The 144,179-nt window shown below is 41.6% G+C and overlaps 2 protein-coding genes and 1 long non-coding RNA gene across 4 annotated transcripts in view; all 3 read right to left on the bottom strand.

Moving 5' to 3' along the window:
- The window catches only part of nipal4 (NIPA like domain containing 4), an 8,152-nt gene extending 3,679 nt beyond the window's left edge, over positions 1 to 4,473 (bottom strand). Inside the window, exons 1-5 of the mRNA XM_064351906.1 lie at positions 4,157 to 4,473; positions 2,739 to 2,990; positions 2,126 to 2,182; positions 1,358 to 1,448; positions 1 to 134 (exon numbers count right to left, since the gene is read on the bottom strand). The exon at positions 1 to 134 is cut by the window's left edge and continues 27 nt beyond it. Coding sequence (XP_064207976.1) covers positions 1 to 134; positions 1,358 to 1,448; positions 2,126 to 2,182; positions 2,739 to 2,990; positions 4,157 to 4,205 — 583 coding nt within the window. The 5' untranslated portion in view covers positions 4,206 to 4,473. The remainder of the gene's footprint in view (positions 135 to 1,357; positions 1,449 to 2,125; positions 2,183 to 2,738; positions 2,991 to 4,156) is intronic.
- A 7,313-nt stretch (positions 4,474 to 11,786) lies between these two features.
- On the bottom strand, positions 11,787 to 14,230 carry LOC135262406 (uncharacterized). Its single transcript, XR_010332217.1, has 2 exons — positions 14,091 to 14,230; positions 11,787 to 12,048 (listed from the first exon to the last, which is right to left on the bottom strand). It is a non-coding gene; the product is annotated as an uncharacterized LOC135262406 (long non-coding RNA).
- Positions 14,231 to 38,594: 24,364 nt separating this feature from the next.
- LOC135263638 (glutamate receptor 1-like) lies at positions 38,595 to 120,833 on the bottom strand. Of its 2 annotated transcripts, none has more exons than XM_064351912.1 (16): positions 120,110 to 120,833; positions 119,744 to 119,878; positions 105,141 to 105,380; positions 96,751 to 96,935; positions 93,751 to 93,804; positions 88,258 to 88,416; positions 86,172 to 86,339; positions 85,208 to 85,312; positions 84,341 to 84,451; positions 82,365 to 82,571; positions 79,171 to 79,688; positions 52,716 to 52,914; positions 51,811 to 52,058; positions 46,920 to 47,034; positions 43,302 to 43,436; positions 38,595 to 42,014 (listed from the first exon to the last, which is right to left on the bottom strand). In XM_064351912.1, the coding sequence occupies exons 1-16, from the start codon at positions 120,189 to 120,191 to the stop codon at positions 41,847 to 41,849; spliced, it is 2,829 nt and encodes a 942-aa protein (XP_064207982.1). In that variant the 5' UTR covers positions 120,192 to 120,833; the 3' UTR covers positions 38,595 to 41,846. The 2 variants fall into 2 exon arrangements, with proteins under 2 accessions (XP_064207982.1, XP_064207981.1); XM_064351911.1 differs by lacking the exon at positions 46,920 to 47,034 and adding an exon at positions 47,759 to 47,873 and having other exon boundaries at positions 120,110 to 120,831.
- Between the last annotated feature and the right edge of the window lie 23,346 nt (positions 120,834 to 144,179).

The following is a 144,179-nucleotide window of genomic DNA, read 5'->3' as shown; positions in this document are numbered from 1 at the left end:
GCTGAAGGGTGGTCACCTCCTCCTCTTCGGGAGCATGGATCACCATGATGGTGCTGCCCAGGAGACTGAGCACGCAACCCAGCTTGCCCAGCAAGTTGAGAGACTCCCCCAACAGGAAGGAAGACAGTACTGCACTGCAACCGCATCACACAATCACATTGTGAGATCACAAATAAATCAAGATTGTTCTCAACAGTACATTCTAATGATGATGTAACAATCACTACTGGTAACTGAAAGCAATGGAGTTCTAGAATGCTGACTTTCCAACTTTCCAAAAAGTGTTGAATAAACGTTGAAGAAACCTTCCAAAAAACCTACTCTAAGGGTTAAATACACAGCACTTCACACACAGAACAAATGCATGACCTCCTAACTAAATAAGCAGCACTAAACTGCAAACTGCCACCTCACCATCTGATTAAACACACAGTGCTGCACTAAGCAAATCGACCTCATTACCATCAATATATACCATCAATATATTCACAGTATTGCATCGTGCAAAGCAGCCGAATCGTTGCCTAACTGTATTGCCTGCACTGCACAAGAACAATCCACAAATCAGCACTGAACATACCACCCTCAAAACATCAGTCAATTAAATAATGAACACTGAACACACCGACTGACCATAGCCCACAGCATCAATATTTTACAAGTGGCCTACACTGATTATACCAATCAACCACAGCACACAACAGAGATCTATTAAGTAATCAACACTGAAAGCATCCATCAACCACAGATTGTAATATAAAATAAAAACAAAGTAAGCACAGCATCATTTGATTACATAAGCGGTAGTGTTTTGGGCTTTTGCTAAATTGTCACAAAATTGAATGACAGGTTCATTGCTATGCTCAACTGCTAAAGCCTTTCACTGTTAATGTTGAGCAATGAATTTAAACACGCATTACACGGCTGTTTTAAGGCTTACATAATAAATTGCTTCTCATTAAAGGCTGCCAAATGAATATGTGTGTCAAAGAGTAAAACAAGAACAGGGAAATTACTGAGTGATATTTGAGTGAAAGGTAGTGCACCCCAGTGGTTGGTTTAATAAATACAGAAGCATGGAAACCACACAGTAAATTTACCATTTTACCATTTACCATTCCTGCATCCTCCACAGTGGAGAGTGAAAAGCGGGCAGTTAACCATTTAGGTGTAAGCTCACAAATGTGTGAATGGAATGTTCTGTAACTGAACATTCTAATGCTGATGTAACAATCACTGACGGTAATTGAAAGCAATGCAGTTCTGGAACACTGACCTAGAATTCTGAAAAAACAAACCAAAAAACAAACAAACAAACCAAAAAAAAAATGCTGCTCTCTAAATGGGTTATACAGACCTGATCAAGACGCTGAGTGCTCCAAGGGGGGTGACCACGGTGGCCGGGGCAAACATGTAGGCCGCAAAGTTTGCCCCCTCGCCCGCCCCCACTGAGATAAAGATAAAACAAGCACGTGAACACAAGAAGAACATCAAGCCTGAGGTATAATCAACTCACATGGCACAAAGGAGGAAAAACATCAGGAAGAACACTGCAATCCCATGGGTTCCTGGGCTGATATGAGTAAATGTGTTAACAGTTGTTCTGTGTGGAATACGGCTGTGCAGCTGCTGAGCAGCTGGACTGAGCGCCACCCTAGATGGTTTCTCCTTTTAATCATGCATCTGTGTTCTTTAATATAGCAGACAGCTACACAAGATTTATTTATTCTATTAACAAACACTTACTGATGAGTTAAGGTTTGCTAGTGTGAGTTTTTTGTACCCGAAATGTTCAGCATGGACAGGGGAAAATAAGTTATTATTATTAATAATAACTAATATAAATATAAATAAATAATAATAATGATAATAATAATAATAAATTGAACAAATCATGCTCTATCTGTGCAGCAGTTAATGACTTATTCGTGATAACTAAGACATTGAATAATGTTAATAGACACTTATGGTAAAGTGTTACAATTAATAGACAGTTTACCGTTGTGTTAGGGATGAATGCTAATACATATGCGCTGTGCTTAAATGTGCTCTGTGGCATAAATGAGAGCTTTCTCTGAGATGTAAACTGTGTTCTGATGCGAGCCGAGTCCTCGGGGAAACTCACTGGTTAGAAGGCCACCCCACCACATCCAGTCTTTCAAGTATCCATGGCCTCCTTCACCTACAGTTGAACACAGATTTTCCTTATAAACCTCCTCCTTGTTACAACAGAGAGAAAAAGTCACCTGTGATATTTTGAAAGGGAGCAGCAGGTAAAAATTAGAACATGAAACTTGAATTGTAATTAATTGATTACTACAGACCCGGGTTTCTCCGTTAACCTTTCCTATAGTCAACTGACACTTTACTTTGTCCAAACATCAGCGTAAGTGCTGACTTAGAACATCTGACAGTCACCTACAGGGCCCACAGGTAGGTTCTGTTTCACATTGCCATAATTAAGCAGACACACTTGCATTCTAACTCTAAATAGCCTGGTATTTTAGGTATTATTTTGGGGATCCCTAGCTGTCTTGCATGAGAGGATTAATACACCGTGTTATCTCATTAGATTCCAAATGATAGGTTAACTCTTTTAAGGTGTAAGATCACAAACATCTGATTAGAATTTTCTTAACTGAACATTTTAATACGGATCACTACAATCACTACAGGTGATGAAAAGGAATGGGGGTTCTACAACACCGACTTTGAATGTCGACAAAAAGTTCACGCACCTGCTCTGGTCTCCCCTTTATCCGCCAGGCGGAGCAAAGCCTTCTTTTTCAGAATGACGCTCCCACCAATCAGGAAGGCCGAGAGCACAGCGAGCGAGAGGCCGATCCAAAAGTTGTAGTTGCTCCATTTGTCTATAGAGAGCGCTGTCACCGTGCCGTTGTGGCTTTCGTTGAGAGTGGAATTTTGTGATATCCCCTCTACGACCTTGCACACAACGGTTCGGGAGGAACAGAGAAAACGGACAAGTGAGCCTGCGAATAGAGTAAAAAGAAATTGAGGTTTTCATTTTCGCAGTGACAAAAACGCTTCGAGTGCGCGCCCAAGCTGACGCCCACTGTCAACGGCATGACAACAATTGGCGGTGTTCTTGTATACAGGTAAACAAAAGTGCTGTTGGGGGAAACGAACCTATTTCATAGTGAAATGGAAATGGAATTGCTATTCTAACACTCTATACTCAAAACTGTCACTTAAATGAGAGGAAAAAGTGAAAACATGTCCACCATCCCCACTAAAATATTCCAGTTGGTTTATTAAGCACTAGATCCATGAAAAATGTTACCATGCACTTGCTTTCACAACACAGCCGGCTTTGATATAAAACAGCACGTGTGGCCACTGGTAACTAAGTAAAAATTATATACGCGCTTTATGCTCACATTCGTCGAAATACATAAAACCTCAGGGCCACAGTAGAAATGCTTGAAATATACCGTTGACAATGATTTAATGCATTGGTTTCATCTCTGAACGACCAGATACTTTCTTGACTTAGCACATGTAGGCCTATATGACAGTGTGCATTATTAGTATATTTTACATTGTATAAACATATTTTCCTCGCGTATGCTTAAAAACCCCAGCTATGGACACAGCACCGGACGCTAAATAAAGCTTCTCCAGGTGAACGTATTGCACGCCTATGTTTACAGTGTAAACAGCGATGCTAGTAAAACAGCAGTGCTTATTCTCTTGAGAGAGGGCGGACAAAATGTTGAATGAAGGTCAATAAAATAACTTATGGCCTGATAGACTGTGAAATTTTCAACTAATTCACCTGAACGCAAACGCAACGATCGTGCAAAACACGAAAATTGTTACATATCTTTGAAATAGCAAGACAGACGGCTTGGTACCAACGAATATACCTTTTTTTCAAATGATGATATTAAACATGTCCTGAGTAAAATTCAAATATAACATAACATTTTACGCTAATGTTTCAGTTGCGTTATGCTTTTCATGTTCCAGTTATTTGCACCTCGTCGAAATATGTTCAGAAAAGATGCTGGGCGAGCCCAACTCTAAATGGGTGGACCCATTACACACAAATGCGTATGTTACTGTACCGTACGCCAGTAGGCAAAGTGCGCGGCCTAATACCGCTCTGGAAGGATACCTGATATTAATAACTCACCGTTTGTGCACGAATCGTCGCTTATATAGCCATATCGCATCATTCCCATTAGTGTAAACTGGTCTGCAGTAAAATAAAACGGCTATGCCGCTGGGGACAAAATACAAGAGAGACGAAATTTCAAGGGAGGGATAAAATAAATTTTTTTTTTTAAAAATCGATCGTCCAAAGTTTCCTCTTTCCAGTCTTGGTTTAGGGAGAATTTGTAATCCCGAATCACCAACAAAAATCGTTTTGTAATTTCCTAGTGGTGTTCAGCAGAACAATTGGCGTGAGCGAAAACAACCCAACCTGTTCAGGTGTGCCTGAAGACACACCTTGCTTTGCGCTCATTGGTTGGAATCCGTTACGCAATTGATAAAACCGACTTCATTTATTTTTTCATCTTTCGCCCTATGATGAGCGACTATATATTACGTAGAAAACTGCTGAGTGGTTGCACATGACATTTTAAGTTTGGCAGTTTTCCACATGGATCATTGTTTCCTTAGCATTCGGCACTTCATCAACCAGCGTGTTCGGTCATGACATGTTACGTCCCCCTCCTAGGGCGTTTCACAGTTTGCTGTCTAAACCAAGGGGCACAGCTACCTTGGGAAAGAATGCGACCCAACCTGTTATTCCTCTGAGAGCGTTGGGAACACTGATGCAAAACCCGCACGTTTCGGTCCATCTAGTGTTTTACTGTTCCGTTAGTCAGAACGTTATTGATGACGTAACTCGGATTATGATCGCGTTGTTTGAAAGGCTAATGAAATCTGAGAATAAAAAAGAGAGAAAAATTATACGACTTCGGGTTGCAGCTCTAAGGACCTTAATTGGAGTGTTGTGGTAGTTAATTTAAGTGTTGGCCCCTAGAATAGCTAAATCCCGCAGAGACTATTTGCGCAATGCACTCACGTGGAGCAAATAAAATTGAACTTTGGATTGTATCCTAAATCAGGTTAACATTAATTGTCATAACTGCACTCTCCCGGGAAGGCAATCCATTATTAATACTCACTAAAAATTTACAGCTGCACAAAAAGAGTAGTATTTTAGAAACTTAGAGGAAACTGTAGTGATTTTCTTCCCCCTCTCAGGTGCAAATGAAATTACAGTATCAACTGAAGGGCCAGAGAACAAAACGTGGAACAGAGACTTCCTCAAATGTGTAAGGTTCCCTGCTGTGTGAAACCCAGCTTCTCTTGTTCCCCCCGCTCCTCTCTTTTCAGCAATGTAAACCACTTAAACCAGTATTGTGAAATGCTGGAGATTCATACATAGAAGGTATTAGAACATGCTATTACAAGAACATACAAGAACATATTATTACTTGAACATACTATATGCGTGTGAGTGTGTGCACAAGCTTGTGCATGTGGGTGTGTGTGCATGCCATGGGTTAATACTTGATTCTAATTGAATAAAAAGCCGGCTTTATAGTTGTATATTTGTGCATGCCATATTTTGAGTGCATTTTGGCACATTGCTATGCTTAAACATTACATAATCCCATGTTACCCAAACATCAAAGGTAAAAACAGGAGAAAGAAAAAAGGAAGAAAAAAAAACTAGAGAGAAAATGTTTTAGCCCAGTGCTTTCATCAGGGCCCAGAGATTTCAGTGTTTGGATTGCAGAGAGGGCACACGCTCTGCTTCAGGCCTGCTCCGCACACCAGTGAGCACCAGCCTGAATCTAGACGGAACCTAGGCATCTAGAGGGGCGGAAATATAGGTTGAGAGATGCTTTGACATAAACTAGACTATGCTAGCTTAGGTTAGCTCCAGTTTATCGCAGGTTTTACCCAGATATAGCCTGCACTTTTCAACCAAATGTAGCTGGGTTTTCACAGAATGTCTAGATGGTATATACTAGGACATAGCCAGGCTATATCTGGGTAAAACATGAGCTAAATTGAAGTTATCCTGAGCTAACCTAGACCCGTTTATGTCATCTCTCAACCTAGATTTCCACACCCCTAGACCTCTAGATTCTGTATAGACTTGTGCTCGCTGGGATACCAGCCTCTGTGAGAGCGGGAAGAACACAGTAAAATGTCCAGTGTTCATTCAACTCTAACATAAGACATATGAGTCCAATAGAGACAATATGTACTCTGTGAGAATTGACTTAACACTGACCATTTTACTGTGTAGGGAAGTGAAAATTAATCTCTACACTTTAGCAGTGTTGCTAATCCAGAAATACTGGGGACTTTCAATGGCTTGTTTGTTTTATTATGCTAGTATTTTTTCTTCAGTACCTTTTGTATAATGAAGGTTTTTAATGAAGGCTTGTAATGAATAAAGATGTCTTGGATGCAAAAGAAAAAAACAAAAGCAAATGCAAATTAAGAGTGCTGGTATTCCTATTACCAGAGACACTACATGTTAGACTTGTATTGCAATCTGAATTATTCCTAACATAGCCTATGCAATGTGCCTCCTACCCTGTAATAATAATAATAATAATAATAATAATGTTTATTATTCATATTATTATTTTTTCATGTATTGTAATAATAATAATAGTAATAATAATATTAAAGGTGCAGTATGTAAGAATTTTTTAACACTGTTGTAAAATTTCCTTCATGTTTTGACAGATTTCAATAAATTATCAGCCCTAAGAAAAAACTCTCTCTTACTGCCCCTGGCACTGAAATGGGCCACTCTAAAGTTCACCGTGCCTGAATCTTAACTGCCAATCAGGACAGCTCTCTGGGGCCAATCAGGACAGCTCTCAGCCTGACAAACATGTTGCGAGTAGCAGGCTACACAGTTAAGAGCAGAGCAGAGATACCGCAGAGACAGCGCTATACCTATCTTGTTGCCTAGAAAACAAAACAAGAATGGCAGAGACAAATCTGCCAAAATAACCAGTTCTGCCTTTGACTGTGACAGTGTATACTGATAAAAAAGAAAAGAAAGACTGTCGAAGAAAAGATTATGACCAAAAAGACTGAACTGAGTGAGAGACAAGACTCGAGTGCACATTTATATAATAATACATAAATGACAAACTCTGTATTTAATCATAAATAAGGAACTTACCGCTGTGTAGTGCACTGGAATTATAGTTAACAAAACTCTAATTATAACGTATAAAAGAACACATTGTCTGCAAGTGTCTCCTGTTATTAGGTGTTTTTTATGTCATCTGTTCCTTTACCTCATGCTTAGCTTCTTTGCACGGGGTAATTTCCTTTGTTTGCAGAATTGCAGGTGCACTCCCTGCCACTGTTGGGGACTTCCATTGTCTGTGTGGAGCCACAGGTGTTAGGACAATGGGGTCTGATTTTCGGAAAGGACAGAGACAGACTGAGTGCGTTGGTTCCTGCCTACGTGTTGTGTAGATGACAACGCGTTTTCCACAAGTGATAGACACATCCCATTTGAAATTAGTAGTAATTACAAGATGTTAGAAATGGCACTCCTTTGACACGTCGCCTAGTTTCACTGCTCCTCCCTAGAAACATAACCATGTGTGCTGGGGGCCCGAAGGTCAGCCTACAAGTGTATATCCAAAATGATTAATCTGGGTACTTTTTGGTTTGATGTGTGAGAAGCAGAAAGGTACAAAGATTAAAACACGTCAGAACAAAGCGATCTTGTGCAAGACTCAGATAATTAGGGAGGGTTCAAGTCTGACGTTTAGGTGTACGCAGGAACCCCATTGTGTCATAATGATTGTGAAGAGGAATTTATGTTGGAGGGTTTGTGAAAATTATTAAGGTGCACACATACGTGTGCGTGTGCGTATGTGTATGAACGCACACAAAAACACATAATACTCATTCCAAGGATTTAGAAAGGGTGTGAGCACCTTTGATCCTGTAGATTAAGGTGCATTAAATTGTAAATCTGATGGTACAGCATTTACTTGTAGAGGCTTTTGCTACGGCCTTCATTGAAGATACATGCAGAGGAGCGTCAGTATTACCCAGGAATCTACAGTAGCTCTCCACAGTGCTCTCCGCTATGAGGAAAGTAATTATTCTTATGAGCAATTGCTGATTGCGCACCCAGAGACATACAGTAAGTGGACGAGGGTGGAATTATCAGATTATACCTGTCTGATCAGACTTTCCCTCCATAGATCACAGTGCCCGTTCTTCATTTTTCCCAAATACAGCTGCACTTTTAAATATGCTGATGTAACTTTAAGCCAGCACATTAAAATTTCTGATTTTATTTTATTTATTTATTTTTTGTTTTTTTTGTTTATATGAATGCAGGTCTGCAGTATTTGGATGCAGTATTTTAGACCCTATGATGATTTAGAGAACAAATAAAGAAAAGAAAAACATACTGCCATACTACTTTCTAGTGCTGTTAAGCCCTGCTGCATTTTTGTTCATAAATTCCAGGTCCAGAAAATTCCTGAGAATAAAATGTTGGCTGTGCCTTGTGATTGTGGCGTAATTTATTTAAATTGCACCACAACTTAATTTTTTTGAAACAGAAATGAGAAGCTGTCTAGAATGAATATTTTAACAACTTGTCCAGTAAATGGCAGCTTTTAACTGATCTTTGGAAAGGAGGTGACTAATAACAGCCACACAAGCCAGGAGATTCTCCCACTGGATCTCCTGTCAGCACTGATCATGGGAATGTCAATTCTATCATTGACATAACAAAGACCGCTTGTATGAAATGCAGTTCTGCTATCCTCACCCCCTCACCCCCCCCCCCCCCACACCCCGCCCCAACATACAGTAGCTCGGAGAGTGCCAGCAATCAGCGTCCTGTTTGGCGTTGTGCCCACAAAATGGAGATCAAACAGTCACCTGCTTCATTTCATGCCATTGCTGTTACAGTCACGTTTAGCCCTCTCTGAGGTAAACAAAACATGATTATGTGCGTGTGTGTGTGTGTGTGTGTGTGTGTGATATGTAGAAAGTATAATGTGATGTATGCACAGAGACCACAAGGGATTACAAAAATATTTTCAAAATGTATATATTATACATACATACACACACATGGACACACCCACGCAAACACATTAACTTCAGAAACTACATTATTAAATGAATGACTGAGTATAAAGACAGAAATTTGTGTCCTGGAGCAATGGTTGGATTGATCAGATATAATCATTTTATATTCTAACTGTACTCCATTAGATATGTGCAAGACCAAAAAAAAGGTCAAAGTCAAATATTGACTATCAAGGAGGTATTTCATGAGAACTGCTTGCAGAGTAAATATTTGTTGGTATGTGCAGTACTGCGATGTAGACAGCAGTTTCACTTACTGCAGAATGAGGCCATCAGCTGTTTGGACAAATATCCTGGAGGGCTGAAACTATGATCACATTCTGTACAGTTAAAAGTTAGCTTTTGGGGAGTATTAAAGCGATATGTTTAATCTGTTCAGCAGTGAAAAGGAACATTTTGAGTTTTTTTCCACCACTGTAGCCTTTAGCTTATCCACAGGGGAAGCCTCAAGTCTTTTCCCTCAATGAGTTTTTTGCCATCTGTCTTCACTGTAGTGCTTCATAGTGGCCCTTTTGAATTACTAATGTGTACAGACTAGTCTGAACTTAATGTACCAGCACATGGTGTCCCTGGCTTTGTAAAACTGACCTGTCATTCCATTTCCAGAAATTTAACGTTGTGTTCTAAAGCTTAAGCCAGTGGTTCTCAGTCTCGGTTCTGGGGGATCCCTATGTATGCTGCGTTTTGTTACAGTCAATCTCTTGATCAAGTAAGGTTGTTTAACACCTGTTCATATTCTTATAATATTTTTCCTCCTTAAATTTATTAACTCAATGCAGGTTTGGCTCCTGTTTCAATCCATTCAATCTAGTGGCCTGGTGTCCATTTTCACCAGGCCACTAGATTTTCACCAGTCAGGAACCTATTGATTCACTGCAGTCTGTAGTTTTATCAGTTCATTTTTTGCATTTTATGATGTAATTAAGTGCAAAATAGCACAATAAACAATAAGGAATTTTTATGGCATGAATCCATATGTATTTATGACATGAGGTGGCAACATGAAAAGCTTCTAATTAAGAAAAATGAACAGCTTGTTAAAATCCTGGGTTAGCAATTGGAACGAAACCCAGCATACACAGTCCCCAGGCCCAAGTTTGAGAATCGCTGGCTTAAGCCAAACTTTTATCATCAGCATTGTGTTATTTGATTTATACATCCCTGTGCTATTATTTGTTGCATACTGTCATGATCATTTTATTGCTATCATTCTTTCAATTAAGTGTGCATTACATATTGTTGTTAAGAAATTGTAATGACTAAATCAGATGGGTTATTATAGTTTGTTATTTATTTTGCATCCACTCATTCATTTAAATCTAGTCTGTTATTTTTATGAAGTTTTAATCATTCACTGTATATAATTTTCAGTAATATGTATTTTTGACGTGTTACAAGCAGTTTATTATCAAGTACCACCCTACTAAAGCATTCCTATGCAAGGTTTATTGTTATTTATTGTATTTAATATTATGAATTCTACTTTTGTTGAGTGAAACTGACAGAGCCCACGTCACTTGCATGCACACTAGCCACATGGGTTCAGTAAGAACTGAAAATGCAAATTCATAAAGAGAAGATTAACTAGTAATGGCAGGCTCCAATTCTGAAAGCCCTTGTGTGTCATCCAGCAAAACCAAAAGGAGAAGAGCACAGAGTTCTTCCCTATAGTTAGTTTGTTCAATGAACTGTTTGCTGAGATTCATTGCATCAGTTCTGTTTGCCGATGTTCCACTTCCAGTGAACTAAAACAGGTTTTTTGACTGGGGTGGGGCGGGGTGGGGTGGGATGGGGTGCGGAGTGGAGGGGGTGCAGGGTGAAATAACGGCTTAACTATGCCGTCAACAAACAAACAAAGTGTCAGGTGTCGGATAATTAGCACACTTCAGTGCCCAAGCTGAGTGACACAGCGAAGACACTTGTAACTAAGAGCCACCATAAAAGGTAACGTAAACATCATCCGATGCACCTAGGGGTCAGCTGAGATTGGGCCCGGCCCAGACAGACTTTTAGAGAAGACCTGTGGTTCAGAGAGGAACAAGGCTATTCTGATCCTGAAGAACATGGACCACTGTGTTGAACACAATACAATGGTATTAGATGACTGCCTTTGATTGTAGAGTCAATACATTACACTCATATGTGTTTCATATGTCTTTCCTGCTGTTAACACACAACTTCCCATCCTGGTAAATGGCCTAGTTTAGTGAACTGTCTATAATATTACTTGGAAATTTTTATTTTTTTCCTATGCCCATTGGTAGATTTTCTGACCACCTAACAATTTTTGTAGTCAGAAGTTTTTTTTGTTGTTGTGTTAAATGAGCATGCATATGCAAAACATTAAACATGTGAACAGTGTAACGTGAAAACTCACGCACAGAAATAAACAAAAGAAACTAAATATGCATTTATAGACAGATGCTTTGTAATAAAATATTATCAGAAACCATTAAAAAAGAAAGGAGTGGACAGACACTGGCCAACAGTCAAGAGCAAAACAAAACTCACTGAGGATTAGACACACACACACACACACACATATGCCACATTCATGTCTATATCAGTCATTAAAAGAAATGAACTTATAACCTACTGAACGCACAGGGTAAAGTGCACAGCTCCACGATTCTCAAATGACGTAATTGCAGCCCCCAATAATATTTTATTGGCTTATATCCAATGTCTTACAGTGATACAGAAGCAATAATAAAATGCACTCTCTGTGAAATGTGAAGAAGCAGATCACAATGGAAACACTGAGATCATGGTCCCGTGTTGTGGTGGCACAGTGACATCTCTGACCCAATTGCTTAGCCTGCATTCTCAGTCCAGGACCCTGGCACCAAACAGGCAGGAGTCCTCAGCACCACTCTCCTGTACGTTGTGTGTTTGCCCCAAACAAGCCTGTGGTGGTGTTGACACACAAAACACTGATCCACACAGCATTCCTACTAACAAAAAATTGAAACACAAGATTTACACAAGATTTCATATTTTAATGCACTCTCCGTTTACAACCCACAAGAGTTTTTAAAGTGATAATCACAGAAAAAAAGAATTCTTTATTTAAATGTTTTATTTATATATATTTTTTAATTCAGGCAAGTTTCTAAGCATAGCAGCAACAGGAATGAGGTATCAGCTATGGTCTGCAGAGTATTTACATCAACCACTAGTGCTGTCTGATGGTAAAAAAGAAAAAAAAAACCACTTATTTTTTACTTTCCTAATCTAGTGGGGAAGTGGTTGCTATTCTGTTGATTAAGTACATTTTCACATAAATCATATGCATTGTAGTTTTAGGTTCAGAATAATTTGCTAATATATTTAATATAAGAATATATTTCATATATTTATTTATTTATTATTATATTTAATGTCATAATTTGTCATGGTCTTGACGTTTATGGTTGCCCAAACTACATCAATCAAGAAATTTTGACCATGTCGTATTGTATGGTTGCACACAAAATCACAATGATGTATTTTTAAACAAATTATAAGCCTCACAAATGTTGGTGTAAAATTTGATATCATTCATTTATCAAGAGAACTTTTTTTGATATACTTTAGAATAAAATTAAAATCCAGTAACATAACTCCAGTTTCACTTGAAGTTCAAATAAAATCTGCTGATTTCACACATGCTAATTTTGCAAGTTGAGTGGACAGTGCCACCATGTGGCTGATATATTTTGTGAAGTTCACACATAGCCTGTCCCTGTGTGAGAAATTATTTTTCCAAAAAAAAATAGAGGAAAAAAAGAAGGCTCATACATAATATGTATATGTATTTTTTGTTCCTTTTAGGAAACATTATATTCAGATACAGAAATTTAAAAGTAAACATCAAATCATTCATCCATTAACAGAATGGATAGTACAGTAGGCTAATTTGTATGTATTGTGTATACCAGACGAAGCCGGTCCATAGGCAGAGGAAGATCAAAATATGAAGAAAGTAAACAGTTGAAATAAACTATTACAAAATCTCAGTGTCATACAAATCTATTTTCTCTCCAATATTGAAATTCTGATTAAAAGGCTTCAACAGCGACACCCGCAGACACAAGGGGAAAGGGCAATCAAGTGGTGGCGTGGTGGGGAGTGCAATGGTGCGTGGCGGAGTGGTAGGGCGGGTCTTCTTACTTATATCAATCTAATGTATTTATTTTTTTCCCACTGGTAATATGTGATTGGTCAAAATACGCAAACAATACTTCGAGGGAAGGCATCTCTCTTACCAATCAACAGACAGAATAAAATATTGACATCGAGTTGGTCCAATTACTGATTTCCGAGTTTCATCCGCGGGTTCAACGTTAGTGTAGCGATCTGACGGTGAAACGATTTTAGCAAATTACAAAACGCGCACATGTCGCATAATTAAAAAACATTTTTTTTTTAATGTTTAGGCATATTACAAAGGAGCCTATGTTTCCTTTTTCAGATTTACTTTGAGCTGTTATGGCATTTTCATAGTTTTTTTTCATCGAGCAGTAGCTAGTAGTTAGCCAACCGCTAACTCACGTTAGCTTGCTCCCTAGTTTTACATTTGTCTTTTTTCAACCAGCCGTAGCTAGTTATCTAGTGCTACAACAAGCTTTGGTTTTGGAAGGACTGCTCAGATAGCTAGTGGGATGGTGATAATATTGTGGATTATGTATTGTCACAAATACGCCGATTAGGCAGCTAAACCGAGAATCGAGACTGCTGGACGACCAACTCCACAGGTAACCATGATGAAAAATGCTGAATCAGGTCATCAGAAAGTTTTACGTAGCTCTAAGTGGTTTTCTGAGTTAACCCAATTGTTGACATTTCGGGGTAAACACGGGATTTCAGTTTCAGGTTTAAGTTTCAGTTAGCTGGATAGCTAACATGAACCTATAGTCTAAGCCACACCCACAAACAGCAGAAATGAACAGTCTCTGAAATGAACGCACCGTTTGTAAGAGGTTCTCGTGAGCCATCATTGCAAGAAAATCAGGGAACGATCCTTTAAGGCAGTCGGACAATTATCTTTATGAGCGCTACCGATTTAGTCGTGAGGGAATAAATTGCCTGTAGCAATTAGTTTAATGGGAGTGCATTGACACCGACAATTGGGCTTCCGCTTCCGCTTGTATAACGCCTTTCACATACAATTCAACGAAAGTTCTTCGCATTTGAGAAGAATAAAAACAGTATGCCCAGCAATCAGGGAAGTGTAGCTTACTTTTCCTTCAAAGGACATGTCGGTGTGCTCAGATTTCCTGGCCATGCAAGGATGAGCTCTATTAAGGAGAGTTTCTATGACTTACAAGATGGTTCTACAATGGCAGTATTTCCATAATTATTATTAAGTAATCTACAACCGCCAAAACGAAATAAAAGACAACATAGATTAAGAGTATGAGAGTAAGAAAAAATATTGCTTTTGTCAATTTCACTGTTATGCAATCATGCAAAGGTCTGTGTCAGCTCGCTTTCTAAGGAGTGCTATCCTGTTTTGACGTTTTTAATTCCAGATTTTCATGGTTTTTGTTTTTTCCTTTTTAAATCGGAGGTTGTTGAACACAGTTCTCTAAAGCTCACCCTTGATAAATACTCTTATCTTCCGAAAGCCTGTATGGTGAATTTGGAAACAATAACAGGATTGAATAAATACTTTGGACATAAGAAAGTAACGATGTGTAGCCAACTAGTGTAAAATAACATGTGTTGGATTGGTTGGTTTTGTTCCTGTCCTCCTTTTCCTGCCCTTTTTCAGTCACCAGCCTCCACTGGTATGTATATTTGCACTGCTGGCCTCAACCCATAAGATGACTTTATGATTTACGCTTTGTAAAAATCTATAGCTTACTGTTTTATCCAGGCAGCCATTTTTAGTGTCCTCAACTTTCAATGAGAATCTTCCGCTGAGGTTTCCTCAAGAGATTTGCTCCAATTTGATATCTGATGGCTATGGGGCAAATCCAGCTTGATTTTAGTTTTGTACTACTACTGCATGCTACTGAAAAAGTTCTGCTAACATTGCTGTTGACAATGCTTTTGTTGCAATTTTCCAGTGCATCTAGAGGAAGTTGATTTAGGAAAATGCCCATGTGGAAGTATCCCCTTTAGTCCCTACACGTCCCAGCATGTTAGTGTTTGTGAAGATCACGTTTTTCCTAGATGGTATTTGTATCACTTCTGCACAGATTCACTGATGATGCGACCATCTGTAATGTGTCCATTTTCTGAGCTGCAACATGAGATAAAGCTCTGTGGTGCTGAGCAGAAGGGCTGGAGATTCCACATAGTATGATGTGCTGAAATCATCTATATATTCTGCACATAGACTCTGTGGGATGTCCAAGTCCTGGCTGCATTACAATACTGATGCAGAGCGTATAATTAAAAGCAAAAAAAGAAGAAAAAACGCCCGGTTTCTAACCGGGGACCTTTCGCGTGTGAGGCGAACGTGATAACCACTACACTACGGAAACGTAGGACAGGTTTATGTAACCATGGAAACTTAATTTCGCAGTACATTTTATAGCGTCAGTGCTTCATCCAATGTAACACGAGAAAAAATTGCAGTTATGATTAGCTAACGTTAGCCTACTGAAAAGGTTTTGAACAACATAGAATGGGTAGGCTAGATGATCCGTGTAGCTACTTTTTGGCCAATCGTTTTCGTTTCAGGAACAAAAAATAATAATAATTTTAAAAAAAACCCCAATACATTAATGCATAGATATTTCACGTAAAAAACAGAAATTGTAAAACGAGAATCATCTGTTTATTCATGTTGCTGACTGATTTTAAACATGTAATTACAGAAACTTAAATGGTCATTCATTTGTAACGTAACTCTAATTGACCGTTTGCAAATTTATAATTTCCACCGTAGTCCACCAATCCCTGTTTAAAAACCGACGTCTAGCTCCGACACTGTCTGCAACATTGCAGCGGACAGTGGAAAACAACTTTAGCTACATGTTACAAAGCTTTCTTTGTATGTGGTTAAGGTCGTTGGGGGACTTGTAGAACATACACACGTTATTCTGAATGTCTAGATGGTGTTTGTTATTTTTATCCCATTCTCCAAACCGAAGACAAACTTGGAAACCTGTCTGCTGTGGATAAAACTTTGTGGACAAACACACTGGCAGCTTGACGCCAATACCACACATGATGGATAATTATAAGTTATGAGTTACACGTTACTAATTAATTACAATGTAACTGTACTTTCACTCATAATAAACGATTAATTTATTATTTCCAAACAACGTCAGTGTCTCTGCATCGTAACTATGGCGGTGGAGTGTAAACGTTTGTCTTAACATAACTGCTACGGTTGACTTCGACGGCCCCTAGCGTAGTCTAATTCGTGGGAGTCAGAGACGGTTGATAATGAACAAACCGTCTCTGGTAGCCTACAGTGTACAACTGCCCTCAGTTTTCCACATTAATATTTTTTCTACATTTGACCCATGGGATGCTCCGGCCGTAGCTGCTGTGGACCCTTCTCCCTTGAGAAAACGGAAATCAGAACATGACACCATAACAGGTTCAGAGCAGGTTCAGTTTATTTAATTTTATGTTTAATATCAGTCAGCAACACAAATAACCAATTAATTCTCGTTTTTAGATTTCCGTTTTAAAAATAAATATAGAATACCCATTAATTTCTTGTTTTTAAATTTATGTTCCTGAAACGTTAGATGGTTGGCCAAAAAGTAGGCTACGCGGATCTAAATCACTACTGCCTGTCAATTAGATTTTCTTTTCTATTTTGCACGTTACGAGGTATAATGGTTATTGCAGTCATGAAGGTATTAGGCTACTCTTTTTTTCCCTTTTAATCCACGGACATATGCTGACATAAAGCTGATAAGGCTTTTTGAATGTTATGAGTATTATTTTTTTAATATATATTTTTCTTCAACTCTGTCGGGGGCGCACGTGCGCAAGTTGTGATGGCCGAGTGGTTAAGGCGTTGGGCTTGAAATCCAATGGGGTCTCCCCGCGTCCGTTAGAACCCTGCTCGCAGCGTCATCGTTTTGTGTTAAAATCCGAACTAAACTGTAGCAATTATGCACATAACTACACTTCCCGGCCTTCGCTTTTCACCAAGTCAGTGGGTGACGTCACATTGACTTGGAGTATATTTTCCGTACAATCTATGGTTGAAAGCCGTCAAGTATAGTTCTCTGAACACAGCATAATCGAACTGACGTCTGACTGGCCTTCATGAAATGCAATTTGAAGTATGCCCACGAGATGGCAGCATGTACTCTTGCATACGAGCTGGCGCAGTTTTTTTTTTTTTTTTTTTTTTTTTTTTTTTTTAGTGTGTTGGTTCTGCAGTGAAAAGGTCAACAACACCCTCCTTTAAAAGCAACCAAGGCACCCTTTGTCCCTTTTCTAGGTCAGGATAACTGCTCCATCAGTATGCTTCCACACTCTGCAAAGATCAGTTCTCTGCGATTGCAATAGTCGCCTTGCATCACCAAAGAAAGCTGATATAACACTGCATTGATCAGCCTGCCATGTGTTGTGCTTAGACGAATTTGCCTGATGGCTTGTTGTTATCGGAATCACACTTACATTCCTTTGGCTCTCTTCTCCAGAGTGACTTGGACAGCATACATGCTTTTAAAGAAGTTATGCAGCATGATTTGTATCAAAACGATGGGCTTCCAAAAGCAAAGCATTGTTCTGGGGTGAGATGTCTCAAATAAAAAAATGATATTGATATATTAATGCAACATGAAAGAATTTAGGCCTGTTAAACCATGGGATCTTTTATTATTATTATTATTATTATTATTATTATTATTATTATTATTATACGGACATTTGATATAATGGTGAGTAGTCCAGTTTCGTAGTTTAACCCTGAATGCTGCCAAAATAGGACACTGCATAGATATGAGGGATTGTTTTATCGTGTAGTCCTTTATTTTCGTATTCTTCGATGGATAACTTACACACGTAGCCTACGCCTGTTAATTCTATAGAAAGACGGTGCTCCAACGTGTTTGATATGAACTGTATGTTTTATACTGCTTAACATCACCATTGTTGAGAACCCGTTAGATGCTGATGCTCAGTCTCTGTCTGAGCTGAGCTTGGCTTCCCACGCGCGATCGCGATGAATGCCAGGTCTCAGTGTTCCCTCATTAGAGAAACGCTGTGTGAACGTATCCTCAGAGGAGACAACGAGGCACATGATTCATTGTGTGAAATCCGCCTCGCAGCGGGAAATTCCGCGTGTTTTTTTTTCTTTTTTTTTTCTCCCAGTACTTCGAAAGTCGCGGAGGCAACTCTTTATCCCGGGAAAAGTTATACTTAGCTTGTACGCGTAGGTCTTTTCAAATTCAATTCCCAACAATGCTCATTATGGAGATGATAATAACCGAGATAACGACGACGGCCTCTGGAACTTCACGTGTTGTTCTGGAGTTAGCAGTGACACGGGACATGTAAACCCGGGGGTTAGGCTGATTTACTGATGATGCTGTTGGCAAGGCATTGTCTTGCGCTTCCACAGAACCTGGCAGTGACAAATCACGATGGGCTGTCGCGGCTTCTCCGTGATCCTCATTTACATGCGCAATCCTGTCATTTATATTCATTTCGCTACTATTCCTGGCAGGATGCAATACGTGATATGCGGCTATTACCCAGCAATCTGCCCTGGACTTAGAACGAAGAAAGCCTACTATTAGTGATAGCGGTGTCACAAGTTTAAATACATAGCGCGCTCATCAGGAGCCCGAGTTCGTTTTCTATTTTTAAGGGGCTAGTGTGTTGCGGTAATTACAATCCTCGTGATTGAGGGGCGATACAGGCTTCTGCCACCCCCAACAGGACTTCGGTCAGAACAATGAAGATCTAATCGTATTCCGGCAGTATCATTTACACCGGGGGAAAAGTAGCCCGCGACAGAAATGCTTGTAATGTTTTGTACTGAAAACTACTGAATGTGCTGAGATGCTTTAAGTTTATATTTATGGATATTAAAATTAGTATTATATATCTGTTTGCATGTTAGATCTAAGGAGAGAGTAGACAAGCTTGTACTTAGGAACTCAACAGTGTAGCTGTATCTGTAGGCCTATTTTCAAAAAGAAATGTTATTTGTTATTATTATTATTATTATTATTTGGGGGGGGGGGTTTATCATTGTCACTGTGGAACATCTAAATGCAAAGCAAAATTATGGACTGAAACTGGTGATAGTGTCTGTCTCTCTGTCCATCATTTTCACCAAGCAAATAAACAGCAAGATCATTGTGTGTGTGTGTGTGTGTGTGTGTTAGAGAGAGAGAGAGAGAGAGAGAGAGATTGTGTATGGTATGTGTATGTGTGTGTCTTGTCCGCATAAACTCTCAGAACAGTTGAGGGAAACAGGAATTCTTTAGGATTTAATTCTGGGCTTCCCGGTCAAGCGGACCCCAATGTTTACTTGTGGCAGTGATGTACTCATATACAGGTGATGATGTTTACTTGTGGTAGTGATGTACTCATATACAGGTGATGATGTTTACTTGTGGTAGTGATGTACTCATATACAGGTGATGATGTTTGCTTGTGGTAGTGATGTACTCATATACAGGTGATGATGTTTACTTGTGGTAGTGATGTACTCATATACAGGTGATGATGTTTACTTGTGGTAGTGATGTACTCATATACAGGTGATGATGTTTGCTTGTGGTAGTGATGTACTCATATACAGGTGATGATGTTTACTTGTGGTAGTGATGTACTCATATACAGGTTATGAGGTCAATCTTTGTGATGATGTGGAGGGTTTAAGCAGAATGATAACTAGCTCACTGTGTCTTTAAGAGGAAAGTATAATGTAGTGTATAGCATGCACTGTGCCCACAACCGATTGGACATATTGGAAAAATATTATAAAATTATTTCAATATTAAATATTATGCACATATACACACATGGACGTGCACCCCCGCCCCCTCCTCCCCACACACACACACACACAAACACACACACACACACGCACGCTGGTTCTTTCACCAACAGTATCAAGCAGAATGTTATGCCAGTGTGACTGCAAAAGAAAGTGCCCTTCTGCCATGGCTGTTTCCATGGAAACCATGTTGGGATAGATAATGGAAGGGAAGTCAATAATAGGATTATCAATCTGAAAATGATCAAAACAACAGTTGGGGGTGGGAAGGTGGCGGAGGGGGTGAGGTGGTTAGAAATAACATGGTGTTGCACAAACCTGGCAGAAGCCCACAATCTCTGATTGAGGATTAATGTGCTTATAAAACGCACTCATAAAAAAATAAGCACATGTATTAGCATTTGCTAACCGGCGCTAGCTCAGTGTGAGGAAGATCTATAAATATGATTTATAGAGTGCTGGGAGTGAGCATTTAGCTTTGTGCCCAGCTAGCGTGTGGCTAACAAACTGCTGTGATAGCCTGCTCAAAAATGTAATTCAGTGTCAATCTCCTGTGCAATGGCAGCTGTTTTTATTTATTCCGGTATCTTTGAAAATCTGTTCCACCAAGAATGTTGGCTAAGGAATGCCATCAAGCCTTTTATTTATTTTTACTTATTTATTCTCCCATAAAGATTTATTCATCCACTGAGACAGTTTTTTCAGTACTTTTTAAAACAATGAGAGCAACCTTGCGGCACATCGAGACTAACCCTTCAAGCATTTGCACCCAGTCTATGTTACTTAAATTAGCTTCTTTTATGTTTCTGTACAGGGGCATAGGTAGGAATTCTGGGCGCCATGAAAGAATATTTCTCTGGGCCCCCCTTTTTTAATTAAACAAATTTAATTTGTTTAGCTGTGGACCCACCAAATTGTCACCTTTCACCCCACTAGCAACGGTCCTGCTTCCCTACAACAGGGGTATACAACAAGGGGCAATCCATTTCAGGATTTTTGCCAATGTCTGCTTAAGTATTTTTGCCAACTTCTGCTTAATTATTTTAATTAGTTCAATCAAGTCTCAATCTTACATTTGAAGAAGCACCAGCTACAGCCGCAGACTGCAAGTAGCCTATATCCTAAAGGTTTTACTGAGCTCTAGTAGGTGAGTGAACCAGTTGTTACTTGGCCCTTAATTGATCAAATTAAAATTAAAATAGCACAGTTAGCTCACCTCACCTGCTTTCATGGGTCTGAATTGGTTTCTTATATTAAGGCAAAAACAAAAACCAGCAGACCCTACCACCCTCCAGGACCAGGAACCAAGATCACTGCCAAATTTGAGGGCCTTCTCACAGTCCCCCAGTAGTCTGATTAAAAAAAGAAAAATCCTTATTGAAATCTACTGGAGATTAAATTTCTCTTTTACATAAAGGGCTACACCACCACCTCTCTTATTATAAATGTATATTTCCCAATAAGTCTTTAACTCCCTACATAATATATGCCAGGGCTGCCCAATCTTGTTCCTGAAGATTTATCATCCTGTAGGTTTCCATTTCAACCCTAATTTGGCACACCTGATTCTACTAATTAGCAGCTCAAAAAGATCTCTAGCTTGCTGTTTCTCAAATCACAGCCACCGAGGTCCAGGAACTTCTGGTTTTCCACCCTCCTTTTTTCTGGGAGTCAGGTGTGAATACAGGCTGGCCAATCGATTGCACTAATTGTTTAATTACCTGGGGAAAAAAGAAAACCAGGGCCGGATTTGGATTCAAGGTCTGATCTATTCTCATTGCTATTTGTTTCCCCATGTCTATGGTATAAACCACATTATTATGACAAAAAAAAAGCATTAAAAAAAATTTCTATGACCTTAATAATTACTCACTAATAAATGACAGCATTGATTTTTTCACAAACACGGTTTATTATTGTTAGTGATTGTTGAACTCAGCAAACAGTGGCCTCAGCAACTTTTCCCACAGTATAATTGTTAGTGAACTGAATGTGCAGGTTGTAGAGTCAATGCCCTTCTGAGCCACTTGGCCTATCGTTCTTCAGTAAATATCCAGCTGTATACGCGGGTTCTATTTTATGTTTAAAAATGTAAGCTCTGTAAGTCACTGCAGATAAGAATATTTTGCCAAACAGCTAGTGTTTTAACGTCCTATCATTTATGCTTATTTACGATGAGGACAGATGTTGATTGATCCACGGTCTTGTGTTGACATAAAAGCAAAAGGGGTAAATATCAAACAAAGAAAGCATGTGAATGACAAAATTTTTTCCTTCAGCGTGAATGTGTTGGCATCAAATACAGTGTTGCAGTTATCAAGAGGGAACAGATAAAACAACCTGCAGTACAAGGTCAGTCTTGTTGAAGGTTGCTGGAGAACAGCCTTGGGTAGAGAGCGGTGTTAAAGAGGGGGATAAGACTGAGACTGGATCAGAAGAGATTCAAAGGTGTGTGTATGTGTGTCTGTGTGCCTGTGTGTGTGTGTTTGTGCATGCGTGTGTGTGCGTGCAATGCATGTGTGTGTATGTGCATGTGTGTGTGCGCACGCGTGTGTGTGTGTGTGTGTGTGTGTGTGTGTGTGTGTGTGTTGATGCATGCGAGTGTGTGTGTGTGTGTGTGTGTGTGTGTGCATGCGTGTGTGCATGTGTGGTGGTGGTAGCGGGGGGGGGGTTGAGACAGCCAAAGTGTGTGGGTGGAATGATGTTAGAGGAAGAGAAGACCAGGTGTGTGCAGTGAAGGGAAGAATCTGGCAGGCTGTGCACATGAGTACATGAGTTTTAAAGCCCATGTCTGCAATCCACAGCCAAGAGGAAGGGTGGAGAAACTACCGAACAATTTGTGTGGGTGAGTAACTTAGTGAGTCTGAATTTATACCTAGAGGGAGACACGTACATGTACATAGATATACACTCACCGGCCACTTCATTAGGTGACAGTGGCCGGTGGCACCCGGTGTGGTCTTCTGCTGCTGTAGCCCATCTGCTTCAAGGTTTGACGTGTTGTGCGTTCAAAGATGCTCTTCTGCATACCTCGGTTGTTACGAGTGGTTATTCAAGTTACTTTTGCCTTTCTGTCAGCTCGAACCAGTCTGGCCATTCTCCTCTGACCTCTGCCATCAACAAGGCATTTTCGCCCAGAGAACTGTCGCTCACTGGATATTTTCTCTTTTTCGGACCATTCTCTGTAAACCCTAGAGATGGCTGTGCGTGAAAATCCCAGTAGATCAGCAGTTTCTGAAATACTCAAACCAGCCCATCTGGCACCGACAACCATGCCACGTTCAAAGTCACTTAAATCACCTTTCTTCCCCATTCTGATGCTTGGTTTGAACTTCAGCAGATCGTCTTGACCATGTCTACATACCTAAATGCATTGAGTTTCTGCCACGTGATTGGCTGATTAGATATTTGCGTTAACGGGTGCAGTTTGCAGTTGAGAAGGTGTACCAAATGAAGTGGCCGGTGAGTGTATATTATGCATAGTTTATCATGGCATAGTGTCAAAATGTATATGCCCATTTTTTGTATTCATCCAAGCCTGCATGTATACACATACATGTTTGGATGAATATTGAATTCTGATTGGCTAATAATTGGGCATATATATAATACTTGTCACTATGCCATGATAAGAGTGCATATTTTTTTTTACTCCCAGCAGCCCAAGTGAACTTCACACAAATTAAATTACTTACGAATAATACCTCTCTATTCATTCGCTGCCATTTGGCCAAATTCAATGCCAAAAATTGAATACGCTGCCTGAAAATCCAGAAGAGATTGCGCCTCATCGGTCTCCACTCATGGATCGGTACCCTCCTTGTGAACCCCGTTTCTCAGCTTGAATTTGTATAATGGTAACTGTCAATCAAATTAGGTAAGATAGATAACAATAAACACTGAGGGTGAGTCAAGGGATGCCGCAGAGTTTTTGTTCATATTACTGAGTAGCATAAACTTATGAATATTATCAGTTTTGAGGTCTACTGTGTGTACTTTGTTGAAGGACTTTGGCACGGAGGTGGAAAATCCAGGATCAGAACAGTATTTTGTTCCAATCACCTGGATTTGCTAATTAGCACAACTCTCCAGCCCGGAGGTAGAACTAATTAGAGAAATCAGCTGGTGGAGTTCATGGGTGGCAGGGCTTTTATAAGTGGTTTTTACTTTCCGACCCCTTGGACATTCCACTGCTGTTATGGCAGTTAGATTAAAAGGTTCCCGCTACACAGAAAATGTTGGCTGAATTAACACTAGACATTTTCTGTGTAGTCCATATAAACTCAGTTTATATGGGTCCATAAACACAGAATGAGCCGATGAATATCACATGAAATCATCCACAGGAAAGTGTCCAGTGTTAAATCAACTCTTACAGAGTTTATATGAGTCCGTATAAACTCTAAGTGAAAAGCAAAGCTAGCTTTTCTAAGTCCTCAGCTCATTCACTAATGGACAACTCACTGCTCTCAATAGGCTATATCCACAACTTTGTATAAGGACATTGACCCCCCCCCCCCCCAACTGATGTTGCCCCACAGGTATTAAGCATTGTTGATATTTAGTTGCAGGTTCTTCACCTGATGTTTATCGTGGAAAAAATAATAATAACAACAAAAAAACAACTAAACAAAAACAACACCAAAAAAAATAAAAAAATACAAGTCATCTACTGCCAGGATGTAGCCAGAAGCTTTTGAGCTTTTGAAACCACGTTCGGAAAAGGTATCAATAATGCACGCTATAGAACATCTGAGGAAATGTGCCCGTTATCCTACAGCGGAAAAGAAATGAATTTTGCTCGCCTGTTCACCGGGAGATATCCCGGGCGGGGGCCCCCCGAGGAGCAGGCTCGGTGTTTTGATACATGTGCGAGGGGGGGATCAGAGCGCCCGCGAGCACGGGACCCTGGGAAATCTGCGGGAGAACGCCATTAATCAAACGCATAACCACCCTCATTTTACATGCGGTCCCAATAGCCGGCTGGAAAGGAGCCTCATCAAGGCAAACTCTTCCCGCGTGGGGGATTAAGGAAGAATTGCTGGGGGATGACTCGGGAACCCAGAGCAGTTGTTTTTCGCAGCTATGTGCGCATGTAGAGACCGTCTCTTACCACAACGTGGACAGATTGTATGAATAATTAAAGAACACTGGCATATTCATTGTATATGAATCTGAGATTTGGACAGTGGCTGCATTCTATGATGGTTATGAAATATCGCCTCATTCACAAAATCGGTTTGTAGGGATTTAACGTTTTTACAATATTTTTAATGTTCAATATTTTGATGCTTAGATGATGAAAGTTAAATAATAAGAGCAGCTCACTGTAATCAAACATAATTTTCCTTCATTGAGGAAATGTCCTTGGCCTTTTACAGAAATCAGACAACATATGTCATGCTTAAAAAGTAATGCATGCTATATAAATATCCTAGCTGCACGTACAAGGGGCGAGATGTACAACCTCTAACCAAGAAGTTGAAGTTTTCAAGGTTTGTATGGATTTCCAATGCATGCATACATGCTTTCATGCATACATGGAATAGCCAGAACCAGCGCATGTTTTCTTTTCGCTCCCTTTCACCAGTAAAGCATAACAGTTGATCTTAAGAGGTTATGAATCCGGCTTTTTAAGTTGCTGAATTAGATGCAGTATGTAGAGAACTGAATGAAAATGTTCAATATGTGCAAAAAAACATAACATAAACATGCAATAATTTGCACAACACGCACGATGCATACAATTAAGACAGTACGTACATGCATAAATAATTATGAGAACAAATCCATATCATCTGAAGCATGTTTGTGGTGCCTTTGATGATACATGTATTTGTGTGGTATATTGTGTCTATATACACTCACCGGCCACTTCATTAGGTACACCTTCTCAACTGCAAACTGCACCCATTAACGCAAATATCTAATCAGCCAATCATGTGGCAGCAACACAATGCATTTAGGCATGTAGACATGGTCAAGACGATCTGCCAAAGTTCAAACCAAGCATCAGAATGGGGAAGAAAGGTGATTTAAGTGACTTTGAACGTGGCATGGTTGTCGGTGCCAGACGGGCTGGTTTGAGTATTTCAGAAACTGCTGATCTACTGGGATTTTCACGCACAACCTCTCTAGGGTTTAGAGAGAATGGCCCAAAAAAGAGAAAATATCCAGTGAGCGGCAGTTCTCTGGTCAAAAATGCCTTGTTGATGGCAGAGGTCAGAGGAGAATGGCCAGACTGGTTCGAGCTGATAGAAAGGCAACAGTAACTCAAATAACTACTCGTTACAACCGAGGTATGCAGAAGAGCATCTCTGAATGCACACCACGTCAAACTGCAGATGCAGATGGGCTACAGCAGCAGAAGACCACACCGGGTGCCACTCCTGTCACCTAATGAAGTGGCCGGTGAGTGTATGCATTCATGTGTTTATATACATTATGTGTGCATATATATGTTGAAGTTTAAAATGGAAACTTTAGGGTTCATGGATGTAAAATGCATTTTAAAAGCTGTGTTGCTGAAAACTGGCATAACGGGGTCTTCCTTTTGCTTTCTCTTAATTGCTGCTCTTTTGGTTTGTGGTCTTCTTCCTGGTTTGGTGGTTAGGCTGAGGATGAATTAGCTGCATAATAAGTGCTATGTTACATGCAATTTAAGGAGAAAAATACTGCTTGCCCACAGTGGTAGGGTGTTGCAGCTTAAAAACCACTATAGTGGGTGGAGCTTCCATGTGTTGCCAAATACTAACTCATATAAACCAACTGAAAGAAGTTTGCTTTCTGAAAAACAAAACGCGTTAGAGTTTGTGATAACACATGCCCAAGGGAGACAGTGATTGTGTGTTCATACCCTTGGGAGATAGCTTTGTTTAAATATTAACATTTCAACCATTTAAACAATTTTCATCAATGTCTGAAAAGCAAATTGTATTTTTATTTATATATTTTTGACAGGTCTGTAGCTATAAAGCAGAGCAGATGCAATTTTTTTCTGTTTTTTTATTTTATTTTATTTTTTTAAATAGTGTTTTGCAGTGAGCTGAATCAACTTCTGTGCTTATATTTACTGCCTCTCTGGTGTGTGGTGAGAATCTAATGCTTCCTGAGGCTGTGATCTGGAGACTGTGAGAATATTTATGGGCTCTAGATGCTGTGAGAGACGTCCTGGGCCCCACTACAGTGTTAGCATTCACAGTGGAAAACATTCACTGAGGTCCACTGACTCATAAATGAAAAGGACAATCAATATGTTTCTTCTATGCTAATTTATTAATATTAATTTCCTTTCCTCCTGCTAGTATGCAGTATGATGGTGATGCATGTTTTATCCTTGTCTTCACTGAAACAGACAAGATCACAATTGAGTATATTTACAATATAGGAGAAACATAAGACCTGGCCAACTACACCCCCAGACCAGGGTGAAGATGCAACATCACTAAAGCAGTAGTTATTTTCAGTTAACTATAGGCAAACCAAGAATCAAAGTAAATATTCTACATAGACTACACCATAAAAATGCCATGACTTGAATTGGTATAAAAGGGGGAGAGTGATATGGGGTGAGGAAGGAGGGGAATTGAGATGCAATTTAAAGAGGTGGGTCTTTGGTCTGCTTCACACGATAGCCAATGATTGTACTATCCTGTCCACTGCTGAGAGTCCAGTTTGTTCCACCAATCAGGGGCCAGAATAGACAGGCATTGAGCATGGGAGAAGAGGCCACACAGGACAGAGAGAGCCCGTCACCTTGAGGTTGTGGAACAGAGAGATCTGTCTCAAGTGTACGGTTTGGAGATTGATAGGAGGTATGGCCAGAGATGGAAAATCCAGGGGTCAGGAAGTAAAAGTCCTGCCATGTGTTTCTTCCACCCATGAACTCGGCCAGCTGGTTTCACTAATTAGTTCTACCTCCTGGCTGAAGAATTGTCCTAATTGGCAAATCCAGGTGATTGGAATAAAATACTTGGTTGGGACTTTTACTTTATGAACCTATATTTTCCATTTTTTTGGCTCTGGTGGACTTGTTCTATTCGTTGCCCTCTAGGCCAGTGTTTTAAATTCTGTGTGAGCTTGATGTAGCAGGTATCCCGTGAAGTGAGATGAGGAGGGGTGTGACATGAACGTGCCAGGGAAGATTGTGGGCAAGTCGTGCGGCTGAATTTTGCATTAGCTGCTGGGCTTTAGCGGCACAGACGGGGAATTTAAATGGCCCAGGCGCGAGAGAGAAGCTGAGCCTGGACTAGGAGCTGTGTAGAGTAGGTGGCGAGGAAGGGACCGATTCTTCAGATGCTAAAATAAAAAGACTGTACACGCCTGATTCACTGTTGCAGTATGGAGACCGAAGGAGAGCAGGTTATATAGGGTTACTCACAGGCCTTTTTTTTCCAGTAGATGAGCTCTGAGCGAGCTTTCCGGTCGTATCTATATTACAGGTTCTATATCTATATTAGAGGTTCAGCAGCAGTGAGGACTGGGATGGAATGTACAGTGGCTCAGTCTTAATCAGATTGTGTTTAAGATGACAGTCTGCCATCTAACATGAGGGGGCCTTCATTAGATTACATCACGGCATTTAGAAGACTCTCTTATTTAGAGTGACTATCTTTATACACTATACATTTACACAGCTGGATATATACTGAAGCAGTTCATTACTATTCAGGTTAAGTACCTTGCTCAAAGGTAGAACAGCAGTGTCCTAGTTGGGACTCAATCCTGCAACCTTTCAGTTGTAAGCTCAATTCCCTAACCATTAGGCTATACCACACTGCCATCATGCCAGGCCGGCTGAGATGCAGAGGGAGACCTGAGTCTCACATGGAGGGAAAGAGGGAAAGGCTGAGTGTTAGCAATGGTATGAGAAACCAAGGGAGGAGATGAAAGACAAAAGGGATTTCATGTAAATGGGGAAGAGGAGGGGCTCAAGTGCAGAGGCTTGAGGGACGCCCCTAGAAAGGTCTTGGACATGACTCATGCCACTGTCCCAGAAAACCCTAAAGGACCATCCAGAGATGTAGCACTCAGTGTCAGGGTGGGGAGGAGGAGCATGTGGTCACAGGAAGATGCAGAAGGGGTAGAACAGAAGGGAGTGAAGATGCTCTAACTGACTGAAGTACTTTGGCAATGGAGAGGTGAGCAGTACCGGTGGAGTGACCAGACCTGAAGCTAGACAGGAAGTGCTTGAGAAGGTTATTTTGTGACAGGAAGTAAGAATGCTGACCAGGTGCTGCGCAATCCATAGAAGCGTCATTTCATCCTCTTCACATGTGAAAATTGTCTTTGCTTCACCCTCTGTATCCTCAAAAAATTATAAGAAGAAGAGAATTGTTTTCCACGGCACAGTAGCATGCTCAAACTTGTAATAGCACTGTCATTGTGTGCTGCTTCACAGTGCCTCACTTACTTATAATTTGTAACAGATGCCCTGTGTGTGTTTGGGGCAGAGCCAGTTAACGTCTAAAAGGCTGTCAAAGGAGCGTTGCGAAGCCAAATAGATGAAGGGAGCTCCAAATAATCTAATTGGGAACTGCCAAAACTAAAGAAGCAGAGTGAGCGTGTGTAAGAGGGAGTGAGGGGGAAAAAACTCTTTCATAATGGAACACTCTCATTCCTTCTCAAAAAAGGTGTTTTGACTGTATGGCATCTTTGGAAAACACAACACCAACAAAAAACATTACATTACAGTCACTTGGCAGGTACTCTTGTCCATAGCAACACACAGTTGTGGAAAATGTCATTATTACTATCGAGAAAACATGAAGGCACAGAGACCCATTTATAATCAACGAGCGTGATGCTAACCTACTATTTATTACCTAGTTTAGTAACAAAATAAGGTACCACTAGACATATAACATATCTTTGCACAGCTACACCTGTATAACATTATCCTAAAGGAAATCCAGACAAAGAAAGAAAAAAAAATTATGTCTGAAGATGGTCAGGGGAACTATGGTGGATAGATACTACAGACATTGTTTCTTCAGTCATTTCTACCCCATAAACCTCCAGCTGCTGCACTATTTGACTTTATTGGAGCTAATAAAACAGTTAAGCGCAATTGAAATAAGAAAGCAATCTCAGACATGTCACCTCACAGTGTCAGGCAGCACAAGACCTCACCATTCAACTGTCATTTCACCGTACCATTCAAGTTCCCATTCGGTTATTACAGCCTCTGATTGCATTTAGAAAATTACTGTGCTGTTGAGATAAGGATGAGTGCAGTGCATACTAAAAGGTCTTCGGTTGGATTAGAATAATCATCAAAATTGCCTCATCTTAAAAAAAAAATCATAATGGAAAATCATGGCACGCCTCATGTCCCACTAACAAGAAAATAATTTTGAGCTTCGTTATAACTGGGCAGTTCGGACTTCAAATTCCCCTTTTCCTTTTGAAACTTTCAATATGGAAAGAATGTACTGTGTGATATAAAATTCTAATCATTATATAAATGCCAGAGTTACAGATGGAAGTAATTAGATTTTACTACAGTTTCCCAGTCTAGAGTTAATCATCTTTTTTTGAGGTTTATTTATTTATTCACTCAGAGATGATATTCACTGACCTATGGAGAAAATGTGTACAATACATCACAGTGTTTTTAAAGGCCGGTTGCTTTTATTTATTTATTTAGTTTCATAATGCAATATGCCAATACTTTTCACTTTCAGTTGGCAAATTATCAGGGAAATGTTATCCCTCGTAATTCCCAAAGAAACCATGTGCACACAAGCAATGCAAGGGAGGAGAATATAAATAGTGGCATCTTAAAATGGAAGATTTCTCCTGAAAGCTCCATATGTGCATTTTGCGAGATGCATTTGCGAAATGTAGTTCAATCATTTTGTTTGTTAGTTTTTTTTGTTGTTTTTTTGGTGTGCTTTTCTTTTTTTATTTTTTTTAAAAACAGGCATAATGATTGAATCTCTCAACATATTAGCCTGAACAGTCCATTTTGTTGTGGAAGGACCCCTAGTTTCATTTAAAAAAATGAATCAAAAATGCATTCAGAAGGTTTTTTCCCCCCTGCAGAGCAGAGCACAGACTGTAATGAAGCCAAGCTCTCTATCTTCCTAAGATGCAGCAATTGTTTTTTGTCCCCTGTAGTCTCTGGTTTTAATCTCAAGAACCCTATATTCTTCTTTGAATAAACCTGCATTATAAAGGATCTGTGATAAAAAAATTATAGCAAATAATTTTCTTGAAAATATTTTCACTGCAACATATTTTTGTCATCCAGGCCATTTGTATTATGTTAATATTAGCCTACAGTTTTTTATGCCCGGTCTTCATAGGACAACCAGGGTACAATTATATTAATACCTGTCTAAAGATTATTTTTTCAGTTTGATTTGTGGTAGGCTATATATGTTTATACATACATATTAATTGGTGCCATACTGGTGGCCATAAACAGAAACTGTCCTTTCCCCTGTTTTTCGGGAGTGGTTGTGTTAATCGTAAAACACCAGGTGAAGGAGGTTTCACTGTCCATAAATGACATTGCATGTTGTTGGGAGGAACTAATGCAGCAGCAACCCAACTGTAAAGTATGATTGTTATGGTTGGGTTGCCAGGTTTTGTCTTACATCCTTCCAGGCATACAACAAAGGCGGTTTTGTCCTCCTGCTATGGACCACTGTCAACAGATGTGCAGTAACACAACCCAGGCCTGAATCTACAGTGTTAAAGCTATAATATTCAAACCCATTCCGGTGCCACTTGTGAGACCTAGTGCTTACTTCATCCCACATAAAACATGGCAAGTCAAACAACAAAGATCATCTAACAGCATTTTTCAGGAGTCGGCATCTCCCCTTCTCTTGGAATATTCAAGCATACTTTAGTTTCAGAAGTCACACCAAACTCAGATTTGCAGCTGGCAACCACACTTGCACTAGCACTGAGTTTACGGTAAACTTAGCGGTAGTGTTCTGACATTCTGCTGGATTGCCAGGCAGCGTGTTTTGTAGCATATTTTCTCATTTAAATTTTAGCTATTATGTTAATTATATATTGTTTATTATTGATTGTTTTTGTTGTTGTTGTATTCCCCATTCTGCTTTGGCCCTGTCTTGGCTAGGTCTCGCTTGTAAAAGAGATTTTAATCTCAGTGTGGCTTCCTAGTCAAATAAAAGTTTAATGATAGCCATTGCTATTAGCTGAGTATCTCTGCTTCCAGTCGTCTGAAGCCCAGCATTCGTACGTTATCCTTCAGCGGGTACTCGCAGTATTCTGTTTAGAGCTGTCCACTCAGGAATGGCATGCTGTACTGTGTACTGTGCTTTCATCCTCTTCTCCAGTCTGGCTCCCATCTGCTTAGCTGGCTTCACCTGACAGGGGAGCTGCAGCTACTCTTCCACAGGGAGTCTCAAGACCAGAGCAATATATAACATTGATAGCTTTTTGCTATATGCTGGTTTGGCTGCGACTGCAGAAATCCATGAAGCAGGACGGGTACCTCTGCTCTTGTTGGTGGCAAATGAGTAACTTAGATGGGCTGGCCTGTTGTAATCAAAACGTATGCTGTTTTATGTTTGTGAGTGGTAAAACCCTGCAGAATTAAATCAACATCTGTGTGTCATAGCTCTGTCGTAGGTAGTGAATATGCTATAGAACATTTTACTCCTCTCAAGAGCTTTCACCATCCAACTGACTTTTCTTTTACCGGAGGAGATACCGTGATCCTCAGGAAATTAAAAGCTCAGAAAAGCACGTTTTATATATTTCAGCAGGGAAAATCTTCATCCTCAGGCAGGAAGTTCTGGATTTGATGCAGGCCCATATCACTTCCCAGTGGAAGGAGATGAGAAGATGAGTGGCCAGAGATGAGATGGGGATCTTAATAATATCTTTAAATTATTCCATGATCTAATCTTGATATTAATATGCAATTAATGGGTGTAAAGTTACCTAAGTAATTTACTGATTAATTAGACTAATGTAAAAAAGAAAATGGTGAAAAGTGAACCACCATGAACAATGAACCTACTAGGACATGTTTTTGGACATACACACGCACACATGCACAAGGACAGATCGTGACTAAATTTAATTCTGTACCTGCCCTCTGTCTACTAAGGACAATTCTCCTTCCAGATCGATGTGTACCGTCAAGGTTATTACGTGGTTCTTTTCAGGTTTAAAAAAAAAAAACAACCCTAATTTGTACAGTGAAGATGGAGAATAAACGCATCACGCCAGAGAGCCAATTGGAGAGTGCACTCTGTGATTGGCGAAATGAGGGACAGAAACGACGGACGCGTGTGAGGCGGGAGTACGAGGAAGTCACCGTGACCCCGTCACCGCCGTCTCTCTCTCTTTCTTACGGACGCGTCCACATTGGGACCTTTAATCCACTTATCCATCTTCCCATCTCTCCTTCTCTCCCCGAGGCATTACCAGCCATATCTGGTCTCTGCACGGCCTGTTCAATTTTAGCGAGAAACACCAGAAAGTTTAATTCACAAGAAGAGGCCAAGCAGCCCATGTAGGCTCACCCTTCGGACATCGCCTGGCTACACAAAACCTATGACACATCTAAACACTACTGCCCGTTCAGTCTGGAATATTCCAGCTGAGGTCTCTCTTCCCTCTGTCAGCGCTGGTATTAGCTATCAGACGAGGCAGGAGCGTGCGTATTGAGCGTGTCCACTGCGATGTGCGGGGAGCCAGAATTCGGTTCGGCGCTGGTAGCGAGCCGTCGGCGAGCGTGCCTTTGTTCGCAGTCGCTGAAATGAAATTTCCGCCCTTTGTCTCGGAACAGCGGCGTCTGAGTCACTCGTGGTGGGCGGCGGCAGCGGCGGTGCGCTCTTGATTGTCAGACCAGCGGAGGAGTCCACGGGGGACGCAGGAGTCTGATGCCCTTCAATCAATGACGCTCACACGGGAAACTAAAGCTGTTTATACACAAGCAGAAATTCAGGGTGTGTTTGCTGCTTTTACTCTCGACACACAAACGCACACGCACACACACACTGACAAATACCCCCACACACATGCACACACACCCACACATACGCACAAACACATACACACCCACACACACGCACAAACACCCACACACTCACACACACACACATTCTGTTCTGTTCAAGAAAGTGATGAAGTAACAACTGTTAATGCAGTCCACAGCAATTATTGCTGTCTATTATTCATATATTCATTTAATACATATTATAATAAACTGAGCTTCTGCTTGGAAGCATAATGGCTGTGTACGAACTGTGCTAGGATAGTATTATGCAAAGCGAGCTTAACAATTTAGTCAGCTAACCTCTATTAACATTTTGAAATAGCTCAGGCTTTGTGGAATCAGATTTCATCCAATATTACATCAAAAAACATTTCCCAATAATCAGCTGGCTAATCCTGTTTCATGAAATAACCCCTAGGTGTTCATCGAGCTTGAAACAAATCTTTGTGTGGCAATTCTATACAAAACTAATCTCATAAACATATTGTCACAGCCTTGTTTCAGTTTCTTGTAAGAAACGGGAGCTCGGAAACAAACTGTGTGATTGACAATTTCAGCAAGGGCTGTTTGGAAACACAGTTGTGGAGCCACTCGTAGTGTCTAAACTCTAATTAATTATGACTCATAGGGAAGATTTACATGAAATGTATCAAAAACCAAAGATGGAGGGGACAACCTTTGATGATATAATTAGCAAAGAGGTGAAGTAATTAAGGACCTTTCCGTAAGTTTATCAGGTTTCAGAAAATGAAACTGACTGAGGATCACTTTCCATTATTTCACAAGAAACAAGCTACAAAAATACTACCGTTAAAAAAAAAAACACATTGAAATGTGACTGCATATTTTTTGGCAAATGCTAAAAAAAAAAAAGAGGCAACGATTGTTACATTTTCAAGAAGCCTGTCAAAATGCAGGGGAGACTTGTGTGCTTGGAGAAATCAGCGCAGAAATTATGTTACTTCCCCTAGGCACGTAAGCAGTGATTGATCCCTTTTGTGCACGGGGCCATTTCTCACACAAACAGTGACATTAAAGGAAAACAAGAGCGCGGGAAAGCGCGGGGGGGAAGGTGAGAGGAACTCCGACGAGCCCCCGACGTTCATCATCCTTGATGCACGCGCTTTTTTTCTCTCTCTCTCTCTCTCTCTCTCCATAAATACCTAGCCTTCGCGCTCGGGATTGTGCCGACTTCATAGAGGGTATCTGGCAGGAATGAAATGTGCCACCCCAGATTTAAATCAAATGTTTTACTGGTGGGAGGTTTTTCTGAATCACGCAAGATTAATGTCAGGCAGGTTCACGGGCCCGTTGGGTAGACGTATACACATTGTGGCGGATATTGAGGCATATATCATTCCCGTCATGATTCCGGGCATCGTGTGCAAGTGTGTTTGTGTGTGTGTGTGTGTGTGTGTGTGTTGTATATATGTGTGCATGCGTGCGTGTGTGTGTATGTGTTGGTATATGTGTGTGCGTGTGCGTGTGTTCCCTTAGAATGCGATTCTGATTGTCAGATAGATCTATGTCTTATTGGCTGCTTGCATGTGCAGTGACATTGTGCCTTGGCAATATCTGACCATGCTCATCGTAATTGAGAGAATGGGTGTGTGTTTGTGTGTGTGTGAGAGAGAGAAAGAGAGAGCAGGTGTTTGGGGGTTTATAATTCATAATATTATTCACCACATTATTCACCTATTTATTGAACATAAACATTGGCCACATTAGAACATTAAAATGTCATCAGTATAAATCATAAAAGAATGCATTTCCATGTATACTATTCACGGACATTTTTATCATCAGTTTTTACGCGCTGGTTTAGCACGCTTGGTCCCAGCTGCTGGGCTGTCCCGGCAATGTGAAATCCCCCATCAATCTGGGGCGACTACCAGCTGCTTCTTTTCACACCACGTCCCACCAGCTGCGGTCCTACTGCCCCCTCGGCCAGGAGACTGCGCCCGTGGCCCAGATGGAGCAGGCAGATTGGGGGGGGGGGGGACCAAGGTGAGTGCTGGCTGTGGAGGTTACCCCTCCGACTGAGACCGTCTTTCCCCCAGGAGTCCTCCTGGATGATTACGGCCTCATCCGGAGTACTGTTACTCCAATCACGAGCCTCGAAGGGCCAAGAACTGCCGGTTTTCCACCCTCCCTTTACCTGGGAGTCAGGTGTGAAGACCGTCTAGCCAATCAGCGGCTCTTAATTGGTCAGGTAATTACCCGGGAGGAAAGAAAGTCAGGGCCGGATTTTGAATTCGAGGGCCGGAATTTTGAATATCCGTGATCGAGAGGATTCCAAGCAGGTCGGCGCCGACTTGTCCCGGGTTCCAGGTGCCGTAGAAGTCTGCACGTGCGCTTTCCTTTCCTCTGCGAAAGATTTGCATCGCAGCGGCGTGATTCTAAGAAATTTCCCCACACTCAGATACATCATAATGGAGTTATAAAAGGGAGCGTCTCCACTCACAGAAGCCCAAACGAAAGCGTAATGATTTGTGATGGAGGGCCTAACCGGCTGCTCCTCTCCCATGTCTGCCGAGAGAGCGGGACGTGAAAATGATAAAGCGCCGGGCTGTTCTCAATTACACGCCTCTTTTCCTCGCCACTCGGAGATATGGATTTGTTCTTTTATCGCCGGCTGTTAATATCAAATAGATACATCCTCTCTCTTTCCCCCTCTCCCTTCTCGTAGCACCGCACTGCCACCCGCTTTATGTGCTTATATACAACTGTCAAAAAAAAAATAAAATAAATAATAGTAATGAAGAAGGCTGTCGCCCCAGCCGCCTCCCTTACTGGTACTGCCAACATTTTTTAACATCTGTGTGGGTTTAAGTCAGCGAGTTTGCTCCCGTTGCATTATTGTCTGCCATTCTTTTAATTTACTGAGCATGTGTGGTCTGTTCATAAAGTCTACAAAATGCATACATACTGTCCTTCCATCTCCACCTCCCCGCTCCCCTGTCCTCTTATCATTCCACTCCTCTTTTTCCTCCCCTCCTTCCTTCACTGCTTCATCCCCAGCTCTTCTCCTTTCCCTCTCCACCCTTCCTCTTCCCTCCCGACTCCTCTTCCCTCCTCCCCCCGCTCTCTCCTCTCCGTGCACAAAAAGGCTGATATTTTATTCTGCCGGTGTCCAGTCAGATCCAGTCACTCTCTGACACTCCACAGTGCCAGGCTGTCAGCTCTGTCTGCTCCCAGATAATTACCCCTCCTTTTTTCCCCTTAAATGATCCATCCCGGGAAACGAATATGAAATTAAGGGGGGGCAGAAGTAAATGGACAATCAAGCCAACATGATGAAACATGACTCGCGTAATTTAATTGAGGGCGTCTTCATTGCCCAAGCCCACAACTGTCTATTCAAATTTTTTTGTATCGCTGTTCAACGCTGCTGCTCTCAACAAGGTTTTTTTTGACTGTTCTGCACCTCTTGTCAATGTGCTACCCTGAGAAAGTATTGAATTTGAGAGCACATCACATTCAGTGAGTGTCTCTGGCCATTGTGAGATAGATGATAGGATGCATGATGCATTCAGGCTTCCACAGCCTGTTTGAATTAAATAATGCTTTTCAGTCAGGAGTGTGGATTCACAAAGGGGTTTTTGCCACAGTGCCGCCTGCTTCACTGGTTTTCAGATTTCAAAGCGGCCAAAGTTCACAAAATTGAATTTAATAATTGGGTGGGTGGGTCGACTGAAAGTTAGCAATGAAACGTCGACGGAAAGCAGGACGAGAAGCCTTTGTGAGTTTTCTGAGAAGTTTAAAAAGAAAAAAAAAACTCATTGTTATAAATAGTCCGAATATCACATTGCAAATTGTCCCTTTTGACTGCAGAGTGGCACTTTTTGAAGTTTTAATGAGGTAATTATGAATACAATGAGGAAAAAAGGGGAGTAATTGCAGGTCAGCTTCTGTATTTATCTTTTCTTTGCTGGTTCCCTGTGACAGTGATTACTGTACTGGCTCTTTGTTAATAAAGCGCACACACTGAGGTAGCAGAAAAGAAAATATGCAGAAAAATGGTGGCATTTAGTGTGCATTTCTGTCTCAGAGCTAAGAGGCAGTTCCTAGGTAACAGTTCCTATGTAACGGTTTGTAAATAACAGTTCCATTCTGTTTTTCCACCACTCAGTAGATTCATAGAACCAGTAACGTTTCAGATGAAAATGTGTTTTTTTTATAAAAAAAATATTATTATTTGTTGTTTATGAGTGCACATACAGTAGGCTATATGCCCATACTCAGGTCCTTTTCCCAGCGGTGGATAAGATCAGATTAGAGGCACTCGATAAGTCGGCCAATAAACGGCCTCCGCTCGGCCATTAACAGACTTGCCTGCCCAGAAGCAATCATAAAACAGTCCACTTCCAGAGTTCACGGATGCAATAACGTCAGGCGCTCACGGGAAGCACCCACTTTCTCTAAAACACGTTCATAATTGTCGGAACATTAGAAAAATACCCCTTCATTCCCACCTCTCTGCTCCTCCTCTACCTTCCTGCCATCCAACTAATACACAAAAAGGAATATACAAATCGAAACAAATTGTATTTGGTTAAAAAAGTTTAATTCATTTATGAACCATATTTATTAACATAATCTTTTCCATTGGTAATAATTCAAGTCACATCTTGCTGTCATGGTAAAAAAAGAACATTATTATGAAGCTGAAATGAACACAAGGTAGGTCATAAGTCATTTACCTTTTTCGTATGTAAACAAACAGGTGACTTAGTGTTAGACTGAAAGTTCTCAAAAATGATAATTCTTCTTGAAATTTCCCATAGAAATTCCACAAAATCAACAAGACTAAACTTATGTTAAACTAAACTGGAAAGTCAATAATCCTGTCTACTTACTCAACACCATTTAACCAAATTGTTCCATGTGTACAACACCAACATTCACATGTTCTCCATACAATACAAATTTTTAATGTCTTTTTACAAATATAACTATGTATAAAAATGTCTTTCAAACTCAAGCAGAATGTCTTTCTTTATGAAGTGCTATCTTTGTTGTGCTGTGCCATAGCAATCGCAAAATGCGGTGATAGAAACGATAAATAAATGAACTAAACAAACAAATAAATAACAATGAACATGAGCCTTCTCTGCTAGCCAATCAGTATCAGTGAGCAGAGTGTACATCTCCATTGGCAAAAGAATGCACACATCTTGAAGTCAGAAAATAGCAGTAATTAGCTGCACGCTGCAAAATGTATTTTCCAAAAGATGCAATAAATAAAAGTTGAATTTTATCAGTACCAAACCTTGGATTATAACTACTGGTTTGGAATCAAACATATCAGGAAACTGAATCAAACATATCAGAGCACACATCATTTCCTACACAAAATGCAGCTGTTTGTGTGTGTGTGTGTGTTCCAGAGACATGCTGCGTAATATGGCTGTCGACCATTTGCTTGCAAGTGATGCTGTTACTAGTTGCACTGCCCTTATGCAAAAATGTTTCTCTCTGAATCTAACGTAGCACCAAAATGTCCACCTGAACTCCACTTGAGGGGCTGGTATCTATCCAACCAGAAGCAACCAATGAGATGCTTGCAAATGTTATGTCCTTGGATATTTATGATTTTGTTCTACTTCCTTTTTCTCAAGGTAACAGCAACTGCATTACATATTTAAAATTTCACATTCAATTTTATTTAAAAATAGCTGACAACGAAGCATTAGTTGCTTAATAAACTGATTAATATGTTAAACTCACATAGTCAAAATCACAAGTAAATGATATTTAAAACCATTATTAATCTTTCCAGTTCTTTTTAAATACAGAGGGAATGAATAAACTCTCACAGATGAGTGTGATAGTAGTGCTATTTGAAAGGCTTTGCATGGTTACATGAGTGTGTATTCAGGGTACTCATGCAGTCAGCTGTCCTACCCAACCTTGTTAACCCACTGAAGTGTAGGTTTTTTTTTTGAATGCTTTTTTTTCTAAAATCTTTTTTTTCTAATTTTCTAAAAATTAGTGTTCTAGAACTCCATTGCTTTCAATTACCAGTAGTGACTGTTACATCAGCATTAGAATGTTCAGCTAAGAACATTACAATCACATATTTGTGATCTTACACCTTAAAGGGCTAATGCTGTGCCCACAAGTGCTGAACAAGACGGTGACATGCGACTCACTGATTGGCTGCTGTAAACATAAAAAAATGGACTTGACTGTCAAAATATAATACCCGGAGCAAAAAAAAAAAAAAAGTTAAATAAAACTGATGGTCAACATGCTAAAATCTCTGTACTTTGAGGCGATTGTTTAGTAAGAATGTGGATCTCAGCACAGTGCACTGTAGGACATTTTTTGTGTTTCCTCAGGCCACTCTAGCAACGCTCACTGGGTTGCGCAATATTTTTGTCTTTTGGTCCAATCTCTCCTCCTCTCCTATGCATAATTTAATGTGGCAGGTCTTTCTTTCACCATCAACAGGCTCCATCTTTGTAAAGGATGAAATGACAGCTAACTTTGTTATTTACAATTTTTATGTCTATACATACATACGTACATACGCACAAACACACAGCCAAGCCTTGTTGGTTTGCATGGAAACTAAACAAAGAAGTACGTTGTCACTGTTCTACAAATGCTGCACACTTCCAAGTAATCCCATAAATCAAGCCCAGGAATACTTCTGCAGCCACGGCAAATATTCCTGAAGTGCATTAGACTGCTTGTCCCTCTCGAGCTGGGTATAAGCTTATGTTGTCTTACAAAGGAAATAAAAGACATTTCCGGCCAGCTGTGTTTGAAAGATATGGAAAACAGCTACGCTGGTTAATTCTTTTCCCGTGACTGAGTTCAACCTGACTGCGGAATAAGGACTAACTGTAATCTTGTGGAAAATGAACACCCCTTTCTTGGTGATCTAGTATACCCAGCTCTCAAACAACATCCACAATACCTACAAAACCTAATGCTGCAGCACCAGCCAAAAGAGAAAATGATATATATATATAGTTTCTTTCTGCTCAGAAAATTATGCCCTGATTGCAATTTATATTTAACTTTATATTAACTCATAATTAAATGCAAGGAATGGTTATGTAGGCTGAATCAAATTTTGATTCATTTGGTCAATAGGGTGCACATACACTTGGACATATTCCATTTGAGGGGGGAGAAATCGCACAAAAACCTTATTGACTGAGTAGTTGAGTTTAGGAATAGATAATCCACTGCAGTGCACTGTGCTCATCCAACACCACCAGCACTTCTGTCACACAAAGACATACATTTTACTGCATAAACAGCACGTCTGTGATAGGAGGCATTAGGAGGAAAAAAACAGGCTTTTAATACACTTGTCATGTGATGCGGAATTAAGGAAAAAGGAATATTGGCAAACAACAGTTCAACACTGATAATTATCCAAATATCACATGTGGAGAAAAAGTAAACAGGACTAAAGAACAGGCACAGAGAAGAAAGTGTCGCATTTTTTTTGGGGGGGGAGGGGGCAGTCTTCCCATTTCTTGACACAAAATGTACACTTCTTAAAGTTCTGACGGGACGGGTTCCTTATTGCAGCGGACGATCATTTTTAAACAAACAATTTTTCTTTAAAAAAGTGGGTTTTTTTGTCTTTTTTATTTATTTATCAGTAGCAATAGTTCATAGTCTATCGTAGTTCCAAGAGTCCATTTTGGCAGTAGGTCTTGATGGACGTGCAGATAGCCGCAGTGCAACCCTTCTTCCGCTGTTGTCCTTTGCGTCGCCTGTCGCTGGCGTGGACGTATGGCGTGGTTGCCGCGGTCACGGCGTACGGACGCGTCACATCCCGGACGCGCCCAGGCCCATGTCGCCCGCGTGGCTCATGCACGGCAGAGTCTGCGCCGCTTTGGGGAAGTCGTGCGCCACCACGCGCCCGTTCTCCCCCCCGGCCCCGTTCCCGCTCGCCCGGTTCAGGGTGGAGCTCGTCATTGCCTCGTTGATGATTTGCTGAAATGGAGCGGGGAGGGGGGGGGGGGGGGGACGGACATTAAAATCAAATCCCGACATCGAAACTCACCACCTGTCTGCTGCTCCAGAGGTGGAAAATCCAGGTTCAGAAGGTAAAAGTCCTCCCCAGTATTTTGTTCCAATCACCTGGATTCACTATTTAGCTCTTTTTTTCAGCCAGGAGGTAGAACTAATGAGTGAAATCAGCTGGATGAGTTCATGGGTGGAAGGACTTTTTCTTTCTGACCCCTGGACGTTTCTACCTCTGTAAAGGTGTACCAGACTGTAAAATATATGCTTTAATTTTATCATGTTGACGGATGCTTTTACCTGTAAAATAATACCAAATAAATAAAATGAAGTTTCATGTGTTATTTAACATGTTGACATTGTTTCTTTCACTCTTTTTGTGGAGTTTAATTTGTATTAAACCCAGGGCCCAGTGCTTCATAATTCTCAAAAACTGTAGAGCCATTCAGTTAGGTCAGAGAGTAAAAGGTTAGACCTGACCCCCCTCCTAATTATCAAAGCATGGCTGCATTGTTGTTTCCGAAAATTGACTTGCATTAGATCATTATGATGAAAGCCTCTTGGCTTTAAACTGTGGCTAATGATCTGTATTCTGGGGATGTGAACGTTCAATGACTTAATTCCAGCACACTGCATCGAAAGCAGAGGATTATGCTCTTCAGAAACAGACTAATTTATTTAACTGACAATGATTTCCACTTTGATGCTATAAGTAGTGTTCAGGTAATGTGACTTCTCCGTCATATTGATCTCGGTAAATATTCACAAAATGCGATTATGATGATTTGTTGTACAGTAGTGGGCGCATTTCAAGAACGCTGCGGGAATATCATGGCGGCATTGTTAAAAAAAAAGCAATTGTGTAGAGAGGTTTGTGGTAATGGCAGAATATTTAGGTATTTTTGTCGGCGCAACATAGAAGCATAACACTTAAGAGTGTGGTAAGTTAATGCAGGGGTCTGGTCTTGGAGGGCCTCCCTGCTGGCTTTTGTGATTTTCTTTCAATCAGCAGCCAATTTAGACCTCTGAAATAATTTGCACGGATTCTTTAGCCAAACATGAGTGCAGTGAAACACTTAAGCACCGGAAACAAATCAAAAACTAGCAAATAGAGCAGCCCTCCAGGACTTGAGCTTGATCCCTGGTTTAGCGTGGTAGCAGGCCTCTGCTCTGTAACGGTAGAAGGACCCAGAACACCTCCTGTGGGCTGACTGGGTTGACCAGTGAAAAAAGGTCCAGAGCTATGCAAACAGAGACCTTCATTCTCATGGACTCGGTTCTGGACTTGTAGCAGAACTCGACCAGGGCCACGAGCATGGCCAGGCCCAGCCCTCCAATCAGGATGTAGAAGACTCCAGCCACATTGCTGAGGCTCAGAGCGCTGGTTTTGTCCTGCAACAGGGAAGAGAAGTCAAACACCCTCACACACAGGTTTCAGCACAGCCTCATCATTTCAACCTCGTCTAATTTTCACACCGATATATTATAATATTATCGTTTTCAAGTACATATTGTTGCATGTTTTCAAATTAGATTTCACTTTTTCTAATTTTGCTGAAGCAATGCAATATTACATTTTAAACAGATCTGAACTGCAGGCAGTTGTATTTTAACTGGTATATATATATATATATATATATATATATATATATATATATATATATACACACATAACATTTACCAATATTGATTAACTATCAATTGTTAACAAGTAATTCATTCATTAGACATGTAATATTCTTGTTGGCAATGATAAAGAATAAAGAAGTGTACTAAGACTAACATCAACATGCACATCAACATGCACAGGTCACACACTCAGGATAAATGCAGTCATCTACAGAGTATAGCTGGCTAGCAAGTATCGAACCTAATTTATACAAAAGAAACTTACAGTAAAAAACATAAACATCACTATTTTTATCTCTGACTCCACTATCAGCAGTAATTGATTATGGGCTGTGGGTGTGGGACGTCCTGACTTTTCAGTGGTGGACACCATGCAGGAATGAAACATCAGCTGTCTTTCAGGAGATTTCTTCGGGGTTCAGGCCAAAACAGAGGGTTTCTACAAACAACAGATAGGACTGGGTGCCTCTTCTGTACGGTGTCCATTTTAGGACTTTTATGATTCCTCCCGTTTCTTTCTAAACTCCCTTTTAGCAAACTAACCGAGAGGGTGGGAGTTCTCAAAGGATGGAACAGGAATTAAACAACGATAGTTACTTCTATTTATGGTACATACACACATGTCAGGTGGCAGGCTATTTATTTAAACCATTAACTGCTAACAACCACTTTTGCCTTACATATACGTAGATTGTTGTCAAACTGGAACAAACCAGCTCCATCTATCTGCATGGCTGATTCACTTCCTGTTTGGTAGCAATAAGTGGATACAGCTTCATCTGTTCTAAACAGATTCATATAAATTTTGACAAAAAATGAGTTTCTTTTAACTTGGAGGCACATATGACCTAAAATGGACACCGTGTTTCCGAGTGGTCTTTATTATGGGCAGGGCTTTTTTAGGTATGACATCACGAGAGGGGCAGTAGGTCTCAATCACATGCAGTTTGGTGACCGAGTCAAAGGGCTCACGTACGAACATTAGATTCTCATCCAGTAGCATGCATGTTCCAACATAGAGGGAAACAATGGGGGTGGGGCTATACAATCAAAAAAATACTGCGTTTCTCTCCAAACTGCCATTTACACTTTTATGTTTTGTTTGTTTAGTCAGGGTGATGCAGGGAGAATGATGTTGCTTGCATTATGGATAAGAATTTATGAATTAGTATAATGGGAGTTAATCACATTTTCTTTATTTAATCCTTGGGGGAAATTGTGGCTTCTGTTTCCTCAAGATGCAAAGCAGATAATTCAGACAAATGGGCAGCAAATAAATTACCGTACTTGCTAATTATTTTAAATTCCTCTAAACTCTCAATATTGTTGTTGGTCAGCAAGTGCAGCATGAGTAAGTAGTTTATTCTTGTCCCCACTAAAAGGACTTTCTGTTCGATGGAAAGCAAGGGACCTACAGTACATTTGTTTGTTTGCTTAAGAATGCAGACATGATGTTTTCTGTCTCCTTTCCAGTAACGATCTGTGATTAATGAAGGAAATGGGACACAGAGATAGTTTACACAGAAGGTTGTCATAACCCTGTTTCATTGTGTTTGTAAATTCAGTTTATCTTTAACTTTGGTTCATAATTAACTCATTTTTTTTCCTTCCACAAGCATATTTGGTGAGTTTAACAAAAGTAACAATATAAGTGTATAAAGTATACATTGTTTTTTTTACATTGCCATTGGCCACCACTCTGAACATGTATTCATAACATAACCACAATATGCTGTCTTTGGTTTTCTGCTAGTGTCTTAACTTCAATCACCTTTTATGGTGCCACACCCCTATTAATAGCTTTATACTGCCATTACTGTTGTATGCCGCAGTATAGTTCAAGTCCACTTTAGCAGCTGCCTTATGTTGTGTCCATATAAAGAAAATGGTTGTCTTTCGATAAACAGGAAATCACTTGTTTCCACTTGGGTCCATTGCATTCTGAAGCTTATATAACCATCTGCTGAAAATACATGAGCTGATTGAAATGCAGAACCAGCCCTATTTTCACGAAATGAAACATGAAATGAGCCAATGGGATGTGTGCGGGTGCACTAGAGATGCACCAATCAAATACTTTCTCACATTACGGTGCTTGTTGTTAGCTACCTGAAAATGGAAGACGATAAACTGATTTGAGCACTTGCAGAGATTATCTCTCTGATGCGTACTGCAAATGTCAAAAGAGAAAGAGAGGAGAGGAGGAGGGACAAGCCCCCCCCTCCCCTAGTAAAAAAGGGGGGTGTTCTCTTTACCGTATTCTCTTTACCTCATGTGTCCTTTCAGCACGGTCATGCATCACCAATTACATTTATTGGAAGGCAGCATTAGTCCAATCAACACAGCGACTGGACCACTCTTTTCTCATTAGCACAGATAACCTAGTTTTTCTCAGGACCGCCTCAAAGTAACACAGAGACTATCGGTCCACCGAGGGCAAACAGGTAGTGAGAGAAGGCGCCAGCCGACTCAGCATCATCAATCGCCTCGATTACTTTTTTTTTTTTTTTGGGAACCCCCCAGGGCTCTTTTCCTCTGTCTCAGCTGTGCTCAAAAGATTATTCTGAGATCTGTCAGAATCCGTTAATCCGACTCTTTTTCAGGCATTTTAAGCTTCATCTGTCATCTTTAAGAAGACACAGTTCACTGTCCCTGTTGTTCAGGTTGATCTTGCTGTTACAGGACAGAGGGAGGGATTTTTTTATTAGAATTTTTTCTTGATATATGCATATTATAAAATTTTAGTGTAACAATTAATTTTGTTCAGTGATTTCTTTCATAAATAGGGTTGTAAATTTAGAGTATACTGTAGTCTATATGGCATTTATGTCGTGTTTAATTTGTATTCTTATTTGCACCCCACAATAACTATAATTTTGTGCATTGTGTAAACAAACAAAAAAAATTTCAGAAACTGTTCACAGATATATATCATTCTGATTGTTTTATTGATTTGGATTGATTTTTATTTTCGTTTGATCGATGGGTTAATTCACTGTCTATCGATTGACTGGTTGTGGATATCATTTTTCAGAAATGTTGCAATTCACCTAAACCATAATGCAAAGGCTGGTTAATAGAGGGGTGGGGAAAGGATGGGGCGGGGCGGGGCGGGGCTGGGGGGGTGGGGGACCTGTTCAGGTAAATGGCAGGTTGGAGAGTCAGCGGGGAGGCCGGGGGGGGGCCTTCAAAGAGGCGGAGAGACTGATCTCGGTGTTGGGTCGGAAAACCGAGCGCTGGACTGACCTTTCTTGCGGAGTCCTTGCTTCCACACTCCCCCTTATCGTACCACCATTTGTTTTTCAGTTTGTCTAAGATGGCTTGCTCATTGAGCTTCAACACCGCTAGATTTACTGGGATTCTTCAGTCGTGGGGAAATAACATAAATAACATTGTTTCATGTTATTTTATGTTATTCGGCAGCAGAGTAGACATACACACCCATGAAAATATATTTAGATATTCTAGGTGAATATAAATAAGACAAGAAATTATCACAGTCATAGTCTGGCACATTGTGAAAGTGATATGCATTAATACTCCATCTAGCCATTTAGTCCTTTCTCCCTACTGCGAGATGTGTATTACTATATCACTTTGGGTAACCGGCAAACAGTAAACACTCGGTTATGTATGAAAATGTCCTTTTTAATTCCCTGCAAACCATCCAGGACAGAGGGGCAAATGGACTTGGACATCAGATCTCAACGAAAAAATCCAAGAACCTCAAAAATGGCATGGATGTGAAACCCGATTGCAGATATTCCCTTATAAATTTGCCGGATCACTTTGCGACTACAATCGATGGTGATTTAGACACCTGTCCTGCAATCATTTAAAAAAAAAATGTTATATTAGACTGAGGACTGCGGAGAAAAGTCTTCCAAGATGTTAGATGGTACTATAAATGAAAAATAAAAGAAATGTCAAATCTTTTCCTCCCACCCCAGGGTTGGGTCGAGCTTCGGAGGTTGGGCGGGTGGGAGGGGAATGGTGGGGCGGTGGCCGACGTGTTTGCTTAAACGCGGTTGCCGGTTACCCCCCGTGTGATTGGTTACCGCCGGATGGCTCATTCTGGCGCTGACCTTGGAGTCACCTCCCCCGCTGCCGCACTCTCCCTTGTCGTACCACCATTTGTTTTTCAATTTGTCCAACAGGCCCTGCTCGTTCAGTTTTAACACTGCCAGGTTTACTGGGTTTCTTGAAATGATAAAATAATAACCGGTCAACATTAATCGAGATGCTGTTAATGGGGGAGATACAGATTGAGATATGTGAATCAACAGTCCCTTTAATGCTCTTTTTTTTGTCATTGCAAAGTTTCGTCTAACATACTGGGTTATATACCGTGGCACTGTCTGCTTCCGCAGCTTAGAAGTCCAAATTAGAAAGCAGTTGTGATATGAATAATAATAAAGAAAAAAATCTGTCTCTGCTTTAATGGAAAATTATGCCCAGTGGCCATACTAAACCAGATTTTACCAAGCAAGACATATGAGAAGGATTTTCAGGAAGGAAGTCAAATATCAGCAATGTGCAGAGTGGCATTGCCTCTTTCAAAGTCTGACTAACCCTTCAGAAGTTTCCCAATGTGCATACAAGGTTCCCCTGGGTGAAGGAAGCACAGGTCTATGCGTTCAATCCTAGCTCCATATTGATGCATTGCCAATATGAGTGACTGGGCATTAATAACATGGATTTGAAATTGACAGAGGGACACCAATGCTGACACCAGAATCTGATTTTACTCTCGTTCCTGGGCTGCCAGCGTTTCAGGTCTATTTTTTTCGGGTGCAAGCAACGAGATGGAAAGTGCTTTTCAATTACAGATGTATCTTCCTCCCTTTCCTTAACTTCCTGTTCACCAGTTGCTGACCTGCTATGGACAGCGTTTCTTTGCATTGTCAGCCAGAATGCAAACAATACTGGCAGTAGCGCACAGTTCACTGTGTCCTGTAGCAGGCGTCTTTCTCAGTAAAACCCCCCGAATGCTTTCTTTTCTGCGACTCAGAAAGAAAGAAGTCAGTTTCTTTATGGGTGATGGACAGAAATCCACATCTGGTTTCTTGAAACTGGTTCTGATGAGAATTACTTTTTTTTTTTTTTTTTGGAGGCGGCAGTGTTCTGGTGAGATGATTTCAGCCTGGGTTCAATCAATGCCTTCCTTAACTCTGACTTACAAATGAACACGTTTCGTGTTTCTCCATTGCGCTAAGCACATAATCAAAATTAAATCGGCGCGTAAACATCCTTCGACAATTTCTTTGCATTTATTTGTCAGTCAAAAAATGAAGGAGAAACGTTGACTGAATCCAGGCCTTTCTCAACTAAAAATGATACTGATGATTATATTATGTGAGGAAATTCTGAAAATGTCTAAAGACAGAAAGGAAGGAACCCCATTCTTACTACGAGGTTCATGTGTAACATCACATTCACATTGTCAGATGCTATCAAACATGTGTGCTCGTTTTCAGTGAAATCCATGAGGATCATTTGAAAAGCACTGAGCGTAACAGGAAAGATGAAGGCTTGTCCAATTCCTACAGTCTCTTTGGGGTAATAAAATCTAATATCACATTCAGAGAACCGTCTGCATTGCTGGCCAGGCCACATACAGGAGGATCTCTGAGATATTCATGTATTGGGTATTTTGGGAGACCTTTCTGAACTGCGAAATGTTCTACCCCAAAAGGTGGTACAACAAATGCATAAATTTTAAGAATCCGAATGCCTTATTCATCCGATTCCTCAGCTAAATTACTGAAGGAGCTCATCAAATGGCCCTCATAATGCATATCTCCTTTTAAAAAATAATCATAATCAAATTGCAAAAACATGCTGATTACGGTGGCTACGCCCTCTTGTCGACCCCAGAATGATGTTGAACACATAGCTGAATTCATAATGGTGGATTCTGTGGAGTTTTGCCCTGTTTCTGAGGAATAAATTTCAGCAAGCATCACAGTTTTCAGGTCTTACGCATCATATGTGAGCTCAGCAGAGAGCTTATTGAGTCATCAGGCTAGGCTCAGCTTCAGTATCTACAGTGTGAAGTGGCTGATGGGTAAAAACACCCGCCAGGCAGGATGTTTGTCAATAACAGGGCCATTGAAATGGCAGGCACAGGCAATTGGGTACGATTTAAATGCTTTTTGTAGGAAGTCCCGATTTTAGGATTGGGACTGGCACTCTGACAACAAGACCTCCAAATACAGAATTGAAAGTACCCGCTCAGTACCAAGAATTATTAAGAGATCAGAAAAAATGTGGCATACGACCACTACCACTACTACAACCAATTCCACTACCATTACTACTACTACTACTACAACTACTACTACTGCTAATAATAATAATATTATAATGGGTAAGCAACGGGTCTTGTAACCTAATAGTCACAGATTCGGCCCCAGCGTAGGACACTGCTTTTGTACCCTTGAGTAAGCTCATTAACCTGTAATGCTTCAGTATAAACCCAGCTCTACAAACGGGTACCATTTAAACGCTATGTAAAAAGTTGTGTCTGCTAAATTCCTGTAATGTAATAATAATAATAATAATAATAATAATAATAATAATAATAAATGTAATACTTGCTTAAATTCATTAATTCAGCTCACCACAGGAGTTCCCCGAGCCACCCTTGTCCCCCAGCCATCCACCAAATATATGAATTTCAGCTATCAGTTTACCTTCCTTCCCCAAAACATTTTTATATGCAAGATGGGTCAACTAAAAAAACAATAATAAAAATAGTGAAACTTAACTGCTGGGTCATGTCAATGTGAGATGTGAATTTGTAGGATTCTTACCATACAATTAAGATTTTTTAAAATACCCCTCCACTTATTTTCAGTGTATACAGTGCCCGAAGAAACTATTCACACCCCTTTTTAAAAGTTGCAAATGTTCTTGCCTCAGAGCCTAGAGCCTACACACACAGACACACACTCACACACACACCTTTGCTATAGAACTCCTAAATTCGTTCAGGAACAGAAAAAGCATTATTAAAACCACACAATTAGTTGAATGGCCTTTGTGTGCAAAAATAATGGTTTTTGGAATGGAATTTCACACATCCATCTCTGTAAGCTAAATTTACTTGTCTTTCATGATGTGGATTCATATTGTGGAGTCCTATTTTAAGAGAGTAATTTTCATGAATTGCCTGATTCATGTTCCGGGGCAACAAAATATGAAAGCTCTTCAAGGGGTGAATAGTTTCTTCCTTCCTTGAACATCACTTACATTAATATTTAACAACCTCATATCAGTGCAGATATTTTAGACATTTGGTTAGGATCCCTTCTTGATTTCATATGCCCCGTGTTCTACAAGATGTGATGAAAATGCAAATTTTACTTTATACAAAATTCAAAGTTAAAATATAAAAATGCTCATACGTTTCTGCAAATATATTGTACTTAGTTTAGTCAAAGTTTTTGCAATGAGCATTTTTGTTGCCTTTTTATATACCACATTTTTAAACTATCGGAATAAAATGATTTCAACCTCTTATAAATTCTCCTTATGCGCTTAGTGTGTGTGTGGTACGCTGAATGAAAGAAAATGCACTCTGTTCGTGTAGTAATATAAGAGAAGGGCATATGAAAGTTAGAGGTATTTCCTGAAGTTAACATTGAGCACAGACATCTCAAAGTCAGTTTATGCACATGCAGATAGAACCTGCCTCATAGTCACAGCTTCGTAATCACAATGTCATCAACATTCTGGCGTTTGAATGGTGAAAGAGGATGCGCACGATTAGCAATAGCGAATTATGTCATTATTATCACTGTTTAGCCTTTACTGAACAGGCTGCGGTGTGTCTCACTTTCACGACCAAAATACTTTCTTTGTTTTTCAGCTGCACTGGAACATTTTTTCAGTGTACTGAATGTCTTAGGCAGACTCAGTCACCATGAAATCGCCCCCACACAGTTACTCAGTAAAATGTCCAATGTTACTTCAACTCTGACAGAGGACATATGAGGACCATATGTACTCTGTAAGAGTTAATTTAACACTGAACATTATACTGGGCATTTCATCAGTGCTCCATTTTTCAAAAAGCATGCACATCCTTAACCGCGTAACAACGACGGCTGACGGTCGCCGGGGTGACACATACCTTAGCGCCGAACCCTTGGGCGTGGCCACTCCGTAGCCCTTGGAGTCGAGGTTGCCCCCCACTTTCATGGTGTCGCACGGTTTCCGCTGCTCGATGTACTCGTTCATGGTGGACTCCAGCAGGTAGGCGTACTTCCCCTTTGACCTCCTCACTCTCGCCACGCCCTCGTCCGTCGTCTTCACGAAGACCGACGGGTCGGCAGACTTCATGTACGACCACATCTTCTCGAAAACAGCGATCTTTGACCTCTGTGGGAAAAAACGAAAGTCTTTGTGAATGAATGGAGAGGTGAATGGTAGAATAAGTACAGTCACAGAGCATCTACAGGATTCCACATCTCCTTCACTGACACCGTCATCATTCATCCTTGCTGGACTAACTCAAATGGCTAACAACTCTGAACAACAAATACACTTTCCCAGTTTAGTCTGGTTAAATGTATGGCAGAGGAAATTTTTTTGCTGGGGAGGATTTTTCTTTTTTTATTGCATATGACAAAACTAATAATCTGAATACTTATGAACGGGTTTCTTCCAGAGACTTTTTCAATTCATCCTCACCACCACCACCATCCTACAGCAGTCACCACAATGTTCTGTTGACTCTTGCACACCTTTAAACAGCACATATCCTGAATAGTGGTTGCCAATAATAAATAAATAAAAGATGGTGCAGGCGGTTTTGCCTGTGGGCTCAATGGACAAGACAATATAACTCAATCAGTGGAAACTAAATGAGAGATCTTGCTCAGAAATTGTAGTATGACACTGAAAGTGATTGGAGGTTTCCTAAACTCATAATTGGTGAGGCTCCTACTAGCTTAAAACCCCACACTCATCGATAAAAGAGGGAAGCTCCACCCATTGAGGGATCGATTTCCCGGTCATTTCTCGATGAGCCCTCACCCTGAAGAAGTCCTTGGTGGAGCCCCCGTCCAGGGTCCCGTAGGCGATCTCGGTCTGCTTGGCCAGGTCGTCGGCGCTCTCGATGGGTGACACCATCCTCTCCACCGTGAGGAAGGCTGCCAGGTTGGCCGTGTACGAGGAGATGATGATGAGGGTGAAGAACCACCAAACCCCTCCCACGATGCGCCCAGAAAGAGACCTGCAAAGGCACAGCAGCACAAACAGCTCTGGCTGACCATGGAAACATTCAGCACTTACAAAACGGAGAAAAAAAACCCTGTAATTTAAGGTAATTTATTTGCATCTAAATTATTCCACTGTGACTAAATACATAATTGTGCGTTTCCTGGTAATATTGCAAATAGATGTTGGATTTAATGAATTTTAATTCTCTTAAGAGTCCTGGGTGTGGGAAAATGGAACCATCTAAAATTTCCATATCTGACCAACATTTTTCATTTTAAGCTTGAAATAAAAATAAACATTGGGTTTAAGGCAAAAGGAAGTAACACTGTGAATCTTGTGCAAACTTGATTTCAGCCCAGTCTCAAACAGACCCCTCTGGGCTCGCAGACTATGGGCTCACAGAGTTTAATGGCGTATCTCCGGGGGCAGGAGAGTCCACAGGTGTATAAGGGCTTGACTTATGACATCACCCATCACATGACATGTTGCTGAGAGATGGAGGCACAGCCTTTCTCAAATGAACATGAGGAGAGGAAGACGCGAGTCATCCACCAGGCGCATAGGAAGCGTAAATACCCAGGGGGTGCCTTAACAAGGGTTTCTGAGATGTTAACTGAGCAGCTTTGAAATAAGTGAATTAATGAAATGGGGGAAATGACATGAGACGGGGGCGAAGTGAGAAGAAAGGAAATCTGTCGTTTTTTTTATCGTGGGTTCAGGCAGTGTGTCATGAAATTACAGCAGTTATGAATAAGGCTGGTTATGTATCATGGACAAAATCGCCTAAAGTCAAGGAGTAGTCACAGCATAATTGTTGAAAATCACCGAAAACCGAAAAGAGGCAGAAATCATGGACTGAGCGTTTAAAAAAAACATTAACTGTATTAACCAATAGATCTCATGCACAGCAGTGGGAAATTATTAAAATAACATGGGAAATTGTACGGAACGGAATCCTAACGAGTGCTTTAAGTTTTTTTTTTAAAGACATTGTAGTCTGTACTTAAAGTTACAATCTCAAAGATTTCCGTTTCGTTCTCTTTGGCGGTACCAATGGCGAAAAGCAGTAATTGCAGGTGTATTTTTGGACCTCACTTCCCAGAGATCTAACCGGATCCAACCAGTGTCGCCTGTGTGACGTCAGTCTGTTGGCACCTGGGCCACGCGAACTATAACACTTAGTATTTACTGAATAAAAAATGGTTGTTATAAAAGTAACGTTATGTGTATACTCATTCATTGTCTGACATTAGCCTAACTTAAGCTGTCTTTACACTGCTGAGCCGGGTTAAAATGCTGTAGCAGACCTGGGGTAGAATTAGTGATGATCAATTTTTTTTCGTGAATGATTGTTGCGTGATATTTTTGAAACAACTGCCTTGCAAAATGTTACCCTTGGTGTTTCTGGTTTTGCTAGCTAAACTGTTCAAGGATAAAGCTGAGCTGGGTGTTAAATTGGCAATCAGAACAAGAAGAATAAAACAAAAACAAAGGAGATTTCATCAAAAAAGGGCATCAGGACTGAAGGAACATATGAGGAAGCATAATAAAATAATAACAATGCTAATCCATACTGCCGTATTCTTTTATTTAGTTTTCTCCGGCTTGACATCTTTACACAGAAATTAGACCCGGCTCTGCTCCACCTATACCCCGGCTTTATTCCAATCCTTAAACTTGATGGCAATGTAAATAGCGGTAACGTTAAGGCCAGTTCGGATCAATGATTCGCAACGAGACAAAACGGTTTTAGAATGTTGCAGAGAAAATTTCAGCAACTGCAACATTGCAACAAGGTAGCATATTACATTCGAGAGACGGTTTGCGAGGTCGGTACCGGTTGGTAGCGTTGGCTAACGTTTTTTATAATTGTTAGCTGACATTAGATTGTGTTATTTACATTAGCTAGCTAGCTAACTCAACGTTACCTAATATGAGAGATGGATACTGTGCGCAACGTTGTCTAAACTAATGTTGCCTTTCTTGACATGGTCCGGTAGCTAGCGTTAGCCGTGCAAATTGCTATGTAATTTAGTAACGTTACATTGTCATCAAATGTAATATGAAATCTACATCAACAAATAATATGACCTCTCATGTTACACAAAAACTTTTTAGGGTTCCATAACCCCCCCTTCTCTGTTATTGTAACGCTGGCAGACACCGGGAAAAAACAGTACGCCGCTCACACACAAGTGAGTTGAACAGCGAGCCTGTTGTGTTAGCTCCGCCTACCCTCTCTGGCGGACTAACCACTGATGGGTGATGGAAAACACGTCACTAACTATGCGCCGTGTGATTTTTTCCCGGGAATGTCGCCACAGACACCCAGTTCTTTATTATTATTAATTATTATTATTATTAATATAATAATATGCTTAATCACCATTGTTTTACCTAATTTGGCAATATATAGTGACTTAATAGACATTTATTTGAATGAAAATCTTCGAGATTATTACTTTAACTTAAATTGCTTCAGTATACATCCAGCTACATAAATGGATACTATGGAAAAATACAGAAAAGTTGTGTCTGCTCAATGGCAGTAATGCAAACTACTGTTCTATGTTATCTTTTTAAAAGAAAATATAAACCCTACAATTTCTCAATAGATATATTGCTTTATGCATTCTACCATATTTGAACAAAATCCTCCCTGTATATAATTATTTTTTGTCGTTCCTCTGTGCTTAAACACAGATAATTCTAAAAATAATTTTCACTGAAATGTGCTTGAACATGATAAATAGCGTTAACAAAAGAGAACCCCAACCAGCAAATTAATCTCCGCCTTTTTTTCAAAGTGGCCAACATGTGTGATGAACATGTGCATATTAATAACCTGGGATTAATGGAGGAATGAGCAGTTAGCAGCTCATGTAAAAGCACTTTGAAAAACAAAGGCTTGATACATGCAGCACAATAATCCCTGGGGGCTAGCATTTCTCCATGTGTGCAATGTACAAAGCAAGAAAAAAAAAAGCAAACACATAAATACATAGACAAACGCACTGCTCTGAAATAGATAAACTAAAAAGGAAAAAGAAGGATTTGTGGATTTTAGAAGGATATTTTCCATCAGCATGATGATTCATGTTCACCAGGTCAAAGCAGAAAAAAAGAAATGGGATATATAAGAGAAACAATTAAACCATCTACTATCATTGTGAGATGAAACACAATATGGATAGAATGACAGGTGAAACAGAAGGATTTTGATTATACATGTGAAGATTTAAAAGAGGCCATTCAGCTTGTGAAGGGATTGCGGAAAACCAAAAAGATAACAACATGCTACACTAACCTGGTTTCATGACAGCATTCTTTATTTTGACTAACCGCAGAAAAAAACAACAACAGCAACAGCAATAACATTTCACCATGAGAAACCGCCCCACCGACAGGTGCATCCAAATCAAGACTTCGTGTCAGCATTATTTCTTTTTTGACTAACCATCCTTCATAACCATCAAGCCCCTCAGTAGAATGCAGATCACACACAAAAAAAAAAAAACAACAACAGTAAAAACATAATTCACCACAAGAAACATCCTCAACCACAGGTGCATCCAAATCAGTTCAGGAGAGCATTCGTTCTTTTTTTTTTTTACTAACCACCTTTCATCACGCACATTCCCCCTGTAGAATGCGGATCACGCAAAAAAACATTTTTTTTTTAAATAAAAAAAAGTCAAGCGGGTAGAAGCTACAAATCTCTGGGGAGAAGGCCTGAACGGGGGTGTGATAACGCGGGCGCAGGCAAGCCACACAATACTGAACCCCCCCTGCCTCTCCGCCTCACCGCCCTCCCCACCAAACCCCCCACCCCCCCAGTCTCCCACTCCCCTCACCAACCTCTCCACCCCCCAAATCTCTCACTCTCCTCCAGCGCTTGGCAGCTGGTGGCCTCAATTGGCCTTTTCAGCCGAAACGGGCAAAGCCACACCCCTGACGATGGCCACGCCCCCTCTGGGCAGAGCTGTCAGGTGTGACAGCTGCACCAGGTGCGTGGCATCTCCCACCGCTTTCGTTCATCCGCCTTTTTGCCCGCGCGGCTCAAACTTCGCTCCTCGTCAGCCGTTTTCAATGCGTGCACTTTTTCCACACCCCTCTACATACACAGGGCTTGCTCGATATTTAAAGGGCTTTTCTGACCGGAGGGCAGAAATGATGTAGCCAGGCCTTTCTTTCTCAGCAATGAATGATGGCTAAGATGGGCTAACCCAGTGAACTGACTGACCTCTGGGTCATACAGGAACATAGCAGACACTTTGACGCACACAGATGCACAATAAATAAACTCATACTGACGCAGGTATACAGTAAACAAACTCATACTGATACATGCACACAGTGCACAAACTCATACTGACACAGGTATACAGTAAACTAACTCATACTGATACATGCACACAGTGCACAAACTCATACTGACACAGGTATACAGTAAACTAACTCATACTGATACATGTACACAGTGCACAAATTCATACTGACACAGGTACACAGTAAACAAACTCATACTGACACAGGTAAGCAGTAAACAAACTCATACTGACACAGGTACACAGTAAACTAACTCATACTGACAGGTACACAGTAAACAAACTCATACTGACACAAGTACACAGTGCACTAACTCATACTGACACAGCAACACAGCACACTAACTCATACTGACACAAGTACACAGTAAATTAACTCATACTGCCACATGTACACAGTAAACTAACTCATACTGATACAGGTACACAGTGCAATAACTCATACTGCCGCAGGTACACAGTGCACTCAACTATACTGATACACAATAGGTGTACAGTAAACCAACTCTGATGAAAACTTGAGAGAAAGAACTTCCAATTTAGTGAAATGTTTTTACAAAAATAGGAAAAAAGACAGAGAAAAAACCTGCAGGTTTTTCAATGTATATTACTAAAGTTATGAAAATATCATTCATTGTTTTTTTACTTAGTTATATATTTAGAGAAAAACCTTAAACACAAAACTTACTGGAACACTTAATTGACATTCTCCTAGCATTTGTATAATGCAGTCATGTTGCTCCAGAAAAAAAGGCTTGAAAATGTAAAATATGTGGGTCTGATGAGTTGAGCTCCTGGTATGGAGCCGCACTGTGGTGAATCACAGACGGGGTCTTTGAAATACTCGTCTGCTGTGTGGTGAGATCAGCAGGACCACAGAGAGAGAGAAATATTCAGCTACGTGAGGGGGAAGACGATGAGCGTGAGCACGGATGTTCAGAAGCTACAACAGCCTCCATAATCTTTGACGGTTTGCCAAGATGAAATCCACCCCCCTGCCTCCTGATCCCCCCTACAACTTCCCTAACCCTGTCTCCAAAAAATAAATTAATAAGGCAATATGCTGAGAATTTGTTGAGATAATGGCATAACGTTAGGCGTGGTGCAACTTAATGCTTTGCGCAGAGATAGGGATTTCAACCCTGTGCACTTCTCTGCAATCTCTGAGTTAGTAATTATTTATTTATTTTCCTTTTTGTTATTTCTTGCCCTTTGCCAAAATTGAAAGTGAAACAGGGAATTTGTGTTTATAGCCCTGATTCTGTAGGCTTTTAATGTATTATTTTAGGGGTTGTGTGTGTGTGTGTGTGTGGGTGTAGTAGGAGTTATTCGCAGTGCAGAATGTCTGTACTGTGTTGCGTTGGGACATCTATGGTTGTGGTACCCAGTGTCTGTACTGTGCTGCATTGGGACATCTATGGTAGTGGTACCCAATGTCTGCACTGTGCTGCACTGGGACATCTGTAGTAGTGGTGCCCAATGTGCTCATGGTCCTCCAGGGTGGGTCTCGCTGATTAATTCGTACAGCAGAAAAAGCAGCAGAAGAGCCGTCCTGCTTGAAGGCACGTGTGTGTGGGTGGCCATCACTCCAAACGTCCATCGCTGCCGATAAGCATTCATCATTATACCGGCATTATCATTTATGCATTGTTTATCAGTGTCACTGATTACACGGCAGCCGCTGGCGGCATTTATCATGGCAAAGCACTTCGCTGTGCATGCAGAGTGCATTCATAAGCGCTGTAACGGAGTATGAATCATGTTTTATGAAAAGGGCCATCATTTCTTTTAATAACATGGCCCACAGGGATTTAAAGCTTGTATTACAATTGATATCCTCATAGGGTCACCCTAGCCACTGGACTGGCACAGTCACCTGACAGTCATAGCTTTTATCGGTTAATTGCGATTCTCATGAAGGCAACTTTTTCCAGGTGGAGAGGAAGGGAAGGAAGGGAAACATGGACAGAATGTAAAACTAAAGAATTTGAGCGACCAGGTGCACCAGTACCCACCGCCGCACACAAATGGATTCGGTTTCTTCTGCACAATTTACAATTTGATCACATACACACACACACGCACACACACACACAAGCTCACTGATAAGAATCTTGAAAAATGAGAAAACTATGACTAACTGAGCTTGCTACCGAAGTGTCTAATGCACTCTTGTGTGAAAGAGGAGAGAGGAAAATGCATTTAAAAGGCCTTTAGTTTCCTGGTGTGTTCCACACGAATATTTAAAAGAACACAAAGAAATCCATGTGATAGCTGTTCTCTGCTCTGATTGGTCTCTGTATACAATAATGCAGTAATGACATAATGTTCCTGATGACTCTAATGCTCACAGAAATTTGGCTGGATAACACTGGTCCTTCTGCACTTATTGGGGCATCACCTCCAAATTCTAATTTCTATCATACTGTGAGACAAGAGAGGAAAGGAGGTGGTGTAGCAGCATTATATTCCGACAAATTTAATTGTAAACAAATTTTAGTTGGTGACTTCTCTACTTTCGAGCACCTTGCAATAATTTTATATTGTGATGTTCCTGTTCTCCTTCTCACTGTGTATCGTCCTCCAAAATGTAACTCCGGTTTCATGGAGGACTTTGCAGAATTACTGTCCATAATATCAACAGATTTTGATTGTGCTATTATCTCTGGTGATTTTAACTTACACATCGATAATCCATCTGACTCAAAAGCTAAAGATATTAGCAACCTTTTAGATTCCTTTGATTTTACCCAACATGTCTCTGGACCTACTCATAAACAAGGCCACACTCTGGACCTGGTCATTACCAAGGACCTGGGTATATGTATTACCTCTATCCTTGACGTAGCTATGTCTGACCATTTCTGCGTATTCCTTGATGTCATATTGGCTAGTAACCCTGTAAACACGAAACGTGTAATCCAAAGGCGCTACCTAAACTCCGGGGTGCTGATACTTTTATGAATTATGTAGCAAACTCACCTCTCCCTGTTTTATCTTTCTCCTGTGATGATTTAGTGAACAATTTTAATTCTAAACTAAGGGAAATTATTGATATTACTCCTCTACTGAAAACGAAGATAGTGTCTGGTAAACAGAAAGCTCTGTGGAGGAACGGTGAAAAAATAAGACGGCTAAAAAGGGAATGTCACAGGGCAGAGCGTCAATGGAGAAAAGCAAAACTGCAGTTACACTTAGATATATATAAAGATAAACTCAGTAGCTACAACAGCGAAACGAAATATGCCAGGCAATCTTTTTTCTCAGAAATTATTAACAATCACAAAGACGATGCAAAAATTATTTTTTCTTCTATAGATAGCTTGATAAAACCCCCCTCTAAAATTCCTTGTGACCTTTTCTCTACATCGAAATGTGAGGAGTTTGCTGCTTTTTTAAGAGATCAGATAACTAACATTAGACTGGGTATCACTCAGACTGGATCAGATGAAGTCAAATTCCCTTCTACACCATGTGAGGGCAGTATGGAGAATTTTTATATGGTTGCTTCTGATTTGCTTGGGAAAGTACTATCCCAGATCAAATCTTTGACCTGCCCCCTTGACCCCAGTCCAACTACTTTTTTAAAACTGTTTTTAGCTGCCTAGCAGATGAAGTGCAGACTATTATTAACTGTTCTCTACAAACTGATGCCTTCCCATGCACTTAAAACTGCTATGGTAAAGCCAATTCTAAAGAAGAGTAATCTTGATTCTTCAGAAGTAAGCAATTATAGGCCCATTTCAAACCTTCCTTTCCTCAGCAAAATTCTTGAAAAGATGGTTTTTAAGTAACTAAACGACTATCTTAATGCAAATTGTATTTTATAGAATTTCCAGTCTGGTTTTCGTGCCCACCATAGTACAGAGACAACACTTGTTAAGGTGGTAAATGAGCTAAGACTGAATACAGATTCAAATAAGCTCTCTGTTCTAGTGCTCTTGGATTTAAGCACAGCTTTTGATACTGTTGACTATGAAATTCTAATAGATAGACTTCAAAATTGGATTGGCCTCTTGGGAACAGTTTAGGTTTAGGACATATCTAACCAGGCGCAACTTCTTTACCTCACTAGGTGATCATACCTCAGAGAAAGTTGACATATTGTGTGGTATTCCTCAGGGGTCCATTCTAGGGCCAGTCCTCTTCAACTTGTACATGCTCCCTCTTGGGAATGTCATTAGAAAACATAACATACATTTTCACAGCTACGCGGATGAAACACAACTTTATATCTCCATATCACCTGGGGACATGAGCCCTGTGAACTCCTTGATCAGGTGTATTAATGATATAAATCTTTGGATGTCCCAAATTTTTTTACAATTAAATAAAGAAAAAACAGAGATACTTATTATAGGAGCAAAGGCTCAAAGATAAAAAATCTCTGTCTATCTAGAATCTATGTCACTGAAGAGCAAACATCAAGTTACAAACCTGGGAGTAATCATGGATGCCGACCTTAACTTTGAAGCCCATGTTAGAAATGTCACTAAATCAGCTTTTTATCACTTAAAAAACATTGCTATGGTGCGGGGTTTTATTTCACAGTCTGATTCAGAGAAACTAGTACATGCTTTTATTAATAGCAGGCTTGATTATAGTAATGCTCTCTTTTCTGGTCTCCCCAAAAACACTATTTGTCGATTACAACTCATAAAAAATGCAGCAGCACGAGTTCTGACCAGGAAGAGAGCACATATTACACCTTACACAATGTAAATCTTTACATTGGCTTCCTGTCAGTTTTAGAATTGATTTTAAAATTATTTTGTTAGTTTACAAATCCCTAAATGGTTCAGCACCTGAGTACATGTCTGACATGCTTCAGAGGTATGAACACACCAGGTCCCTTAGATCCTCTGGTACCAGCCTTCTGATTGTTCCAAGTGGGACTAAAGGCTGGAGCGCTTACTTCATGCCCAGCATTGGCTCAGGATTGAGGAACACAGAAACAGTAGATGGTTTTAAGAGGAAATGAAAAACATACTTCTTTAGGATTGCTTTTACATAGAATGCTCTAATATGCTCCTGATTTTTAACATTTTAAATTTTGAATTTAAAATTTTTAAATTTCATTTTATTTTGTTTTATTTAGCTCTCTCAGTATAATGTTTTTGGTATCTCTATTTGTACTGTTTTCTATTTTCTCCACTGTAACACTTTTTAATGACTTCTTTCTTATTTTTATGTACAGCACATTGAGCTGCATCACTTGTATGAAATGTGCTATATAAATAAAATTTGATTGATTTGATTGATTGATGTGCTCCTCTATACATTATTTATTAATTAATCTTTATTTATACTGGGTAGGTTGACTGAGCAGGCACTGAGCACTGTGGTCATGACCTAACGTCCTCCTCCGAGCTTCCTTAGAACATTCTTACAACCTTTGTAAAGTTCTATATATGTCAATGTTTGGTTAAGGGGACATATAATCAGAACTTTTAGGGCACATTTGTGGGACGTTCCAGTGATGCCCGTGTTCAGTAATGATACAACATTATGGGTGGCAGAGTAGCATAATGGTTAGGGAACTGGGCATAGGTTGCAGGTTCAATTCCCCGGTGCTTTTGAGCAAGGTACTAAACCAGCATTGCTTCAGTATACAGTATATCCAGCTGTGTAAATGGATGCTACTGTATGTAACAAAAAAAAACAAAAAAAGATATAAAGTTATACAGCTATAATGTCATGTCTGCTAAATGCCTGTAATATAATGTATATTATGGTCATGGACGTTCATATGACATTCATGGATGTTCCAGCAAGGTCACTGTTTGGTTATGATATAACATTATGTTCATAAATTTCAGGGAATGTGTGGCTATGATATCAACCTGTCAGGGAGACATCACTGAGGGTAAATTTAAAGGTGAACACCAGTCTGCAGATAATAAAGGTGGCTTCTGACAATCCAGCTCAAATGATCCTGCTTCTAGAAGTGTTAAATGGACAGATCAAACTGGAAATACATGCTTGCTCTTTATCTTAGTGTTGGATCCATCTACAATCAGCTAGTTCCAAATGCGTAGCATGGTGAAAAGAAAATACTGATAATTGTTGTACAGCTTAACCCCTTCGCGCATGCCCACTAGTGGTCGGCACACCGGCGTGGCCAGATTATTAAACTCAGACATTCAGTGCTACTGCAACCAAAATACGAGTTAAAAAAAGTAACGTGTTGTGTTAGTTTCATAAGTAGACGATACCCGACAACTATGCCGAATATGGAGTTTCGCAGCACCATCATTGTCGTTCTGTCGCTCTGGTCGTTCATTTAACACGCCCCCCTCCCTGCAGTCTCATCTACAACTACACCCCTCACCCATGACATAATGGACAATATTGTCTATCTTGGCATTCATAAAAATATTCTTTCACCACTAAAAAATCGTATTCCGTCATAGCAACAAGATAAACCCGACAATAGCCCTAAAATATGCCAATACAGCAGTGAAAACGCTGCTCACTGAATAACGAACTAAGCGAGAAAAAGTTTTCAAAAATGATACCATGTCATTCTACAGTCAATATCTGGGACTAAATATTGAATAAATATACAACCTTACTGTTGGTTTTACGTGTAGAGATGTCCCTTTTGAGACTGAGTGGTCATACATTGTCTTGGACAATCTGTTTGTGAAAAATACGTGCATTTGTGATGCCTGGGTATCTTCCAAAATAGCTGTGAGTAATACCACACGTTGTTTACAGCGTTGCCTCCGTTTTTTAGTACAGTCTGGCTTTATTAACAATTAATTTGTTCAGTAGGTGAGAGTATAAGCTTTTGGAATAGCGTTTTTTAGGTCAGCGTAACCGAAAAGTTTCTTATCATCGCATTCACTTACGCATTCACTCTCTGGTAGCAGTAAAAGATGTTGCTCCTAACGAAACTTGGTGAACGATTTTTCGTAATTTCTCGGAAAATACTATTATTATTGAGGACTTCTGGGCAATAGCTAAGCCATATGTTTGCTGATAGACCTAGCTGACATCGTTTTCTGGAGCAAAACAGAAGCGAACAGAGCAGGATCATTTATTTACTGGCTCTGTGTCCATATACTGAACATAGATAAGATTTCATCATTGCTATGTAAGTATTACTGCTCAAAATACTTTGGTTATATACATTATTTTTTAAATTGAGTGTCTTTAAATAGGTTAGTGGTATTATATAATGTAGATATTTCACACTGTAATGTAAGCATTAGTTAGGAGTGTAATCGTTTTTGTGAAGCATGCAACAGTGATGACGTGAGAGTTGGAACATTGCCAAAACGTGGTGGATGGTTGAAAATTGATTTCATGTTGTCCCATCCCCATACAAGAAAACATATGAGAGTACAGAGTATAGAAATACATACAAGAGTTAATTATTACACATTTAGGCACCACATTGTGTGACAATATTTTTGCATTATTTTTTAATCCGATAGCAACGTTCCATCTTAAACCTTTACAAGGGGCTCATTCATATGCTTTATAATGGACAAAAAGCATTTTATTCATTTTTGGAGAGATTTTGGATATGTTTCTGGAGCCCTAAATATTTTAGACCACTGTACTAATGGAAAGCTTGTAATTCCCACTTGAAAATGATGCAACAGTGAGTTTCTTGAGATAAAACAGTTGATTTGCAGTGAAATACGTGAATATGTTGTGATTTACAGAAATGCATAATTTAGACATTTTGGATAGATTTGGAGATGCTGGGTACACTGTTTAGTTTTTGCTTCATAAATCTATAGTAGTTCTACATATCCACCCTTAGATTTTATGAACTTGTGGTCAAGACGTTTTTGATCTAGCACATGTATAGTTTAACCTGCTGTATATATGCAATCTCTCAGTATTTCACTGCAAACTTAAAAAGTTCAAATACATTTTTGATTTTTTGTCAAAACAATTGCATCTGTGGCACTTTATTTCTTCCAAAATTATGAATATAAACAAATCTGCCTTAGTATTGTAAATTGTACAAATATCCTGCTTCATTTAAGTCATTTTTCAAGTCTCTGTGGTGTTCACATCTGGATTTATAAGGCTTTAAATAGGGTACCCCCTAAATGGGCAAGATTTGGCATGTGCCCTAAGGGGTTAAAATGTGTTGAAATGCATTTGTTGGGGAATTGAAACGTGCATTTATTAATGCTCACTATTTTATGTTAAATACAAAATAGTGAAACATTCTTGAGATTTCTGTTACTTATTGACAAATGGAAAATAGCAAAAATCTTCCGAAAACCTTTTCTTATCTTTGTGAAGAAAAAAAAAACCTGTTCATGAATACCCGAATATGTTACTCAGGTTCATTGTTAATGCTTAACATCACAATCATCTTTTTAAAGTAGTATTTACAGATTAATTTGTTACATATTATACTCATAGGTACCTATATTGCCCATAGGTATGAGTGTGTGAGTGAATGGTGAGCGAATGTGTGTATGCCCTGTGATAGATTGGCGGCATGTCCAGGGTGTATTCCTGCCTCTCTCACCCAATGCACGCTGTGATACGCTCCAGCACCCCCCATGACCCAGGATAAGCAGGTATAGTTAATGGATAATCACATATTAATCTGAGGTTCTGTTAATACCAAACATTTAAACATTTGAATCATTTCCCCATCACTGTCTACACTTTATCCCTAGTTCCATTCGCATACACACAAAAACACACACACACGCGCACACACACACACATCACATACATGTTGTCCCCAGTTCCACCCACTCAGAGCAAATCACTTTGAATTATCCTGCTTGCTTCTGGGTTTCTATGACAATATTCTTTTCCCTTTCTTTTATTTTCTAAACAAGGACACTGTGACTATAAGTCATGGCCAGCTTACATTCCATATCAGCTTCAGATCGGTTGCAGATTGCATTTGTAATGGGTATAGTCTTATTTAACTGTAAATGAAAAACATTTTCAGATTTAACACACACGTACGTATCAAGCACCTACAGCCATTTTTGAGCATTAAAAGCATCTACTCATCTTGCATGGATTTCACTTTGGACAAGATGTGAGATGTGATGTGTCTCAGAGAGACCAAATATCTTGGTTACCATGGGAAACATCCATGCCCGTATGCCATAAAAACAAAGAAACCCAAGGCATTAAAACAAGATCGCTAACTCGATGATTGCCGCAAAGAGAGCAAGAATAAGGGACTGAAACAGAGTTAGATAACTTCTTCAGTGTTTTAAACTTATGATGGCTCCAGTTTGTTGGTTTATGTGCTTTGCACATTGGACTAGAGGCGATAGAGGGAATAAAATGAGCTTACAGTGAGTTAATCACTTCCCAGAAGTCCACAGTGGTGGAGTGTTCACGAGAGGAAAATAAACAAATCTGATTACTCTTTAAGTTAACATTACTGCAAAGAGGAGGGCTGCTATCCGTAACTCAATCTATGTTTATATTGATGAATACAATGATGATGATGATGATGATGATGGTAAATGTATTTTATTGTTTGTGTCTTTGGGTATATCTTAGTTATTCAGGGTGCATGGATTGTTGTATTTACAATAGAACTCAACATACAAACACTCTAGGAATGGGGATCCTTCTGAACCATGAAATAAAATACACCAATTTTAATTTAAATCTTTATTGAAATGGCTACTTACACTACCCAAGCCATAAATAAATTAAAAAATGAATGAATAAATATAGCCCAAATCTCCTTTTCAGTAAGACACTGTCTGTCTTCTTTTGCCAACAGTTTGAGTTTGTTATTACTCTTCTTTATGTCGAACCCTGTTGACACATTGTAATCTTTAGTAACAGTGCTAAGATATGCCACTAATTTAGGTAATGCACCACCGACCTGATCACTCGTGGATTCTGACAATTCACGCTTGTGGAGTTGTAGAGTCCTAATTTACTGTGTGATGCTCTAAAATGTAAGTGTGGGTGTGATGTAATTAATTTGGTCACACAGTCACACGTACTGTAGATTAAAACTATTAGCAAAAAATAGACTACTATCTACCTTGCACTCTCGAAGACAAAAATACTAGCCTTCAAACTGTATGTTGACATGCCATAACAAATCCTTTGAGCATGCGCCAATTACAGATAAACTTAAATCTACAAACAAATAAAACCGCAAGGTAGGATTTCCCTATATGAAAAGCTTTACTGTGGTCTGATCTACAGTATGAGTGAACTATTGTTTGTATATACAGCCAATTAGCTCATTTAGCCAGGGTGATTGGTGGAAACAAGAAGCGGCATACGCACCGGCCCCACAGGACCGGGATTGCTAACCCCTGGTCCAAACCCTCTTCAGTTTTCTGGTCAGTTAATAATTCTTTTGTAGGTTTATACCTCCAATGTTCTACTGTATTTCTTTTAGAAATTAATTGGACAAAATAATAAAAGGGTGGGGGCTGGGGGGTATGTGAAAAAAAAGATGGGGCCTTCAAGCAAAGTACTTACTGCAAATAACAGACAGTCAACAGGAAGGTGCAGTAGACTAGGACCCAGAGGACACAAAACTTATCCTTTCAACCTCACTGTCTGTTTCTCCAACACCAAAATATCAAGGTAGCACCAAAGTGATTTCAATGTCAGGTTCCACCCATCTCCAGGATCTGACAACCGAAGATATCTGTCTTATGTACACTCGGATTTGTGTGCCATCCCCAACAGTCCATGGTACAAAAATGCACATAATGTATGATGAATCAAACAACAAACATACACACAGATAGATCATTCCTTAAATGTGTGTAAAAAGGCAGGTGCCCACTCTAACAATCCTGCAACACGCCCTAACGGCAAAATCTGTAAAGCAATGACAAAAATCAATGCATCTGGGATGATAGAACTACATTCTACAGGCGCACACAAATTCATCCCAAAATCCGAAACGATGGCAATACCACGTGACCCATAGGCAGGGACTATCATTCCTGACCAGAGGGTGTGTGACCTGTTTGACCTCAGAGACAGAAGAAATAAACAATTGAAAATGGAAAAAATAATGTGTCTTTTCAGACCTGGAGAAAAACCATCAGGTTGAGGAAATAACATGAGGGGACGTCTGAAAATATATCTCCCAAATCTTTATTGCCTTGGCACCTACTATAATAATAATAATAATAATTGCAGTTTTGGTTTTATGTGTAGAATGGCCTTTCAGAATATTTTTAAATGGAAGGGTTTGGGATGTTAGAGTAATATCTGATCTTTCTTTGATGCAACAAATTATAGAGGTCCCCCAGAGGGAGTCATGTGGTGCGTGGAAAGGTCCTGCACACCTCTTTTATCAAATACAGATTAGGACTGTGTGCCTCATAGCACAGTGTAGAATGATTTCCTCAGCCACAGACACACACACACGCAGACACAGACACAGACACACACATGCAAACACACACACGCAAACACACACACGCAAACACGCACACGCACACACACACACACACACACACACATTAGTTCACTCCAGTCACTACGGCACTCCTTATTGACTGTCTGAAGAATGTATGACTCACAAATGAGCCAGACTAATTACATCTATTTATAATGTACCTTCAGAGAGATGTGGCAAAATATATTTTTGAAAGGCCATTCTACACATAAAACTAAATTATTATTATGATTATTATTATGATTATTATTGTTATTATTATTATTATTATTATTATTCTTATATTTTTTATTCTTATTATTGCCATTAGTTTATGCCACATGTTGTGGTCTCTTATGATTGTGTTCAGGCTTGAAAACCAAAGAACTGTCTACCATTCACACAAAGGTCAGTATTTGCATTCCGTTCACGAAGAGGAAAGTCGTTATGCTAATTATGTCAGCAACAAATGACACCCTAAGCAAAGCTCGGTAATTGCTTGCATTAAATTAAGAAATATTTCCCTTTCTTTTATTTGTTTTGCATTTCTGGTCGCCCTAGCAGCGCTTGGATCGGCGAGAGCGATGGTGCAAAAACAACCACGCGCGGTATTTCGCGAAAACCCCCACGCCGCCCACGCCGAAGAATGATGATGCGAGCCGAGCGTCCTGGCATAGGGTCCTCTTAATCGCCACCAGGCCGCGTCCCGGATCAAGTCAGGACACGCGAAGGCGCGCCACAGTCGCTAGCGCTAAGCTTCCCCCGGCCAAACGGAGGGAGCTGTGCTCGGGTGCACCTTCAGCAGGCTTAGCTCCAAAGCCGTGAGAAAATGGAATTTGCAAACGCAGGTCCCACTGCACTGATACCTGCTTATCCGCAGCATCAACCTGAACTATAGCTCGCTGCGCAGCGACCGCTGCGAGCTCTCGCATGGCGGGAAAACAGCGGCGTTTGAAGCATTCCACGTTTCTGAGAAAGCGAGCGTCGTAAACAAATTAGATGCTCTGTCTTTTCTCACTGGTTAGCACTTGATCATTGCAGTTGATTTCACGAGTCACGTCTGTGCTGTGAGAAGTAGGTTTTTGGATTTTCTTTTTTTTTTTTTCAAAATTCTAAGACAGTGCTCTAGATCTGCACTGCTTTCAGTTACCAGCAGTGATTGTTACTTCAGCATTGGAATGTTCAGTTAAGAACATTCTACTCACATATGTGGGATTTTACACCTTAAAAGGTTAACTGACCACCACCCCCTGTCACTGAGACAGGTTGTAAAAAGAGATTTTTACAGATTTCCTGAGACATGACTGCAGACAGAATTACATAATTTACATTGACTTTTCTCTAACAACAAGGAATGCCTGAATGTGCTCCCTTGCTGCGACATCCTGGTGCGTGAACATGCTTGTCACCTGAAACACATGCGACCATCACCCATGGTTACTCTGCACAGAGGACTGCACAGCTGTCAGGCAGGCAGGCGCCATACCCCTGATCGACCAGAGGAGTCGCCACTGAGCTACGGGGAGAACTGGCACCCCACTTACTGCAAGCCTCCCTTCTCTCACTGTGGCCTGTTATTCACCACCCACTGCTCTTTCTCTCAGACCGTGACCTATGAGCTTTGTCTCCTCCCCACAAAGACACAAAGACACGGCCTTCCTACCAACGTTTGAGTCCAGCCATATTGTGTGTGTGCACAGGGAGGTTGAGCAGACTCACAGGGTGTATGTGTGCCGTGGCAGTCCTGCATTGAGGACACAGCCTTTAGACTGAAGTGAGATGCAGCAGAGCAAATAAATAAATAAAGCTGTGAATTCATAAGCAGAATGTTCTCTAGCGTGAGTGTTTATGATTGTATTTATGATAATGCTGCTGCATTTAAAGTGAGGTTATTGAGGTTTTTTTTTCTACTACTACTATATTTTTTTCTTTGCAAAGGAACACAGCAAATTTTACAGATGGTCTCTGTAGACCATCAAACCTTTTTCTTATATAAAGACTACGGTATGTGTGATTAAGACAGCGATATTTCTTGGTAGATGTGCACTCCTCCAATGTGATTTCTAAATGTGCTTTCTTCCAACTCCATGGGAAAGGCTGATGAATGCAGTACTTCTTCCTCAGACAGCACAGATGGTGTGCTCTCACTATACACGACCTAAAGGCAGAAGCCTCCATCAGCTGAGTCAGATCTTTTGTGCGCCAATCATCTCTGCTCAAGTGCCGTGTGGAGCTGTGTGCCCTAATTTACTGAACTCACAGGCTGGGCTCCTCTGCCCAATAAAGGGACCTTCCTAGAGGCTTCTGTCTCCTGTCTGGCTCTTACTCCACTGTAACTCAAAGCACACAGACATGCACACACATACACACACACACACACACATATATGCACACACACTCGCATACACGCACACACACACTCACACGCACACACACACTCACACGCACACATGCACAAATACACACACACACACACATGCACACACATACACAAACACATACATGCACAAATACACACACACACGCACACACAGATATCATGGAGGTCCTAGATTTCATATCTACTCAATGTCAATGTCAGTACACATCCATAAAATCTCATTTTAAAGCAACAAATAAGCACATTTCAAAAGAAAACACACATCCAGGACATCCTTGAACACTGGATACATTTGTATTTATGACAAATTATGCAGGTTATGACTCACAGTTTAACATGTCCTCATTTGCACCTAATGCCCGCAGACCTGCACGTTCCTACATCACTGTAATGCAGGGTACTCCCCCCATTTTGCCATGGTGGCACGCTGTCAGCATCCTGAAGATCAGCAGATTCTGTGTCTGAGGTCCAGATTTCCCCGGACTGTCCCCCCCGCCTTCGGATCATACATCATGACCCTTTTGTTACCACCATTAACCCACAGAAAGTGGCTTTGCGGTCACAGCCCATTCTCCGACTCGCCCCATTAAGTGTCCAGTGCGCCGGCCATGCGTGGCGGGCGGCAGGGTCACCCCTGTCCTTGTGGGTCAGGACGCCACCCTGGGGGGGGATGAGGGTGGGATGGGGGGCGCGGACATCAGTGGCAGAGTGTTAGCAAGTAGAGGAAGTGACAAGCGAGGCCTAAGGGAGAGGCAGAGTGTACGGCCAAAGCTGCCATCTTTGCCTCCGGCTGCACTCCCCTACCCACAATCCACCTCTCCACTCTGCCTCGTCTCACTCCAGACAAACACAATGGAGACATTCCCTAGGCCTTGCTCTCGGTTATCCTGTAATTTCCCTCCCCCCGCTCTCTCTCTCTCTCTATCTCTCTCTCTCCATCACGCTCTTTCTTTTCATTTGGGACTGTATCAAATGCATTGTGAATTAATTTAGATAAAGTTTTGTATTTTTTGTGCAAAGTTCTGGAGTTTTATCTTTTTTACTGTACCAATGTTATTTTGCAGCCACTGTCACTTTTTTCTTCTTCTTTTTTATTATACTATCCAGGTGATACATGGTTTCTTTCAGACGTGCCAGTTCAACCTTGCTGGCATTATACAGGTAGCACCTCTTATTGAGTAATGCCAGAATAAAAGTCCAGAATAATAATGTCGCCTGTTTGGCTCACAAAGCTATGAAATGCTGGAAAGAAAAGGGGATCTGTCCTGATCATAAGCATTTTCTCATGAACAATATCATAGGCATATATCATCTGCACATACATACAGTAATTGCTCGTAAATACTGTACTTTCTCAAAGCATGCATCATGCATGCACTCGTAAACCCATCTTGTGAGTTCTCCCTTGCGGAGGGGATGGCACAGCTGAGACATTTGACAGTAATTGCTGCAGACGTGCAGCTGAGTGGCCGCCGCTAATGCGATAAAACAGCCGAGCATTAGCGCATAAACAGGCCCCCGATCGATACAAACGACAGCGAGGGCAGCCAGGCGCAGGTGGGCTAATGTACAGGCATTCATAAAAAAAAGAGACCATTTCCACACTCAGGAATTTGTCACGACTGATCAAGCCCTCAAGCACGGCTGCAGAGTCACAGACTGAGAGCTCACGGCAACTTGAGCATCCTCTCCAAGCACTGCAGAGAGACTTTTTTATGAATACATTATTTATATTTGCATATTTCATAAATAACCAATTTCAGTCATATTTTTCACTCGGCTGGACAAAGGCCCTCAGTCATAAGAGCACTGTAATTTATTTCATGCTTTATTATCCCAAATACAAGCCTGATAACAGATCTACAGCATGTGAATTAAAATGAAGCTTAACTAAAAAGAATTAAAATGCTGAACTGCAATGGTCACAGCAGACAAACCCCATCGCTAGGACATGGCTAACTGCCAACAGGTCTATCCAAAACCCACTGCATTCGTTCATGCACAGTACTAGTCCTAAACAGTTCTGTTTGACTTGCAGTCAGTGCAGTAGGAACCCTGCCATTACATAACATTACAGGCATTTAGCAGATGCTCTTATCCAGAGCGACTTACACAACTTTAGCGATCTGCCCATCTCCCGATGCAGACTGAGATTCACCTCTTCAGACCGCATCCTGGCTCCCTTAACCCACTTTAGATGCCCGTTCTTTTTCTCTGTCTTTCTCCGTATTTTTTGCTTTTGGATAATTTTACAGGCATAGCGTGTAAGGACATGTTGTGCCAAGTTGTACCTTCTTTTGCAACACAAAGTACACTGTTGTCGCTTAGGTTTGTATTACACTTAGTGATTATAAATGGGCCTCTGTGCCTTCATGATGATACCAATTTTTTTGCGTTCCTTTGAGGAACACTGGTGTTCTCCACTACTGTACGACACTCCGGATAAGATCATCCGCTAACCGATTGTAATGTAACTGTTGTGCAAATAGCCACTGCTTTGTAGCCTGTGGTGGGTGTTTAGATAAACTTGCAGTCGCACATCCACAAATCCGGGGGTGGCGGGGGGAGGGCTTAAATGGAAGGGGCAGCACAAAAAGTGAGAATCAGCCTATATCCCCGAGTTTCTTTGAGAGCAGCAGCCAGACGCAGCGCTGGAATAATCTGCTGCTCTTATCAATAGTGTAACCGAAGACAGGAATCTGAGTGTGTAATACATAGCTGCTAAGTTGATTGCCTTAACGAGCTGCAGCGTTAGGGATTGTGTTTGGCAGCATGCAATCCTCCATCACTCTGAATTCCCATCTCATTCCATGGGGGTTGGCACGTGTGTCGTCACGGACACGGTCACGGACACAGAACACTGACTGAAACCCCCCCCGCATCCGGGGGAAATTCAGGGCATTTTCGGCTGTGATTTCATTTTGACCTTTCTCCAGGGCCTGGCGCCGAGCCAGGTGACCGAGGTTAAGTGTAAAGTGTAAAATGTGCGGTGTTTGCGAGGGGGGAGTGTAAATGTTTGGAGATGGGCAGCGCTGGGGCTAAGTGTGGGGCCCGTGTGGGCTGGTTTAACAAGCGCAGTAATCACCACTCTCTGCCTCAGCAGCTGGCTCATTACACTGCCTGTCGCTCAGAATACACCCACTCAGACACGCGTTAGCCCTCTCTCCCTCTCCCATTCTCCCTCTTTCTCTCTCACTCTGTCCATCTCTCTCCCTTTCTCCCTCTTCCCCCCTCTCCCATTCTCCCTCTTTCCTTCTCTCTCTGTCCCTCTCTTTCTCCCTCCCTCTCCCCCCTCTCTTCTTCTGTCCCTCTCTCTCCCTCTCCCCCCTCTCTTTCTCTCTGTCCCTTTCCGTCTCTCTCTCTGTCTTTCTCACACACACATTATCTTTCTCCCTCTTTCTCTATCACACACAATATCTGTCTCCTTCTTTCCCTCTTTCTGTCTTTCTCACTCACATGATCTTTCTCTCTCTGTCCCTCTTTCCATCCCTGCCTCTCTCTCACACGATATAAAATTCAAATTCAAATAAGTGTTATTGACATGACGTATATATACACATATAGATATCTCTGTCTCCCTCTATCTCTTACGCATGATCTATCTCTCTCATATACACACAGAGACTCAGAGAGGCACTGATACCAAATAACAGTTCAAAAAAAACAAACACATACACACGTGTGCACGCATGCACACGCACACGCACATATACGCACACGAACACGTATGCGCACAACTGCACACACACACACACGTGCACACAAGGATTGCATAGGATTTTCCTCAGCCTTTGATGTATGCATATTTTATACCATCTAATCTTTAAGTCATGGTGCATCGTTTGATTTGCATGTGACGCAGTTCTTCATAAATCACTTTTCTTTCCCTTTTCCTTGTAGTACAGTGTCTGGCAGCGACCATGTAACCACAAAACAGTTTTCTGGCGGAAATACTGAGCCTTTTCAGCTTAAGCAGCGCTGAGTGGAAATTTGCTTGGATTCATACCCATCATTACTAATCGGATAATATATTCACAGCTAAACTCACATTTTTCCCCACAGCAAGCTACATTACTCGTACCTGGCCACTTACTATCCTCCTAATTAATTACCAGCTGATATTTCTACAGCTAGAGAAACAAAATTCAAAAGACAGGAATGAAGAAAAGATTGGGAGCAAGACAGAAAAGGGCCAAGAAAGAGAGACGGGAGGAGACGTGGGGAGAGGAGAAGAAAAGAGAAGAAAGGAGCTTTAGAGAGAGAGAAAGGAGGGGGAATTGGACAGTAGAGGAGAGGAGAGGGAGGCGGCGAGGGCTCAGACTGGGGCGATGTGGGCGCGCTGAAACAGCGTCCCGCCTGTCTTTGGAGATAAACCTGAGCGCGCGCGCCGCTGCCGGGAGCCGCGGAGCGACAAACAGAACCCCGGGCGGCGGCGCTGGCATTTGGACAGACCCCGCCGCCGCCGCCGCGCGGAGGAATTTAGAGTCGGTAAATAGCGCCGGAGAGGCGTGTCTGGAATGACTCGCATTTGATTTTCCGCTCCTGATTGATCTCTTTCACTCCCGGGGATTTTTTGGGGGGGGGGCTCGTATGCAGGCGGGCATTACTACACCTTTCCCTCGGCTTACCTTTCGTCTTTCATACGAGGAGGTAATGGAATGGAAATTTATGACGAGCCCAAAATGCATCTTATTAACTGATAATTGAAATTGCAGCCAATTAATCAGGGCATGGGGTTTGCTCATGCCACCTTTTTTATTTACGATTAAGAAACAAGCCAAAAAAGAAAAAATAACAAACCAGCTTTTTATGCATTACAATTGTCCTTTTCAGGCAAAATACAGTGTCCCCAAGAGGTAGTTCAGAAGACATCCTGAAAGTCCCTGATCGATATTGAAACTTGATGTTAAATTAACACATCAAGTTAAAGCTTCTTTTTTTAAGTGAGGGCCTCATTTTGATGGAACAAAGAGCCAGAACAAGCACAAAGCTATTTTTTAGCAGTGCCGATCAATGCAAGTCAAAGTCAATAACAGGGCGTTTGTGCCAAGGTTATATTTTTAGTGTTTTTAGCACTAGGAGGTAGGAATGAGGGCTAGACTCTTAATTTGAGGGTCTGAATTGGTGCAAATTCACGTCTCAGTTGAATTTTAACAGCTTTAAGCAGTCTGAACAATTTACCTACCAGGTGAAACAAAATGGCTGAACAAACAAAGGGAAGAGAAAAAAAGGACACACGCTGCACCTGTTCATTGGACGGAAGCATCCGGGCCAGACACACCTTTACACACAGAAATGCCGCCAGCCTGCGTTACGCCCCCTGTGTGTGTGTGGGTGTAATTAAAAGAGCTACCCTGATTTGGACACGCCCTGTCTTTGATCCGTCATGGCCGACCGCGGCAGGGCCCCGCTGGAAATCGCTGGGGTTCATGCATATTCGACCTTCACTTTCGGTAACCCCCCCAGAAGCTAACGATGGGGCAAAAAAACGCTGATGTGTGTCAACGCGCCGGAGAAGAGATGGAGAGGAGGATGAGATTGGTCCCAGAGAGGCTTGTTTGACTCTGAAACCGGGATGAGTCTGGGCACAGTGGGGGATTCCCCGAGTCTCTGTAGACACAAGAACAGAGCAGCCTGTGCAGACTGTGATTTCAGATCAAAGATTTCTAACATGGGACTCCCATCCCCCTGGTACATGCATATGCATATGCAAGTGCACACAGACACACACGCGCGCGCATGCACACAAGAACGCACACACACATACACCCACCCACACATACACATGCATGCACACATACAAACACACACACACACACACACAGATATGGGCTCACACACAAAACACACACACACACACACAGATACAATGTTCTCACACACGTGCCCACACACACAAACACACGCGAGTCTGGAGTTACTGGAGGTACTGCCAATGAACTGAAAGAGGTACATAAAAAAGATTAATCTTGAGCTCCTCAAACATGATGAAGCTGGAACCAAGGCAGCTGCAAGCTGTTGGTTTCAGTCAGTGACAGGTTCTCACATAATGGAGCACACTGCATTTTACAGAATGTTCCGGAGCCCCTCTATCAAATCCGCCACACCACCACCCCCCCCCCCCCTCCATCGCCCCCCCCCGCCCACTGCCGCCAGCAAAAGCAAAGGAAATTACATCGAAATTCAGCTAAATCACTGACACCCACTAAGCAAGGCCACTGAAACACAGCGTTTCAAATGGACACGTCTATTATCCATTCACATGAAAATTAGTGCAATTAGTTTAAATTGGAGACTGTGACACTGACCCCCCTCCTCACAGGGGTCTCATCTCATCTCCTCTCATGTTAAAATCTAACGAATCCGGGTTCAATCCCTGGCAACGGTACTTCCGGCTTGGTCAGACGTTCCTACAAACACAATTGGCTGTGTTCGCGGCTGGGAAGCCGGTGAGGGTATGAGTCCTGATCGTTGCATTAGCGACTCCTACTGGTTGGCGGGGCGCCTGATCAGCACGGAGAGGATCTGGGGGAGATAGCGTGAACCTCCACACGCGTTATGCTCTCCCAGTGAAACTCGCTGTCAGGTGAAAAGAAGTGGCTGGCGACTCCACATGTATCGGAGGAGGCATGTGGTAGTCTACACCCTCCCCAGACCAACAGAGGATAGTGCATCGACCAGGACCGTGATTCACATGGGGAATTGTTATAACGACTAAATTGGGGAGAAAATTGGAGAAAAATGGCACAAAAAAAAAAAAAATCTAACAAATCAACAAACAGAGAAATGTGCCAAAGGCCAAAGGAGAAGGAGGTTTATATATATATATGTATTTTTTCTTTATTCACATGAAAGCAGAGAGTGACCATGTCACCACGTGCCTGACCTGCTTGCATGCGCATAGAGGAAGACCGAAGAAGACAAGTGTCAATTCAGCCCCAGGGCAGAGCTGGGTTTTCACCAGACCAGCGGGTCATTGTAAAGGTCAGACAAAGTGTGAGTGGCTCCAGCCTCCAGCTTGCTTTGCGGCAGAAGGAAACTGTGCATTATCTCTGATGAAAGCATGAAAGATTCTTTTGTGACAGAGAAGAGCTGCACTTCCTGTTCTCCCTCAGGGTGAGTTAAAAAGGGTTAATACTGTCTGTGGTGTTTCCACTTACTTGAGGTAATCCAGAATTAAGCATCTCTATTTCTCGATTTTGGTGCATCACTTCTGGTTTGGCTTGACCCTACCTTAATAACTCAACTATCTTAATAATACTGACCTAAATACCCTCTGAGTAACACACAAACAAACTCAACCTGTTCTAACAAGTATATCCTCTCTCTCTCTCTCCCTCTCTCTCTCTCTTTCTTTCTCTATCTGTCTGTCTCTCTCAATCTCTTTCTATATCTCTCTCTCTGTCTTTCTGTCTCTCTCTATCTCTCTCTCTCTCTCTCTCTGGAGAGTTGTCCTGAAGCAAAGAGGAAAACCATGTCTAACAGAAGGTCACTTCATTAAAGGAGACAGTGGTAAAAAGTTGACGTTTGTAACTCATACAGAGGTACTTCAGGCCAAAGCACTGCCATGAAGAAACGGCCGAGGTTTCCAAGTAACGTTGTGATACACAGTAACATAAGCACTGGACCCCTGTTAACTTAGAGTTATCACTGAATATTTTACCCCTGCGTTATAATGACCCACCAAGCCCCAGGAATATATAATATAGCATGATAATGATCACAAAAAAACCATTTCCTAATCTCAGAGCGCAGAATGTGCCAATGACCCACCGAGCCCCTGGAATGCATAATATTGCTGATAATGATCACAAAGAAACCATTTCCTAATCTCACAGTACAGAATGTGCCTCAAACAGAACGATAAGAGTAAAAGGTAAGTTTGCTCTTGCAAGTAGTTTTAAAGAGTACTTGTGTTGCTTACTAGGAAGTAGCCGTGTGTGTAAGCACACACTTCCTGTGCTCAGTACATAAAAATACCAACAAGTTGAAGAAAACAAGCCATAAAAAATGTTGGACACGTATTGGACTGTAATAAACTGGGTGAAAAGGCAGAGCAGACTGCAGATAATAATGATAGAGGTGCTAATACAGATAGCACTGATGATGATGATGATGATGGTGATGACGATGATGATGGTGATGATGATGGTCCTGCTGTGAATCGAGGGCGTCTGGATTTCCTACCTTGGCGAAATGTCGCACCCTTGCTGCATGAAGGCTCCAAGCGAGAACCAGAGGCTGTTAAAAATCCCAAACTCGTTGGTGTGCTCCGGGGCCTGCGGCTGCTGCTGGTTCTGGTTCTGGCCCGAGTTCTGCTGCTGGTCCTGTTGGGTCGGGGACTGAGGCTGGCCCTGCTGGCTGGAGGACTGCTGGTTCTGGCCCTGCTGGCCCTGCGACTGGCCCTGGTTCTGGCTCTGGTTCTGGTTCTGGTCGGGGCCGTCCTCTGGGTCCTCCCCCTGCCACTCGTAGGGGCTGAAGCGGCTGACCAGGAAGAGCACCACGCTCACGCCGATGTAGGCGAACACAATGCACATCCAGATCTCGTAGGCCAGCGGGTCCAGGAAGGAGAACACGCCCGGCTTGGACTTCTGGGGCTTCTTGATCATGATGGAGATGCCCAGGCTCATGAAGGGCTTGGAGAAGTCGATCACCTCCTCCCTCACCAGGGTAATGGTCAGGGGTGCCACGGCAACGTCTGCCTTCTACAAAAGAAGGGGGGGGAGGGTGGGGAGTGGAGAAAACATGGTCATATGTCACAAATGATCACAACAGAGACACATGACTCCACTGACTAATTAGATGGTAAACTCCGTTCTCTTAACTTTGAAAGTTATGTTTGTCACAGGTCACTAAAGATTATCTAGGCTAACCAGATGGTCAGCTCCAGACTCTTAAATAGAAAGTTCTAAAAGGGAAAGCACAAAGTTGGTTGTCACAATACCGGTGGATGGTCTATGCTTCAGCATGCTACATCATTAATAGTCATAAACAAATAAGAAAACATAACAAAAGTAAAATAGCCCCAGAGACATGTGTTATTCATCAGAAGAGCCTCTATTAATTTAAGAAACTGAAGTGCAAAAGGGAAAAACAAGAATTGACCATCTGGTTACTGTAGGGAATCGGTAGTATTTCTGAGAGACAACAGACGCAGGACCAAAACATCTTTTATTCTCCACCATTAATTCAGTTCAATGTTGCTGTCATATTTTTGTCATATTTGTCCAGCAGTAAAAAAAAAATTCTACATTTGATGAATAGAACTAATATAAAAGGACCGAGCAAGAATTAATATATTTCTCACAAAATGAATGCTGTTAGCCACAATGGAGAGCAGTAATCACAAATCACATTACATTATATGAAATACATGGAAACCATCATAAAATACATCCTCAGTCCTTCAACAGCTTATTTGTTTAACACAACTAAAGTGTTCTTTCCCCCGTGACAAATAACTCTCCATCCAGAGATGTACGTTTTTACTACCCAGAGAAGTGCAGTGAAGTGGGAACATTCCTTTCTATTATCAAAGAATGGTTTTTCAGAAAGAAAGATTGAGGGTAATAGATTTGTGCCTCTTCAAAATGCCCGTCAAGCTTTAAATGGCTAGCATTGCTAAGCAAGGCTCAACAGATCAGTCATGAGCTTTGAACTCATTTTTAGTTTCACTTTGAATTTTATTTTCCAAAATATGGAGGTTCAAAATGTAGTATGATGATAATGATGATTCTTCTTCTCATAATTATTATTATATTAACAACACATTATTATTATTATTATCATTATTAGTTGTCAAAAATGTATGAACTAATAAATCCTAATAATCCAGAGCTCATTGAAAATAAGCTTCACCAGAAAACATAAATAGATTCTATAAAAATGAACAGTGTATATTTTGCAATGAATTCAGCCTGTTCCCTTATAACGTGCGGGTAGTTCATAAGGCATACCATATTGCATAAATCAAAAAATATATATTTCACACTGAGCAGTAATACAATTCTTTCCAGTAATGTTAGAATACCCACCAACCGCCAAAGTGTTTTATGTAGTATTAAATTCATGTATTTATTTATTTTCAATGAATTCATCTGAACTTCGTGTGGGTCAAAAGGAGCACTGGGAAATAAAAGGAAATGATAGAAACAGAAAGAAAGCAATATCGAGACAGGCTTTCCAGAAACAGCGAGCGAAAACACAGCGCGGCTTTCACGCGGCTCATATTAGCTCAGTTTCAGCCCCTCAGTAGACCGTGCCCTGACACGCTCCGCTGCTGATGGCTGCTGCGCTGCAAACGCAGGAGCCGTAATGGAGGGCGCGGATGTGCCGCTCGACAAACGGTGGTGGAAAAACGACGGAAAAGCCAACGCGACGTGTCAACCCGAGGAGCGCGGCCCTTCGCGGCACTAACGACTTTATGGGACGGTCACGTCCCCCCGTTTCCCGTACAGCGCCAGGGGTCGTGACCCACCGCGCCAAAGCGCTGTTATTCTTTTCAGAAACGATTTTTGTCAAAGGGGGCAGAAAATTGTCAGGACATATTTCCCTGTAGTAAATATACACACAGCGAGAGAAAGAGCAAGTGGTGTGTCTGCATGCATCACGACAGCTGAAAGCTTTTCAAACTATTTGGATTTAAGAAGATTACTGTGATTAAAAAAGAAAATAGACATGGATTGAAATGGATGAAATATTTCAGCCATTTTGTGACATGGAAAATAAAATAAAAACAGCGCTCCGAATGTAGACATGGGTGATGTGGTATCACGTAGGAACAGACAACGCAATTTTTTGTTCATAATTACTATCGTGAAAATTGAATGTGCTGAACATGATTATTATGCATGTTCCCAATAATGACATCAAGAGCGTTCCTTTCAGATGCTGAGCAGCTCATTCACTGCGGTGCATGGATGAGCCTCATGGCCTCTGATCAAATCCGGACTGTGCCAGTGCCGACTGCAGCCGGCAGCCCCACAGGGCTTTGCACAGTCTGTGCACAGGGTAGGGGACGGTTCAGTCGTTTAGGGGTCAGGGTTTAAGGGTCCCTACCAACTCCCGCTGGTCAATCGGGCACCTGCGGACTGCGATGTGAAAGAAAGCAGACTGGTGACATCACGTGTTTCGGAGGAGGACTACAGAGGTCTGAAGTCACGGAATCGAGCACGAACGCAGCTGCGTTTGCAAACAGCTAATTAGTTGTTCCAAATTTGGGTGGGAATTGGACATGGTCAGCCCCACGTTAGGTTGCTCCTTTCAACCCATAAAAATCATTCTGGCATCCCTTCTCTTTTGGCAGCAGGGTTTATAACAGCAGCGCTAACAAGGAGGTGTTAATAACACGTGTATGAATCCTTTATTACTACTGTACTTACACCATAGACCAGCTCCCCCACCATGCCGTTCCACATCTTAGACTCGGTGTCCCGGGATCCGTACTTCCCGTCGGACACAATCTCCAGCGTGTAGTTGTACCCCACGTGTTTGGCGATCTCCGCAGCCAGCTCCACACAGTAGCCCTCATACTTGTCGTTTCCAGTCAGTTGATCGTGATTTTTCTTCAGCATCACGTATGGAGATTCCTGACCAAAGCAATGAGGAATTAAAAGCAACCTGATGTTTTCTGTCATAAAACAATTATCACACAAGCCTTATTTTCCATTGTTATTCACGTAATAATTCTTATATTAAATGTTTGTTCGACTATACACCAAGCTGAGCCACCACTAGTTTGAACTATCTTTAACAAATCAGATGAAGCAATGATTTTATATTGTCCCCTCAAAAGAATACTTTTATAAAATGCAAAACAGTCATAAAATAGCCATTTTCACATTGGTATACTTCTTATGATATACGAGTTATGGAGGGAAACAATCCGGTATTCCTCAATATTGTGTGGGACATGTCCCCTGCCAAATTTGCTCCGTTGATGAAAAGGTTGATGGGAATACTACTACAATGACAAATAAAACAACTGTAAAATCACACAATTTGAAGCTAACAAAAAAAAGATATGTGTGGCATATAGTACTACCACAGTAAACATAAGTAAAATTATATTCATTTAACAAAATGGGGTGAATGTCTCCTTTCAGTGTAAATACTTACAACAAGGGATTGAACCAAATATTCTTCAATAATAATTCTTAAGTATTCTTTAAAACTACGGAGTAATTCCCATCAGATAGCCCTGAATTTACAGAAAGACAATTTTGAAATCTGTTATGAGAAAAACTAAACATAATAAGATTCTTCCCTTTATGCAAATAACTGTTGACTGGGTACTTTAAGATAGTACTTCTGAGCTAGAACTGTAGACAAGGCTGCTCATTGTAAGCACTGTTTAAGAATTATTTAAAAAGAAAGCTATCTCATAATTCTCTGCTAGTCGAGGGAACGATCGTAAGAAGAGCGTTTTAACAGGATACAGAATAAACCCACAAGGTAGCAATGTGCGGAAGTAATTATAGGCTACAGGAACCTTGCATAGCGTATGATTGAAGTGTGACAAATATGAGTGCATTCAAAAGAAAGTTTAGCTCTCATGCAGAGTATCATGAGATACTTGTGTGCAGGGACACATCCGCTCTTTGGCTTTTTACACTGAGCATATTGTGGCCCTGCACACAGCTGGCCTCACAAATACGCAACGGCCACTTTAAGGCTGAGCTGCCAGGCCCCTTTCTGGAACCTTCTGATCTGTTCAGACACTGATCTCAGAAGACCATCCATGTATTCAGCGTTCTCACGCCAAATCCACTGGCAGAGGCCTTCAAAGGAAGTGATGGTGGCAGGAGGCCGGTCCGCAGAACGGCCACGAAAGAAGCTCGACGCCAGCACGTCGACGGAAGCGCGGAACGAAATGAAACCGCCGCGCTGCCAAGTCACCGGGAGGAATTCGTTACGAAAAGAAAGAAGAGGGGCCTTTTTTTCTTCTTTTTTTGGAAAGCCTTCAAAGAGCGATTAATCCTATGCTCCCACACGCCCAAGCAGTGAGTGGGGCCGTCGTGACGAACGTGATTTTGTTTACGCAGCCGTATGTTCTTTTTTTTAAAAATCATCCCCACTCCTCCTCACTCTGCGGGGCCCCAATATCCACTGCCGCAGAGATGCAGTTTGAGGCTCGCCCTGCTACACTGAATATTGCAGCTATATTTTTTAGGTTCTGATGGACGTTGCTCTCCTGGTGGATTTAATATGTGTCAACCGCTACAGAGATTTCCTGTGAACATAAAGCTTTTCAGTGGTGTTCAGAGCACTGCCACTAAGCTCATCATAACCAGCTTACTCAATTCATGCTTCTCTGCTTTGGGTCGTGCCCCACGCAGCCAAACGGTCCGGGACCTACCAGAATGGTGGTGACTATGTAGGTTCGGTTCTGCAGCCCAAAGGTATCGTTAGCGCTGTGAGGGTACGGCGCGGTTCTCACAAACTTCTCCGCTTCGTTCCAGTAGCCTGCCTGCAATCAGAGAGTTATCATCAGAACGACATGCTCATGAGCTGCACGGCGGGGCAGCGGGTAGCACTGTCGCCTCACAGCAAGAAGGTCCAAAGATAGGCAGGGTAGGCTAACTGGAGACTCTAAATTGCCCGTGGGTATGAGTGTGTGAGTGAATGGTGTGTGTGCCCTGTGATGGATGGAAGATCAGGGTGTATTTCTGCCTCTCACCCAGTGCATGCTGGGTTAGGTCCCTCCCCCCCAACCCTCCTTGTGAATCTGACCAGAAATAAGCGGGTTAGATAATTGATGGATTCACGGCCTTCTTGTTCCCTGAATCTGAATCACACAGGAAATATCCCCACATTTGAAGTATAATAGTGCAGTGAATATATGTATGTAATATACAATAGATGTAAAGTTGGATATGCAATTGTGATTTAGTTACTTCAATATTCTTTTTCATGTGGTGGTGTTACATACACTTATAGGGCTGTGCAGTCAAACGTGAGGGAAAAAAATAACTGTAGTAGAGTGATTGACACATTAATTTTCCACCCAGTTGATGGTTCCTGGAATATGCAAAAATACTGGGTAAAAAATTATTTTGAGCCATTTGATGTGACAAAAACAGTTTAGTGGCCTTTAATATACAGATATGAACATAAGTGAGTCAAGCCAAAATTACAATATTTTTTTCTGTGTTCAAGGGACCTTGCACCTCTCATAAAAATGTGAGCATGAGCACTTCCGCTTTTCCAGACGGGCGTACATCACCTTTCTGGGTCCCTTCAGCCCTAATTCCATCACGGAGACTGTGTAGTTGGTCCGTCGCCCCTTCTCATCAAACTGGATGTGTCCAGTCAGGCCCTCCAGCTGAACCTTGAGAGAAGATCCACAGATCCATGTTATTATTATTATTATTATTATTATTATTGCTCATTTCAGCTCAGCATGTATACAGTCAGTAGGATATACATTACAGTACCAGGGTTGGGTTTTTTTTTCCTTAAATGTGGGAAAACTGTTACACCCCCCCTCACAAGAGAGAGCATTCTAAATTCCAAACACCTGAACATCAGCATCGAATGCCAGCGGCAGTCGAACAGCAGTCTCATAGCACAGTGCTGCTCGTTTTGTTTATCCCTCTCTGAGAAACTCTGAATAAACTGCACACATCATCTCAAACTTTTATTTTGTGATTCTCTTCTCTTTACAGCGTGCAGAGCTTCTGTCAGTGTCAGAACTAATTGTCTGAGCAAAACTATAATCCCTGTGACAAGAAAACTTGCACAGTTAAAGGCACAATGGAACAGCCTGCACAAGTCTCTCTCTATTCATCTTTAAAAATGAACCATAAAACAAAAACAGGACTTGATTTATTTCGCATTAACATGAAACCATGCTGTCAGCTGGATATAGCCTTCTCTAAAGCTAGTGAAAGCCACTGATACAGTGAAATACCCAAGATTCCCTTTCCATTCCCTCCTGAAATAAAGGAAAACATATGTTGTTGGGACCCAAAAAGTTTTCTTTATGCGACCTCATTTTTTAATTATTTTTCTATAATCAGGTATCTTCCCGCAATATCAGAACTTTACTGGTCTCAAGGATGCCAAGGATCCCGGTGAAAAAGAAAATTAACTGTTGCTTCATTTAAATAATAAAAGAAGCGGATCTGCTGCGTTCGTGCCCTTTTCGCTCCGGGTCGTCGGTGCGATGTGTCGGAATGGAGCAGTACCTGCTGCAGGGCTCTCTGGATGTCGATTCCCTGACCCCATGGGGCCGGGGGGTTGGCCAGGCAGTCGCCGGCGTTCCCTCGTCGGGAAATATCGATCCGCTGTTTGCGGAGGTTCTGAAAGGCGGCCGCCATCACACTCACGCCGTCGTATGTGAGGGCCCCGGTGTACTGAAGAAAAACAAGAAAAAACATTTTTTTTAAACTTTGATATCAAAGAAAGTCTGAGCTTTTCACTAGAAGTCCATGGTGGCTAGACACCCACAAAAAAGAGGCAACATAAATGTTACCTTAATACTTTGACCTTTCACCTTTAGAGATAAGCTTTTTACCACATTTATTTCAAGCTTATGGGGTACTACTGCTTACAGTCTGTCTGCGTCTTTGGCCAGTTTTGATGACTTTGTTTCTTTGGATCTATTGGCCCCTGTCTGCAAAATGTTTTCACTGATTGTAGCAATCAAAATGCTGTTTTGTCCAATATAAAACACTATGATTGGTTCAGCTCAGTGAGATACTGCCAGAATGGTAGCTCCACACATTTTTGGGGTTCATGTAATGCTAATATATGTAGCATAAATTCTCTTTTACAATATTTTTTGCTGTGAAATTTTACATCAATATGTCAAGCGTGCTATATGCAAGTACATGAGGGAAACCATAGCGGTTTTATTCAATATTCGTGGAGACATATAGATGTTATTCATGGATTTCTATTTCTGTTCTGCTACCAACATGCAAATGACTCTGTCTGAGTCACTGTCCTCAAGCACTCAACCAGCAGATCAGTTTAAACCCGAATTGTTCTTTTGATGGAAAAATGAACCGCAGGCTTGCTTTTCCCTTTGGTTTCTGCTTTTTGGCCAGCTTCCAATGCTCTAAGGACACAGTAATGCATTTTTCAGCAGTCTCTTTAATTCACAGAGATTTACAGAGCTCACATTTTTTTCATATTACCCATTTACAGGCCTTGGATGTACTGAAACAGTTCAGGCCAGGTGCCTGGTTCGAGTGTGCAAAGGTAGCGGCCTGGCACTGACCCCGTGTGTTAAATCTGCTAGCTTTACATTACGGGCTGAGATAAGCTTATTCTCTTCAGCACTGGACAAAAATGACCCCCCCCATATAAGCTCCTTCTCCTTAGAGGATGCTTATTTACCCCTCATTTTAAAAGAGACAGGAGAGTCATTATGCCCTCTGGCACTGCTTTTAAAAAAAGAATAAATAGTGTGCAATAATATCATGGTTTTTTGTCAAAGTATAGCTGAGCTGCTGTTGTCCTTTTGCTCTGTTCTGAATGCTTGACTGTTTCTGGAACACGTTCTCATTCCCAACTCGTCAAATATTGCAGCTTGGGCCAGGGCCCTTCTCATCACTATACGCATTGGATAGACTTGGGCATCTTGGTTTGACGAGTCAGGTAGCCAATTGAATTGAATTACCACTTCGGTGGATTTTGACGCTATGGACAGACAGGTAGCCTGGACCTCAGCGCAAATTTGGAGCTTGTATTTGTAGACAATCAATACTATTGTGACCTATTCAAATTTAATTACTTAAAATCACATGCACATATACCAAAATATACCAGAAATTATTTCATTTTAATACTATAGGCTACACAGAAAATTATTTTAAAAACATCAACATAAACCTAGGCTAATGCATGCTGGGTGACGTAGTTTATTCAGTAGCCTAGTAGTCAATGGGCTACCTCACTCGTCAACCCAAGATGCCCAAGTCTATCCAATGCGTTGAATAGTGATGAGAAGGGCCCTTGTCCAAGCTGCAATATTTGACGAGTTGGGAATGAGAACGTGGTTTCAGAATCCCTGCATTGCATTGCATTACAGGCATTTAGCAGACACTCTTTTGCATTACATTACATTTATTTGGCAGATGCCTTTCTGTACCGAGATCGACTAGCACAACTTTCTTTTTGCCTGTTTACATAGTATGCATTTATACAGCTTGATATATACAAAAGCAATGCAGGTTAAGTACCTTCCTCAATAGTACAACAGCAGAGTCCAACAACCTTTAGGTTACAAGCCCCAATGCCCACCCCCCCATGTGTGTGACCAGATACCTTCAGCCGCTTCTTGGGGATTTTGAGGTCTTTGCTGTCAAAATCCAGCCACTCCTGTATGGACCGGCTCACCGCAGGATCCGAGTAGTTCATCAGCTGGAAGCCCGTCACGTTGGCTCCGCCTTTTTTAAACTCCGTCAGGTCGATGTCCAAAAAACCCTACGAGACACATAAATGCATTCAATCAACCAAACTACCAAAGTCATTAATCAATCAGAAATGTACTTGACATGGCGTATTTTTATTCATTTGTATTTATCCCAAAACACTAAGCCAGATAAAATCCTCCTTGACTTTCAAAGGGTAATAATTCAAAAAACAGACCAATAAAAAATACCAAAAACTCTTATGAAATTGAAAGTATGACACTGTCACCAAGAAAGGAAAAGCCCAGCAATGTGAGATCAGGCATCTACAAGAAAAACATGAAATATGCAGCAGCCATGGAGCCCCGTCCTGCTATTACACCAGGTCTCCATACAGTTACCCGCCTCCCGGTCTGGTATTGAATTCTGATTACGCAAGTGCTGGCTGGGGCTAGCGGCCCAGCAGCATGGCACAAAATCAGTTATCTCTTCACAGATGGAGGAGGGAGGGAATCAATCAGCAAGGGCGGCCCCGTCTCACGGTGCCAGAGCAATTGCTCTGGTTCGTGGAGTACCTGAAATCTGCCTGTGGCAAGAAGTGTACTCCTTTTGATGCACTGACTGCACGACTCAGCTGGACGACTACAGAGAGAAAAGGCATTTCGTCCAGCTCCCTGGAACAGACATTTTTACGGAGACGAGAAGGGCCTACAAATGCAATTGGGCTTTCGAAAGTCACAAGAAAGGGAGTTATAGATGTGATAAAACCAGTTCAAAAGCAAGAAAACTAAAGAAACGCGACACGTCTCCACTCCATGTGAGAAATCTCGGATTCCGCCATCTCGCCAAGAGAGTGGCGGCAGTGATTTGAGTCTTCAGTTAGGAGTGGCTACCTGCTCTTATTTCCACCCACAAATGAGGAGAATATCTGCAGGGGGGGGAGAATGGAGGGGTTGGTGGGGGGGTCTCGTAGCATGCAGCCAGACAGCTCAGACCTCAGACAATCCCAAGGAAGTCAAATACACAGACCCACGCATTCACTGCACACACAGCACACAGCACCACACTGCCAGACCTAATAAGGGAACAACTGGACAGTACAGCCAGGATGCAACTTTAACCCTCCTCGTGTCTGCACGTCACGCATGGTCAAAAATGACCCACCCTCAACGAACACCCCGTGAGAAAGCCTCTTCATTTCATTTTTAACCCTAAATCAATATTTTTCATGTAGAAACAACCTTTCACTCATCAATAAATCAGTGAATAACTGTTTTCCTACTTCACATTCCCGATAGACTGTTTCTTCAGTCTACACCACTCGTTTTTTCTCCCGTTTTTTTTTTTTTTTGCAGTGCGTGTCAAAATTCAATTTCATTTTTCGGAACCAAAATCAATTTTAATTTCAGTTTATGTATAGGCCAAGATATCCTTGCCTGATTTTATGTATTTATTTATTTATTTATATTTTTGTACAAGTGAATTTGGTCTTGAAAAACCATCCATGTCACTCCAGTCAAATACTGGGCCGTACTGCCCACAGCATCACTTCTGAATCTCACTTTTAAAGTATTAAAAACACTGAAGCAGAAGGACATGGATTAAATAAAATCACTCATTTCTGATGATACTTATCAGCATTTAGGGGCATTTGCCTGAAAGGCAGTGTGCAGTCATCCTTGAAACCTCCCTGGGACATCCTCAGGATGCCACAGATGGGTCATGAACTCATTGACATGAATGACGAAATTCCTCAGACCGAATCAAACACACTTAGCCAGTTTAAGGGAGAAAAGCAATTCAATCAAACCATTCAATCAACGTGAGTGTGCCGAATAACTTTCTGTGATTGCAGAACTCAGCAAAAAGAAAAAATAATTCTCAATTGCCAAACGAAAGGCTTCAGTTTTGGGTGGTGCTGCGGCTGGTTACGCACCACAGACAGCACGGGCCTGGTCTCTCGCTCACAGTTCATACCACATTGGCAGGTGAATATATAATAATAATATGTACTGTGGTTTATGCTATGAGATACTATCAAAAGAATCTTGCACATTTATCTACAAATCTACAGATATTTTATTCTAGTTAATTAATTAATTTTATTTATTTATTTATAAAAAAAATTTGTGTGGGGGGCGGGGGGGGGGGGGTGCTAACGCAACAGCTCTGCTCCCATCACCACACTTTCAAGATGCCACAGAGTTGGGGAGGGTGAGGTTCACATTCCTGTCCTGTTCTCTCTCTCTCTCTCTCTCCCTCTTTCTCTCTCTTTTCTTTTCCCTAATGTACCTGTTAAATCAAGAGTACACATTTCTCAGATGAGCAGACAGAATCCCGTGATCTGTGCGCTGGCGAACCGGGACACTGTATGCTCGGAGTGTAACCATGGAAACCAGGCTTTGCACAATCGCACAAAAAAAAGAAAAAGAAAAAACGAAGGCAAAGCTCAGACGGAACTGACTGAGCCGCATCGCTGCCGCCAGTCAAACGCCACGGGGCCCGTCTCCGCAGGGCCAACCCAACGACGGTCAGCGAGACCATCCCCGATTAGCATTTCAAAAAAAAAAAAAAAACGCTTGTCAAAACAAATAAATAAATGATTCCCTCTCTGTTTTGTTCAGAAGCAGGAACTTTTGAGTCTCTGGCCTCCTGCGTGCTGAGGCTGTGAGCGAGGCTGCGATGGCGGGTGATGCGTGAGCTGCGGCACAGATTTTACCGCTGTGAGAGATTTGTCATCGAGTACATTGGGTAGCGGGAGCAAAGCTGGCCAGAGGATCAGACCCAGCCGTGTTAGCCACAATCTGCAAAAGCTCTTCGCCATTGTTACGCGCCTTCGTTTGGTGAGCGGCACGGTATTAAAAGTGATCCTTCTTTGATCACACGAGGACGGCCGTGATTCTCATGGAGTATTTTGGCTCCCGCTAAAAAAATAACTGCTGGAAACCGATAACACGAGCCACGAAACAGAACACGCAGCCTGCTATGTACCAGGGAGATTTCGCAGACTCCACCCCTTAATGAATATTCATAGAAGTCTGACAAATCAGAACACGTTCTTAATGCTTCCCTAAGTCTCAGCACTGAGACAGGCAAAATCTTCAGCGACAAGAGCACAGAGACACAGCGTCTTTGTGTCATTAATCAAGAAGAATATCCCCTTCACTGTCCTTCCAAGTTTAAATGGGGTTAAGGCAGCCTGTGATGTATCAACTTATTGGGCCAGAAATCAAACTACTTCGCTCCATTTAATCACACTGAACTATTTTTTTCTGTTGGCACGGCACCAATATATTGTGCGGCAGTCTGTCTTACCCGCATTTTAATATGGTTTGGGAAATGAGGTCTGGCGTTTCCTGAGGGGGGGGGGGGGGAAACTATTGAGATCTGTGACAATGTGGAAATGTGTGAAATATCTGAATGCCATACTCTCTCAGTGAATGCCATTAACTGAAGCTACCTTGCCTGTAAGCTGAATTATTAACTAGTTAATTACTTGCATTGATAATGGCCATTTAATTATTTACCAGCTGGCTACTTAGCTAACATATTTAAAGATAATTCTGTCAAGGGCTTTCCGTTTCCTTATTTACTCAGCTTTATTTATGCAAAACACCAGCGTTCATTTCAGCGATGGTTTTCTACTAAATGTATCAAGAGACAAATTATGTTGACAAAGCAAATCTTGGAGACGTTTGTTTAGTTCCCGTTTATTCACATGATTATGCTTATAAAGTCAGAATATTGCAGTGTTGCTGTATGCGATCATTCAATGGGGGAAATATTCATAAAAAATATGAAGGTGCTCTTTGGTACAGGGACAAGCTGAGTGATTAATCAAAAAGACGGTGGTTCCGAAGCACTCCATTATATTGTCTTTACTACATGTCTTTACTAGAAAAGCATACCCATATGGAAAATAAAATCAGCCCCAAAGTGATTGAGCTCCTCAGAGACACCGTGACTGATGAACGAAAACGTACCTGTGACCCACTAATTCCATTTTAAATATGGACGTGGTGTTCTAATGAATATATTTTAATGGATACAGTTGAACTGATAGTTTTCAGCCTTGAACATTTTTTTTCTTGTTTTATTTTGATTACACATAGGGTTGCCACCTTTGATTTGTGAAAAACCAGGACACTCGGACAAAAATTTTTTTTCGGGGGGGGGGGGGGTGAGATGAAACCATATTTGCAAATATACTGTGTAAACAGTTGTAGGACTCCCTATTGCCTCTCTTACCTATATTTGTCCTGACGCAGACGTACTCCCTGACATAGTTGCACTCACTCTGGACTCCTTTGTCTGCTGCTGTCCCTTTCTACATTAAATACAGATTTTTGGCTAGATTTTTGCATTTGCTTAATACAAAACTCTGGTGCTTCTTTGTTTTTGCATGATTTTCCAGTGCTGTTTTTCCATTATATTTAACAGAAAGTTTGGCTGGACACAAAACACAGGTAGCGGAGAACGGGTTTCCTTGGGTGGGCCTTAACCATTCAGAAAAGTTTTCTCTTTTCGCCCAGTCTGAGTTGTACGTTGTAAATCGTTTTTTCTTTGACGCTAGTGGCTTGTCCGATTTTGTTTTGTCGTCCTCCTCGTCCATCTCTCCCCCCATTTCACAAAACCGACAAAATAAATAGTAAGTTTAAAAAAAAAAGAACATTATCTCTAACTAGCAACTAAAGCCACGGTGGAATCGTGGATGTGGATGCACGCGGCAGACCATCAGCCCGGGCAGTTGCTAGGCAATAAGCTTTCGTATTTCTGCTACCAATCAAATAAAAGTATAGACATGGTCAATCGTCGCTGTTTTACCCGTTTTTACCCATTTACGGACACAGGATTGGATGTATAAACATAACCAGGAAGAAAACAGAATAGCAGTAGAAGGAAACCAAATGAGGTTTAATTTGAAATGATTAAATTCTGAATTAGAAGTACATTTTCACAAAAGAACCAGGACAATTCGTGTCCCGGGAAAGAATATTAATTTTCCGGGACAGTCGCTCAAAAAAACCAGGATGGGTGGCAACCCTAATTACACATCTTCTGAGACCAAAGATAACTGCCTAAAAAAGTGCGTCTTGTTAACCCGGACCTTCTGAATGATCTCCAGTCACTAATGAGAGAAACATCTTCTGATCCCCTTTAAGCTTTTTTTTGAATGCCTCAGCTGATTTAATTTTGGTACCATTTTTTATGGTAAAGTTTTTTTTTTTTTGTTATGTGTAATTCATTTTTATTATTATTCTTGTATTTATTTAACCATTATTTAACCAGGTTAGTCTCATTGAGATGAGAAATCTAGCAGAGTTCTCAGAGCCTATCACAGCCTATGAGACAGCATCTTGTGGCTTTCGGAAAGCATTGCATAAACAGAAGCGCACGTTCGCCTTACCAGGTTTGCTAGAATGTAATGATTGCTTTTCAGATTCCTCCCCTGGGACGCAATCTGGAAAAGAGGAGTGAAGACAGGTGTTAAATTGCATTTTACGTGTCTCATCATTGCAAAGGTCCGTTTCATTATAGAAAGAAAACTAGCCTGATACTTCTCTCAATTTGACTCACTTAATCACAAACATTACTGACAGTGCGTCTCTCAAACTGCTAAGCCATGTTACCAGTATAGCCGGGAATCCACTTCTCATGAGTGATATGCAGAACTAATTAATTTCTCTCCTTGTCTCTCTTTCCTTCACAGTTTGCCACAGCTGTGCAGACACACTATCCTGTGTAATTTTATAAACAAACACAAACACACACTGCTCCTTCCTCTCAAGAAACATTGTTGAATTGGTATAAATGTACAGTAGATCACAAATACCTACATGCAGCTACTTAAAGTGTGTGGATTACTATATTATTATGTGTAATTATTATTTAATAACTATATTATTATACTATTATACTTATATAATTATAATTGTGACATATCTTTATTGAAAAAAATGTTAAACACTTTTGTAAAACGTGTTTCTCTGAGCACTCATTATATCACATAAAAGAACATAATTTTCCATTTAACGAGTATTGCTCATTACCTGAAGTTAAAATGGAGTCCTGATTCTGTGTTACCATGACAGATCCAATGGCAGAAGGGAGGGTGCATCCCTATGTTATGGTAAAATTTGGAAAATGGCTCATTCAATCTGGCCTCCGCACCCCACCCCCCAATACAAATGGCTTCATAATTCCCACCTTCCACATTTCAGCTGATGTGTGGTGTGTGTTCTGGTGCAAAATGCCTGCCACGCATAAATCATGCGGGCACTACACATTTCTTTTTATGTATTGAGTTCCCCCATTCACTGCTAATAGCATTTCTAAATCAGGAGATCAACCTTAGTGGAAGTGCAACCATATTATTATGTACATGTACTGCAGTACTGTACGAGAACCACAAAGTGAGCACATCTGCAGTATGTACGGGGCACAGAAAATTTCAGGCACGTACTGTGCACATTTAAACAGCCAGAAAAACACGGGATTGCTCATGGGAATGTCCCTTAATATTCAGGAAGCGCATCTGTGACATAAAACAGTAACACGGCGTGACCCAGGAGCGAGAGGATAGAAGGACGACCCGTGTTTCCTTCCGAAAGCTCCAGCGAGCACACGAAACCGCACGATCGCTGAGGGAGGGAGAGAGGGACGAAGAGACCGCAATGTGACTCTGAATAAAAACAGTCCTCAGAGCTCAGATCGCATAATGTCTCTGAAACATGGGTGGGGGGGTACGGGGGGGTCGAGTGAGGCCGACATTTCCCACGCGGGGCACATTCCTCCCGCACACTCGGGGCGACGCGCCGGTTGGGGGCGGGGCGGCGGACGAGGGCGCCTGTTATTAACAGTGACCCCGACGAGAGGTCCGTCCTGACGGCGAGCCCCAGGCTGGGTCAGAACAAACAACACGAGAGCAAAAGGGAACGGAGTGTAACCGAGCAGCCAATCCAAGGACTTCCAACCCAGGGAGGACCGCACAGTGCTTAGTGCTGTCTGCACCTGCTGCCGAAATCATTCTTTTAATGCGCTTTTCACAACAGTTTGCAGATCCAAGTGGTTCACACTACGTCTTTAATTTCACAAAATGTGCAAAATGTTTTTGAACAAAAATGTGAAAAAAGTTTATCGCAAGGTCTAAGTGATTAATGACTTCACTTACTGTACACTGCAAAATTTCCCCATCCTGTGTTCGATGTTCATTGGTGAAAATTGACACAATGACCGCAACCCCAGACAGCTGGCTGTCCATGACCATGCAAGTAACCTTTTGGTCAAATCAGTGTACACTATCTTAGTAAATGCCCAGGAGTATAAATACACATTTTTAATTCTCTCTCTCCCTGAAAATCATCAGAACAATTTGATTTTCAGTTTCCAATATGAGGCAGCTAACAGGCTTCCAAAAAGGCAAAACAGTGACTAAATTTCAGGTGCCTCAGCAAAAACTGCAAAATTATTTACTGTGGCGTGGGGAACAGATGTGGAAAATTATGACAACATATGCCACACACAAACAAGCGGCGTCAGCGAACAGGAACCGCGGTCACATCACCAGGGACAGACGGACATTTAACAGGATAGTTGCTACAGTAAACAGCTCAAAACTACAATCTCACACATTACCAAAGAACTGAACCAATGCTGCTATGACAGCAGGGCTGCTGCTGGGAAACCGCTAATACCCAAGGCTAATGCAAAAAAATACACAACCTGCAGCCCAAACCTGGACCGCTGACCAATGGAAACGGTGATACAGTCTGATGAGTCGTCATACGTTGCCAGCAGTTAAAATGGTGGTGGCTCTGTAATGGTATGGGCAGCGTGGGAGTAATTGGGTCCAGTGATTGCTCTTCATTGTCATATAACGGCCAAGTAATATGAAACCATTTCACAAAACTACATATACTGTACCCTACGGTGCGAACATTGTTCCCTCATGATATCCCCATATTCAAAGATAATAACACTCATATATACACTGGTAAATGAATCCAAGAGTGGTTTCATGAACACCAGGATGAAGTCAAACACCTTCCATGACCTCCACAATCACCAGAGCTAAATACTGTATAATCGAACCTGTCTGGGAGGTTCTGGCATGCAGAGTGCAATGCAGATTCCCCTCTCCATCATCCCTCAAATAACTGTTTTCCCTGTTGAATAATGATCCATATCCAAACATACAAATATACACAGTAAAATGTTCAGTGTCAATTCAACTCTTACAGAGTACACAGGAATCTGAAAGGGACCATATATACTCCGTGAGAACGCAGAATATCTTACTGTGATATGCGTGTTTTGTCTGTATTTTTGTGCGTGTGTGAGTGTGTGTGTGCGTGTGTGCATATGTGTCAGAGTGTGTGTGAGTACAAACATTAGGGTCTGCATCTACCGATTTGAGGATGGTGGTGAGCCTCTCGAGCTCACAGTCGATGATGATTTTTCCCTCCTTCTTCTTGTCCAGCTCCTGGAAGAACTTGAGGAGCGCCACCTCCGTCAGCGTCTCCAGGTTCACGGAGGTAACCAGCCAGCTCTTCTCCGCCGCCGCGTCCAGAACCCGCTGCATCACCGTCAGTCCTGCACAGGGGGGTGGGGGGGGCAAAGAGGAGACGGGAGAGAGATTGAAAACGGATTGCGACAAGACAGGGGGGAGCCGTTCGGGTCAAAGCGTTAGCGTGACAGTGAAAAGCACGGGGTAAAACGGCACATTTTTAACCCAGCACGGGGTAAAACAACACATTTTTAACCCAGTCCGCACACTGCTCCGGTTCCATACAGAAATAAATCATGGATAAATCCATATGTATAGTTTTGGATGGCGTGGGTGTGGTTTTGGCTAAAGACTGTACACTATAAATCGGACTCCAAGTGAGTGGTGAGCAATTCTGAGCTGGTGTGTATGCAGGTTTTTGTTTCCACCAATTACCCAGGCTCAGCAAGCTAATCGGCAGGATACACCAACACTTGTTCACTTGTAAATTAGAGCACAGTAAATATTTCCATATAAGGACACCAGAACAGTGTTTGGTCATCGTTCATGTGTCTGGCTGTCAATAAATGTAGCTTAAAATGTCAGATAGATGGCTCTACATCAGGGGTGTCCAATCTTATCTGAAAAGGGCCGGTGTGGGTGCAGGTGTTTCAGCCCAGCACTACGACACCTGATTCTACTAATTAACTGATCATGGTCTTCAATCAAGACCTTTATAAGTAGAATCAGGTGTCATGGTGCTCGGCAAGAACAAAAACCTGCACCCACACTGGCGACTTTCGGATAATGGACACTCTCTGACGACACCGGTTCTCTGTTCTCGCACAGAGAGGCAGGAGCAGCTCTGGCGAGGATGAGGGTGGTGGACAGAGGTAACCAGAGCAGGTGGGTAAGACCAGACAGGAACCATTTTGAGCCTATTCTTTACCAAAATGGCACGATGAACAGCGATCACACACAAAGCCCCACCCATGAGATAGGCATCACCATGATAATTCAAACAAATATCTTCCTTTAAAAGAAAAATGAAATTATAAATGATCATACATACAAGGCAAACTGCAGGGAAAATAACAGGTTGTGAAATCTGAAAATTGTTTTGAAGGCGTAAAAATCCTATTAAGTTTTACGCTAATGTGTGAACATGAAGGGAAATCGCTAGAGAGCCCTCTAATGTAAATAAGGCAGCAGGCTCCTGCAATGCCTTATTCGTTCCTTAACACTCTTTTAAAATTTAAACATCAAAACCTCCACACTTGAAAGTGTTGTCAGGTGATCAGTGAGCGATGGTGGACCTTCTTGTGGACCTTCCTTGAAGGTGTGCCTCGCTCTACAGAATATTCACTGTTTCAACTTAAACAGCAAAAAAATAAATAGATAAATAAATAACTATGACAAAACATGAAAGTGTATCAAGTTTATGATGATCATGTTAGCTTTGTGGTGACAGTTAGTTTTGAATATCTGTTGTCCATCAGGACTGGTTTAGTTTATGGAGAATTCTGCAAAAGTAGAAGACCCTCATCTTTGATCCTCTTTCTTTCTCAAAACCGCATCACACATTGCCAGTCTTTAAGCAGTAAAGATTTGACAAAAAAAAAAGAAGAAAAGAAAAGAAAAATAAACAACAGCCTACACCCCTGGGTGTGTTCTCCAAACTCATTTTTCTCTTCTGATGTGCTTTATCCTCACATTCTGAAGAAAATTCCTGGCAAGCAGCGTTAAACACACATTATTTAGCGCTGGAAGAAAGACAGGAGAGAGCGCAGCCATGGCGTTTTGGGATCTCGAGCTCTAACTAGCGGGTCGTTGGTTCAAATCCACGGTCTGACGCAGCAGTTCTTCCTTTGAGCGGGGGCCATTTAACCTGAGTCTCTCTGGCAAACACACAGCCGTGTGGCTGATGGAAAGTGTAATATAGGCCATGTGTGGATCTCCTGAAAGAAGGGCAAAGGAGCACACTTCAAGCATATTAAAAATGTAATATATAATAATATAGCGTGAGATATAATAACAGAGCTTGGGAGCAGTAAATGTACGCCCGTTAACGAGCGCACTGGGAGAGCAGAAAGCACAGTGCCGATAATGTGTGATGACATCATTACGAATCCTCTGACATGTTACTGTTATAATAACTTCAGAACAGAACTTTATCTATATTACACACATTTAGAAAACTGTACAAGTGATATGGAATGTACTACTACTACTACTACTACTAATAATAATAATAATAATACAATCAATTTGTTAATAAAATAAATAATAATGCTTTAGGAAATTGATGAGGGGAAGAAAAAAACATCTGGACCAGGCGTTCAAACTCCTGTATCCGTAGTGTTGCCTCAGCAGCAAGACCACTCTGTTGTTCTTTTCATGCCAACTTCTAGACTTAAATACTTAATTTGTCCTTATATTCACACCATCTGACAATTTAGCTGCATTTCTTGAAAAGCACACGAACAACAGACGAAGACAGTTGTTGTGTCCTTGTATGAAATATTTTACTGTGATGTAATATAAGAACCAGTGTTGGTGTATACAGGTAATTAGCCAGGGTAATTGGTGGAAACAAAAACCTGCACACACACCGGCCCTCCAGGCCTCGAACTGCCCGCCTCCCCCCTGCTCTGGGTGCTTGGCACATCCCCCCCTGTGACCCTGCACATCCTAGTCATGTCCCCTGCCTGTTCCAGTCCTCCGGTGGTGGAATAAGCAGTCAGGACTGCAGAATCCCTACCAATCCTTCAACGCCAAATGAGGACCCACAGGTTTAGACTGTATCCTTGGCTCACCTGAACCTCTTCAGGTATCCTATGGCTTTCTTTTGGATATGTTTACGGATAGTAGTGTTTTAGGTGTAGGCTAGCTGTGTTTTGGTATTTTTTGTTTACAATACAAACTGGGCCTTCTGTGCTTTCTCAGTAATATTGCACTTTTTTATTCTGGAGAGTAACACTGATGTTCTTTACAGATGTACAGTTTCTCTAGATGAGGGCATCTGGTAAGTGATTGCAATGTAACGTAACTTACAGTCATTATTATTACACGCAGAACAAATTAGGCTGTCAGAAAAGCATAAGTAAAAAAGACTACCAATCACAACAGTGCCTACAGCACACAATGTATAAAACGGCATAGTAAGGAAGCAAAGGTCCATTTCTGCATTTCAGAGAAGGCCTTTTCACCACAGTCCTTTCCCAAAGTTCTTCACTGAACCCATAAAACATAACTATCAGACATCTACACATCAGCTCCTATTCTCAGTCACTGTCAGATGGTCGATAAGCCTCATTTCAAGCACAGCAAAGCTCTACATTTCACCTACATTTCTATTTAATTGTCACTTATGTGGCATGTGATCGTGGCTTTTCTTATTTGATCAGGCAGGGGAGTGCAGCACCGGGGTAACAGGACTGGAAATGTGTGAATTCTGACAAGCGTACCATCACAAAATCTAGATTTTTGTTGTTTTTTTTTTTCCCCCCACCAGTCCCAGTTAGAAACACATAGAAAATGACAGTCAATGCTTACACAGGAGCTGCATCACCCCTCATCTTACAAGCCTTTGTTATGTGGTTCTGACTAAAGGCGAAATTCACACAACAGCCACGTACAGACTGGAGCCTCTTCTCAGTGCAGGGCTCGTGCAGGCGCACGTCTCCGTGCAACAGGCGTCTCCAGAAATAAGCAGCAGGCTACGCCTTTCCTGACAAGAACAACAAGCAATTACGGGCTAATTACCCATCAGCCTCTGCTCCTCAGGCCTCCGCGGTGCGAGGCCTAAAGGCGTCCTAGGCTTTGGAAAGGCAGTGGGGATGTCTGACAGCAGACAAAACAGGGGAGCAGCAAATTACCTCCCGGGTTAAAAAAAAAACAGGAGAGTAAACGAGCCGAATCTAAACTAGAACTTCAAAGAGGCCGCATTGGTCCTTGAAACGAGGCTGTTCAGGAACAAACAAACAAGCTTTCAGATTTACACCTACCTGACAAAGCCTCAACTTGCAAGCCGTCCTGGGACAGGGGTCATTGGGCAGAGGAACGTGCACGCCTCACGCAGATATGCCCCATCAGCCCAGCCTGGCCGCCGTGGCGCAGAGAGAAACCGTGAGAACGATACCCGCGCACGCCACCACTGAACCCGGGACGCCGCTGGGAGTCAGGAGGTCCTGAATTTATGAGCGATTCCAGGGATTCTGGAAGTTATTGCCCTATTAGTCCACAATTATCTCCTTATTACTTATAACATCGTATTGCGTTTGTGGCTCAGTGACAGAGCTTGTTAACCATTCGTCATAGGGGTTATTATGTTGCCGTGAATTATTGGTTAGCCATCACGCTAAGAGATTGCCGCACTCCCTCGTTCGTGATTTACGCCGGAACATTTATCCGTGCTTTGCATTCATTACAATGATTGTCATCATGAAATACGCATAATTTGAGGCCGTTGTGATTTTCATTAGAGAGTGCATTTAAGCGGAGGAGGGAACGGTGCGCAAATCCTGCGCCGCTGCGCTAGGAGGCATTAGCGGAGCGCGGCTGAGCGCAGCCTTATTTTTATTTCCAAACAGAATGCGAGCGCGCGCGTCCTGGGGCGATGACTCAGAGCCTTACATCACGGTTCCTCAACACCATTCCTCCAAACGGAGTACAAGCTCCGTTCCAAGGGGGGTGGGGGGGGGGGAGAAAAATAAAATGGCAATTAGAACCCGAATGGAAATGGAGTGTTATAAATATACATGTTGATCTTTTCCCTGGTCTGATTTACATATCAGACGCAGGAACAATGCGCATCATCCGCTCCGAATATTTTGGGAAATTCAAACAGAAGGTTTTTGGAGGGAGCTCAGCTTGAAGAGAGAGAAAGAGAAACTGCAGTTTGTTATACAGAGGCTCTCATAATTTTGTATCTTCAATCATTACATTTAAACACAAAACCAGAAATCGGCATTGTTAATGCATTAAAGGGAAAGATTCACCATATAACGCAAAGGAAAGGTGAGGCAAGGTCACTTGCTTGAAATAGTGGTTTATTAAAGTTACTGGTCACTCCTTAATAACGTTGTTAAAAGTGCAGTATTTAATTTGATTTAAATAGATTAAATGTGAAACTAAATATCACAACCCACATAAATTCTATTGCAGGGCTGACCCACAACTGAGAAATTAAGGTTTTAGAGAGTGCTCATCAACTCTACAGTCTCTGCAAAGACAGCTGCTGACACAAATCAGAGAGTGGGGAACTGTAGTGAGATACAGAGGCTACTTTGACCATTAAGGAGACAGAGATAGCTACTCACGCAGCGTACATTTTATTTTTATTTTTTTTACACACAATCTATTTATACAGCCGTATGCTTTACGGTCGCAATTCAGGTTTAGTACCTGGCTTGAGGGCACAATGGCAGTGGCCCCACCTGGGAATTGGGACCTGCGACTCCTAACTCACAACTGCAGTTCCCTCGCCATTTACGCCATGTTGCTGCCCCCAAGCAGACCGCTCCAGACAAACAACCTTCATAAACAAGAGGCCCTCAGAATGTGGCGGCAGCGGCGCTCTGATTGGCTAAGGGCGTAGAGGAGAGCAGCCAATGAAAGTACTGTAATTTTGATGATTGGAGAAGGCTCTCGATGTAACCTCAATGAGACGTGTCAGAGTGATCTGCTCCTCCTCTTGACATCGCCTGGATTAAATTATCATTTGCATTTTACTTAGACTCACGACTAAATGCATGTCTTATATTTCTTTTTAGTATTTTTTGAACTTGCTTTACTGGGTTTATCTGAAAACACATGGTTTTATTAATAAATCAAAGTTACTGTTTCTATGGATTGAATCCAGGTCTTAATTTTTAATCCACAGAGACCTTTTCAGTATACTGAAGGTTTGCTATATATAGAGAGCCCCTTCAGTTATGACATGTGCTGTGGAGCAGATTTCTGTGAATTAAGTGATAGAAATGCAGTCAGTTCACTTCACAACTTTCTCATGACTAATACAGATCACTTGAGGATGCCAGGAGACCCAAGGGAACAGGACGCTCCCAAGCCCCCCCCCTCGCCTTCCTAATACTCGTGTGTCATGCAGTGAGCTTCTTGTCCCATGTGAGCAAAGGACTGTTGTTAACTCTGGTTACTGGCGGCAATGCACCTGAAGACAGTTACAGTGAGAAGAGAGAGAGCATAGCGTAGCCACAGCGACTCCACACAGTGTGTTTCCTTAATGAAGCAATGAATGAGCACTAGTACTGTAAGTCCCATTAAAAGTAGCATTATTTCTATTCTACCTTACATACAGTTAAGAATTGTTAACTATTGTAATTGTTCATTTTCTTTTTATATATTTATAAGTTGTAACCTAAAGAGTCCAAAACTCTTTGTTTAAATTATATTTTATTCCCACAGTCCAGGCAGAGAACCTTGCACATGATTCCACACACACTACAAGGTCCACTCGCAGTCCTGCACATTTAAACCTGGCGGTGTGATGTAATTCATTACTGCTACTAATAATAATAATAATGGTGCTGTAATAATGTTTTGTGTACGTGTCAAAATAACAAGCAGGATTAATACATTTGAAGTGAGAGGTGTGCAAGCAAAAGAGTTGTGGAAACAGACACACAGAGGGAAGGTAACGTAAGGCGCTATGTGCTCCAATGGAAAGTGTGCATGTGTGTGCGTGCGCATGCGTGCGTGTGTGTGTGTGTGTGTCTGTATTCGTGTGTGTATTTCAGGGGAAAGACATCGGTGAAGGATGACCCCACTTTCTTGTGCTTAGATACGAAGCGCCGGGCTCCTCAAATCATCAGCATGAGCACAAAAGTGCAGGAATAACTCAATTTAAGAGAGTAACGGGGAGCAAAGTGGCCGGGCCAATGTGCGAAACACACGCTCCCCTGAGTCTGGCGCAGAGATTATACCCGTCCCCGCTCTGATCTATGGCTCCTTGCGGTCACGTCTGAGCCCAGCTAGGAGCACTGCTGCATTCGGAGCGGACAGAGAGAGACAGAGAGAGACAGAGAGAGAGAGCTGGACTCTGGACCAAAGTTTCATGAGACTGAATCCTCTCTACGCTACTGCTAACGTGTCCTTTAGCAATAAATGTGGTCGACATCAAATGCTTCAGTTAAAGTATGTCTCCAGCAAGAGGTTGCAAGTTGTGTAAAAAAAATAAATTCATTTAATTATACATTTTTCCATTTAAGTGTTTGAGCTAACCAAATAAATGTAACTGAACTGAACTCTCTAATATTACCCGGAGGTACTACACTCTTAGAAGAATGGGTTCCAAAAGGCTCCTCTGTGTCTCCATAGAGGAACCCTATCTAGTTCAAGGGTGCTTTCTCAGGCATAATGGTCCAATCTGGGAGCTTTCACAACTGTCACACTACCATTAGGGCTCCATAAAGAACTAAAAATGGCTCCCCTATGGAGACAAGCCAAAGAACCCTTTTTTTCTGAGAGTGTTTGTTGCCATTTTAATCGCAAGCGCAACGCTGATATCAAGAAAGCCCTCCAACCCACTGAAAAACAAATGGCTTCTCTAAGCGTTAAAAATAACCCCCGAGGGACTGTAATTACGTGCCCAGCTGTGATTACGGTTACAGAGGCACATCCTCTAAAGACCCAGCCGTTCATTCTTGTCCCCTGTAGGGGACATGAGTCTCTGGTCTTAATTGCAAGAACCAGGTATTCTGATATGCTGAAACCTGTCACTTCGTGCAGAGGATATAAAAATAACACATAACGTTTTTGAAATATATTTTGACCAAAACATGTTTTTGTCATGCAAGCTACTAGTGTTATGCCAAAAAAAAGATTCTGCTGGGTCTCAGGGGGATTATGGGTATATCCTGGGGGTAAGCTAATAACTTTCACATCCCAGTCTACGCACCAGGTGGTCCAGCAAGACACATAAAGCCTGACGGTGCGTCTTCACCACTGTCTCCATCACCCGTCAGGCAAGCTCGATGTGTTCATCCAGAAAGCACATTCACCACAGAAAGAAAGCACGTCACTTGGTGGAGACATTCCACCACCCACCACGCTTGTCACAGCATGTCAAAAGTGGCATTATGGGAAGGCTGCAGCTCAATTGCTGTGAAGGCACAGCGAGACAGCTCACCTTTCGCTCGACATTGTTCTCCTCCTGAGTCAGGAAAGTACCACACACAGACCCACAGATGCATACACTCACACACACAAACACACACACGCACGCACACACACACACACACACACAGCCACTATGCTACAATGTTAAATACATGTAGATAAACGCAGCTTACCAGAGTCAGTGCTGTACATGTACACAAACTTGGTCCACTTGTAGTGCTCAATGACGCTGACCAGCGCATCCTGCAGGTCGGGCCGGAGCTGGATCACGAACTGATTGGACGTTTCGATGGGGAAGCTGGGCGTGACGAAGCAGACGTGCAGAGCGCCGCAGAAAGACATCAGCATGTTCACCGTCGTCTTGTCGTACAGTCCGATTATGGCGTAGACTCCTTTGGAGAACTGCGAGCAAACTGCGAACAGAAATTGTTCAGGGACAAATAATTTTCAATATTTTTCGTAGTTGAAGGGAAGGACACCACAATTTTTTTTCAAAACAATTTTTATCCCACTTTTTTTCTCCCTTTGTGGCATGCCCAGTTTTATTTGTAAGCCTGTCACACTGCTGCAGCATCCTGGTGATTTGGGAGAGCACAGACAGGCCAGTGCTCTCCTCCGAAGCAGAGCTTCTTTTCTCTCGTTTTATAATTGTATCTTCCCATACGGGGAAAAATACAAGCACAAAGTAGGGACACAGTAGAAAGATTCCACTGAAAGACTGAGCTGCGTGACTGCAGCAAGTCTCTGTCGCATCAGCTCAAAAAATCACAGAGATCCCGACATTGTTGACAGACAGACCTTGGGCACCGGCGTAACAGCAATCAGAGCATCAGACGGAGTCTCAGACAACAAGGCGTAACAGCAATCAGAGCATCAGACAGAGTCTCAGACAATGAGGTGAAACAACAATCAGAGAGCATCAGACGGAGTCTCAGACAACGAGGCGAAACAGCAATCAGAGAGCATCAGACGGAGTCTCAGACAACAAGACGAAACAGCAATCGGAGAATCAGACGGAGTCTCAGACAACGAGGCGTTCAGAGCATCAGACGGAGTCTCAGACAACGAGGCGAAACAACAATCAGAGAGCATCAGACGGAGTCTCAGACACCGAGGCGAAACAGCAATCAGAGAGCATCAGACGGAGTCTCAGACAACGAGACGAAACAGCAATCAGAGAGCATCAGACGGAGTCTCAGACACCGAGGCGTAACAGCAATCAGAGCATCAGACGGAGTCTCAGACAACGAGGCGTAACAGCAATCAGAGAGCATCAGACGGAGTCTCAGACAACGAGGCGTAACAGCAATCAGAGCATCAGACGGAGTCTCAGACACCAAGGCGTAACAGCAATCAGAGCATCAGACGGAGTCTCAGACAACGAGGCGAAACAACAATCAGAGAGCATCAGACGGAGTCTCAGACAACGAGGCGTAACAGCAATCAGAGAGCATCAGACGGAGTCTCAGACACCAAGGTGTAACAGCAATCACAGAGCATCAGATGGAGTCTCAGACAACAAGGCGAAACAGCAATCAGAGCATCAGACGGAGTCTCAGACAACGAGGCGTAACAAAAATCAGAGCATCAGACGGAGTCTCAGACAACGAGATGAAACAACAATCAGAGAGCATCAGGGCGGAGTCTCAGACAACGAGGCTGACACCGCGGGCTTTCGGCAGCCCTCGCTAATGGCGTGCGAGCCTGCGTGCGCCAGCGACCCGGTTAACGAGGTCACGGCCCAGCAGCGGAACTTAAAACGAGCTCATCTCGGAGTTTTTGTCTCAATTTGTCACATGAATAAAACAAGCATCTCTCTCGCAAATTATTCTTTTTTACGGAGGGAGAGAGAGAGAGCGAACGCGCGAACTCGCAGCGCACTGGATTAGCCTTCCCCGCTGACGGGGGGGGATATGTGTATTTAGCATTCCCTCGTTAAGAAGCGAGCCTTTGGCAAGCTCATGAATAAACATGGCAGCAATGGCCGGAGAGCTCAAACGAGAGCTCGGGTAATTCTACACGTGTCGAAGAGGGTCAGCGGGGTTACGGGGGGGGGGGCAGGGGCTGAGCTGCTAGCGCAAGGCCGCGGGCGGGCCGCTCCACAGGAACAGGGGAAGAACTGAAAGAGCTCCAGGAGGGAGAGAGCATAATCAATGCTTCCAGAGGGCCCCGTTGAAATACCAGAGCCAGCAGGCACTCTTTCTAAACAACGCTGTTTTCTAAGAGCTCCATCCTCAATCGGTTCCTGAAATGTCACCAAGCCCCTTTAACCCACTGTTTCTCTCTCTCTTTTTTTTCTTTTTTCCATTTTCGGCATTGGCCCCCTGCGCCTCCAACCTCCCTGCAGGTCTATCGACTCGCTTTGGGCCTTCAGTTTCAGCGCTCATTTTGAGCACGACAGTCCGGTCTCTCGATGTGGACCGCGGGCCGGACTGGGCAGCCAGCACGGGGACTGCCATCGTCCAACCACAATGCCAGAGTTCCGAAGGAATGCCAGTCTGAACCGTATGGAGAGAAGATCGCTAAAACATACGATCGATTTTTTTAGAACATATAATTACTGTTCTTTTCTTCTTCTATTATTCTTTTTTTAAATTGCTATCTGTAATTGTGAAGCTATTCTCGGTTGGCATTTTGCATCTTTTCATTAAGCAAACAGTCTTATGTTAGCACCATAAATGAGTCATTGTAATGATCATTAAAATATTTATCAGATAAATAAGCATTTTCCGGAACAAAAAGCCTATTTAAAATACATTTAGATCACAATGTCTGACTTGTAAAAAATAGATGCAATTAATAATTGCAATCTATACAAATTGAAACCTATTAACAAGCCCTTCAGGTACAATATACATACAGAAATTTGTTGTCTTTCATTGTTATCATTGTATGAATGCAATAATATAAATAAATATTATATATATGAAAAGGGTTGTTCTATTGAAGTTCAGCTTGCTGACAATGAACTCCCATAATGCATTTGTTTCCTTTGTGATTATGTTTCCCTTGCGAGAGTGTGTGAGTTTGTGTGCGTGAGTGTGTGTGAGTGTGTGTGTGCGTGTGCGTTTGTGCGCATGTGCGCGTGTGTGTGTGTGCGTCTGACTATTTTGGAACTGTAGCTTAGAAGTGCAAACACATGTCAGTAAGGAACTCCAGCAGAGGCCTGTAGACCGATGGCAATAAGCAGGCATGTATGTGAATCTGTGCTGCGTTGGGTGGCCACACGCCTGACTCAGGCTGCTGTGCCTGAAGTTACCCCGGAACAATGATGAGGAAATTACGGAGGGGCTGCCCCCCTCCCACCCCCACCCCACCCCACCCCATCCCATCCCATCCCATCCCCATGTTGCAGCAAGGCTCCACATTTTTACTATTAAAAGCCCCCCCCCCCCCCCCCACACACACACACACACAGACACACACACAGTAGGAACATGTTTAATTGTATTTATTCATCCTTTATTTATGAGCGATTTAAAAAAATGTATTTCCAAGCAAGCACTAAACAAAAGGTCAAAGCACACAGCATGAAACGCTATAATTCACTTCGATCTTCCACCAACCGAGAAATGCATTTATTTCCTGAGCAAGTTTATCAACCTGTTGCGCCACATTAGCGGGTTTTTGTAACAAGGCCAGCGGGACGGATTCGCGGTTAGGACTCCAGAGTTTGGGTCTGGACAGCTGTTGGCTCTTGCCTCAGAAAGGGAACAGCTGTCACATCATTTTGGACAAGCATATAACCTGATATTTTCAACGAGTGCCCAGCTGCACAAGTGATAATTATTGCAGAACATGCCCATGTGGGGACTGTCGGATTAGCAGACAAACTGCCATAAAGATGTAACGCATGGCACAGGTTGTTTAGGTAATTTGGACTGGTTGACCTGCACATGTTCCTTTCCTGTAACAGTAAAAATAGTATACAAATGCAGTTGGTGTTGGTGTTGGGTGGCTCACCCTGTAAAAAAACTACGCTTATGCGTGGACGGTCTCTACGGTCTGGTTTCTAATCTGGACCACGCGAGTGCACTGGCCAGAGCTTTACAGGCTGGTAGTATAATATAATAGTTAAGGAACTGGCCTTGTAACCAGGTAGGACACACCAGTGGTATCCTTGAGCAAGGTACTTCAACTGCACTGACTCAGCTGTATAAATAGACATTATGTAGAAATACAAAAAATGTAATGTAATGTAACTAGCTGCCAGCTGGTTCGATTGGGCTCCTGCAATTCCATCTGGTGAGCAGCACCTGAAGAGTCTTCCTCTGACTCAAGTCTATGTGCGCCTTATGTCCTAAAAGAGGCAGCGACTTCAAACGGAGGACAGCATGACCTTGCAGCAATGAGTGCTGATTCTACTAATTACCAGCTCAATGTGATCTCTAGCTGTTGAATGAGGTGTGCTAGGTTAAGGCTGGAGTGTAAACCTACAGGACGGGCGATCTCCTGGAACAAGTTTAGGAACCAGTGCTTTTACTGATACTGAGCTACCTAGCATCAGGCATCAGGTTTGTCCAGATGTGAAGCTCTTCTTAAGTGAAATACACATCATAGCGCATAAAATATAAATTTTATGTCGCAGTTATGCCAAAAAAACCCTCATCCATACTTTGTCTGAAATCAGGGGTTGTTATGTTCATTGGTTTCCAGCCCCTGAGATACCGCACTGTTGTTCATTCAGCATGAACATTCTTGATGAGCCGCAGAGCTATTAAAACAGCATTGTATCTATTGGTCCATTAGCTCTTGCCTTACAATAGCCATTAGGACAGGAAATATTCTATTTTAAATTCACTATATATATATATAGCTATCGCACTTTATCTCACTAAGAGTACATGTGTGCGTGCGTGCTTGTGGGCATGTATGCATGTGTGTTTATATATGACTGGAAGTGAACTAACACTTTAATCTCTGAATCAATGTGGACATTAAGTATCTGCTGTCATTTATGGTAAGAATCAGGGTGTTAGCCTAAGGTCACTTTAATATCTCGTCACTGTGCAGAAGAGCGCCCCCTTCTGGCACCTCGACTGCTCTTTCACCAGCAACGATGGGTTCCCAGCAGGGCTTCCACCCATGAGCTAAACCAAACCCTATTTATTTATAGATGATATGAGATGGCCACGGGGTACTGTCAATGAGATGTTGGTGTGAATATTAATCACTGTACAGCGGTTATGTCCACCCCGTTGACGTTCAGTCACAATTAAGAAAAAATAAGCCTTGGTGTCAGGGACCTCAAAATCCGATATACACTACATGGCCAAAAGTATGTGGACACCTCGTACAAAATTATGGGCATTAATATGGAGTTGGTCCTTCTTTTGCTGTTATAACAGCTCTTCTGGGAAGGATTTATACTAGATGTTGGAGCATTGCTGCAGGGATTTGCTTCCCTTCAGCCAGAAGAGCTTTCGTGAGGTCAGGCACTGATTAGGCCTGGCTCGCAGTTGACTTTCCAATTGATCTTCATGGACTTCGCTTTGTGTCATCCTGAAACAGAAACGGGCCTTCCCCAAACAGTTGGGGAAGCACAGAATTGTCTATAATGTGATTGTTTGCTGTAGCATTAAGATTTGCCTTCACTGGAACAAAGGGTCCTTGCCCAAACTATGAAAAACAGCCCCAGACCAAGGGGTATCCACATACTTGTATTCAAATAATGTATATTATGCTTAAAGTTTTAAATTATTCATCACTGACTGATCTGAAAAAACTTGACTGACAGTTGCCGTGACTGACTCAATTAAAACACTTGCAATTTACCATTAAGAAGTAGGAACTTTTGTGGAAGAAACCCTGACTTTGAGTGGGCGAGGATCCCAAAGGTTTGTGTAACTGTCCCACATTTAGGCTTTCTTGCCACAAGAGAAAATAAAGACAGCAAAACATTTCAACATAGAGTTTTGTCAACATGTTATATCAGCCATAAAATGATTTTCAGGAAAAAGAACAGCGGGTTTTTACGCTTCCTGTTTGGTTTACAGTGATGTGATGTTACAGCACACATTTGTCGGTAATTATAGTGCTGTTGCATTGATATGAAGGACCTTTCTCCCCACTGAAAAACATTTTTCTCCTCCTGAAAGGGTTGTTTTGAGAAAATTGGGACTTGGACCCAAGCATTTTCACAGTTAATCTGACACGAAGGAAGCCAGCAGTTTCGCTTGCTAAAATGGGGGGGGGGGACTACATATAAAAAAGGGTGTAATTCTTACACGAATAACCCGATGCGGATGCAAATACCCCCAAATTAGAGCTGACAGTCTGAACTTCAACCTCATATTCACTGCTTCATCTCAAATCCAATGTGCTGGAGTACAGAGCCAAAACAACAGAAAATTGTGTCGCTGTCCAAACACTCATCGTCCACTCTGTATACGCGATTGTCTCACACCAGATTTTCACACTTTACACAACCAAGCAGTCCAGTCAGGTTGAGCTCCATCGTGTCAGTATCTGTCATTCCAGTGAAGGAGGTAATGTGCGGAAAAGCACGGAAAGAAGGGAAGGGAAAGTGTAGAAAACAAGAAAGAAAAGGCTGGTCGTGGCAAGGGGACGGCTATCACTGCAAACCTGACCGTCTGCAACCCAAAAATGCCCCCTTTAGCATGACGCACTTGACAATAAATGTTAATGTCCAATTTTTCTACACAGCGTGAAGTATGCAACATTATAAAAACATTGTGAACTTGCTTGTTTGTGGTTGCTAGGATACTAAAAGCCTTTGTTGCCTGTTGGAACTATTTTTTGCAGCGGGAGCTAGAAATGTACAAATATGCATGATAAAATCAATTCAGACATAATTTTGTGGCTGATAATTAATTACATAGCATGTAGCCACAGTAAAATGTACAGCAAGCTCATCAATTGTTCCAAAAAAATCTGCATCAGAGTTGCATCATGTTCATACACAGCACATGCATACAATACATTCATACATACATACATACACACATATACAAAATACATGATTTCAGAAGACCTCAAGCCCCTAAATCTCTCGAGGATCAAGCCCAGATGTCCATGGGGGTCTGATTTTATTAAAACTTTTGGACGTGAAGAAATTATATAAACATTTCGGACCCCTAACAGCTTCCCCTTCCCCCACTCTCCCATCTTCCAAAGTTAGATCCACTGTTCTTTTCCAGACACTCTGCTACCCACCCGACGCCCCCAAAGCTGCCCTTTTCCCTGGTGGCTAATAATTGCGTGCTAATGAAACCCCCGTCACATATCATCATCAGCGCCAAAGCCCCTGAAGCGGCTCGCGTCCCGCGAGGCCGCCGCGCCGCGATGACAGAGCCCGCGTTTGACAGCGGCCGATACTTAAACGCGTCTCAGAGGCAGCGTCAGCAGCCACCGCTGTGGGGTGTGCAGCTGATCTCCCGCTCGGCTGCAGTACGCACCGCACTCCTGCAGATGGCAGTAGAGAGAGCGGCCTGCAAAGTTATGGGGTTGCGAGGAGGGGGAGGAGGGGGATGGGGGGGTGGTGGGGTGGTTCGAGCAAGGAGAGAAACTGCAGGTTGGGGAATTCACACAGAGGAGAGAGGGACAGACGCTGAGCACGGGCCTATCATTCTCCTTCTATTCCCCCCATTTTACAGCTGGCGTCTGCGGCTCAGAGGCTTTGGATGCAGCCGTAGCCGGTGTGGAGCGCTCAGAGGCGATGCACCTGGCCTGGGAAAGGAAGCTGTTTATTTCCCCCTCTCTCTCGGCACTGAGATTAATCTAAGCTGCCTCAGTGGGCCGCTGAATGCTGGGCTGATTGACAACCCAGAGATACCTGGCTCTTTTTGCCTGCTGCAGTCAGGGGATTGGTGTGTGTGTGCATGTGTGTGTGTGTGTGTGTGTGTGTGTATGCGCGTGTGAGTGTGTGTGCGTGTGTGTATGTGTGTGTATGTGTGTGAGAGTGTGTGCATGCGTGTGTCTGTGTGTGTGTATCTGAGAGTGTGCAAACGTGTATGTGTGCTTGTGTGAGTGTGATTGTGTGTGTGTGTGTGTGTGTGTGTGTGTGTGTGTTTGAGAGAGACTGTGTGTGTATGTGCATGTTTTCATGCAGAGATGACTAAAATCTCTGTTCTAACTACCTGGTAGAAACAGAGTACATCAGGCTTAAGGCTTCCCCTGTGAGCATGGGTATCCTGCTCCTCGGTGAAATCTGGGCTCACGTCTCATTGTTACAGAACAGAGGGGTAATAACAGACAGAATGTGGTAGCATTTCAATGTTCCATTGCAATTGCTCAAGCTTCCCCTGGAGTGTGTGGCTTGCTGCTCAGACAAAAAAAAAGAACAAAACAGCTGCCACAAGGAAATGAGCTGGTTACAGATGGAAAGTAGATCATGCAATGATCGTGTAAACAGGTTCAGTGGCACTTTATTTTGTTGCAATACAAATTGTTTGTTAGGTTAACATCACGTTTATTGATTATAAATGTGTCTTCTCGGTGATGTCGCATTTTTGTATTCCTGAGACTATCACTGATGCCCTCTACTTCTGCATTTAGCTCAGGATAACAACGTCTGCTAAGCGACTGTAATGATGTTGAAAGCAGCGGGCAAGCTAAAACCCCAGCCGTGCTAGCTTGCCGTCGAGCATGCTAAGTGATTTTAAAGTTAAATCTGAGTTTCACCCTCCGATGTTCTGAAGCACTGTAAGTCAGGACAGGAGTGGCCACCTCTGAAGAGTGGACCTGCACACCTGATTCGAGATCCACGGAACACCTGATCCGAGATCCACGGAACACCTGATTCGAAATCCATGGAACGCCTGATCCGAGATCCACGGAACACCTGATCCGAGATCCACGGAACACCTGATCCGAGATCCACAGAACACCTGATCTGAGAGGCGTATTAGGAGGATAAAGAGAGCCGATGACAGCCTGAGCAGGAGGCAAACTGGACCACGGACCCGTCGCCCCGCTACATCCGCTCTCCGGCTCGGCGAGATACCGCTACGGTGTTGAGTTAGCGCCTCATTCACCCCGTCACTGAAACCAGGAGAGTCTCCAGCTCAAAACGGCCAGCGGGGCCACCTGGTGCCCAGAGCAAAACCTGAACACGGAGATATCGGCTGAAAAGAGCCTCCCTCATTACTAGCAGACCTCAGCACAGCAGTGTGAGGATGCTGTGCTAATGCGTGTAGGGACGCTGCCAGGGATTTTGGGCCCCGCAAAAAGATCTCACATTGGGGCCCCACCACCACCACCCCAGGCCACCCCAAGAAAAAAAAAAAACATTTGTTTTATCAGTACACTGTACATAAACTATCCTACTAATGTCATTTGCAATAACTGGCAAATGAATCGTATGTTCTAATATTTTTTGAGGGCCCCTGTCAGTCAGGGCCCTTGGAATCATTCTAACTCCCTGGGGCTTCATGGTGAAGCTATTTTTTGTGTGTTTGCTGAAACCAGAGAGTAATTATTTAAAGTTTCTGGATGCTACCGAAACTCAGAATCTCAAGATTAGGAGATACACTGCTTAGGACTTCAAAATTATTAACGATATTTAGTTATGGTCTGTTTTCCACAGCCTTAATGTGACCATTTCGGTTATACAACATCAAACCTCAAGATTTATTTATCAATTTATTTATTTATGCTATGACCCAACAGGAAAGCTACAGGGGGGTTGGTTTGTTTGTAAAAGCCATCTCTAAGAAATATAATAAGCACACCCTTACAAAAAAATCACATGTTCAACTCCCACGTGTCCAAAAATCACGTAAGCACCCAACATGTGAAGAATACATGTGAACTATAAAAATAATCCCACTTACAAGATGAGAGGGGGAAAAAGGAAACCTATACTATTACAAGTCACATGTTTTGTTTTCACCTCGTTTTCAAATTGCAGTTCACATGCAGGAACTGCTCATGTGGAAAGGCACATAAGTGCACTTGTTGAATTCACCAGTTTGCGCTGTGCAAATCATAGATTGTGCTCCCTCCTCTCTCCCCCCACCCCCCCTCCCCCCCTCCCCCGCCTTCATCACTTTTTTTGGCTACACATACAGTATTGAAGCAGTCCACACACGTAGCCAAGAAAGACAAACAAATATAATGATGCCAACCTGCTCATTTAGATACCACTTCTAATCTCTCTGTTTTAAACATTTCACACATTACGAAGAATAGGACGTGTTTATTGAAACGGAAACATGGTTTGATGTTCATTTTAAAGGATATTTTTTTTGTATTCCACGTTGCTCTTTCATTTTCAAAGATTTCACAATGAGCTGTTTGTCACATTAAAGGATGGCATAATTATAACAATATCCAGTGCTTAAAAATTAATTTGTTCCAGATTATAGATTATATTTCTCACATTTGTCACAGTGGCTGTTTATTTATCTACCTTGTGCAAAGTGAGTAATTCTGAGATTTTTTTTCAATGCTCAACAGTGAAATATTTCTGTGTGTACAAATGCTGGGTTTATAATCACATTTGGTGAGGTTGTTCTTTGTGCCTATGTGAAATGTGAGTCGTTTGCACATTGACTGCTTTACAATATGTTATGTGGACAGAGATACTAAAAACTGAAAGGGATGGAGTGTATAGAACTGTTTTTCTCCGCTTTTTTTGGTGGAATTGTAATTTTCACTGTTATGGAGGCTTCGCAGGCAGATTTTCTCGGATATTAAATTAATATCTTATTCATGTATTGGAGGTAAGTCAGACAGGTATACTATTCGGTAGCACTTCCCAAACTATTCGTGAGAGCTATTGGGTAATGTCAGGGAAGAGGATAAAGAAAAAAGGAACTACCCAAATGAGACTACAAGAAGGAGGGGTACTGTAAATAAAGAAATGACATGAAGTTGATCAAAGGTTCTTCACTACATTTTTAATTAACATAAATGGGTTGTGGGCAATAACAAAATCACTGAGGACAGAGTGCAGCTCACACACAGCTCAAAATTATTATGAATGATAATGACTGAGCATTGTTACAGCACCAACCAACCCATAAAAGCTATAAAATAAAATGAACAGACAGAGGCATAAAAATGATAGATCAACAAATGGTGTTTATGTGTATGCCCGAGCATTTAAAAACAAGCTCCTGCATTAACCATCTGCATAAACGTCTGCACATAATCCATGGCATGCTGCAATGGCAGTGTACACAATCCCAGAGTCCTCTCTGTTCATGCAGAACTAGATTACATTACATTACATTATAGGCATTTAGCAGACGCTCTTATCCAGAGCGACTTACACAACTTTTACATAGCATCCATTTATACAGCTGGATATATACTGAAGCAATTTTGGTTAAGTACCTTGCTCAAGGGTACAACGGCAGTGTCCTACCTGGGAATCGAACCTACGACCTTTCGGTTACAAGCCCAGTTCTTTACCCACTGTGCTACACTCCGTCCTATCACTCACTCCTAGATCACCACCCCTTTTACAAATTGGGGCACAAGCTAAGACATGGGCCTGGTGATTATGGAGGAATGGTCAAGATATGACACTGACCAAATCCTGCATCAGCTACGGTGTTACAGTATTAGCGTGCAGAAGAATCCGTCAATATGAGTCTACAGTAGAGAAGTTTGATTCATCACATTACCCACTTACAACATAGCACAGTCACACGGTATGACTGGATAGCTTTACTCAAAATGGATACCGTAGTTTACACCTTCCTTCATCAGCTCTCACAATAACACCTTAATATCTCTCTGTGTTTCATCCACTAAATACCCCCACACAATCCCCCAGAATTCTTACACCTAGGCCAAACCCTTATCTCACACATAATGCTAGAAAAAAAACTTCTGCTCAATTCCACGTAACAATAGCTTAGATGCAAGCTCAGCCCATCTCACACGTCCAGTGCCATTAGCCTAAATCATCAGCCTAAATCCTGACTCCATCACCCAAACCCAGTAAGCTCACCATAAACTACACATTCATCTACATCTTACATTTTTGTTTTGGGAATCTCCATTTGCATCTATACGTCTGTGTGCATGTGTGTGAGTGTGTGTGAGCATGTGTGAGTGTATGTATGTATGTATATATGTACGTATGTTTACATTTTTGTTTCGGGAATCTCCATTTGCATGTGTATGTCTGTGTGCATGTGTGCATGTACATGTGTGTGACAGCGCAATGTATTTCTGGAAGGTACAGTGTGTGAGACTGGTATCATTAGACTATTGTAACTGTCTGTTCCTGCCTGGGCAAGGGCAGACTCGTCAATCTCCTAAAGCTCATTGACAAGCATCATGGAAATCCCTTGAGTGCCTTAATTTCCCTAATGGATGACCAAATGGCCCGTATTGTTGTAATTCACACTCTACCCTTTAATCTTGTGTACGAGCCTGTGAATGCATCAGCCGGTTGGCATTTTGACACGCGAGAACAGACGGTAACAGTGTCAGAGGAAGGGACTGACTGACTGGCAGAGCTCAACAGGTTCTTAAGGAGGCTGATGAAATCAAATGTCCTGTTTTGAAATGATGCGGTCGTTATGATTTTTTTTAAAATAGGAAGCACATAAAATTGGGCATAACGTTACAAGGACCTGCTGCATTCTGGATGCAGATAGGTTGCTTTTTAAACTGAACAGCGTAAAAACATATAATTCCCCCCCCCCCCCAAGATTCTCGTCTGTTCAGTCCATTAGAGCGGCCTAACGCTGCTATTATAATCACCAGCTGTCATTAAATCCAAATGCCAAGACCGCAGCACAGACTTTTAACATAGATTTTCTGATTGTTTCATTGTTATTTATTTAATCAGAAATCTTTTAAATATTCTTTGCTGTCCGCACTTACCACAAAGCATTAATTATCTTTCATCGCCGTGCACCACGGCACAGGCTATAATTTGTTACAAATGGTTTTACGGAGTACAAGCGTGTCTGCAATTAAATCAATTACTTTAAATCCACGACATTATTTATTTGTATATTTATATTTTAGGGTGAGGTTAACAGAGATGCCACTTTCTTAGTGCTGCACGTTACGGCGTCCATTCGAATCACGGGTTCGCAACATCAAGACAGACCTATATGCTTATTTTTCCCCCTCCACATTTTTTGGGGATTTGAGTCATTAAAGCTGAAATATTGAATAAATAATATTCCAAGGTAAGGTTACCAACCCCGGGGGAAATTTTCATTCCGCGGCTCTGGTAGGACACAATTGCAGGTGTCAAAACTGACATCTGTACGCAATTACATGGAGATGCGACTAGTGCGCGCGCTGTCAGTTTACTTTGTTCTCGTCGAATTATCGGGCATCACAGTGCCGACAGGAAGCAGGAGAGGAGAGTAGGTTATACATGCATCGGTAATTGAATTGCTGTGTCGGACAAGGATCGGTTAACAACTATTTCGGTACTATTCCCTTGCGGTTAAATATATTCGCACAGTGGCTATGGTCCTTAATTACAATGCTTGCCAAGAAAGTGAAAAACATTTAAAACAAAGAAATATAAAGAAAAGATATAAAGGCTATGCATTTATTATAATACTTATGATTATTATTATTATTGTTGTTGTTATTGTTATTACTATATTTATCATTATCATCATCATCATTAGTATTATGATTAATAATAATATGAATAATAATATACTGACAATAATAATCATAGTTTTTATTTTATTATTATTATTATTATTATTATTATTATTATTATCATTATTACAATGATTATTATTATTATTTTGTTAGGGTGCAATAAATAAATATATATTTAATTTTTAAACGACATATTGTTGGCTAATGTAGGTTATTTGTGGCTTCTGACAAATGAAGTCGAACGCAGCTCAGTCACACTACACAGTTCCAGAAGCGCGAGCAAACGCTACCTGTCACTTCGCTATGCAACAGGGCTGCTATCGAATGACTAACGACCTACAGGTTTTCAGGATGCACAAAATGCAGAAAAAATGTAACACCGTTCACGTTCTGTCAAATGAACCTGACATGTGTCATAAGACAAAACATATTGTAACCACACAATCGTAGGGTTTAAAGGGTGATTGGAGTTTGTGGTCGATAAAGCTTTTCAGTTTCTTCGGGGTGCACGATTAATGCGACACAATTGGTCCAGATCACAATGTGAGCACATCAGATAAGACTATCAAATGAAGGAAACGGAGGGATGACAACACGATTGGGAATGACCATGTTGTTGTTTTAACAGGTATAAGTATCTCACGATTCAGGTATCCTGGAGCATAAGAATCCGGTGACACAACCAAGGTGTTTCCCATTAACCTACCGCTTGAAGATCACCACGAAGCTTACAGTCATATGTTTCTCAGTCGGCGGGGTAAAGTTAAAACAATAAAGATGCGAATATGGGAACAGACTGCGTGACTCAAACGTTCATCGGGAAAAGAAAAACATCGCCGTTACGAAAGGAACGTGCTTTACTCAGTGTTAACCTGCTCTTGGCAGTTCTGCAACAGAGAGGCAAGCAGGTGGTTACGCAAATTATAGTAGCCTGTAAAACATCACACTGCACAGACTTTAAGCATTAAGATGCAGCTTACACAAAATAGTGGGCACCGACGCGTTCGGCACAATTAAGAGAAAGCAAAAGATCGCACCTGAAATTGAAGCAATGAATGTGTGAACAGTGAATTCAAACACTGGCATGTTACGTAGGCTACAGAGCAGTGCTGTACATGTTGCGCTGTGCTTTACAAATGAATGCTGGGGGTTAGTCTCACTTATGATTTTTTCTTCTAAAATCCAGACATAAATCAAAGAAGATACTTAATGTACTTACAAGCATACGTCATTGCAAAGCTGCTCCCGATTTCGACCATATCCACTTGGGGCACCAGTTTTGGGATATCCTGATGGTGCGAAAGAGCGAACCTAAAGACCTCATATTCGTGGGAGTCGGTAGGGAACAATCCCCCTGTGAACGAGACAAACATAATTTATATAAATGGCACCGTTACAGTCACCAGATTTAACAATGCAATGTCAAATTATGTATAATTTAACAACAACGACGACAACAATCTCTTCGAAAATACATCTAAAATACTTTTGAACATATTGACGCACAGAACGCCACTCCTCTAGCAGTTGAAAAAGAGACAGAGGTATAAAAAATGTAATGTGTTTTAAATTTGAGCATACTCACCAATATTTATATTAGTTGGGAAACTTGAACCTAAACATAGCCCCAGAAAACTGGTGCAGAGCAAGGTGAAGCTTCGCTGCATATTTCCTTTTGCATTGGCAAAGAAGAAAGAACCCAAATTCCAACCATAGGTTTTGCTCGCGATTTGTTTCTCTCTTTTTTATCTGTCTTTCTTATTTGCTCCCTTCCTTTGGCGCGCTTAAAACGCACCGTTTACAGCAAAGACAAACTGGATTGCCGACGCGCCTCGCGACACCGCTCTTCTCGCTCCCGCGCGCAGCTGCCGCTAATATCTTTGGCTACCAAAGAACCGTGACTGCCAGCCCCTACCTACGCTCCCAGGAGAGACGGAGACTCGCGGGTGCCCGCATTATGCGCGAACAGGGGATCCAGTCGCTTTTCCGCTCCTCAGCACACTGTCATCGACCCGGACTTCCCCGTGACATCTCAGTTAAGACAATCCGACTGTGCAACGCCGACTAACCTACAGGATGACAATACGGTAGATTCGTTTTAACCCCCCAAGCACAACTTGCCATTCAGAACATTCACACTAATGGCGTGATTTTTTTTACCATTCTCAATTGGCTTAAAATAATAATAATAATAATAATAATAATAATAATGGAATGAACAAAAATAACTTGTTATACGATAGATATAAATGTTAGCGCTGTGTTGGAATGTCGTGTGCCAGTCTGGATACGGCAGTGTTGAAATGCACTGTGCTTCTAGTCGAGGAATCCACACATTTCAGTGTTACCAGCCGCTCACATAATACGTCTCATCTACAGTAGGCTATGGTTGTTCAGAATACATTCAGCAACACCTTCAGGAGTTCTGAAGACCAACAGCACACTCCCAAGCGCCCACATTAGCTGTTAAACCGTAAAAACGAACCCATTGTTAACCTGCAGCTCTTTTTAGACTTCTTATTGATTTCTAGGATGAGCTGACTTTTGAAACTGTGAAAGCTTTGATGGGTGTGCAGGAATCGTTATAATTATAGGTCAGATCGTGCGCGCTTTCACTTGAATTGTTTTGGAAATTCAAATTGGAATTGTTTTCATTTCCAAATCAGTGGCATCGATCAACATAGCGCGCGGAAACTGCTGACCCTGTCTAGGTGACAGGGTTGCCAAGCATGGGTGGAAGTCATACCGTTGATGAGTTCCACTGACTTCCCTCGCTGCACTTTTTTTGTCGCAATATGTTAGATCTCTTACGATAATCAAAGATGCCATAAGAGAAGAGAACTTTACGGGTTGACCGAGAACGAACGGCAGAATGTTTATGATACTAACCACAGCCTAGACAGTTTTGTGAAGACTTCTGAAAGCCCAAACTATTTATTTATTTATTTATTTATTCTCCATTCTGCAGAGCACTGATCCAGAAGGTATTAAACAATGTATGAGAAGTAAAAGAGGAAAGTCGTAGGTTGCATGATGTAATTCACTTATGTGCACATGCAGTACATCTACAGTACATTAGCATGTCATTCAGAATAAGTAAAATCTGAAATGTCTAGTCAGCATTGCACTTTGTTAAAGAACCCAGTTGCTGCATTTTATTATAGACAAATTCAGATTTTTACAGTTGCCACTCAGAGCGCAACATGAAAACCTGAAGTATTTGTAAGTACAATATAAAAACCTCGTATTGGAGTTTCTGAAAAATAAATGAATAAAATAAATAATAAAAAAATCTCTTTGCACTGCCTGACATGCACTGACAACTTGCACATTTGTACTTCAGTTAACAAAACAAAATACATATTTTAACTGAGCAAAGAATTTGTTTTTTCTTTCTGACATATGACTTTGGGGTTGGCAGTGTAGGCTACATATCCATTGTGTGCTCCTGGCGATTTCCCCTTTGAAGATACAGCCCACCTGCATTGAAGAGTGGGGCTTAAATAGAGTGGAAATTCCATTACAAATATGGATAGGCTCATTTTCAGGGGTAGGGTTTTTTTTATTTATTGATATTTTTATATCTTTTTATTTTTTACAAAGCTCTGTAAAACTGTCTTTCTATTTTTGTTGTTGAACTACTCAAGAGGGGATATTATTATATTATCCCTCTCTCGGGGATGTGATAAAATGGCCTAAAATTAGTAAAAAAAATAAATACACAAAGGCTCATGCGCACACACAAACACACACACATACACACACAGACAGTGCTATGAAAAAGAAGTACACATGCTTTCATACAGTATATTATGACAAAACTAACACTCGTCTAGTCCTCACCACATCCTCACATCACTCTGTACAGGGATTGGACAAAATATACCAGAAACCCCACATGAAAAGTGCTTCTAACTAGCATAACAGCACACTATTACAAAGACACAGGTGCTTGTATTAAGTTGAATGCCAATTTGGACTAATAGTGTCAGCTGTTAAAGAGGTCTGTCAATCAACCCTTAGATATGTGAGTTTACAAAACAACATGAGGTAGCTAACAGAGTTCTAAAGAGGTCAAGTAGTCGGTGACCAAATTACTGATGAATCAGTCACAAAAACCGTTAAATTATTTAATCTGGCAAGGGAAATGGTATCACAAATTATGACAACATATGCCAAACAGGATCAAATTGTACTTGGCAAAAGGGGAAAAACAGAGGTCGCAAGTCGAAGCTCACCAACAGGGCCAGATGGATATTTAACAGGACAGCTGCAGAACGCCCAATACTAAAGCCTCAAACATGACTACAGATTACCACTTGTGTCCAAGATTAATGGACAAAGAGCACAAAACTTTGACCCCTGGACAATGGAAAACCATACTATGGTCTGATGAGCCATCAGACCATCTCATTCCTACATTTGAACATGTTTACAATTAAATAAATTAAAGGAAGCTTTCAGCTCACAAAATGTCTGTTTCCAGCCACATGGTGGTGGTCCTGTAATGGTGTGGGCAGCCATTTCATTGGGTCTAATGATTGCTCTGCATGGTTGTATGACAATCAAGGAATATAAAGCCATTTTAGAGACGGGGGGGGGCAAACACTGTTCCCTCATGATGTATCCATATCCCAAGATGATAACACCCCCATTCCCCCTGATAAACTAAATCAAAAAGAAGCATCATGAGCAACAGACACCTTCCATGGCCTTCACCATCACCTGTTCTAAATATGATTGAATCATTATGGGACGTTCAGTAGTGCAGAATGCAAAGTGAATTTCTGCCTCCTTAATCCCTCAAAGAAATGGCGGCTTTCCTTCTTGAAGAATGGTCCAACATCCACACCACACACCATTCAGAACTTGTATGAAAGCTGTTCTGAAGGTGAAGGGAGGCCTTACTCTATATTTCCAACCCCTGTATACATACATATTTGCATACAGTATATACATACATGGTAAAATGTCCAGTTTTAATTCAACTCTAACGGAGTACATGTGGTCCGACAGACCATATGTATTCTGTAAGAGTTCATTTAACACTGAACATTTTACTGTGTGGATACATACATACACACATGCTTACATACTCTACAGAATAAATAAAAGCCTGTAACATGAAAAGACATATCAGTTATTCTGGCTGAGGATGTGTTTAACTCTATCGAGGAATAAAATACACTGTAGCCAACCTGGTCAACACTATAGTCAGATGTCAGCCTAATAATGTGAAAGGCAGGAGATCAGGTATAGCTGACCATGAAACATCAAAACTAACATTTGCAGTCCAATTTCCAAATTGAGGTTAATACATTCAGTTTGGAGATTCAGCATATGAATATTGTCAGTTAGAAAATCTTTGAAACTACAGAAAGTCTCATGCCCTTTACAGTGATATATATTGTTGACTGAAAGCGACCTTGTACTGTTGTTTGGACTTCATTTGTAATATTGGGATAACGGGATAAAATATGATAATAATGGAGTAATGATGTGGTAACTGCAGTTTAGTCGCAACTACAAGCACTTCCACCAGAATGTGAGGCTCATTCCATGGAAACAAAGAGCAAAGTAACAATTAAACGGTATCGAAGTGGTAAAATAAAGTGCTACTCACCGCAGATATACATACCTAATGAGCACCTTTTACTTTAATATAATTTGCCAAAGCAATATGTTGAGTATTGAACTATCCAATTACTCAGCAATGAATTACTTGGTTATTAAGGTCCTGTAAAAGAGACTTCACCCCAAAAGTGGGCTTTTTTCACTGAAAAAATTTGGAATATTTGGTAGGCCCTTTCGATATTGTTTACGGTTATTTATCAAAACTGCGGCCCGGTCCCATTTTTTTCCCCACTTTGATTATAGGCAAACAAAAAGAGAAGAGATATGGCAAAGGATAAAAACAACGCACAAAGTTTGGCACTGTTTATTTGTTTGTAAATGACTGTTGAAATGGAAAATTTAGACAAGAATACCTTACTACCTCCTTTTAAAGACAGTGTAGACTTTAGCGCAAAAAGAACAACTGTATAGGAGCCAAGCCTGGAGCTTGATTAATTGAGGCCTTTTCCCCGTCACACCGTGAGCAACAAAGGAGTTTCTTCATTGTCCTGTGATGGATAGAGATCCCCTGCTGTGACCCATAACGTGGGTAGCTGTGAGCTCACTGGGGCGCCCAGCACCCTAAGGAAATCCTTTGAACAATGTTAATATACAGTCACGATTCGATACTGATATACACATATACAGTATATATATCATAAATAACTACGGACAATGTCCAGGAGAAATGTGTCTGCTATCTGATCCTGAAAGTCCAGAATGGGTCTTTTGTTTATCTAGAGGCCTACAGTTTTTTTTGTTTTGTTTTTTTTTTTTTAATATTATATCCTCCCATCATTGCCCTAATGCAAAGTTCTGCATCCTATTGCTAAAAGTAATTAAGACAGATGGGAGTTTTGTAATTGCTCCGTCCGGGAGATGTGAAGAAATTAATAAATGAATGAATAAATAAATTAATAAATAAACTCTGCTTGGACTTTGAGCTCTGACTGAAGAGTACCTTGTTAAGTCAGGTGTTTATGCAGCACCCAGTATATGTGTTGGATGGGGCGGCATGTAACTCCTTGACAGCAATAACATCTCATTAAGAGCCTGAGAGGTGCTGAGCCTGAGCCGTTTCCCATGGTGATTAGGGAAGAGAAGCACGCACAGGCAAGGATGCCTTTTGGGATTTGCTTATAGTAGCTGTTGCAGCTGATTCTGGAACATAAAATGAATAAATAATTGTATTATCATTAATAATACATCAAAATTAAATAACCGAGGTCCATTTGAGGGTGGATTACCCTCCGGTTATTGTTGCCAGAGTATTTCCATAATGTTTTCTGCACGGTATGAATCACTAGAGGGCATGTGTAATAAAAGGAGATGCTAATGTCACTAATGATGCTAATGGTACTGCATGTACAGTTCTAATGGCCCCTTGGCAGTGACCACTTGGAAGGAGAAGGAATTGCTCATTCTCAAGCAGACAATGTCTTTCAGCGGAGTAGCTGTTGCAACCATTTAAAGAGAACTATTCCAGGAAGACAAGGGAGCAATTTAAAAACACTGTCCACTGAGTGGATTTGGGTTATTTTTGTTTTGTTTTTGTTTTTTATTTCCCTTAGATGGACTTTGTTGGTTGCTCCTCCGAAACCTTCTCTGGAACAGAATTAGTGCAAAGTGGCTCCCTGAGACTTTGGCAAAATTAGCCCTGACACCTAGAATGACTGAGAACAGTCAACAGGAAGTTTGGGATTTCTGCTATGACATCATCAAGCTGAGAGCCTGGTCCCATGACTCCTGAGTCAGAGGCTGTGTTCTATCGGGTGTCAGTTAACACTACATAACCAGAAGGAGGCAGAAGGGAGAAAGGCACAGTTCGTCTGCGCAGATTGCTGCAAACTGGTGGCGTCTGTGGTACAGACACAGGCCTAGTTTATGTCAGCAGGTTTTTTGTGAGGTGTTTTCCTTTTTGTGAGAACACCCCAAAAAAAAACCAACAGACACTGCTGCGGCCCTCCAGGACTGGAGTTTGACACCTGTGCCTCAGACTGTAGAGCAGTGACAGGCTGAGGCGCTGATTTAGAAGAGGTAGCCTCAGCCTGTGAGAAAAGAGGGTTATCTGGTGTAGTGTGAGTCACCATGGTGGGCTTAGGCCACAGCAACCACATGTTGACAATCTGTGGCCAGTTCTGTAGTATGTGTTGGTCCGCTGTATTTGACAATTATCGTCTTTTTTTATCCCGGCCAAAATACGTGATTGGATTGGGCTCAGGACGGATTGAGTGGCAATGTAGGCTAACGATTAGGGAACTAGGTTTACGAATTTGTGGTTATCGGCTTGATTCCCAGGTCGGGCACTCTCTTGGTTGCCTTGAGCAAAAATGTGTTTGGTTTTCATGTTAAAGCTGTGTAATTCTCTCTGGATACGAGCATCTGCTTAAGGGCTGAAAATGTAAATTTAAAGTGCATTTATTTGGCGACTCCTGAAACACGACATGTTGTTTCCACAAGGCCCAAATGCTGAAATGTTGGAAATAAATGAATAATAGAACAAACCCTCAGAGCTGCTGACACTGGCTGGCATTGGCGATGGCCAATGCCATTGGCTGTGAATAACTCAAAGTCTTATTTTCCGTTTCGCCTACAGCTAGAAGTGACAGAGCATGCTAACTCCCCAACATTTAACCCTTTAAGGTGTGAGGTCACAAATGTATGATTAGAATGTTCTTACCTGAATATTCTGATGTAACAAACACGTTTTAGAACACTGACTTAGAAAAAAAAAAAACATTCCAAAAGACCTACTCTTCAAAGGGTTATAGGTAGTGTTTCGACAAGCACCACATAATTAAATGCTTTTTACTTTTAAATGCCATCTTCAGAGGCATGAAAACGGTGTGCTTACTAAAAAGGCAGCAGAAGAGTTGACCTTATCATTACAAAAAAATAATAACAATGTGCGGTATGGAGAAAGAGAAGGAGAAAAAAAACGAGGCAGCCCTTTCCTTTCATGTTGATTTTTCAGCAGCCTCTCAGCAGCTATATGCTGTTATTGCTTTGGGCGAGAGAGGCAGTGTTTGTCTTGTAAAGTGCCAACCAAGAAACCCCCCCCCCCCCAAACATTTTTCAAGATGAGGATGATGAGGTTTAAGAATCATGCTGATTCTGTCTGTGCACGCAACATCTGCAGCTGTTTAATCTGCAGAGTTGTTGAGAGAGGGAGAGAGAGAGAGAAAGAGAGAGAGAGCAAAATCCATGCTTGCTCTTCTTTTAGGATTTGAATGCAACCATTTCAAGAAGTGGGTTTCATTATGGCATTTATTTTTTCAGAATATGCTCTTAGCTACTTCCCATCTACAATTTACTCTTCTACCAATCACCCATTACACATTCATGTCAGCATGCTTCACTGGGAGGCATGTCACCCAATAAGTAGAGGTGCTTACAGACACCTCTGACTCGAACCCCCAACCTTTTACCTGATTATAAGGCCATGTCTTCAGCCTCAGTGCTTCACTCAAACCTGTAGAGCAACGTTACATCAGCTGCCCGCTAAGTTCCTGAATACAGAATCCAGGAAGTTTACAAGCAATTACAATGTCATCCTCTCCTATTGCAGCGAGAAGATTATTCAGCATCAAGAAATTAAACAGTAACAGAGATTTATGTGGCTATATAGTTGGTTGGGCTTGGTTACATGCCCTGTTTTTTTTTGTTTTTTTAAAAGAGTTCATTAGACAGTCAAACTGTCTGTGTCTGAAGTGTTCGGCAATTATCCATGTCTTGCAATGAGTTCAGTTATATTGGAGCTACCCATCAACATTTCCCCACACAGTACTTACAATGTGTTACTGTAGTCTTGCCAAACCATTTTCCTTATTAGCTTGCACACTGCACCTGGCAAAATTACTGATACATGCTATTGGCTTAATTGCAATGCAATAAACCTAACCCTACCGCCCATTGCAGCCTATTCTCCGTAATAGAATGAGGCGACAGTGTGGGGTCGTAATTAGGCAATTGTATTATGTAGCCAGAAGGCTGAGTTGGATTATGGTGCCTGAGAAGCAGCAACAGCTAACTGAACTAACGGAACAGGAAAGCAAAAAAAAAAAAAAAAAAACTCATTTGTGTGTTAGATCGTTCGCCACAGTTCTCCCGGGTCCCCCATAATTCCCCTAACCCCATAAAAAGAGATGAAATATGGCGCCTGAGTGTGCTTGATGCGGAAAGCCCGGCCGAGCCTCTTATAACCTGACTATTCACGTGTGTGTTTCGGCAGTTCGGCATCTCGCTCACCGTAAAATTGCCTTTCCACTCCACTGTTGGGGACCCCACTGTAATTCTGATTGATGGAGCCGACGCCCCCCGCTGCTGCTTCTCTTGGGCTCCGAGTGCCACCGCCAAAAAGGCCAGGCAAATTTAACTGATTAGGATCTCCCGGCTCTAGATGAAGTCCCGCTGGGGAGCAGAAATATTTATCCAAAACAGGACTTGGGACAGGAAGTAACTCGTCACCGCCACCACTGGGTTCTCTTTCGCACACTCTTCTTCCAGAATGGGTGGGGTGTTATGCTGTCGTTCTCAGGTGCAGCGGACGTTGCAGCACGGAGGCGGTGGTGCAAGTGGATGCTGCAAGGCTGTGATTTTGCGTAATGATCCCGGCCATTTGCTGTGTTGCGCTGGTTGACGGTTTCAGTTAGCGCTGGTGGCTCTGCAGTTAAATCGGGTTTGATACTGATCGGGATTGAGCTGTTAATTGAATATTGATCCTCACACCTGCCCCCCCCCCCCCAAATGATGTGCGGTGACCATTCTGGTGCAGAAAGGTGGTGGTGGTGTTACGCTGGTGACGGTTGAGGGGTAATTTAAAGAACCCCTTGCTTTCCACCTACCTTGTCCCCCACATCCCATTACCCATTCCCTCTTATCTGCAAATGGCTTTACAATCCTTAGTGAATCGATTGAGATCTGAAAGTCACTGTTTGGATGCAATTTATTGGATTATAATAATAATAATCTGCATTTAAAATCTGTTTTACTTATTACTTATTTACTTACCTGATAGAACTTTGCAAAAAAAGTACACCAAATAATTTTTATAAATATTAAGCGCATTGAAAATTTACAATTCTGTATGTTTATGGCAACTGGCTTTAAACTTGTGAGCCGTGGCAAGGTACCATTTATATATTCAGTTTTTTTATTTCAGTTTTATAGTTCATTACCACAGTAATAGCCATTTCAAATTGATTTGGCTGCTACAAAAGGAAAATTAAAGGAACACAGTATATTTTATCTTAACAGCCATATTACCGGTTTTAATTAATGTATAATTATTTAATGTGCAATTAAAAAATGAATTCTGAAGTGCCTGATTTCAGTCAACAACTCAACAACTTTGACTTTGAAACAATAGTGCGACATTTCAAGTTTTTAGTTCTTTTCACTTTTTTGAGCGAACAGGGTTGGTAGTCAATGCCAGGGTAGTCGGGGTTGGTAGTTGGTGGTTGGCAAATTCTTGATATCAGAAATTAAATTGTAACTAGTTATAATGTGTATTTCTGATATCAGAAATTTGATTACTGATATCAACCATATAATTTCAACTAGTTAAAATACCTATTTATGATACCATTAATTAAATTTTAACTAGTTAAAATACAATTCTTGATATCAAAAATGAAACGTCCCATTGAAATGAATGGGGAAAATGCTTGAATTATAACTAGTTACAATTGAATTTTTGATATCAAGAATTCTAGTTAGAATTGTATTTGTGATATCCCCTAGAAATGAAAGCTAATAAAAATAAAGCTAAAACAGATTGCCATACACATTCAATTCCCCGGTAGGACACTGCCATTGTACCCTTGAGCAAGGTACCTAACCTGCATTCCTCCAGTATATATCCAGCTGTATAATTGGATACAAGGTAAGTCGCTCTTGATAAGAGCATCTGCTAAATGCCTGTAATGTAATGTAATGTCAATAGTAGTTATGAACTTGCTGAGCTGAACTTGTGAAGAAAGAAAAAATATCTACATGTATTTGTCAAACGTAAAGGACACATGCTGAATCTAGCTAGTGTCTCAAAGACATTATCTTCACCTTGAGTTTTGTACCAGTGAGTTTCATACACCCATGTCATACTGCACATTTCACATTAGTGCTTTTTATTTGAGTGAATTTCACTTGTACTTCCTACACTTGTCAGTTTCACAATAGTGCCTTTCGTACTGCTGAGTTTGACTTGTGCTTCCAGTAGTAATGAGTTTCACACTTGTGAATGTCACAAAAAGGTTTTTTCAAACTCCACACTAGTGCTTTTCACATTTATGAGTTTTTACACTTGTGCTTTTCCCACATGGTGACCTTACCACCAGTCTGGCTGGCAGGCAGGCAGACAGACAGACAGACAGACAGACAGTCAGTCAGACAGGTAGACCTCATGCTTGAAAGTGCAGTCCCTGAAGGAGGGTGCACAGTGATGGTATGGGGTAACAGAGAAAGATGCATGTCACTCATAACAAAACTGCTCAATGGGCACTAATAGAGAACAATAGAACAATCAAAACAATTTAGGGAATGTCAGTTCCGGAACATTCTGAAAGACAATCGAACACTGTGGCTAAGCAGCCAGGAGATTGTAAATGAGTCTGCCGGCATCAGGATCTGGCAACTGCTCCTCCTTGTCCTCTGTGCACTAAAAGGCAAACTCTGCCGAAAGCCTTTAATTACAATGCATTACATCAAGATTCGCTTCATTAACCATTAATTAACTAACATTGTTAAGATTAACCTTTAAAACATTAATTTGAATTAACATTAATTATTTTGTTGTGCACATTACTTAGGGCAAATGACTGTTTTGCAGGGCTTGTCTTAAAGTTTAGGCAGCTCAACACTTCTTCATTGACACATGGATCACTCTATACTAAGGCCAAGTTAATCAGCCATTGATAGGAAAAAATGTTTTTAAAACACTAGCAACATTGATCACAGTTCTCTCCTAAAGTATGGATCATACTGCTTGGAAATGACTTGAAATATGCATAGCATTGCAAATCAGCTAATGCTTTTGCATGCATTGATTAAGAGCCCTCAGAATTCATTCATAATGGGTTTTTAGGTTCTCCTCTACCACAACCCTGGCAAAAATGAATTGCTCATCATTAATGGAATTGCTATTAATATATTTTAATATTTTTGTCTTTGGCTACTTGCTGGGTCTGTCGCCTAAAGTGCTATTTGTAAAGGGGAAGCGATATCTGTTCCAGGGACACGCACTGCAATCAATGTGAAAAAAAAGAGAAAAAAGTTTTGCTGATGTTTGAATGTTTATTCAATTTAATTGGTCATTTTAAGGTCTGCTGATTACAGGATTGGTTTCTAATTTAGATTAAGATGCCGTATCCAGTGTAAACCTCAGACAGCGCTGTGTATTATATGAGTGAAAATGGGTCTATGGTGAGATCTTTGACAGTGCTTCGTTGTGTTGAGCAGAGAGAATTCTCCCCTTATTACCTGCCATATAATAAACAGGCAAAACAAGGCATATCCATGTAAGAGATATTTCTGCAGAAAGTGTTGGCAATCCCTACTTTTTATGATCAAAAAGTGTTTTACTGATAACATGCATAATTCTGCATAATCGGATTGTTAAATAGTTAATACACAAGCACCGAGTAAAATTTAACGAATTAAATGTCTACATCTAACACATATCATGAATACTGAATGAGCACCCAAAGATCTCAAACCTTTTCCACATTCTCTAGGGGTACAAACACATGGTATAAATCAGAAGTCAGCATGTAGCCTTTGTCTGACACAGGTTTTTAAAGTGCGGGGAGATTTGTGACAGTGCTCCCTCCCATGGGTCAGACCACCTTTCTTAATATCAGCTTTTTCTCATCCCAGTACAGCAGCAGGATGTAAAAGCCATTCCACTGTCCATCTTTTTGTGTCATTCACTGGAACATAAAAGTGACAACAGGCCTGTAGATGCACTTGAGGACCTTGATTACCAGACTGTTTTTTAATTATATTTATTTATCCATCCATCCATCCATCCATCCATCCATCATCTATACTCGGTTATCCTGGTCAAGGTGCTGGAGCATATCCCAGTGTGCATTGGGCGAGAGGCAGAAGTACACCCTGGCCAGGTCACCAATGTATCGCAGGGCTTATTTATTAATTAATTTATCCATCCACCCATCCAGCCATCCATCCAGTATCTATACCCTCTTATCCTGGCCAAGGTGCTGGAGCATATCCCAGTGTGCATTGGGCGAGTGGCAGGAGTACACCCTGGCCAGGTCGCCAATCTGTTGAGGTGCTTATTTATTTATATATTTATTTATTTGTTTGTTTGATCTTGTTCAGCCACAGGGAGACTCAGGGTCCTTTTTTATCAGCTGGGCTGTAAGTCGTCCTCACATCCCTCTGCCTTCGACCACGGCAGGGCTGTAAATGTACTGGAAGAATGCGCGAGAGAGGACAAGCAATGGGAGAGAACAGAGACTGAGGTCATCTAATGCACTGCCAGGGGTTTTCAGGGGGTCTTGCAATAACTCTACTGTAGTAGAGGGTGTAGGCGGTGCTGGGCCAGTCTGGGTCTGCAAATGGAGGCTGTGAGTCAGATGTGAATGCACAGACAATGAGAGGCCTGGAGCTACTGGGGGTACTGGGGGCCTTCCATTACCCACCCAGAATGAGCATGTTACACAATGTGACATGCATAACAACAATGTACAAAAATAGTTACAGAAATTATTTTCTGTAAAAATCTTTTTTTTAAAAACAATCCATCAGTCAATCAATCATCTGCTACTACTAGTGCTACTACTGCTACTACTACCACTACTACTACTAGTACTACTAATAATAATAAGAAGAAGAAGGAGAAGAAGAAAAATAAAGATTATGATGATGATGATTATTATTATTATTATTAGTATGATGATGATGATGATTATTATTATTATTATTATTAGTATGATGATGATGATGATTATTATTATTATTATTATTATTATTATGACCCATTGTTCTCGAGGGTGCTGGGTGTAACAGGCCCCCAAAGTTGACATAACGTGTAAAGTAGGAAGTAAAGCTCTTAGTTGCGACTGTTTGAGGCACAATTGGAATTTTGTTATTTTTAAGTGAGCAATCATACGAAAAGCGTAGCAGATTTAACAGTTACAGATTACAGAATGCTGTTTATTAATGCATTCTATTCGCAGTCAGCCACTGCAGTCTTTTCCTCACTCAGCTTGCCATTAGATGAGGTCAAATTGTCCAATTATCCCCATGGTTACAGTCTGTGGAATTCTATGAGGGATTCAAATATTCGACACATTGTGCACCCCGCATTTATATTTCATATTGATGGCAATGAACTCAGCATATCCCGAATGATACAAAATTATACTTAATTGCCCATTTCATTTTCTACAGTTCCTTCACAGTATTGACTTGCACAAATTTGACGTAAACATCTCAGAATCTTTTAGACACACAAACACGGGGAATGCATCAATGAGGCTTAACAAATCCGCAAAAATTTGTTCAACCCTATGTCTTTGTGCTTTGCTAATTATTTTGCCATCCCTGTCAAGTTTTTGGAATTATTGTTATTAGCAGCGGTGTGAGACATTTGGCTTTGACTCTGATTGGGGAACTCCCTCAGGGAACTTTCCTGTCCCTCTCGATAAGTTACGTGGGAGCAAACAAAAAAAGGTGAACAAATGAAATTACACCTATTAAAACGTGCACTTGCAGATGTTTTATTGGCTGCATATTAAACATTATGAATCTACCGACGGGACGCGTGCAGCAGCCTGACCTGCCGTATTGAGCATCTGCGTATCCGAGACAGCGGGCCGTCACAACTTTCTCTAGGGAAATCAATGCCTCCAAAATCAATTTACCTCTGTCTTTATGTAAAGTGCATGTCTGGCACTCTCCATTCATTAAATAAAGAGGCCTAATTATTTGAGCTTCTCAGCTGTCTGATCAGATCACTGTAATTTAACAGAAAGAGGCTGAGGGGGGTGGGGTGGGGGGGGGGGGTGGGCATGAGGCCGGAGAAGGTTACACCTTGATTGAGTTTGATTGACACATGATGACACACACACACACACACACACACACACACGCCTAAACACACATACACAAACACACACATACATACAAGCAGACACAAGTCAGCATAAACACACTTGCACGCAACACAAGAACATGCATTTACATGCAAATTTCTTAAATTTCTTACTTGGCTGTGTAGCCCAAACACGCACACTCCTGTGTATGCGTGCCGCCAAAATCACACATGAGCATGCAGACATACACATGCAAAACACATGTACACACAAAAGCATATGTAGGGTCGTGCAAACACCCACAAACGCACACGCACACGCACACGCACGCACACAGACACCTGTGTACACATTATACAGGCATATGTGATTATGCCTGTGTACACAATACAAGATAATTGCATTGGCAGAAAAGGAGCACCTGTTACCAACACTTGTGAAGGGAATCAATCTGAAACGGCAAAGTGTAGACCTGCTCATTTCAATGTAACGCAATGAAACAATTCCCCCGATTATTATCACATCCAGACAGAAAATGCTGTGGTGTTTTTAGACAATACAATTTCCAACAGCATACACGTTCTAAAAATAAAATTTAAAAAATGCAAGGGGTTCGTTCTGAGGCTGGAGTACACACACTGCTGTCCAGCAGAATCAAAGGTAACGACTGCGGGTTTGGTACCGTGCCAAAGGTGTAATGGTGTGACGTTTTGTTCGGACAGTTGTGACATGACACTTTACGGCCTTTTTTTATAAGCACTCAAACTCTGCACTCTGCGCGGTACTGGACACATTGGCAGGATACAGCAGTTGAACTTGTTGAGGAGGATTATGCTGACAGTGCAGTTGACTTTAGCGCTTCTTGCATGCAGCGCTGATGTCGCTAAGAGTGTTATCTATCTTTTTTATGTAGTTAGTGCTGCTCAAATTATTGCATGCACTTATGCACTTAGTTTTGAAAGTAATTTTCAATAAGAACATCTGCCAAATGGGATGTAATGACACATTACAAGTGCAAAAAAAAAAACTCAGACAACTGCGTCCCCTGTCAAACAAATGTTTCAAGCCAGTACAAGATGCTTAGATGACAGCAGAAACACAATGACCATACATTTTCTTTAAAATGAAAAGATAAGAGCAATTCACTGTAAAAGTAAAAATAAAAATGCTGTAATATTTATTCTGCTAAAAAGCATTTAATGAAACGATTCAGCACACATGTATAATTATTTCCAGAAAGTCCCAGAAAGACAGGACTACAGCTCACATAGTAAGCCAGCTTTACATAGTCAAGGCAAGGCCCAACTGTCAAACTCTTGCGATGTTTTATGGTTGTGGCAAACTAAGGTGTGCCCCACTAAATTAAAAACATTTACATTTTGTAACTAGAGACTGTACTGTAACATACCTGCAGCACAGGTATGAGAGGTTTACGATTAAGATAAATCAATCACCTGTTGGTGAGGTAGAGGGTTAGTTTCATTTTATTTCTCTTTAATGCAACTGTATCACGGGCCCCAGCAAACTGGCAGTTTTTGTCATGTGTGATATACTTGTCTGGGAGAAGCAGTGTCACCGCATGAACATTTATAGCACCTCAAATAAGCCTCCTCAGGCAAATGATGTTGTCAAGATAGACTAACGTCAGACCGCAAAACAACAAAATGAGAAGGAGAGGGAAAAAAAAGTATTCTGTTTGTACTAGACAAAACTAGTTCCACTACCTGTGAAATGGGATCCTGTGTTTGATACTGAGCTGGGATTGTGCGTGTACATAAAGGTTTGCAGGAACATGCATCTGGAAACCATATGTTGTGAGGTAGATACAGGAAAACCTTTGTCTGCGCACCTCTTTGCTGTTTTCTCAGCTTGCGTTTTATCTTTTCAGCTCTGTACCCCGAGTGCTTCCAATGTGCACTTAACAAGGGCCGCTCGGCGAAGAGGAGCTATTTCCAGGCTTGTTTGGGAACTGGATTTAACAAAGCCGGCATTGTGGCTGTCCCATTTTTTAATTTTTTTTTGCTGCAGAACCGCAGAGCGATAGCGAAAAATGTTTCGGAAAAAGGGGTCCCGATCGTTCTCTATAAACAAGCGCGCTCGCGGGACGGGTACGCAGAGGCTGCAAACAGGGAGAGGAGAGGGGGGGTCTTGCCAAAAGATGAGAGCATTTCATCAAAGAGCCGTGATGACTGCAGCGCGCGGTCACAGGCCTTTTGATGCTGACCTCTGAGAAGCAGGGGGAGAAGTGCGCTCGGCTCACTGAGCTAGCCCGTCTTCCGGAATGTATTGACCCCCTACACTTCTGGTGTCAGGAACCTATTAGCTGAGAAAAAATGATTATGTGCTGCAACGCTAATGCGAGCGTGAAGATGCCAGATTCGTCCGCTGATTTAAAGAGACTGGTGCGCCCCTTCGTCAGCATTACGGGCGAGAGCGATGATGAAGACAGTGCGTGTGCGTGTGTTTGTGTGTGTGTGTGTGTGTGTGTGTGTACGTGCGAGGGTGAGTGTGTCTGCTTGTATGCGCACATGCTGCACTGAGCTTAGGCTGGGGCTTTACGGAGAGCTGTGGGAAACTAACAGACCAAGTTCTTGTCCCTACATGACTCCCAGCATGCAATGCCCCTGTCTCCACTCCTCATCTAAAATCTCTCTTTTCCTTCATCTCTCCTTCTCCCGACTTCAGACGCACATCATCCCTTCCAGCGCCATCAACTGGAACAGAGGTGCAGGAACAGAACAAAGCTACTCTGTGTCAAAGATTCGCCTCGCTCTCTGAAAGCCTGTGCCCAGAGCAATAAGAAAGAGAAAGAGCTAACGCTGGCTAACCTGAAAAGCACTTGCACCGAAACTCTTTCGCTTTACCCCTGAGCGTGGACTTTCCATCTACAATAATGCATTTATGCATCAGAAATATATTTGAGAAAATCTAAATCCAATTTTACGAAACAAACTGGGTTTGTCTCAATTCAAAAACATGGAAAAGTTGTTATAACTAAGTAATAATAGCAATAAACAAATATTTTAGACCTGTGAATGCCTGAGCAAATAAGGTTCCCCTCTCATATGGTTCAAGGCACTCGATGTCCTCAAACCAGTTGAGTAAACATTAATTTATGGTTTTACTGTGTGGTATGATCGACCTTAGTGTTTCATGTCGTGCAAATGACCTATATGTTTGAAATAACTTTCTTCCACACTGACAAGCTGGCCTCACACATACTTGGAGGAAGACGTTTCTAGTGCAGCTCAACAGGTGAACTTTGAACACCCAACGCGACCAGCAGGGGGTGCTGGTGCGTGACGAGACCCTGCTGTCCTGGCCGTTTTGAAACCCTCCCTTCCTGGGTGATGCTAGAGCCAATTGCGTATTACCCTGTGGGGCAGCCAGCCATAGCTGGCACTGGCTCGGTCCAGATTTGATACCAGACCGTGGGGCTCATCCATGCACTGGAACAGTGCCTTAATAGGATGAGCCATCCAGCAGCTATGGTTTACCTTTCTCTCAGTTGCAACAAACTCTGAAGGGAATCAGTTAATGGCCTCTCAAACGCTACATTATTTTCCCTCAATATCCTGTAAAGGGCTAACTACTGACAACAAGTTGTTAGCCCTTTAAAGGATATCCACTTTAAGGGCTAACTACCTGTAATTTTCTATGAAAGGAATTATGCAAAGAATACAACCCTTGGTGCCTTTGAGTGCTGTCTAAATGATCAAGTCAGTAAAGTGGATTACTGTGCATTAGCAAACATACTTCAAGCAAATTAGCCAGTGGTTATTCAGCAAACATGTTTTTAGCAAATTACCCAATGGTGATTCAGCAAAGCTGTATACCACCATAAGTAAGACAGAGTGAAACATGGTCCATAATGTGACATAATAGAAAATAAACTACTTAGATGGGATTGATTTTCCTTGCGCAGATCAGGTAGAGTAATTATCACCTAAGCACATATGCTGTTTTAGTCCAGCGCAAATCAGTTGTGTCCATGAAGAAATAAACACATAACCAATACCTTTTTACGTTTTCTTTAAAATCTTTTAAAATTAGGTTTATTGACCTGCTGCCAGGATCTTCATGGTCTTGTATATGAGAAACTTAAACTGAAGGACACAGTCTGTTCCTAGACTTGAAAAAGAGGAAAAAAGAAGTAGCATCTATTGAAAGAACTCAACCAGATCATGTTTATCCAAGGCAATCTTTTAATGTTTTGGCTGCAAATATGTGCACAACACAAACCACAAATACTGTACTGTATATCGGATACATTTAAAGCACGCAAATCATATAGAATCGCTGCCCACAACTCAAGAGAGCAAATACAAAGGATTTTTTTCCCCACAGTAGCAAGATTGGTTCAACTCACCAACTCGCCAACAACAAAAAAAAGTCAATTTCTTTTTTCTCTCCTGAATATCAAATGTGAAACTGTGCCACTCAAGTTACTGCTGTGCCACCCACACATCATGAGCTCCGCAGAGTGCACGGGCCTTTGAGTTGGTGATTATTTTGCATGCTGCAGTCAAAACTGTACTAGAGGAGAGAACTATCCCTAGTCATGGGAGAGGCGTATTTCTCACGGATAGCTTGGGAAACCCTGGCGTATTTACACCCACCCGAATCCTGTGCCGTCTGATGACATGGCCAACGCAGAGCCACACACCTGTGGCTGTAGGGGCCATATACTGTATGTGACAATAGGGGTGAAAACAGAGGAGAGGAAGTTCTGGAGTTCAGTTTCATCTGAGTGGATCTCAAGTGGGAAGTAGTAGAGAAAACACAAAAAAAAAAATCTTATGGGATGAGAGACAACCAAATTATCCTGAAAGGGGTAAATATAGGTCTGCGATGCTAAAACAGAAGCTGGGCTTTGTCTTCTGAGATAACACATGGCCTTTGTGCAGTAATGCTTGAGTACTCTATGAATACAGTAGAGTATGTGTTTGTACACACTGCAGTGCAGTGCTGGGTTTGGCACCTGTATCACATGGGGAACAGACAGGAACAGTTCACAAATTATATAAATTATCATAAAATGGTGAAAGAGGAAAATTAGAAATTAAGAATACTCCACAAGTCAAATCAGGGAAAAAGTCCAGAGCCGTAAAACTCACCAAACACAACAGCAGCCATTCACTAAAAGGGCTCCACTAGTCCTGAGTGCACAGTCCTTTTATAAGGCCCAGTAATTAGGCAACAGCTGTGGAAGTTACTGGAACATCTGGGGTGCTGAACGGACACCATCACTATTCCCACCACCAGAACGTACACTAAATAGCCAAACGTATGTGGATACCTGACATGTCATCCAAAATGATGGGCATTAATATGGAGTTGATCCAGCCTTTGCTGCTATAGCAACCTCCACTCTCCTGAGAAGGCTTTATACTAGATGTTGGAGCATTGCTGCAGTGATTTGCTTCCATTCAGCTAGAAGATCATTAGTGAGGTTGGGCACTGTTTGGGCGATAGCTTGAGGTTGGTTGTCCAATTCCAAAGTTGTTGGATAGGGTTGAGATCAGGGCTGTGTGCAGGCCAGTCAAGTTCATCCACACGTTCTCAAAAAGAAAAAAGAAAAAAACATTTCTATATGGACCTCAATACGTGCCTGGGGGGCATTGTCATGCTGAAACAAGAAAGAACCTCAAACTGTTGGAGAAGCACAGAATAGTCTAGAACATCATCAAATGATGTATTCTCAGAATTTGAAACCTTTAATTCTCCTGAATATTAATGTTCATAGATTATTGGGTGTGCTTGCGCACTAACAGGAATGCTCAAAATTACTGCACTGATTTTGTTCAGCAGGATTTATGGGCAGTCGATAAATTTGTTTTGCACAGAAGAATTAGCATCTAAAATGTCCGCAGGCTGCTGAGCAATTGCAGCTGATGTTCCAGAGGAGTCAAGGAGCGCCGAACTGAAATTCCTAAGAGGGCCACATCGTAAAATTATATACTGTGGCTCGTTTTCCCATTTTTATGATAAACATTTTAAATGTCTTCGTACTCATGTCTGCCTCTCTCTCTCTCTCTCACACTTTCTCTCTCTCGCTCTCTCTGAAAGCTGTACTAGTTATTTTTTATAAAAATTTACAGTTATAGAGCTGCACTCATGGCCGCACAACAGAGATAATGATCCGCCTTTGTAAATTGGGCCATCAAAGGGCATAATCACACAATTATGCGTGGTAATGCTTGTGCACCACAAGAATATTTTATATACTGGAGTTTCTGATTACTTGCTGGCTTTACAGTGGCTGATGGAGGGACATCAATGGGTTTGTGGTTAAAAGCAAGACAGTGCACTTCAAAAAACCCCAAAGCATTTCTGAGCAAACTCATATACATAGGGCTAGGTAATTTTAAATAAATATGATATATAAGGTGTACTGTAATACAGTAATATGCATATAATAAGCTCTGCATGAAGAATATGGGGGGCAATGTTTTTTTAGGGGAAGGTGACTTCACTAGAAGTACTACCACTATGTCCACTGAAGAAGGGCCATCAGGAAAGTGAATGTGCAGAAGAGCCACTTTTTGTCAAATCAAAATTTATTTATATAGCGCATTTCACAAACAATTGTCACAATACGCTTCACAGACAGCCCTGGCCTAAACCCCCACCGGAGCAACCCTAAAGCAAGAGTGGCCTGGAAAAATTCCCTGTAGCAGATGGGAAGAAACCTCGGAAGGAACCAGGCTCAAAGGGGGGGAACCCATCCTCCTCTTGTCAGCTCAGGGTGCAGCTTCGTGACCAATGTGATCAGCCAGTCAGTCAGTGTCCACGTTGGTCAAATTAGTGGCAGCTAAGTGACAACTCTGATCATGCGTTAATCATGCAGGACGTCCCACGGGCAGATGTCATCACCACATGCGAATAGAGGAGGAATATCAGCGTCTACCCAGGATAGGAGGCTCCCACATTAGCAAAGCTGAATGCTGATATGATCTAATGGTCTTCCCTCCGACTGTGAAAGAGGCAGCAGTAGCAGCAGCAGCAGCAGCAGCAGAGAAACATTCTTCTTATTTTTATTTTCAGGGGTTTAAAATAGGGCCGCAGAGACAGATAGATCAGCTCCTCCCCAGTACAGTGTTTAATTGCTTTTATTTCCATTTCCATGGGAACTGCAGTCTCTTTGAAGCCATTCTTCAGCACTCGGAGGAGGCAATGATTCCCCGACTTCATAAACAGACAGTGTGCGTCAATTGTTACATTCAGGATTGTACCAATTCACAGACAGCAATGAGGACGATGGACACTGAATTTATCAGTGTGTAGACTGTTAGGAACATGTGGAGGCGAGTGGGGTGGTTAAAATAGCACATTTGCTTTTTTTTGTGCTCTTCTGTAATGTGAGCTGCCTTTTTCAAACCTTCATTGATCTTGAAGCCAACAGGACACTTTTGAATGCGTTGCTACTTAACACTCCCCGAAAGCCTCCTCTGCCTTGTCAATTTCAAATCTGTCATTTTCTGCAAATCACACAGATTGCAAAATCATATGCGCAATGGCAATGGTGGCATATTTTTTGGCAGAATCACATTGTGATGCTGTGACACTGGGGATTTTAAGGGTCGTGTAAGGAAGTGGACAATTTTCCACTGAACATTGTGTAGCAACATTTGGGCAGCGTGTTATGTGTCAACGGCATCACAATGTTACTGGTCCCTTTGGTGTAACGTGAGAATTCCGACGGCATGATCTTATTGCATATGGGAAGCCGTACATATTCTTTGATTCTTTTCTTACAGTTTGATAATATTTCCATCAAAGGAAACATCATCAGAGGTAGAAAGCCCAGGGGTCAGAAAGCAAAAGTTATGTCATGTGTTTCTTCCACCCATGAACTCAGCCAGCTGATTTCACTAATTAGCTCTACCTCCTGGCTGAAAAATTGTTCTAATTAACAAATCCAGGTGACTGGAACAAACATCGAACTCTGACATATGTAAGCAGCAATAGCTCTGTTTTAATAACAGAACTAACTAATAAAACTAATGCATAGATCTCTTGAAAAATGAATTATGCCAAATTGGTTATTGATTGGTTACATCAGTACACATTTTATGCTGCAGTTAATTGCTGTTTTATTATATTCTCTTAAAATTCAAATTGAAATAAAACGATAAAAATAAAAACTGCCAAAAATCCATGAGACTGTCTCTCGAGGTCTATTCAATTCTACTCCCTTCGATGATAAATAGCTACAGCTCTTGTCAGCAAACTTTTCGATTACCATTTCATAAGTATTACTGCCAGCTTTGCATGGTTTTAATTACAAAAATCAAGCACTCTCATCAACAAAAAAATTGTTATTGTATCTAAAGAACAATTTAACAGTATTGCCCACTCAGCCACGATAATTTGTGTTAATGCCTTGATGATTAGCCAGCTGTGCTTATCTAGAGAACTGCTTGACCATGCTTAGCTTACATTTTGGTGCTCTTGTGTTTGATTGCCACATACCCTCTAAAGTGATAATCGTGGCCATTTCTTGCATGATGCCTTTCCTCCAGGATGGTGTTCCTTGGTGAACCGTTAGCCTTATCCCAATATCCACCTGGCTGGTCTCCTGCATTGAGATCCAGGGGCATAGGGTTCTTCCAAAGCTGGCAAGCTTGGGTGGGGGTTCGGGGGCCAGGGGACACGGTGCTCTTTATCAACCCTTCCTAAAAGTCTTTGTAGACTTTACAATTGCAATTACAATTTTGTGTGACATTTGTACCTCTAATTGGTAAAGTCAGAGAAAACAAAATGCACACAGGATTCTGGTGGAGAATGAAAGAGAGCTTATTTTGGCTTTGTGTAAATGTATACTACTCCCAATGAGCCTTGTACCCTGTCAGCCGTGCACATTTCATATTGGCCAGGGAAATCTGCCATTGATAAGTGTCATTGAAAACACAGACCCCGTGCCTCAGGGGGGACATCGGGACAAGGCCGTTGTCTGTGTCCATGTTGAGTACCCTCGTGAAAGTTTTTAATTTTTACATTTATTTTTATGTTGTAGCAACATTGCCTCAGTATCTATATTTGTGTATCTGTTTACATGGAATCCCATAATTAGTATTGCCTTATTCTCTATTTAATTATGTAGGGAAAAAATCTCTTTTCAACAAGTGGATCTGTCTTTAACTGCCTCGCAACTAATAGACGACATATTGTTCCCCCTTTCGAAACGCCGTTCAGAAACAACCAAACTGTCTGAACTTGGTTGAATCCAGGCCACATTGAAGCAGCCCCATGGCATGGATTTAATCATACTTGGCTCTTTGAAAGAATATCGAAATCCTCTGCCACCCGCTCCAACTGCCAACTGCCCTGCTGGGGGGTTAGCAGATGCTTTCTGAGAGGAAAGACAGCCGAAAATTAGAGGTCGCTTTGTCATAAAAACCCATCCTGAGAGGATTATTTTATTCCAGTACACAGACGCACGCGCACACACACACACACACACACACACACACGCGTGCACACACACACGCGTGCATCCATATCTGCATGTACATGCATTGTGATGTAATGGTATGTTGTGCAAATAACACAAATTGTTTCCAGTCTTTGGGACTTGGGGGAAAAAAGCATTTCATTTGTGAATGATTAGCTGTTGTTTTTTCACCTTGCATAATATCAAAGTGATTTAAGGACTGTACCTAACCGCAGTCACTTGCAACTGCACACTCACATGAACACCATGGACCGGTTTCCCTGTGAGCACACACACACAAGCATGTCATGTAAGGTCAGAACTTTGGAACCGAGCTCCTTGTGCATTCACAGAAACACCGAAAACACAATTCAGTTACTCTAAAGCATGCAATGCTGTGACACTGAAATTGAAAAACTACTGTGTTCATCATAAACAACAGATGCTTAATTAATTTAATAAAGAAGATGCCCGACGCACTTCAAGCCAGCTAAATAAAAGAGGATTGGATAGGTACTCAACAGCCAGGATGGTCAAACTAGAGTAAA

The sequence above is a fragment of the Anguilla rostrata genome, chromosome 9 (genome assembly GCF_018555375.3).
Source record: "Anguilla rostrata isolate EN2019 chromosome 9, ASM1855537v3, whole genome shotgun sequence".
NCBI classification, from domain to species: Eukaryota; Metazoa; Chordata; class Actinopteri; order Anguilliformes; family Anguillidae; genus Anguilla; species Anguilla rostrata.
The sequence above is the reverse complement of the archived record's forward strand: the minus strand, read 5'-3'. Positions and strand labels throughout refer to the sequence as shown.

Excerpts from the sequence above, each read along its gene's own strand:
- LOC135263638 (XM_064351912.1), bottom strand. The coding sequence starts at position 120,191 with ATGCAGCGAAGCTTCACCTTGCTCTGCACCAGTTTTCTGGGGCTATGT. Across the intron at positions 119,879-120,109 it reads CCCAACTAATATAAATATTG|GGGGATTGTTCCCTACCGAC; the intron begins GTGAGTATGCTC and ends TCTCGTTCACAG. Across the intron at positions 47,035-51,810 it reads CCCAAGGGTTCGGCGCTAAG|AATCCCAGTAAATCTAGCGG; the intron begins GTATGTGTCACC and ends CCACGACTGAAG.